This window comes from Gallinula chloropus (genome assembly GCF_964237585.1).
Source record: "Gallinula chloropus genome assembly, chromosome: 2".
In the NCBI taxonomy this organism is placed as follows: Eukaryota; Metazoa; Chordata; class Aves; order Gruiformes; family Rallidae; genus Gallinula; species Gallinula chloropus.
In genome coordinates, this window is record NC_140086.1 from 45190467 (window position 1) to 45320031 (window position 129565).

At 42.6% G+C, this 129565-nt stretch overlaps 1 protein-coding gene across 1 annotated transcript; it reads right to left on the bottom strand.

The window, feature by feature from the left end:
* Positions 1-44271: 44271 nt before the first annotated feature.
* On the bottom strand, positions 44272-119174 carry LOC311189023 (chloride channel protein C-like; the record flags this gene model as incomplete). Its single annotated transcript, XM_084260607.1, has 16 exons — positions 44272-44523; positions 46635-46730; positions 47733-47826; positions 60891-61070; positions 77726-77892; positions 94948-95119; positions 96690-96861; positions 97365-97465; positions 101154-101251; positions 105569-105763; positions 109371-109614; positions 112142-112234; positions 114274-114449; positions 115443-115523; positions 117917-118046; positions 118924-119174. 16 exons carry the CDS (start codon positions 119172-119174, stop codon positions 44272-44274), a joined length of 2502 nt encoding a protein of 833 aa, XP_084116733.1.
* Positions 119175-129565: the final 10391 nt, after the last annotated feature.

Sequence of the window (129565 nt, forward strand, 5' to 3'; positions counted from 1 at the left end):
TTGGAGAACATAATTTCTTAAGATAGCAAAGAGCTTACTTGGAAAATCATGATAAATTATAATAGTCTCTCTCTTCTCCGTGACTTCTTACAGAAGCTGCTTTTTTTTGGACCGTTGCAGTGTGCTGCGTACTAGGAAGAAGGTACTTACGATAGGATTTATTTGTAGCTGTGAGCCAAAATACATATTGCCTTAGACGAGAGTCAGTATTATCACAAAGAACCATGCCGACTGGGGTTTAATGAAATTGGATCTGGGTGTCAGATTTTAGCTTGGTGAAGTTAGCAGCTGGGATGAATTGGACCAGAAATGTGCTGTGTAACAGGATTTCACTGGAATCCTGGTGGAAAAAAAAGAAAAAAAAAGTTTTAAAAAAAAAAAGTATGTGGAATATGTCACACTAACAGTTGACTGTGTAGCTGCAACACCAAACATTAAATAAATAAATTCCATACGTAACACAGGCACAAAAAACTTTTCAGGAAAGCGCCTCAGAGCTGCGTAGCCTCGCGTCTATAAATCTCCATTAAATCAGTTTGAGTGGGGCGAGTGTTAGAGACAGAGCTGCCAGAAATAGCTCTTTTCCTGCAAGATGTAGAAAAGATTACAGCTGAGATTGAGACGGCGGGGTGGGGAGGGAGAGCGGGAGGGGGTGGGGGAAGCAAGAGGCAAAGGAGTTGAGGCTGGAGGAGGCGGGAGAGCTGTGAAAGGCATCTCATAAAAGTCCCATTTGTTGGAAGGCTGCAGGAAGTGGAGGCAGCTTTGGCACACGTGTCCATGGTGCTAAATTAACTGTTAACACAAATAATCAAAGTGCAAGGCCCATCAAGCCGCTGGCGCCAGCAAAATGAGGGAGCGGCCAGGTCAGCGCTGCCTCTCCAGCGAGCCGGCGAGCAGGTGGAGACCAACCAGGGACTCGACAGGATGGAAGTGCTTACAGAATACACTGACCCACTGACAGAGGAAAACACCGCTGCACTCCTGCTTTCCAGCTATTGTGTGCAGAGCCGTTTGTCTGTCTGTGTGTGTGTGTGTATTTTTATTTCATATTTATTTATTACCTTTTACATGATTTTTCTTTCTGTTTTATTTTCATTTCCCCTTTTTAAAAAAATAAAACCAAAAAACCACCCAAAACAACCCATATTTTTTTCAGCAAGTTGCTGCAGTTGAGGTGTTAGGCACCCCAGGCTGAGCTGTCATACAGCTCAGCCTTTATTTGGCAGCAGTGACAGAGGAACAGCTGAGCAGCACAGAGGAAGAGGTACCAGGTGCCATGGCACCAATTGCCCTCCAGCGCTACCCTTCAGAAGAAAAGACACCGCTCTTCAGAAACAGATGCTGAAAAGCAATGTGGGCAGGGTTATTTCTGCCTGCTTTGCCCTGTCTCCCTTTCGGAGAGCCCACCGCCCTATTCTAGTACATCAAACATGATGCAGATACTTTGGTAGGTGCCGTGGCACAGCGCAGACACCCACCACGGCCCACACTGCTCCGTGCGGCGTGGAGGCAGGCAGGGTGGCGGCACTCGCTCCCGCTGAGTAGGATTAGACTTTTAAGCAAGGAGGACTACTCCTACAATCAGACTTGGACATGCTGAGGTTCACTGAAAGTCTCAGATGATCTCATTGTATTGTACTGTGGAAAGAGAAATTCCTCCGGCGTCACCCTGCTCCGCTCTCGGTGAGATGGCTCCATGGAAGGGCTGCCTGGTGAGCAGCTTCCACCACGCCGACGGAGCAGGAGTCCTGCGCTGGGTTCAGTGCCAGGGCTTCACTCCGTTTCCCAATGCAAGACAGCTGTAATCCCACTTTAGCTGCCCAGTAAAGCCACATTTACAATTACTTTGCACAGCCAAAGTGCTACGAAGCAATCACAGTGCAATGGTGAATCAGGCCCTGGAACTGCCGGGATCTTCCACCTCCTTGCCCAGGTGCAATACCTACAGCTAGATGCCATAATGAATCACGTGTATATCATCTACATGCACTATGTACCCACTTGTTTGCATCACATAACTTGTTTCAGTCAGGCTTCTGTTCCATATACATGTGTTCTCTACAGATACAGCTGTGGGCACATATATTCGCCAAAAAACAACCCCACTTGCAGGCATGAGGTGTTACAATAGAGAGTATGGATCGTTGCTAGCACAAATTATGCTCCAGAAAACAAAACCCAGAAATGAGCACTCATCCTGAACCAAATTACTTATAATTATTTATAATATATGAGTCATTTGATACAAAAAGGTATCGTTTCAGTCAGGATACCTATTTTTAGAGCATCTAAACCTGAATTATGCCTTTTATTCATAACTGGAAATAAAAAACTCTTGTATCTTTAAAAATTTTTCATTATATTTCTCTCTGCTGACAGAAAGCAAAATACCCAATAAAAATATGAAAGAGGTGGGTGTATAATCTTACCGTAGGGCATAGTCATCGCTTTCAGTGAAGAAGTTACTAATAACTAAAATTACAAAGAAAATTGCCATTAAGTATGGCAGTAATATTCACACAGCTCCTAGAAACAAATTTTTAGTGGGGTTTAAATTCATAGAAATTATATGTAATGTTCTCTATGTTCCATTGGGTCACTTTGACATCTATCAGGTATAAAGCCTGTGGTAGATCCAAAGATGGATCACAGTGCTAACCATATTTTAGATCAGCACCTTTAATACAGGAGGTCATCCTTAGCTAACTTTTTAAACTTTAACTGAACTGTAGCCAGCTGTGTGATCTGCACAAAGAACATTCGGGAACTCCAGCAGAAGACGTCTGATGTAATCCAAGGAGCAGGTATAAAGATAATTTGCTCATAAGTCAGTTAGATTTGTATAGACTTTTACAGGACAGGAAAATGTAGGATCTCTCAGGAAAAGAAATGGGGAGACAAAGAAGAGACAGAAAAGCAGAGACAGAGAAAGAAGCAAAGAGAAAATAATACTGTCATAGGCCTAAATTACTTATTATTACTCTTTGCCCCCTTCTCAATAAGGATTAAACCAATTTCTCTGAAACCTTCCATATGTAAAAGTCAACTTGACACAGACATAAGTTTTCCACAAGGAGGATGGGCAAAGTTACAAAAAACTGAGAGCTGCAACTTAGACCAGAGGGTCGGTAGTCCTTCTTGTACGTGTCGCGCTCGGGTCTACCTCCATGGACACATTACAGGCCCCCCCTTAGAGATACCATTGCATGTGGCTGGGTGGGTGGGCGAGTGCACACGCATGTCAGAGGTGGCAAGTGCTATCACAGCTACCAAATTAATGGAAAAGTTATGATTACTCTGAAAAATGGAAGCCAAGCACTTCCTGCATAGGCAGGAAAAGGGTAATTGCAAGTGTTAAAGACTGGAGAATCTTGGTTAGGTGAATAAGACAATTAAAAGAAAAGATTTTATTTTTTTTTAAGAAAAAAAAGGGTATATGATTAAGAGCCCCTTTTCTGACCCTAGGCCAAGTCAGAGAAAGAATGTCATTGTTACGGTTTGATAAAAAGTATTGAAGATACAAAGAAACCAAGTCAGAAAAAACAAAGTTCCAGACATATAAAGATGAAATCGCTCCAAACACATCAAGATTGAGTAAGAGCTAACTTGGCTCCTGTCCTACAACTCATAAATCCAGCCGAAATTTGTTATTAGAGTTTTCAGAGTATATTATAGTTAGCACTAGCTGTGTAACGTTTCGAGTAGCCAACTAAATGGCTACCCCTCCTCCAGTATGCCCATTTGTAAAGTCACCACAGCCTTGGGTCTGGGGTTCCCTCTGCCCAAACCTCTGCCCAGCACTTGTCTCCATTCTGTGCCTCCTGCTGCTCATGGGACCTGCTGAAGCATGCCACTGCTTCGGTTTGGCCTGGCTTCCCTTCCAAAGAATACTCTGGCATGAGAAGAGCAGCCTGGCAAGAATTTGGGACATAACTGAGCTGAACTCAGGAGAAAGATGGGCATGGGGGCAAGCAGATTTCCCACTAAGTGATGCAAGGTGCATTACTCTGACCCTGGTGGGATATAAGAACAATCCCCCCACCCTCCTTCACATATTTATATCTGTGAATTGTTTGTCCTTTCAACTGTTAGGAAGGGATTTATCTTCTCCACTGCTCAAAGCTAAGACAACAAGACCAAGACTTTCACTTCTGTGGGAGAGATGGGGTACAAAAATTCCTGCTTCTCTTTACAAGGACCTTAGACAAAATATTTTGGGAGACTGTTGTAGATCCAGACTGGGAAGGAAACCAATCACTCTTTAACACATAGGAAAGAATGTCTCCTAGCCTGAAAGAATAAAGGTCAGATAAAAGGGGAACGCAAGCCTGGGCCCATTGGAAAAGCCTTAGCCTGGGGTTCAGAGGGTTTTTTATTAACTAACATCTAAAGATCAGGAACCCTCCACCAACATCTCTGCAGGAAAAGTACAGAAATTCTCACTCATTTTTTCCTGTTCTTGATAAGAAGAATAAGAAATATCAACGCAGCTAGACATCCAAAGTGGTAACAAACGTGGCAGAAAGAAGCCATAAGGGTTTACTAAAGACAAAGAAGTGGGTAGGAAGACACAGACAAACTGTTCTGTGCAGAAGTCCATTCTTCACACTCCCTGTTGCTTTTTAAATCATTTCTGTGTAACCTTCTGCAAACTCAGTTCTAAACTTTGAGGAGCCCCAGGATGTTACTGGAGAACGTGCAGTATAATGTGGTGGTGTACTGGTTCTGGCTGGGGTAGGGTTAATTTTCTTCATAGAAGCTGGTACGGGGCTGTTCTGGATTTGAGCTGACAACAGTGCTGGTAACAGAGGGATGTTTTTGTTACTGCTGAGCAGCGCTGACACAGAGCCAAGGCCTTCTCTGCCCCTCACCCCACCCCACCAAGTGAGCAGGCTGGGGTACACAAGGGGGTGAGAGGGGACACAGCCAGGACAGCTGACCCCAACTGACCAAAGGAGTATTCCATACCATATGACGTCATGCTCAGCATATAAAGCTGGGGAAGAAGAAAGAAGGAGGAACATTTGGCATGATGGTGTTTGTCTTCCCAACTAACTATTGCCCGTGATGGAGCCCTGCCATCCTGGGGACGGCAGAACACCTGCCTGCCCATGGGACGTGGGGAACCAATTCCTTTGTTTGCTTTGTTTGCATGTGCAGCTTTTGCTTTACCTATTAAAATGCCTTCATCTCAACTCCAGAGTTTTCTCACTTTTACTCTTCCGATTCTCTCCCCATCCCACCAGGGAGGAGTGAGAGAGTGGATGTGTGGGGCTGAATTGCCAGCTGGGGTTAAACCACAACATGTGGCCAGTACATTTGGGAACGATCTGTGATTTGGCTTTTATCTTCTGCACAAGTAAGGAATACCTCGTCTGTGCAAGGAGAGAGTCACAAGTCCCATATGACACCAACATTATGTAATGTTCATCCCTAATGAACGCTCTTGTATATGTTCACTGGCATCCAGGTTCCTGAAGCACTGGGGTGCACAGACTGCAGAATTAGTCAGCACAATTTGGGATGGAAGCCAGCTACCAACACTTTCAAGTACAAACAAAATGCAGTTATTTTCTGCTGCTTATTTCTGCATTTAATTTCCTTCGTGCATTTCCAGGCAGGATGAGTAAAGCTTCTTCCTCTGCAGAGTACTGCAAGACCAGTGGCTTCCCAAAACCCATGTATGTTAAAACTGGAAGTTCTCAGACTTACATTAGATCCTTTCACCCAACTCATCCAAACAAATGTCAGTTCATACAATGCACAATCTAACGCAAAGAGATTTCTAGATCTAGTTCCAAGGAAAGTTTTGCCAGTCTCATTCTGACTTGGCATCACTAGCTCAGACCCTACAAGCAGTATTCATGCTAGTTCTGTATGGCACCAGAGCAAAACAGCTCATTGCCCCAACGCCCTGTAGAGCCTATATTAAACCTTTCAGAACCTGAGCTAGCTCACCTGATGGTGGTTTGGGGATGTCTACACTGCTTTACATTAGAAACATGCATTTCCATGCCACTGCCCTTTATTAGAGCCACGACTTATCATAGATGTCAACTTGCTTGGGCACAATTGTCCGATAACAAATCTAAGAACATGAAGAGATCTGACAGCAAGCCTCCTCTACCTGTGCAACTCCCATCTATGTGGTCACAGAATAAGCATGTATCTCATCTCAGCAAATCAATATAAAGCTCATTTCTCCATTTCAGGTTCCTCACAGCAAAGATGAAGTAAATCTGGCAAACCTGTACCACTCTAGAGAGCTGGAGATATTGAGTAGTTAGAACCTTTAGCTGATACAGAGGCAAAAGCCAAAGTGAGATACTGGAAAGGCAGCTCTTGTCCCAGCAGACAGGGATACATCCCAGGGTACACTCACTTAAGTTCTTATTTCCCTCAGCTCCTGCCAGGCTGTGAAATGTATTTCCCACCAAGGGCTTGAAAATGATTTGTATTTGGCCCACAGCCTCTAATGAACATGGAGGAAAACACAGCAGAGTGGACTTGGAGAAGGAAGCTCTCCTTTTGTTCTGAAATGGGTTAACGAACACAGGGTACAACTTTGGAAGAATTTACAGTTACCAGTTCAGCCCCATATCAGTACAAACAGTAAAAAGTGAACATGATTTATCTTTGACTTCAAAAGAAATCCAAGAATAAAAATGGCCACTGAGTACAGTCACTAAGATGCTGTTTTCTAGAGGATTGGGTGACATGGCTGTTCCTATGGAATTTCAGACAGGCTGACTGCAAACCACCATTGTTTTAATGTCTGTCTTCAGAACAGGCGATTCTCAAACTACTGTCAAGGAAACCCAAGAACTCCCTGCTTCATAACCTAGGTGTCCACCTACCCTAACCTAATGTGGTTTGCTGCCTTTCGTTTCCAGGCTCCATGTGATCCGAGACTCACACAATAGGCAGTACTTAATATTGCCCAAGTGGTCTTAAATAATCCTTTCATTTTCAGTTGCCATTAATCCATGAAAGGAAAGAAGAGGCTGTCTGAACTAGCACTTTCTCAGTTTGTTCTATCATGAAATGTTTTTTCTCAATGGAATTGTGTGCAAGCAGTAAAGATAGCTATGCCGGGGCGTGTAGGGGGGGAGAGGAAAGAGACTTTTTACTCCTGAGGGCTTTTCCTCTTTCCTCATCATTTTCTGCATGATATAGCTCCTCTTTTCATTGCCCAGCAGGGAATCCCTGAGGCCAGAGGCAAATTTTCCTTTTGGTCTTAGAGCATTCATGATGGATTCTTGTTTTAAGAAGAGGTTATTAGTTGTTTGCTCTTGAGTATTATATCATCACCATTACTGCAAAGCTGGTCTCATTCTAAATTTCGTTTATTCTTTGGCACACATGAGATGTCTTGGGTTACACCGCTAACATCCCTTTATGCATCAAAGTCAATGAAACCCTTTCCACTGCCTCCAATGGTGCCAGATGGAAAGTCACAAAGGTGCTGAAAAAATTATTTCTTTTGGGCTTAATTCTGTTTCCACTGGTAAAATTCCCCCTGACTTTGACAGGAGTTGCTTTAAGTCCTCTGATTTAAGCAGTTTTTTTAGACAATGTGAAACTATACCATTACCATATAAGCTTCTGCTTGATAAAGAATGCTCATGGACCTTCAGGTCTGTTTCTTGTACCTTGTTAATAGAAGTTATCACTTAAAAATGTCCTGGCTACTGTTTATATTTTCACTACTAATCACAGAATCACAGAATCGTAGGGGTTGGAAGGGACCTTGAGAGATCATCGGGTCCAACCCCCCTGCCAAAGCAGCTCCCCAGCTCATATTGCACAGATAGGCATCCAGACGGGTCTTGAATATCTCCAGAGATGGAGACTCCACCACCTCCCTGGGCAGCCTGTCCCAGGGCTCTGTCACCCTCACTGTGAAAAAGTTCTTCCACATGTTGGTGCCGAACTTCCTGTGCTCCAACTTGAGGCCATTGCCCCTTGTCCTGTCTCCACAGACCACTGAAAAGGGGCTGGCTGATTCCCCCTGCATCCCATACTTAAGATATTTATAAACATTAATAAGGTCCCCCCTTAGTCTTCTTTTCTCTAGGCTGAACAGTCACAGCTCACTCAGCCTTTCCTCATAGGGGAGATGCTCCAAGCCCTTAATTACCTTTGTATCCCTTCTCTGGACTCTCTCCAGGAGATCCCTGTCTCTTTTATACCAGGGAGCCCAGAACTGGACTCAATACTCCAGGTGGGGCTTGACCAGGGCAGAGTAGAGGGGGAGGATCACCTCCTTTGACTTGCTGGCTACACTCCTCCGGATGCACCCCAGGATCCCATTGGCTCTCTTAGCCACCAGGGCACACTGCTGGCTCATGGCCAACCTGTCATCAACCAGGACCCCCAGGTCCTTCTCCACAGAGCTTTTCTCCAGCAGGTCATCCCCCATCCTGTACTGATACAAGCGGTTATTCCTTCCCAGGTGCCAGACTCCACACTTGCTTTTGTTGAACCTCATCTGCTTTCTCCCTGCCCAGCTCTCCAGCCTGTCCAGGTCTCGCTGAATGGCAGCGCAGTGTTCTACAGTTCACATAAGTTAACTGTAGAAATAGCAAAAGATACAGTGTTTAGAAGAGGTATCCAGTTAGGGGCAGTATCTAGTTGCATTTTTAAAACATCATGGTGCTTCCAAGTTCTTGACAATTAATGGAACATTGCTGATCCTGATCAGAAATATCACCAGTGAGGGCTTGTAACTATATATCAACTTATACAGCCATTTTCAGCCCCATTTTTATCTGTTTCACAGTTTGGGAAAACATAACTCAGCCTCATCTGAGTATTTAACTTCCCAAGGCTCATGCAGCAAGCAAGAGATTCCTTTGATGCTTTTCCAGTTTTGTAATAACAGTGATGTGCACAAAAAGGTCCATTACTCAAAAAGACTGTAGTAACCATATGGGTCGGTTAAACATAATTTTTATCATTTTTCTTTTTTTCAGTAAGTCTCTGCCTAATAAATAAAAAATTTGAATGATGCACACAATCTTCTATATGTTATAGGGTCCAGGTAGGAGCTGCTCTCTCTTTGTTTTGGTTTTTTGTTGTCGTGCCTGAAGGATTATTTTTCCCTGTCCCAAAATAGTTTGTGCTATCATGTATTAACTTCAACAAGTTCAAGAAACTACAACCAGAAAATCCTGAACGTTCAAAGAAGAAAAAAGGCACCTTTTATCTTATCTGTTCCACGCATACTTTTAATTCTGAGTCTGACATCATCGCTGGCAAAACCTTCATCGTTACCAGAGGACTAACAAGCTCACTACTGTCATGAGGTTCACAAAGTAAACTTACAGAATGTCTGTTTAAAGATGTCAGCATTGAAGAGTTTGAAAATCTGGAGTGTTGCCTGACATTTCTCAGAATACAGACCCCGTTGCTTTGCCGCGGAGGTGGGGTGTGAGAACTCCCGTACAAACGACCAGGTTTCCTTTGCAAAGAGTATTCAGACCTGAGGACTGCCCAACCCAATTTGACTGATTTCAAATTTTTTTAAGCTCATTCTGTATACTTGATAAAATTAATTGGCCTCCCTTCAGTCCTGCCACCTCAACCACCCTCTGGGACAGGAGATTCCCATATTCCAATACTTTAATTCGTAGTGCACGAGGGAAGAGAAAGGAAATGTAGGTTCTTGAAAAAAATATATAATTCACCACAAACATTTCAGCAGCTATTTTAAGATGTTTTACACATCTCTGGGTTTGCCACTTGCACCAGAACAGGATCTAGTGATGCCAGTTAATTACTGTGATAGATTGGCTATATTTATTAACCACCACCTAATTTTTTACAGTGAACATCAAGTATTGATGCCTGATGATATTTGGGAGTAATTGTTTCCACAGAAAATGGGTTTGCATTACCTTTGAATTTGCTTTTCAAGGTTAGAAGGATGAGGTCATTAAGGGAAGTCTGTGTCCTGTTATGCGTAGCAGAGCACGCCCATCTGTTTTCTCTGTTCCTGTTCCTAAGGCAGGTAATGCATACTGCAGGAGCCAACAGCCTGGTGTGTTTACATCCCAGCAGATGTTTGGACCAAGTTTTCAAATGTGAGCACCTGCCATTAGACAAAAAAAAAAAAAATCTAAAAAATCCATTATTGAACACCTACTTAAGTGTTGGGATCACTGGAGGTGCCAGCAAGCAATCACAAGGCTGCACCTTACATCTTACACTCTTCCCTTGGGCTGCGAGATAACCCTGCACTCTCTTCCACCCAGGGCTAAGGCAAAGCAGAAACACTCAGACAAAGGCCAGCACAGGCAGAATTAACAGCAGCCTGGGAGGCAATGGTGATGGCACAGCCGCAGAGCAGCAGGTGTTCAGCCCTTCCTCTCCTACCCCACCACAAAAGCTCAGTTTCTGCCTTTAGTTTCTTTTTTTCCCCCTGAGTTAGTCATGCTTCATCTTGACTTTTTGTTTGTTTTGAAGAACAACAAGGCAACAGCCCCAGAAGGCCTTCAAATGCTGCCATTATATGCCACAAGTGGGAAGGAACTGGTTAGCCAGTTGGGAAGGGAGCCGCTTGGGGAGGAGGGGAGACGAGAGGGGCTGCAGACAGGAGGGAGAAGTGGGACGGTTGCCACTGGCCCCCTCAAGGCCATTAAACAAGCCCTCCTGCTCTCTCTAAGCACCGTGACCTTCTCTGGGTATTAAATGGGGATGTTTTTATTTTCTTCGAGCTAGGATGATTCCTGCCACGTATTTGATATTAGAATCTCTCTCTAGTGGTTTGCAAGTATTTGATCCCCTAGGGCTTGTGATGCTGGATCCACTAATGATTCACACAATGGCATAAATGTCATTCATGGATGAAACCACATTTCCTTACCCTACAGGGTGAGAGCAAGATGGGAAGACTGTGGCTAACATTAGGAAGGGACTGGGTGGGAAATAAAAATTGAAGTATTCAGGTCAAAAGACAGTGGGTGGCTAAATAAAAATCCGTGATTTCTGATCATTTTGGAGGTGGGGTGAACAATGGAGATTTCAACCTCGAATGCCTGAGGACCCAGCACTAAAAAAATAGACAATAAATGACCCCCCAAGTGAGCAATTTAAAAGCATTCTCTTTGAAAACAGTTCTTGAAAACGAGTTGGCAGAACAGTTAGATCTCCCCACAGCAATGCATCATGAGATCACGTACAAGGAAGCAGCAGAAGTATCAAAGCGTGCTTTACTAGAGCGTGCCCTTAGTTGCTCTGCTCTCCTAAACTAGGCAGCCCAGACTAGTGCCTGGCAGCAGAGGCTGTGTGAGGAGCTGGGCAGGCACTGCCAGCTAAACGGTGGCTCAAATCCTTCTTGCCTTCAAGTGGGGAACGGGGCTCTTAAATTTTAATTATTTAAAATAATCACAGCAGACTGAAAGTGGGAACTTACATTTGATTGCTAATGCATATGCAAACTCTGAAGGAACATGTCACACACTCAGTTTCCCGGGGAGCTCCCCCCCCATAAATAGTATGAGGAAGGTGAGAAATAACACAGGAATGTAGGAAACCACAACTTCCAGGAGGATGGAGAGACTGAGCCAGCCAACTGAGGCTGGCACACAGGAACACCTTTACCCAAACACAAAAAAAGAAGGGCTAAACAAAAGCAACAGACACACACACACACAAAAAAAAAAAAAAAAAAAAAAAAAAGAAAAAGAAAAAGAAAAAGTCCCTGAAGAAGTGCACTGGAATTATCTGCCTGGGGGAGGATGCTGAGAGCACCAGAGCAATCAGCTCAGCAACACATGCCAGAGAAATTTCCAGCAGAAAGGTCTGCTCCCAGGCTGGGACAGACCTAGGTGACTCAGAGGGCCTTCCCAGCTGGAAGAACGAGGAAAGATTTCCAGTCCCTCACAAGAAGAGAAACAACACTTGGATCAGATACCAGCCTAATAACCAAGGTGCATTTTTTGTAATCTCAAAACGTCCAGACTGAGAAAATATACATTGTTCTCTGGTTAACAAAACACAATAACTGTCAGAAAAGGGGCTTATGTCTTGATTTGTGGATATAATTTATATGCAGGAGAGTCTCAGCTCCAGCTTCAGTTTTGTGGGTGCCAATCCTACCATTTAAGGATTTGGTCTCAGAGACAGCTACTCCTCTGAGCCACGCCACTGACGTAATTTCCCAGTGAAGTCCCCTTACACCCACAAATCAGGTGCTGAAATCCCTTTGTGGGATAGTAAAAATGCTGGCACAACTAACTGCCAACGTAAAATTATTCCTGAAAATGAGAGGGACAGGTCAAAGCCCCCTTAAAAAAACAAGTCGTGGTGGCTACACAGAGAAAGATTATGTTATGCTTAGCTAGCGCGTGGGAGTAGAGAACAAGGGACAGAGACAGTCTTCCTCAGTGCTCCCTCCCCACAGCCCCTCGTGAGGCAGAACACACAGGCAACATTTCAACCTCAAATCCACAAACAGATCAGGATACACTGGAGGGGAGAGAGAGATGGATTTCTTGCTTTTTAATAAAAGGTGGGATTAGGAAGAGACATAGGTGGGGAAGGTGTAAAACAAGGAGGCAGGCAGTCCTTACTCAGCTTCCCTCTCACATTCATTGCTCTGAGAAGTGGACGAGCCTTAGGCAGAAATAAGACACATGGCTGTGGGTAAAAGGGGGGAGGAATTAGAAACTGTAATTCAATCTAATATTTGAGGCTTGGCAAATGCACCTATGGGATTTCATGAAAACCCCCGAATCTTTTTCATTTCGGAGCAATTAACCAGATCCCAGCATCGCTGGCTCCAGTGAGCCGCTTAGCTCTCTGTTTTATTACCCATTTCCTTTCCCCCTCGCCAGCACTAGCTCCCATCCTCGCACTTGGGAAAAAAAAAAAGGAGGCGGGGGGGAGGAGGGGAAGAACCCCACACTGTTACAATGCCACAAAGGGGCCACCACAAACAAGTGCCAGCCAGTGCATTTCAGAGCAAACACAGAACACACATAAATGAGGCTCACATTTGGATTAAAACACTGTTGTGCTCAGGCATTTAAGTGTGGCATAATTAAAAACATCCAGCCGTAATTTAATAGTTCCCACCAAGCACAGACATAAAGTCTAGCAATTTTTTCCCTCTGCATATTTAACCCTTAGAGACAGAAGGAAGAGGAGGCGGGGGGGCAGGGGGAGGGAGCAGGAAGCTGGGGAGAGACAGAGATCTTTTGAACACATTTTCTCCCCCCCTTCCTTTGTGTTACTCTAGTTTGCTTTCTACCTTCTCTGATCTTTCCCTACTACAAAGAGAAAGCATGTATCTTCTGGATGCTGTAGGGAGAGGAACGGCGTTGGGATAGCGTTTCTGTGGCTCAGTAGCAGTACGGCTGGGTACGGACTCCTCAGTGCGCAGGGGATAACACCCGTAGCTGGATGCGCTGATTCACAAGTTGCGAAGATGCCAGGGCTTTTCGGGCTTAAAAATCAGCTGCTAAAAAGACAGGCTCACTTCACCACCATTACTCACCCTGAGTACAGTCTTTCTATTCAGAGTGGCCCTTCTAAATCAAAGGCAGCAGTGACAGGACTAAGTACAGTGTTGGGGCAGGAAGGATAAAACAGCATTTGTGGTGCTAGCGAAGCAGCTGGGGCACCTGGGTGGGTTCAAGTCCCTGCTCTGCCACGTCACTGACTTCTGGAAAGACATCTAGTTACCTAGTTACCAGCTACAAGAGTGAGGACCTGAGTACCATCCCATCCTATCATACCGTACCTGAGAGAACAGTATGAACCTGTGACAGGGGAGGTTTAGGTTGGGTACCAGGAAAAGGTTCTTTACTCAGAGGGTGGTCAGGCACTGGCACAGGCTCCCCAGGGAAGGGGTCACAGCACCAAGCTTGGCTGAGTTCAAGAAGCATCTGAATGATGTGCTCAGTCCCTTGCTCTGTCCCTGTGTGGAGCCAGAAGTTGGACTTGATGATCCTTATGGGTCCCTTCCAACTCGGGAGATTCTATGATTCTACAATTCTATGATCTGTACCACTGGAAACCTGAATGTTTTGAAGTTTTTCACCTCTCCTCATGTCAGTTCCTTATAAGCAGATTTAGGAAGACCACATTATTCTCCTCCATCCCGAAGGACGTTATGAAGATAAATGTATTAAAGAGTGGGATGTGCTGAAATCCAGCAGCAAAAAAATGTTAATAACCAGCAGAAAATCTGCTTGGCCCTATATTTTTAAATGCTGCAGCCTTTGTTCAACCAACAGCCCATTGCCTTGAATCAGCTGGAGCAAGGACCACAGAGTTCCCCCCTCGTGCTGGAAGAGTGAAAACCAAAGGAAATACTCTGTCTAAGTTCAGAATCATGGTCAACTATGTCCCAATTTTCCATCAGTTGTGTATATAACAATTAGCCTAGGACCTTAAGTCTATTCGTCTCCAGGGACAGAAGACTGACCAGGCATATAAAAACCATCTAGAATTTCTATCACTAGCTGTCCGGCTCTACCCTTTACTCCTGCCCAACAGAAGATACATGCAAAAATACAGAGAGGGGAAAGGGACTTCCAGAGCAGTAATGCAAAAGAGAGGAAACTGAGAAACAAGCCTCTTCTGCATGTACAATTTTGAACTTTAAGATCATTCAGTCCTCTCTTCAGCCTTTCTTTGCCACATCCAGGTCAGTATCTCCTGGAACGAAAACCTGCACAAAGTATATGTCATTCTTGCCATCCTGAGGAATAAGAGAAAGCATCCAACCTGTCCACTCAGGGATATGAAAGCCTGCAATGCTGTAAACTTGTCTCAGCCTAGGTCAGAAACATGACCTTGAAAGTCCTGGTACCTAATTGCTAAGTAGCAATCAAGAAGCCTGGTGATGCTCACAGAACCAACAACATACAGAGAAAAGATCTGTGAAACACAGCTTTCTAAAGTATGTAGAATAATGAATGTTGAGAAAATTATGACCAGCTCACACATATCTTGCTTTTATTACATGCCTGGCAATAAAAGACAATACACCAACTTCATTCTGAATTATCTGCTCAGGTGAGAAGCACCACTGCCCTACAGTCAGTGCAGCCACAGCCGTGGGGTGAAGGAAAGGGCAGCCTAGTGCTGCAGCAATAGCTCTGGACTTGTCAAATGTCCACAGGAGGATCCCAGGGTGGGTTGTAAAGGACCTCAGGAGGCGCGTTCAGCTGCTGTGAGGTCAGGCATATCCACTTTGTACTTCAGAGCACCCAAGCACTGACAGCTCTGACCCCCCTGGGCGCTGTTTGGCTGCAGTGCAGCACAGCGTGGAGCAGACACACAAAGTTCTCACTCAGACCTGGTGGCAGGACAGCCCCCTCCCCGTCCTCAGCACATCCCTGAGAAGTGCAGGTTTCTTCTTACGGGGTCAGTTAACCTGGTTTAACGTGGGGCTGATGCAAATGTATTGCTCCTGGTCCAGAGTCCTTCCTGCTGTCCCTGCACTGCATAGCTGTGGTGCCCATGCACCCTTACCTCTGGGCGCTCCCCCTTCCCGACAACAAAACTTTCTGGGCTGCTGTGAAAAAAACCCTAAATGTAAAGTTCTGTCTGCCTCAAGCACTCCGAAGAGGAGACTCGTGTAGGTGCCCAAGACAGATAGCTGTGTGGGAGAGGGTTAGGTAAATAAGTTCCAAATGAAATCCCACAAACTGCAGCTCAGGACTACTGAAGCATTGTTCTTGATTGCCACTTTATTACTGCCTTTATTGCCTCTCAAATAGATTGCAGAGAGCATGGCATGCCAAGAGAGAAGAATGAGCCCCCCTGTCCTAGTAAAATCATGGGTTTCTTCCAACTAGAAATCCTAACCCTGATCTCTTTTTATATAAATAAAAGTCAGAGCAGGTCTTGCACTGTAGCAATTTCTTACAATGTCATTTTAAAAGTGCTCTGCTGCAAACCTCTCTGCAAATGAAAACAATCCGTCTTCCCAAGGCATCCTGCAGAGTGTGTAACTTTTCAGGCAAGGCAGGGGTGGGTGATGCTGAAATGAAGATGGAACAGGGTGACACAGAACACCGGCACTTCATGAGATCTGTTTTCTGCATACTGACTCTTACTAATGAGAAAAAAGCTCCGCTGTGCCTTAAGCATCATGAGATCGCAGACAAGAACAACTAGCTGGTGATGCCTGCCAAGGGTGCTTCTTTTCTTTCACTGTACCTCCGTGCGAAGCAGCGAGCCCTGGGCTTCAGAACACGTGTAACATGGACTAACGACACGGGGGCTCCCAACCAGCTCAGCAGCCAATCTGCTAACCTGCTGCTTCGGGTGTCCTGCTGTGAGGATACAGTCCCCAGCACACAGCGTAGGGAAAATAATGTTTTACATTGCAAGATATTGCTGTCATAAAGTTTTCCAGGTGAAAAGTACTTGAAAGGAACTCGAGGAAGGGAGAGTACAGAGTGAATGCTATTTGCTCCTGACTGAGTCAGAGCTGATGCTGAGGTTCTAGCTGGTCCTGGCAAAAAAATGTAATTTGTCTTATTTTCAATAATGTGGGACAACTGGAAAGCTTCCACCTTTTCCTCCTAGCTACTCTTCTTTACCCTCCACCCACCTTCACCACCCACCATCTTTTTAATGCAACAGACTGAACCTATTTATAATACTGTAGGGTGCCCACAATGTTACAAATAAAGAAAAAAAAAGCAACCCTATCTGTTCTACACATCTTATGTCACCACAGCACCCCGACATCACTGTGATGAGAAGCACTTCTATCCCAGAGGCTGAAACCAGTGAGCCCAGATAACCTAACTACATCATTAACGAGGCTTCGCTGTGTAACTCAACTCACTGCTCCAGAAATCCGCATCCCCGCCAAAATGCAACCACTGCTGGACTGGAAGCAGTCAACTGACTCATGTTTTGCTGCACAACGGTTGCTGTGGGACATAATTATAGTGAAGAATTCTGCAACCAACCACGACTCCTAGGAAAAAGCACAGCGGCATCTTTGATGTCCACACAGAGCAGGGGACTGGGAGTCCGTCCCCACAAGCTTGACTAAGCAGGTTGGTAAGGCTGTGAGCCACGCCACGGAGATTCCTGGCACAGGGGGTGTGGAGGGGGGGACCAGAAACGACGACAGCGGGTTGTGAAGAGCTGCTGCAGTAGGTACAACTGTAATTCACCCTCACTTGGAAGGCTCTTCCCCTTCGCCAAACTGGTAACAGTATAAATAGGACTTGAGATCCAGGGCCTGAAAGAATGAACCATTGTTGTTCTTAAGGCTATGTTTGGAGGGGAAAAAATATAATGATCTCCCTATGTTTTTCTCCTGCACTCTGCATGCTGGTCAGAATGCACTTTCCTGGGAAATGCATTAGAGTAACGGGCAATGTTTAGCATCATATTTGAAGTAAGCACATCCCGGTGATTAAAATCCAGGCAACAGAAATAAACACATCAGCAGGACATGCTGCACAGTACTGAATTGGGACTTCTTTGTTTTATGGCTTTCTTGAACGTTAAACACTGTGTGAGAAAAACATTGTTCGAACTTAACCATCTGCATTTGGTTTCTTTTGAGTGCATTACAATCATCAGTAATCATTTTAAGCCTAAAATCAGAAAACCTGGTTGTACTTGTGGGACACTAATTGTGGCAGTAAAAGGTGGCTTATGTGGCAATAGAATTGTTTTATTTATTTTTTTAGAGTGAATTTATTAGAAACTTGCTTCTTTTAAATGGGGCTAGTCCGTGTAAAAGTGGCACAGTCAGTCATGTTAAGCTGGGAGAGAAATGGTTTCCCTGTAAACTGTTTTCTAGATATTGATACTTTTCCACACTTCAAAGTGGGAGGAAAGGTTTAAATTATTAAATTTTTCAAAGCTAAAGACCTAAAACAGAGGAAAAAAACCTGGACTTTGAGGCCACCGATTTGCTTTGACAATTTCAGAACATGTTTTTTGATGCAGCTCTTTCTATATGCTACTAAGTTTGATTTTCAAAACAAAAAGCAATTTTGAAGGAGAAAGCCATTCAGTTGGAAACTACCAAAACATACTGGCAGTTCCAAAACTTTACTTCCACAATAGTTTTCAAGTCAAGATATTTGTGAAAGCCAGCCCTTTCCCACAGAGAGTCTCAGTTTCTGTGAATCAGCACATTCCGTCTTCGAACCCTTTATTACCAGCGTGAGACCAAGGCTCCCACCTCACGAGACCTCTTCTCCAGGAGCCTGTGACTCTCACATGCTCCTGGGAGCTGCCACTGCAGCGAGCGTGCAGCATTGAGCTTCCTCCCCTCACTGAGAGATGATGTCCTGCTGCCAGCTCTGGTTCTCAAGTAGATCTCTCTCTCTCTGCTTAAGTCTGCTCTCTCTCCAGCCAAACAGCAGAAGATAACAAAGAGGAAGAACGCAGGGTAAGAGAAACACTGCACCTGCAAGCATCGCCTCATACTTACCTCTTGGGTAAAGCTTCAGATCCTTAGAAAGGTCACTTGGAAAAGATTGGTGTGATGAGGAAGACGCTGGCCATCCCACCCACAGCTCTGTGAAATCTTACAGCCCTCAGTGCAGTAAAACAGTTGCCACCAGGACACCTGGTGGTATCACAATTAGATATTTACTCATCCACACTGAAAAGCACTGAAATGGTCTCCCTCATCATTCGTCCCACCTCACTGGACAAAGTAACTCTGGATTCCAGCTCATGCCCTGGTCCTCTCTAGCTAAGTCCATGGTCCCAGCATGTCTGTCACGCCAGGTATGTCACCTCAAGGCTCCCCAGCCTTAGCCTCAGCACAGACCCCTCAGCAGTTCCATGTACAGCATCGCAGGGGTCCTCTCATAACCCCAGTTCCTTGTTCCCCATATCACTTAGCAGTTGCTCTCATTGCTCTTGAGTTCTACTCATGGAAATCCCAGCCCAGGCACAGAGGATGGAAAAAGCTGCCTTAATCCAGGGTATAACTTTCTGCTCCACACATTAGATCTACTTGGGTGCTGAACAAGTGACTAGATGGTTGACTTGGCGGTGTCATTCTGCAGCCTTAGCAGGTTAACCAGCTGAGGCCATACCCAGCAGAAGGCTAATACAGACAGTTCTGTACCCAAATAGGATAAAATCAAACCTTGGTTTCTAAACTGCCTGCAGAAACACTGCCCACACCATCCCACTCTTCCTTTCTCCAGCACTGTCAGCATCAGGGGTTTTCTGTGTGTCCTGGGTGATTAAAGCCATCCAACCTTTGGCCTCGTGCCTTGTAACTCCACCCAAGGCATGTTGTAATTCCTTAGAAATGCACACTGCTTGTCATGTTTTATTGTTTAATTACACTCTGGCCTTATTTTATTGACACATGTCTGTTTCTTGACTGGCTACATGTGGGGTTTTATGCCGCTTGAAGGAAAGACTGGGAGCCCAGACGCCCTGCAACCACTGCTGTTACCAGGACTGCGGTGCTCAGCACCTGTCCTCTTCTACTTGCCTTGCCTTGCTCGTGCACCCTACCAATCAGCACTGTGCCAGCAGCAAAGTCTACATTGTACATAGCTCAAAGTGGATAACGTCATCGTGTCACACTGTACATCCCCAGCCCCCCAAGTCATGAGTTGTCCTTTACAACATCTCAGTCATTCCTTAAATAAACAGAAGTGAGCATTGGTCAGTCATTCCCAGGTCTAGGAATGAAGTCTGAACTTTCTAGGCCTGTATAGGTCTCAGGATGGAGGAAAACCAGAGCAGCCTGACGCTGCCTCCCTTCTGGAGGTTTGGCCTGGCTGCGCACACACAGGAGTCTGTGGTAGCGCTGGACAGGCTGACAAGGTAGCATCCAGCCGGAGGATAATTATTTCCACATCAAGAGTCCTGCCGAGGTCATTACTCATATAAATTCCCATCAAAGTTAGTTGAGCAAAAGTTCAAAGAATTCCCAAAAAAAAAAAAAAAAACCCCATGAAGTGTCATAAGGGTATTTACAGAAAATTGCAAAATATAATCAAATCTGGATGGTGTGCTCTAGAACCATCCTTACCAGCTGTGCTGACCTTATCCCTCTCTTTTATTTGCCTCTAGTCTGATCTGTTGCAAGAAATAGAAATCTCACCTAGATGTGAAATGCTAATAGGAAACTGCTTATTTAGAAGTGCATGAGGAAGGGAGAATAACAAGGTCTCTCTGTGAAGAAGGGAATTTGCCATTTGGAGCCAGAAATATCTTTTTGTTGCCTGTTTCTGGGTCCCAGTTGATCAGTATTTCCCAAAACACGGCGCTGCTGTTTGAGAGTTGCACATTAGGCATCTAGAGTTCAACAATAACAGAATTCTTTCTGTTTTGGCAGAGCGTGTCTCAGTTTGGAAACTTTCAGCCTGAGTTTGATGTCACTTACAGCAGTCAGTATGCCCATCCAAAAAATAATTCTGAGTAAATAGAGTTGCTGAAACTTCTGCTAAGGCAACAGACATCAGTACGTGTTTCCAAAGCTTTTGGTAGTCCAGAGGTTGACAAATGATACAGATTTCATTACATCTGTATGTTTATCTAGATATATTCTACATATTTAGTTTAACTGATGGAAACTATTCAATCTGTGCAACAGTCAGATCTCAAGCATAGGGTGGGCTAATTGTCCCCACCATTTTGGCCAGAGCCTATAGAATCTATGGAGACATTAAGGAAATAATAACAACAGCAACAACCACCAACTAGTCCTTCTGGCTAATAGAAATCCTTTCAAGCGTGAAATTGCCAACCATGATCCAGAATCCTTTCTGAGTCTGCAGAAAGAGAAGCTGAAACAGTAACTGATGGGGTGTCCCTCCTGCATTAATTGTTAACTCAAAGGACTGCCCCAGGACACTGAATATGCCCGTGTTGTTAAGTATTTATGACACAGGAAGGAGGGGGAGACATGACCCTCTCCAATCCCAGAAAGCATGTGAATTACAAAGGAAAGCTAAGGTAACTGTTAATAAAATTCTGGCTAATATGCATGGCATTTGTATGATTATATGCCTCTTTTCCCCTTCACAAGAAAACAATACCTCTGCTTTTCACCTTACATCTTCTTAATCATCGTAATAAAAAGTAAATATAGAAATACTCTGTCTTTAAACTAATGACTTGCACATGAAGCATCATTTACCACAAACTTTTAGAGTTAGCTTGTAACCTCTAAAATAAAACATTATTAAAGATCAGCCCATACTTTTACATGGGCGGGGTGGAACTAGATGATCTTTGAGGTCCCTTCCAACCCAAAGCACTCTACGATTCTATGATTCTATGTCAAAGAATCCAAGGATGTTTGTCCATTCAACGAGCACAGACAACTTCACACGCTAAGAGATTCTGCATTGGCTCCATTAAGTATTGTGTGCCACTCACTAGATTGTTTTCCTAAGGGAAAAACAATCCCTGGTAGTTATGGTAAGAGACATGAGTCACGACACTTTTTAAGTACAACCAACCTGCAGTCTGTGAATCCCACAGCTGGAAGGTCTTGGAGAAGCAATTTGCAAAGTCACCTCTAAAAACTTCATGTTTGAAGGGAGAAGTTTCATTTAGACATCTGATGCTTTTGTCACCCTTTGAGCCTGCTTGTTTTTCAAAGTGGATGACTTCCTATGTGACATCAGTACTTAAGTAAATGAGCAACTATTTACTTGACCTGTTACAAATAACAAGAAATCTATCCTGCAAAGTCAGGGATGGTTTCTGTTTGGTTGTGTGTTCCCTTCCAATTCATTCCTAAAATATATTTATCTTTTTGACTAGCTGACTTTGCATAGACCTGCCTGCAACTATTTCAAGGGCTCTTCCCTGTACAGTAACAGCCAATGTAGAATCTAGCATTGACTAACACACAGTCACAACTGGTTTTCCTCCCTTCTTGGATTATTTTGCATTTATTAACCTAATTTCATCTGCCGCTTTATCTTTCAGTCACTGAGTGTTATGATCTTTTTCTACTGCCCTGCAAAGGACTTTCCTGCTTGCATAAACCAACCTTATCCTTCATCCTCTCATAAATACACCAACAGGCCCACACACCCAGACTAACCCAGTAAGGCCCTAGTGGAAAAATCCCTTTACTCTTCTAATTTAACTTTTTATTTCTCACATCCTTCTCAGAAGGGAGCTTTCCCACTCATTGAGCAACCCCATAATATAAGACAAATGGAGATGGTGATGGGTCACGTTTCTTGGAGAAACAGAGCATCCAACCACCCTACACTGACTCCTTCAGTAAAATCAGAATAGCAAAGCACGACAACAAAGCAACAACGGCAATCCTTCATAATACATATCACTGGGCCTCCTCACCTAATCTTCATTAGCTTCTAATGGTCTGCCTGATACTAAGATAGACACTCTAGACTGGTAACATAACAGCCACTTCCCATGCCTATACTACTAACAGCTAGGACGCATACGCCAGTTAACAGTTGGGCAATTTCATATTTGTGTCATTTAAACTCCTGGGTAAGAAGGATTGATCATGAGAATTATGTAAAAGTTCTGCTATACTCAGCCTAAAACTATTCTGCCTCAATTTGAATATATTTCCTTGCCTCACCACCTGTAGCAGCTGTGAGCTCCTCCATACTGAAGATCAATGCTATCACATTTCCTTCATACACTGATCCCACAGATATATCAGTAGAGTTTCAAATTCTAAGGTATGAAATACAAGAGTTTATTTATTTTATGTCTTTCCCAAACCTCTTAATAATCTTTTTGGTGTACCTAAGTATGGTTTGACATGCTTCTCGTGAAAGTTTATTCTCTTCTGTGTTACTTACTTGGAATAACTTCCACATATTCAATTATGTCTTTTTACGTCCTTTATTCTTTTTTAATCTGTTTAGAAACTACTTCTCAGAGAGAAAATGTACACACCTATCAAAGACGACTTCAAGAAATTCAATTCAAGAAATGTAACATTTTAGCTGTTTTCATTTCCTTTCAGAGAGGTTTCCTCAGCTTTATCTAAGAACCTCTGTGTGTCTTTCACTCCCACAAGAATGCTGAGCTCCAGTACCTGGTGACTGCTACTGCACTGACTCTCTGAGAGTCACCTTCTGGGCCATGTGTGGCACAGTAACTCAGGCCTAAATCACAAGCTGCTTCTCCTCTTGTTTGTTCTTTGGCTGTTCACTCTAAAATGTCATACACGGTGTCAAAAAAGAAAAAAAGGAGAGACTCTGTCTTCTACACCCATATGATAGTTACACTGTCTATAGAGAAACAAAATTTTTCCTTATTATTGTGATATTTTAGTGCCTCTTAGTATATCATGTTCATTGTTGGTTGCCCAAGTAAGGGATCAGGACTGTAACCACAACATTATAATATTCCTTCCGGTTGGAATCCACAGTCATACTGTGATACAGTTAATTTATTTAGCTTGTTTGAACTTGAATTTTAATGTATCATGCCACTTCTCCATCAGCAAAGATACTCTGTTATCCCTGTATGTTTTCTGTTGTAATATTATAGTCACTTTTGTTCCTTATACCTACTGGTGTACTCACATTATATCATTTCAGAGGTTTTAAGTATACCCAACACAAACAGGATGAGTACAGAGGGCTGAATTTAGGGCCAGCGAGGGCTGGTGTGCCAGCTCTTCCTACATTCCATAGAAGTGGGAGAAGCTGAGTCAAGTCCTGCAGCCATCGCAGTGGCACCAGACACGATGGTGATAGATCCCCGCCATCTGGAAGACAATTTCACAAGCAAAATCCCTTACTAATCCTCATCACTTGGGAGATTCTGCTTCCTGAACTGACAGTTCAAGAGGAGAAAGGATGAAGTCTTGGGTTTCTGCACAGCAAGGTGTGCCTCTGTATCTGAGGTCACTATCTGGGCAGTTTAAAGACGAGAGATGGAGAGGTTTCCTCACCTACCATACCAACTAAGCAAAGTTTCTCAACATGGCAAACTAGCACATTTTAACAATTTTTAACAATTATAAGTTATAAACATGTATGTTTTCCTGAAGAAAGCCTATGTTTACAGTTAAGATTTGAATACCCTTAGAGTTTAAGCATTTACCACTGTCAAAATACAACACATTTTTAGTAAGGCCTATTTGACAGAAAAGCCAAGAGGTATTGGTAATTTAAAAAGGAGCAACAAATCCATTCTTCCTTGATGCTTTTCTGTGGTACAACCTAGAAATTCAACAGAAACCACCATCTTCATTTGGACCAGCCTCCTGATCAAACAGGCTATAACTTCTGGTTGATTTACAGGACCTATCTTTTACAAAGTTATCTTGCTTTTAAAAATTCCTTACAGATAATCCATTATATACCTTAGCAATTCTCCAATAATTACTTACCCTTGCTTAACTGATTTCGCTGCTTATTCCCATCTTAAATCTGATCAACTTTAAATGTCCAGTATTTAGACTTTGTAAACTCTCCTTGCCAAAGTAAAGAACCCTGAAGTATCACCTACTTTTGCTCAGACACACGGATCAACTTACGATACAATCCTGCTGTTGCACTGAGGAAAAGAAGTGTGAAGCTAAAAGGAACAAAGCAGAATCAAAGTGGGAGTGAAGACGAATGGTGATGATGCCAGTGTTGATGTTCTCTTGCTTCCCTGAGGCAACTACTGTCCCAGTGTCCCATGATGCTGTGAGGTGTGGAATACAACCAAACCCTCCAGCCACTCCAGTAAGTCCTTCAGGTATCAAAGCCAAAAACAACTTCATGGGTGTGTCAACTTCATTAGCGATGATTCAACGGTCACATAATAGAAGCATTTTGCATGGCTCAGCAAAAGATTATTTGATGACTTAAATGCAAACCAAAGACATGGACATCTTTCTTTAACTGTTAACTGTTTGGCTATTAATAATTACTTATATCATTCCACAAGTGAATGTAGCAATTAAAAAATAAACCAAACCAAACCAAACCCAACAAAAAAAACCCCAAAACCAAACAGGATAAGACCTGTTCTTTACAATGAAACATAATTTTAACAAAACACCTGCAAAACAGACATGCTTCTGCATTTAAGGAAACTAGTAAGGAACCTGGCAACTTAACAGAGCAGGTTCTGGATATAAAAGCAAACACAAGATCTCATTTCCCCCAGTCCTACAGCACAAGCATTATGTGTACATGTGAACAGAACATCCCGACTCCACAGTCCCTCATTTGAATAAAGAAGGCATCTCTAAGCTGCTGAAGCACCATACAAGCCAATCGATAGTAGACTTTTTTGGACCTGTCTGTCAAGAGAGTCACAAACACACACCTATGGCTCCTTCTTAGGGTGCTGAAAGGGGGTTACTGACTCTGCAGTCTCTGTACTGCTCTGACCACCACGCAAGTAGCTGGATGAGACTTCAATAACAAAGAGCAGGTCTGGAGGGACTGACTGGTAATAGACTTTGGTTTACAATGTAAAGCTTTGCCTTAGAAACAAGCACAGTGATGTCAGCCACATTTCTCTGACAGACATCATGCAGTCAGGAGGACAAAACCAAGAGCTGATTCCAGGAGACCACCTGTTGACATCACTAAGGCTTTTCTCCAAAGTAAGAACTGTAAGATTGACCTAAGGTGCAAAAAACTATGATGAAGACAGTAAAATGTGTGGATTTGGGGAAAAAAGAGTTGGGGGGGGGTTGTTTGTTTGTTATTGGTTTTTTAAAGGGGTAGGATGTGTTTGGAAGTGTAAACAAAATGACAGAAATGTACCACAATCATGTACCACAAGCAAAATGGAAGAGAGTCGTTCCTTTTCTATCAGTCATGCTACACCAACCAACAAACCAAAGCAGATAAAATGTCATATCAGATCTGCACTGATTTATTTCTTTGATTTGTTATTTTGTAGAAAATAGCCATCCGCAAATAAACCCAAATCAAGCCTGCTATTGCTCTTCATCAGCAGGAGGGCAGACTGTAAGATTGGGAGCTTTTCAGATGTTATTTCCCGGCAATGCCGGTGGTCTTGGGTTCCCTGGCCTTTTTAAACTCTTTGCACAAGCCAGACCAGCATAACAGAGACTGGGAAGAATTAACACCGTTACAACAGTCGGCGTCCAGAGCATTATTAGTTACGCCTAAAGAAGTGGATCGTATTTCCAAGTTACGCTGAAATAGAATAATATTTCATGGCAATGTGTAGCATCAGTTTAAACAAAAATCATCAGTCACCATAAACCATACAGTTGTTTTCAAAAACTGTAGACTGGATGAAAAAATACCATGGGAGAACAGGAAATCTAGCTAAGCAGAAAAAAACAGCATAACCAGGGTTTCTGAAAACCCTCGTTAAGTTCAATACCCAACTTACAGAGCACCAGAGATACTACATTTGTCAGTTAATTATCTGCTTACAAAAGCTTAATTCTGCTTGACTTCAGCATACACAATTCCCACCAACAACGAGAGGACAGTATTGTAAATCAACTGTTGATGTAAATGTTTGGCTTTCTAATAATTTTTCCCCTCATGATACTAAGTTTTATGAAATCCTTTAACGTTCTATATTCATTCTTGGATATATGGCAGATTTTAAGGACTGTAAAGACACAAAACTAAGGAAATGCAATTCTTGAGCATAGTTTTAAGAATGACATAAAAGACAGACACTGTATACTAATGCCTTACAATATCACCATGACTTTGGGGCTGTCATCTGCTTTCTAAGTATATACCTCTTTCTCACCACAGTACATGCAATTTGTGCTGAAGCAGCATTGCTTATCTTGTTATGTGCACTGTGTGACTCTAAAACTGTCATTTTTTCCTGATTAAAATGCACCATAAGAAAAATTTACTTTCACACTTGGCACTCCTAGACCTAAAATGCTGGGCGCTGAAATACAGACGTGCCTTATTACTCCTACATGTGCTGATGCCTTAGAACAAAGGTGAAAGAATATTGGAATTGTATCTCAAATTCCTGGTACCCTAAACTGTAACTTCCTTCTCCGTACTGTACAGGTTTATGCTTTAGGCAGGTGGGATTCTGTTTTTTCTATTCCAGTTGATGCAAAATGCATACTTTCACAAGATTTATCTTAAGGTCTTAAATAAAGATTTGATAAATTGCCAGTGATTTCATTTCGTTAATTATTCATGAGTATTTTAATTAAATTTTATTGATTACTGATGGAAAATAATATTCTGACATTTCTCTCATTTAAGCAATAGTTCAAAATCAAACATCAGCTCATTTATAATAAACAAAATTTATCTCATGCCCGTGTTCTCAAAGGCTATTTAGAGGACATTTCATATGGCCCACACAGATATCTTTCTTTTTAACACCTTGTTCAGAAGGCATCAGTACTAGATCCAGATTTGAGGTTACACTACTCAGGAAGCCACCTCAGATTTTTTCCTGCAGTCCTTATCCTACATAAACATCCTAATTATGATATATTATCACCAAAAGCTAGACAATACTGAATTATTTTCTGCCCAACAAGCAAAAATAGATGACAGGCTAATAGGACACTCTTAAGTGCACTCTAAATCTATGCCTGTTTTAAACACAGATTTCCATAGTCAAACAGCTGATCATTTTTGATGTCTGTGGAAAGTTTGTGTCCATCCAGCATAAGGAGACTCCAGACAACCAATATAAAATAGGAAAAGGCGAACTCCACTGTGGAATCTGGGAGACTAAAAATCGCGTAATGCCGTATCAAATTGCTATCAGATGGATGTCATCTACCTTGACTTCAGTAAGGCCTTTGATACTGTCTCCCATGACATCCTGATAGCAAAGCTGAGAAAGCATGGGATAGATGAGTGGACGGTGAGGTGGGTTGAGAATTGGCTGTCGGACCGAGCCCAGAGGGTTGTGATTCGAGGAGCAGAATCTGACTGGAGGCCTGTGACTAGCGGTGTTCCCCAGGGCTCGGGGTTGGGTCCAGTCCTGTTTAATATCTTCATTGACGACCTTGATGAGGGAATAGCATCCACCCTCAGCAAGTGCCAATGATACAAAGCTGGAAGGAGTGGCTGACACGCAGGAACACTGGGCTGCCATCCAGCGAGACCTGGACAGGCTGGAGAGCTGGGCAGTTAGAAACCAGATGAAGTTCAACAAAAGCAAGTGTAAAGTCTTGCACCTGGGAAGGAACAACCATTTGTATCAGTACAGGCTGGGGGATGACCTGCTGGAGAAGAGCTCAGTGGAGAAGGACCTGGGGGTCCTGGTAGATGACAGATTGGCTATGAGCCAGCAGTGTGCCCTGGTGGCTAAGAGAGCCAATGGGATCCTGGGGTGGTAGTTTCTTCAAAAGGGACATTAAGTGCAAATACAGAAAGCTGATACTTGAATATCCTGGTCTTACAACCACGTCATCAGTGCCAGAGAAATGGCTTCACAACCGTCATGTCAGGAATAGGAACGAGCAGTGTCTGTGCAGTCGCTAGAAGTGAGACTAGCCACAGAAGTGTTGGCGCAGCTTCTAGAAGTGAGAGTAACCACAAAAGTTTCTGTATTAAGACAGATTCAGTGGAAAGCTTTATTTTTATCATTTTCCTCAAAAGATTTGGGCTCTTTGGAAGTTTCTTGGATTTTGCTTCTTTTAAACACAAAGAAAACCATGCATGTCTTAGAACGGCCTCATTTTTTCTGATAATAAGAAACCACTGATTTCAGACAAGTTCAAATATGCTATTCTGCCAACCAACTGCATCGAAGCCAGTATTACAGTCTATAAATCTAGATATATGTACATGTTGCTCGTACCATGTCCTCCCACCACCTCTCTTCCTCCACTGACTAGTCTAATCATTTCTTGGTCAGATGGCTAATTCTAGACTCCAGACTCACAGGGTTTGGGACCACCTTTTCATTCAGTCAGTGTTCACATCAAAGAAAATGTATTAGAAATAATAATAAAAATTGCATTAAAAACATCTTCTGTACCCCTAAACCACATCAAGGGGAAAAATACTGAAAATACTGAAATTCAGCATCAGACAAATGACATGCTTTCTTGTTCACATGTAAAGGCTCGCTAGCTGTCTGAAGAGAATGCATCTGACAGAGGTCCTAAGTACTAGCAGAACCACCACAAACACACCAGTCTCTCCAAGTCCTTGCAGATGACAGGAAAATGAGACGCTCCCTGTTCTGCTTTCCATACCAGAGCTTTCTCCTCCCTGCTCTTCTTGATACCCAGGGCTTGTTTTTTTCTGGATTACAATTAGCGAGGCACAGCAGATCTCCCCGAGCTGCAGCAGCCCTCTGACTCCTTGGTGGGCTCCTACAGAGCTCCACCGGGGGAGGACCAAGGTCTCCCGGGCAGTTCACTGCCGTTAGTTCTCCAGATGGGCTGCTAGGGCCAGGAGGGCAGACCACACAGGCTGCTGCAAGCCCTGCCACAGCAAACATCACCACTCTTACAACACACTAGATTCCCGTGGCTGGGGAGTCGCTGGTGCAGGGACTTGCTTCTCGCCCTTAGATCCCACCTCAGCAAAACATTTGTACGTAACATTTACACACATTTCCAGGCTGGAAAGCAACACTAAAGACTTGTTCAGTCAAGAAGCAGGAGTTACTTAGAAGTAGGTTAAAGCATTTTATTTTTTTTCTGGAAAGATTAAAACTCAGAAAACAGAGAAACCACTACGGGGGGGGAAATGCATAAAAATACATACAAAAGACCTTTTGGTCCAACCAGAATCTTGTAGCAGTTACTTCAATACTGATTTAAACACTTCACTAGATATTGGGAATTGGTGTGAGTACACAGTTGGTACAGTAAGGTTATCCACCTAAACTGACCTTTAATTTGTAAAAACATTGGCCTTTAGGATGAATACTCCAAAAAGACCTGGTCATTTTGCAGCCTCAAAATAAACTAGCTCTTCATCTGTCCCATGCACTGGATGAGCTGAAGGCAAGCCTCCTATTTCTCTTTTACTCCTGGCATTTATAAGAGGAGACAAAAATCAAAATACTGATGTTACTTAACAATTTATGGTTTTACTTATCATAGACTTGAAAGTATCTTATATTTGCTATATGAGCTCTTTCATTCTTATATATTTGTCTTATCATACACCACACATCATTTCATGGCCACAACAGCACATGGAATCCACAAATACCATAAACCATTGCTCTTTGTCTGCAAACTGATGTGTGCCAACTACAGCGTATAAGATAATGAAACACTTCACATGTTATTGGCAAAGTATATGAGCTGTTAAATATGGGACCTCACAGTCTTACAGCCAAACACCTGGCAAAGTTCAAATGAATTCCACAGGTTTGGTAAAAGCTCATTTTTCGTCACTTATTCCGTATCTATTCAGAGGAATTTTGGTTGTATAAAAGTCAAATATTTAGAGTTCAGTGCCCAGGGAGAAGCCATCTTTCCCATCAGCCTCCCCAGATGAAATGCAACCCAAAAAGCATTGCTTAACATTCTGCCAAAATAAGCCTTCCTTGGAGGCTGAAAAGGTTTGGCAAGAACAGCATCCCACAACCAGCATTTTCTCTCCTGTTTTTGCCCAGTCACTGATCTCAGCTTGGATCAGCAGAACATCGTGAAAAAGGCCTTTCTAAATACCTTCTGTTCAAGGCAAAACAGGAAGTTCTGACATAAATGAACCTGCTCATTGCTTCCTCTCTTCAGCCTGAGAAGTTCAGACAGCCTGGAGGAGTCACAGATAACTTAAAGATGACTTCTGGGGTATTCAGCCAAATAAATCCTGAATTTCCAAAGTCTTGAAGCCTAACCATCTGTGTGAGCACCTCTTCCATGAGGCTGTTTCTCTAACTTCAGAATGAACGTTACAAGGCTCCTTTATATGGGAACAGCCTGCCCTGCAGGCTCAAGTGGTTTGAAATTCCCATTTGACTTCAAAAGGTCTTCTGAGTGCTCAACAAAGCTTTTATTTGCTAAATACATACTATGATACATGAAGAGCATTCTTTTTCCAAACCAAACATTTCCAAGTCTACGGTATAGTGTGCTGCCCAGGTATGCTCACTCATAGCCTCCTGTCACCTCGAAAGCAACATGCATGCCCACGCTGACAGAAAAAAACCCTCCCTCTCTGAGGTCTCAGCTCATCTGCCATTACAGTTGTTTGCAATGCTGTCCTGAGACTCCTCTTTTCATAGTTTTATGACTTTAAGACATAATCTTGTGCAGCATAACGGTTCCTGTCAAAACTAATGTAACAGTGACGGCACACTAATGGATAAGAGATGCATAGAAGAACCGAACAGATCCATAGTGATCCAGTGAACTCAATGTTCCTGTCTAATCTACTGGAGCTCTGTAGGAGGGTAACACCTGCCACACTCTTGGAAATTATGTAAAAGCCTCATAAGAGACTGAAAACATACAGAAGATCCGGTATAAAATCAGGAAGGTCAAGCAAGATAAAGACATCCACAGCCTCTTGCATCTAGGACCTTGGTTAAGAAATGTGACAACCAGTTTTTCCCATCCGACAGCTGTTTGGTAGCCTACACAAAATGAAACGGTGGCTTCAGTGCAATTGGTTGTTTACATTTATTGATGGAACTATGTGGCAAGCTCAGCAGAGAAACCAAGCAGTTTTGCTAGGCTGACACACCAGTGATAACGGGAGAAAGCATCCAAGTGTGATACTGCTCACACACACACCCCCACGCCATTCATGGGGTCAGTCCAGGTCGCAGCCAAGAAGCTGCACAGGAAGAGCTTACACTTCTGCTATCTGCTCTGTTTGCACATACAGGAGCCCAGACAATACAGCATTTCACACAAATGCTAAGTTAGCAATTGTAAGCAATTTTGAAATAATACAAACCTCCCTCCAAAAAAAAAAAACAAACCCAAAACCCAAACAGCTAAACATGACTATTGCTTATATTCCTTCAGCCCCTAAACAATTTGATATTGCAAACTAGCTTTGAAATATGAATAAGCCAAAATCTCAGCGGCCTTGGCCTCCTTGAGAACCAGCCTTGAAGCATGGACTAACTGCTCTCTTGACTTTTTCCCCAATGGACACACACAGCCAGCCAGCTATTATGGCATGGGGCTGTGTTCTTCAGATGATTTTGCTCCCAAAAACCATGCAAGCAGTCAATGTCTCCATTCTTTTAAGGAAAATACTCGATGAGGGAAAACTGAAACACGCAAGGTTCAAAAGGGCAACACAGGCAATTGCCGCTGAAATTCAACATCCAAACTACTTGCTCTAATCCACTCGAGGGCTGTTTGCTGTCGGTTTGTCTTCAAGAAAGATCACTGGAGAAGCTCTCCCTCTAATGAGAACCCCTCTAATGAACAGAGCGCTTGGTTTCACTCAGTGGCACCTACCCCTCTGTCCCCACGGCATGCCCCCCGTGCTGGTGGGGGCTCTGCACTCCCTGAAGAAGGCTGATGGATCCCAGCCAGTGCCTGGCCCCACCCGGGGTCACTCCCAGCCCAGGAGCCCCATTTCACCACAGTCCCTGTCATATCCTCCAGCCTGGCCACAACCCAGCCCTGCCCAGTCGCGGGCACTGCCAACCCACGAGGCCGGTGGCCCAGCCTGGCCTCGGACCTGCACGGCCATGCCAGGAGCTGTGTCTGACACTGGATCCCCGCATCGGCTCGATCCATACCCCCGCCCGTGGGCTGGCCTCACCCCCACGGCTCGGCCGCCGACCCTCACTTCCCCTTGAGGAGTGAAACTTGACAAGTTGCCTCCTCCGGAAAACACTTGAGGCAACGCGGCCCCCTGCGCTGCTGCCCGGGGCGGAAAGGCGGCACCGCGAGAGCCAGGCTCGGCACAAGCGGCGGGGAGGGCGCACCCCGGCCGGGCACGCAGGGGCCGAGGGGGCAGCCGCGGTCCCGCCGAGCCGCCGCCGCCACCCGGCCGCCGCGCCCGGCGCCGCCGCCGCCAAGCCATTGGGCAGGGCGGCATCTAGCGGCCGCTGCCGGTGCCACCGCTACCGCAAGGCAGGGGGCCCGCCCGGCGCCTTCGCGGGCGGCCCGGCGGCAGCTCCGGGCCGCGGAGAGGGACGGGGGCCGAGGCGCCGGGAGGCGGGCGGCGCGGCGGGCGGGCGGTGGCGGGGGGGGAGCAGGTGGCGCCTTTCTGCCCCGTCGGCCGGTGTCGCTCGGTGGTCTCCCGCCTGGCGCTCCAGCCCCGGGTGCGATCTGTCTCCTTTGAGGCCATCATTCACCGCGGAGCCTGACTTCCTTCGCTTAATTAAAAGCGGCGCAGGAGCGAGTGCGGCGCTCCGTAAGGTGACTGTTCCAAGCTGCGGGCTGAACGACGGCCTAAGGGTTGCTGCTGCCTGCCTGACCAGTCAGTCACTCCCCGTGCCCCTCTCATAAGCACCCCTGCAATCACCCAGGTAACGCTGTTCACCCCCCAAGGCACCTCTCTTCTTTGCCCGGTAAGCCTACCAAACGTTATAGGAAATAATGTGTGTACAGCAGGGAGTCACAGCTATCGAGAGGTTACAAGAAACTTGGGGGGCAGTGGCTGTGCAGTGGCCTGGTCAAGAACAGAGGTGGGTGCGTAGCCCTGGAGGGAAAGCGGGGCCAGGAAGGAGACGCTGTGCATCCCTGCACGATGCAGAGAGGGGCGGTTGCGACACAGGCAGCCATGCTGTAGGATCAGACCAGACCCGGGATCTGAAATCCACGTTCTGGAGAAGAAACAGCACGTACCACTTAAAGACATCAAATGGCCATTACCCAAGTTTCAAATCTCTTCTGAAAGGAACAGCATCTCTGCTAATCCAGTTCCCACTATGAGCACACCACGGCAGTGGTTCAAGGATGACTCGGAGGGAAAGCTGCCATTTCCTGACTCACCATCCCCGCTTCCTGTAGCCTGGCCTTTTTAAGTCTCCGTCCCATTACCAGCTCCTGAAGTGAACCCTCTTATCATGTGAAGTGCGATGAAGTCACGGGCCCCCACAGACTGTGTCTATACATACCCTCTCCCTCCTCCATGTTTCTGTCTGGAAATTTGTTGCTCATACTGTTCATGTGAACATTTTTTTCACTGAGATCCAAGTAAAATTATTCATAAAATGATTCAGGTTTGCCAGTAACTGCATGGATTGTGAGAGGTCATTAAGTTACTTTGTACCTACGGCTGTTTCTGATGCTGTAAAAAGGCTTCCTATTAGTTTTATTCATAAAAAGTTGAAAAATCACCTGATAGTGCTCCTCCTGTCAAAAATGCAAGTGGAATGAATGCAGAAATATTTAGTAAAAAAACTCTCCCATTAACAACAGCAGATTTGAGATAGAAATGCTGTTCCTCAGTATCTGAGCCCACACTTTATCTGCCTCCTCAAAAAAAAAAACCCAAAACGGAAGAACAGACCTGAACAAAAACATACACCGAGACATTTCACAGAGAGAGGTCACGATCTTTTAGCTATAATCTTAACCAATTAGCTCTGTCTGTTTTAGTCTGCTTAGGGAAACCTGATTAACAACTTCAAATAGCACTTCGCAAAATGTTAGCTCTAATCTTAAAATATATAAATCACTATGGAAAACTGCACATAGCCCCTGATCTACTAAGTTTGTTTCTGCAGAGACCTTTCATGCAGCTCTACTCCAGTTCACTCAAGTGTATAAAATTCTAATGAAATGGGTGAAATTCACTCAGGTGACATCTCTCCCCAGTGGGGCTGTGACCTTCCCTGGGTAGCCTTCTGAGCCCACTTGGGCTGGATTTGTGTAGTTAATTAGCAAGCAAATGAGCAGGGAAGGCAGCCATTCTGACCACACCTGCAGTGCCTGGCAAGAGAAATTCAGATTTCTCAGTTTTAAGAGTGAAAACAGGAGCACTCAAAGCCTGGCACAACTCTGGAAAATTACTTAGTAACAAGGGGAAATCAAAAGTGATTGATTTTCTATCTCCATATCACAGAATCACAGAATTGTAGGGGTTGGAAGGGACCTCCAGAGGGCATTGGGTCCAACCCCCCTGCCAAAGCAGGTTCCCTAGGACAGGTCGCACAGACAGGCGTCCAGACAGGTCTTGAATATCTCCAGAGGAGGAGACTCCACAAACCCCTGGGCCGCCTGTCCCAGGGCTCTGTCACCCTCACTGTGAAAAAGTTCTTCTGCATGTTGGTGTGGAACTTCCTGTGCTCCAACTTGATGCCATTGCCCCTTGTCTTGTCCCCACAGGCTATTTCCCCCTGTGTCCCACACTTCAAACATTTATAAACATTAATAAGATCCCCTCTCAGTCTTCTTTCCTCAAGGCTGAATAGCCCCAGTTCATTCAGCCTTTCAAAGGCTTTGAAGTCAGCCAAGCAAAATTTCCTGAATTTCTGCAAAGAAAGAATTCTCATGCAAAGCCATGAGGAAGAGGCAATCAGTTGCAAGGAAGAAGGAATAATGAAGAAAGGGGGAAGGGAAGGGAAGGGAAGGGAAGGGAAGGGAAGGGAAGGGAAGGGAAGGGAAGGGAAGGGAAGGGAAGGGAAGGGAAGGGAAGGGAAGGGAAGGGAAGGGAAGGGAAGGGAAGGGAAGGGAAGGGAAGGGAAGGGAAGGGAAGGGAAGGGAAGGGAAGGGAAGGGAAGGGAAGGGAAGGGAAGGGAAGGGAAGGGAAGGGAAGGGAAGGGAAGGGAAGGGAAGGGAAGGGAAGGGAAGGGAAAATAACACAGTGAAATTCATTGTGGACAAATGTTAATACAACTGCTTTGCGACTAATACATAAAACACATAACCAATAGAAAATAAAAAGATATTGCATGAGGGAGAAACAGCAAATACCCATAATATCAGACAGAAAGTAGCCACAATTGAATGATGAGTTGATGGGACATTAAGGCATCTGGCCTGTGGTACTCAAGTCTAGGTTTAGCAATCTGATCTGTGCAGCTATCTTAACAATTTCCCAACTCCATGCCCTGGGAAACCTCTGAGCACCAACTCTGCACAATAATTTGATCTCGCAGGAAGGAAATGCAGGCACAGAGGCCTGAAGGGCTCTGCAGAGCCATTTGACCTGGCCTCCATCAATGCCAGTAGCTTGCTCTTCAGGGAAAGTGCTAGTAAAGCGCAATAGATGCATATGCAGCCATAGGTCGGCTTCCTTTTGAGAGGAAGAGAGCACCCTCTAAACTCTCTTTCTGGCTCTCATTGCTGAGGTCACCCCAGGGGAGATCTCCCTAGTTGTGCTTACAGCCTTATTTTTCATCCCCCACATTGGAAGGACACCATTTTCAACATTTACTGTGGATGTCTTCTTTCTTTGGTCTTCCATCTCCGTTGCCACCAACATGCAAACAATTTAAGGAGAATTCTTTCTGGCTGAGGGAAGCAACATAACGAGGCGGGGAATAATAGATACAGAGTGAGCAGCTGTGGCTGAGAAGGGTTCCATGTTGGGCAGACATAAGGACAGCAGCAGCAAACAAATAAAAATCAATTAACCCATACCAGAGAACGCATTACCGAGGGCTGCATGGGAAACAAGATGCAGAGGTACAAAGCTCAGCTTGTCCTGAGAAAGCCAGAGAGGCTGTTGACAAGTAAGTTTATCATTCTGCGTCCCGCCAACCTCCTATTACAGCATCCAGCAACCATCAGCCCACCCAAGTCCCACTGTCAAAAGAGCTGTATGTTCTCGCTGACAAACGTAAAGAGCTGTGGAAAAACATGTCCAAACCCCAAAGCCTCACACACACAGCACCTTACGTTTCTTGACTGTTATAAAACCACCCTGAGTAATTTCCAAAATCCTGGCCAGACCCTAATGAATAATTTTTTTTCAAAACAATGTTGTGGATGTTGCTGTTAACGTGCTGAGTATATCATTTTAGTTTCTTCATTTGGAGTTACTCTGTGCTAATAGGCAGCACTGTTCCTGCACTCAGGCAGGGGCATCTTCTGAGAGGAGGAGGAGGAGACTCTGCTTTTCCAAGAGCTATTGAGCAACTTTTCGGGGAAAATGTTTCTGGAGTGCAGTGCAAGTCAGACTGAGTGGAGAAACACAAGAGGAGGAGAGGAGGAAAAGTCTGCAGCACAAGCAGAGGCAGGAGATCTCTGAGGGAGGCAGAGGAAACATACAAAACCAAGGGCCCAAGCTGATGTTAATAATTAAATACTTCTCCCAGGATGCTGAGAGGGCATTTTGAAGACTTCCTTACAAGTGCAAGAAGCCACTGAAAACTGTGGGCCAACTCCCCCCCCAGAAAAAAACCCATCATAAGACATGTTGCACAATGGGTCAGAAGGCAGAAATGGGTTAAAAGTCTTTAATTTCTATTGTCTACAAGTTGTTTTTTTTTTTAATAAATCATTGTTGTAGCTTGTTTCCTAATGAAATCATGTTCTCTTTGTCATCGTAGATACTAAAATTTGAATGATAGAGAAGATTAGCATGGAACCTCTAAAAGTTGTTTTGAGGGTGGTGGGAAGGCTCCACGGTACAGAAAAAATATGGACATACTGGCCAAGTCCAGTAGAGAGCCAGCAGACCTGTCAGGGGACTGAAGCACAGATGTATGAGGAGAAGGCTAAAGAGATGAGTCCATTCAGCTTGGAGAAGAGGAGACTCAGAGTAGACCTGACTGCCGAAACTACCTGACCAGATGCTAGAGAGAAGACACAGACTCTTCATGTAGGTGGACAATGATAGGCAATGGACACATGTTGGAACATGGGAAATTCCCATTAAATGTAAGAAAAATACTTTACCATGAAGCTGGTCAAATACTGGAAGAGAGGATGTGGGCTCTCCATCTTTGGAGGTGTCAAGGGCTTGACCGGGCATGGCCCTGAGATACCTGATCTAGTTAGAACTCCTCTGAGCAGGGGATTGGACTAGATAACCTTCAGAGGGCCCTTATCAACCTAAATTCCTCAGTGATTCTGTGAAACTCAGCTTTCTAGGTTCAAAGAGCTGATGTTTTTAGATGTTCTTCACCTTAAAGATAAGATGCAAGAAGTATGTTTGTCAGAGGTCCAACCCACTGAGGCTGATTAAAGAAGTGTCATGGCATTTTTATTAATAATGTTAATGTTTTATACTGTTGCTGTCATTTCCAATAAATATTATTCCTTATTTGTGTGATGTCCTGCAAGACACTGCTATCTCGGGCACTTGATTCACCAAGCTATAAATCCTTTCTGTCTGTTTTACCTCTGTGCCCTGTTCTCAACCCATATCTTGTATCAACACTAATCCCTGTCCTACTGCTCATACCCTGAGGATTGAAAAGCTTTCTACAGGTCCGTATGACTGTAGGGTTGTCTGTATGATTGTAGGGAAATGAAGCTCAAGATACACATAGTTTGTTTCCCCCCTATTTTTTTTTTCCTAAAAGGAAATCTATATCCTCATCTAGTGCTTGGCCTGTCCTCGAAATTACAAGTGATGCTTACAAAACATTTAGGTTCCTTACCTGCATATGCACACACACACGTTCACATCTGCAAGTACACACACGTACCAGACATACCAAGTCCTGTGCAGCTATTGTTTTCCCTCTCATGCTTTTGCAGAGCCCCATACCTCCTGCAGCTGCAATGCAGTGACTCAGCAGTGGTCCCATCCTTTGCTGTGCTGACCAGCTGTGCCCAGTGTATCTCAGTGAGGCTTCCAGGCCCCATTTTCATTGACAGCCCTCAGCAGGACTACAGTGCCTCCTGCACAGATGCAGCCTCCACAGTTGCATGGGTGGCTTTGCTCTGCTCGCCAGAGACAGACCTGTCACACTAAAAACATTTCGCTCCTGCTTACCAAAGCTGACAGAATGTGAGAGGACACATGAGCCACACAACTTACCATGCTTTCCCTTAGTGTGCCCACTTTACAACTAAGAGATTGATACTGAGAGGAAAGGTCAAGAGTCTGAAGTTCTCCTTTTAGATTTGCCACAGACTGGCTTTTTGATCCTCCACAGGCTACTTTATATCCACATCTCAGCTCCATCAAATGCAAGACAGATGATTATAGCAACATCACAGCAGAAGCCACGAGACTCCACATTTACAGAGCTCTTTGTAAATATAAACTGCGCAAAAATACAAATTCTTTTCTGTAACCAACGCCTTCAAAATAAAACATGAAGAAACTGGTAGTTACTCGTAGTTCCTCTGCTGGCATGGAGTGAGGAGTGGCCTCAGTGGCAGAATGTTGAGTCTTTGCACACAATCCATGATCTCAGACAAGCGAGATTCACCAGCTTAATGAGATACTGCAAGTTAGTCAACCGTCTCATTGCTGTGGCCCCTCAGAAGCGTGCTAGGCATTGATCACAGTCTCATAAGTTATTTTGGTTTGTTCAGTACAGCAAATAAGCAGCAGTAGTAACTCCTCCTGTGTCTGAGCTCTCTGATGCTGGCATTCCCACGCCATACCGTGTTAGACATTCAGACAACTGTGCTGATCACGTATTTCCTCTTACTTTAATAGGCCTTTCAGGAATGAACAAGCATTCCCTTGTATACTGCTACGGGTCCCATCACTTGATGGTCACACTTAATTAACCACTAGTTTAGTAGAGAGCTGGTTACACTTCATTTCATTAAGTGATTTCATGATCACCAGAGGTACACTGACAGCTCTGTTAGCTGGAGCTCTGTGGAACAGGGGCAGCAGAGACAACAGTAACATTTTGCACTTCCTCATCAGTGATTTTCCAGGCGCTGCTGTTGCAGAGCACAGCTAGTTACATTTCCATTCCCCTTTAGCTTTTTGGCTCAAGGCGATCTGAGCCTTGGGGTAAGATAGATCATATCCTATTACTAGTACCTTTAACAATGTTGGTCCCTGCATCCTTAAAGTCATCATTTTATATAAAGTAGATACTAAGGATTTATTCATCTGTCATCTCTCCTTCAGGCTTTTCTATCCACAGTCAGCAAATAAATGTGATTAAAGAACAACATCCCATTTAAAAATGTAAGCAAGAATCAACTGGAAAACAAGAAAATGTTAACAGGTTCTATAGCATGATAAACCAGGCAGTTTAAAAACACTAGGCAATTAACTCTAAAGTACGTAAGTATCACATGACAGGGAAAACACCACATATGTTACGTATATTAACATATGCACATAGGCATTATGGGATGCCTGCATAACGCTGCAGTAAAGCTGCACACCGCAAAAAAAGAACCTTCTCAAAATAGTTAATGCTCATTCACGGGGATATGTGATGCACAGCTGGTTTAAAGTTTCTAATACAAAAGCATCTTTTCTAATTGAATGGGGAGAATTTTGCATGGCTTGTACTTCAAACCTAGATCCAAAGTTCAGTATGACTGTGTTTTAAGCCACAGTTAAGTTTAAGAGAGAAAGAAGTGTTAGGAAAACACCATCATAAAGGAGGGCGAGATGAATGAGGTATAGATGAAGGGGCACAAGCCAAAAATTCAATGACTTGAATTCTGTCTGCCACAGAGATTTGTGACTAGAAATTGTGAAAATTGATAAGAAAAACTGGATTTCAGATAAAAATAGCATCTTTGCTCTAACTGTGTAGTCTTTAGTTCAAATCATATGAAGAAATAGCAGAACATTCACTATTCACTACAAGCAGACAAGAAGAAAAACAAAAGTATCTTGTGCTAAAGTGTCAAACGACATGACAACTTGTTACTGCCATTCCTTAGAGATCTGGTCTATATAAAGAGGATAAGAATCATACATTAATGAAAAGCTTCCTATAAATTTCATCTGCTGTCACTTTCCTGTGTGTATTATTGTTTGTGTTGAGACAGATCTGTCACTGGAGTCCAGAATATAAGGGACCCACTTGTTTCAGGAAGTCCTGGGAGGAATTCTGTTTCATGTGTCTTCACAACTGCACATTTATTACCAAAAAAAACCCCTCACCTAGCAATGGAACTAGGTAATAACATATGGAAAAATACAGCATGCTGTCCCCCACCCAGCTCACATCACAGTTACAAGAAGTTCCACGTAAATTGTGTGAGCTTTTCCCTAGAAATTACACTTGTTACTCTAAGGGAATAGGGGGGGAGGTGGAAGGGTGGAATCCCATCCCCCTTTTTACTACTGGCCTGCAAAAAATATTTTAACTGGAAGTCCAGTGGCATTTATTTTATGGTTAAAATCTGCAGAAAGATTAGGCTGGCACAGTCAGTCTCATTTGCTAATAATCAAATATCACTGCTGCAAAGTTGGCAAACAATTTGCTCAGAGCTTTGATTTCTCAAATAACTGCTATATTTATACACAGTTCTTTTTCCTTCCATCTCTGCTCCAGTTATCTGCAAATTCCTTGCACTTGTAGTTCGCTTTTCTCCCCAGTGTTTTGCAAAGCAAAATGCCTGGTATGCATGCAAAACCTAGGACATCGAGATGTTTGCGTGTGTCCAGATAAAGGCTACAAAGCTGGTGAAGGGTTTAGAAGACAAGTCTGACGAGGAGTGGCTGAGGGAGCTGGGATTGTTTAGGCTGGAGAAAAGAAGACTGTGGGAAGATCTCATTGCTCTCAACAGCTACAGAATAATATCAAAAACAGTGTGGCCAGTAGGTCTAGGGAGGTAATTGTGCCCCTGTACCCGGCATTGGTGAGGCCACACCGTGAGTACTGTGTGCAGTTCTGGGCTCCCCACCATAAAAAGGACATTGAGGTCCTTGAGCAAGTGCAGAGAAGGGCAACCAGGCTGGTGAAGGGGCTGGAGGGCAAATCATATGAGGAACGGCTGAGGGAGCTGGGGCTGTTTAGCCTGGAGAAGAGGAGGCTGAGGGGAGACTATCACCACCTACAACTACCTGAAGGGAGGTTGTAGAGAGGTGGGCGATGGTCTCTTCAGCCAGGTGACAGAAGACAGAACAAGGGGAAATGGCATGAAGCTGTGCCAGGGCAGGGTCATATTGGATATTAGAAAAAAATTTTTTACTGAAAGAGTTGTCAGGTCCTGGAACAGGCTGCCCAGGGAGGGGGTTGAGTCACCTTCCCCAGATGTGTTCAAAAAAAGGGTAGATGAGGTACTTAGGGGTATGGTTTAGCTTAGATGGGAATGGTTGGACTCGATGATCTTCCAAGGTCTCTTCCAACCTTGTTATTCTGTGATTCTGTGATTCTGTGATTCTGTAATAAGTAGTTATAGTGAGGTGGGGGGCTGGTCTCTTCTCCCTGGTAGCTAGTGACAGGACAAGGGGAAATGGCTGAAGTTGTGTCAGGGGAAGTTTAGGTTGGATATTAGGAACAATTTCTTTACCAAAATGTTTGTTAGATATTGGCCCAAGCTGCCCAGGCAGGTGGTTGAGTCACCATCCCTGGAGGTGTTTAAAAGAAGAGTAGATGTTGTGCTTGGTGACATGATCTAGTGTGAGACCTAGTAGGGCTGAATAGACAGTTGGATTCGATGATCTTGAAGGTCTTTTCCAACCAAAACCATTCTATGATTATAAATTACTATTATCAATAGTTTATATCCCTGCATCTTTCACACATGTACTCTTCACAGTAATGATGGTGAATTCATATCACTGTTCCAACTTTAAAGGGATATAAAAAATGATATGCTGTGCATTTAAGTGACCTGTTGGAAGTGGAGTAATGAGCTACAGATATCCTGTCTGTCTGCAGCCTTCATACTCTGCAAAGTACACCGCAGCTACAATTTGTACCGAGCCATTTAGCCACAGATACTGTAAGCAAAAAGAAATTACATTACTCACGTCTTAAAAGGGTGGTACTTTGTGTACTTGATAAGTCAAGGAAAAAGAAATCAGCAATGGGCAAAGAAATCAGCAATGGGCTTTGAACCAAAAATGCATATTCATGGCAAGGTTATTCAGATTTGGTTATCAAAAGACAAAGAGATTCTTTATTGCCTTAGGGATAAATCACTAGGGGTTTCTAGATTAGATCTCTTGTTCTGTTAGCAAACAAACCCTAATTCCTTCAAGAAAAACTTAGCATTTCTCAGGTATCAATAGCAGCAATGACCTTACTAGTGTACCAGTGACTGCAAGATTACGAAGTGTAACAGGATCTAAATGAACACCTCTTGGGTGGGTGATTTGCAAAGCGTTTCTCACTCTGCACACTGCCTATTTTAACTGACGGGTTAAAGAGCCTTTCTCATGTACCTTCATAACTTTCTGAGCTGCCAGTTATTTGCGTTGACTGGGCACAAGTTTTAAAGTGCAGTGCATTCTCTGTGGTGCTGCAAAAGCAAACATTATTGATAATAAAGACAAGATCCAGCAGAGGAAACAGGAGAAAATCCAACAAATCTTTGATTCATAGAAGACTCACAGCTGCATGATTCAAATACCAGAAATTCACTTTCAGGAATTTGGCAAGCTTTTATGACCAGTAAATTATTACTAGTTTTCCTTGGTATTCATTATAACAACATCAAGAGTGGTGGATTCCTTCCTACATGTTTGATTTTAATATCCAAATCTGTGGGAATCCCTCTGGTATTTAACAGAACAAAATTAAACATCAATTACAAAGTCATAGAAGGAAATCTAAAAGCATCTTTATCCAAGAAATCATTCACATTAATTTGTTAACACCACTTTCAAAAGTTTCAAACATCGTATGATTCTGAAATCACAAAGAATTATTTCATTTGGGCTCAGTTTGTAAACATACTGCTACATATACAAAGCTACTCCCACAATTTATCACGTTGCCTCCCCATTATTAGAATTTGCCCCATTCCTCACTGAACACAAACTTAACTAAAAATGTGACCGTATCAGGTGGAAGGAGAGAAAGGGAGCCTATTCTAGGAGTTGCAAAAACTGAAAGAAAAGTAGGCAATGGAAAAGCATGTCAAGTTTCTCTCACTGAGAGGTGAAATGGGAATTTGGCAGAAGCCCTACAGCCAGTATCTTTCTCTTACATACAATTGTCCTTTTCAGTTTCTAATATACATAGGTCAATAGGAAAGGACAATCCCTTCTTCCTTTCCATTGCCCACCTCTCTCAAGGCAGTATTTTCTCTCATTTCAACATAAAGACACTAATATGGAAGCATTCTCCTTTTTTAACAGGCAGATACTTGGATGTTGAGGATTTACTCCTCACTGAAAGGTTTTGCCAATGTAACTGCTGCTAACAGTTATGACATGTGACAAAAGCATTCTTAACATCCATCCTTCACATCTGATTTTCTGTGCAGCTTCCATAAACACAAAAATTCTTATTTTGTCTCACAAGCATTCAAATTAATTAATTTCACAATCACCAAACAGCTGAAGAGACACAGCTCTGGGCTACAGTCCCACATGTCTAGATACAACAGCTTTTAAACATCTTTTCTCCAGAAGGGATCAAGTGGAAAAGCTCTGATTATTTTTTCCTGAAGAAGAACGTGGTCTCAAAAAGGAGTGACAGAGCTTAAGAACGCATCTGTGACCTCGAATCCAGAGGCTGCTCACCCGCGCCAGGGCTCTGTGGTGCCAGCTGGAGCCTGAGCCTCTCCTCCAGTGGGAAAGGCATCAGGTCCTTCCTGGTGATCACCCCAACCACTTGGTTCTGCTGGTCAACAACAGTGAGGTGGCGCAGCCCCAGGGTGCGAAAGATGATGTAGGTGCGTTGCAGCGAGAAATGAGCTTGGACTGACATTGCAGATTTGTTTATGTATGGCTCCTGTAAGGCAAAGAGAGAAGACATAGGGAGAACACAAAAGCACAAGTGCACCCCTCCGCAACAGAGGTGGGAAGGAGGGGCAGAGGAAGGGGGCTGGGAGAGAGAGAGGTAGCAGGCTTGAGGGACAGGAGCCAATAAGAACATTAGTTCTTCTCTCGCCATCCCCAATTATACCTAAAACATCAGGAAATACCATAGTAAAAAAACACTTTCTTTTTTGGTAAACCATTAGGTTCACTCTAAATAAACTATTGTGACTGGAATGTACCCAAATCTCACAGGCTAGAAAAGCAAAGTTGAGCTCCATTGATATGGTCTGAGTTCTTACTTTGAAATAGTCAGTGACCCCAATATTTATTAAGTCTTAAGATTTTTTATAGCTGCTATCTCATTACACAACCATTTATGATATCCTGTAATATTTTGCAGTAAATGCTTATAAAAGTCGATTCACATAGAAACATAAACTGTGAGGAAGAGGACAAAGAAAACAATCATATGGCTCTGAGGAGAAGAGGGCCTGCAAGTACTAAACTCTGGTTACAGAAAACTATGAGGGCTGTAATTGTTTCCTGAGAGGAACAGACCTGAAGACCATTTTATTGTCAACCAACCTGGTCTTCACAGCTTATATAGGTGCCCACTAAGTTTTTACTTTTTACATAATTCTACTATATCCTACTTATGACTTGTGTCAAAGAAGGTGCATTGGGCTTCCCACATGTATTCTTCTCCAGACAGAGGAACAATGAAACAAAGACACGATATAATATAAATAAATGCACAGCTTAGAGGGACACGTCTTTTCTCCCTCTTTCATTTACAGGACTGACAAGGTATTCAAAGACATCAGGAGGGGAAAAAATACAGACTTTTCCTCTTTTTATACAACATATAATTGTGCTGTGGACCTCAATGCCACAGGAAATCATTACACCCAAGAACTTCATGATGGATGTTTCTGTGGATATCAGAAACAGAGCTTTCATGAGTGATAATAACAAGCTTTTGGAAGGGATACTAAGCTTTGTGTTTCAGGGATCCCATCAGGTACTAAAAAGTTAGGTATCAGTGTGAAACCTAACTGAGTGCAATAGGTTTCCTACAACAATAAAGTTGTGTGGCCCAATGGCGCAAGCACTGGGCTGGGTCTCAGCTGAGCTGAGCTGGCTTCCACATGTACGACCTTCTCTTGAACTTTGGAAAGCTGTGTGTCCTCTCTCCACCTCAGTTTCCTCATCTATTAAAAGGAAACTCTTAAACCAAACTAGATAATGGACATTAGGATGGTTGTGGTTTTTACAACTTTTCTGGTTATTCTCAAAGCAAGAAATTCAGAGTAGACGGATCGCAATCTCAAGTCTCATCTTCTTTACAGATGAGTAAACAGAAGCAAATTTCTTATCTTTTTTAAATAAAATTCATCTGAATTAGGCTCTCTGGCCTGTATTTCCCAGTGTCCCCCCTGCCTCAGTTTCTGTGCTGTAGACTGGAAATTCACCAAGGCAGAAACTACATTTATTTTGTTTATAACAGACCTATTTTAAGCCTTATTCAGTATAGCAAACATATTATTGCTTTTGGACCCAGTCTTCTAGTATAGTATTTAGGAAATAAATGTGGCAATGTCATAGCAGGGATTAGAAAAAAAAAAAAAAGGAAAGGGGAAAGAAATATAGCTTTATTTATAAGTTGATGTATAGGCACTGTACCATAATGGAGCCTAAAATCTCAAAAGCGTTGCTTTATATTTGCTTTACAGGACTACAAGAGCCAAATAATGACATTTAAATGATCTATTCCATTAACATTGTATCATTTTGTCAATCTGGAATGTATTTTAATCAAAAGCCCCCTTGAAATGGTCTCCTTTGTTGTATTTTCTTTTTTGGCTCATTTTATCAACATCTGTTATGTTTATACAATATGAATTAAAACTTCGGAATGCTGTTTGTACTCAGCTACTTTTGTTGAGAGTGTAACGTCCCAGGATTGGCAGTGTTTATGTAAATCAGTGCGGCTGACACAGCCATCATAAACAAATGAGAAAATATAACAAACACATTGTTCATGGAGGAAATGTTTGTTTTCAGAGTTGGCTTCGGTCTTACCAGATTGATGAAGAGTTGCTGATACCGGGGATCTGTGGCGTAGCGGTTCAGCAGCATGGGTCGGCGCGACAGATTGGACAGCTTCTCCACTCTTATCTGGAACAGGCAAGAATCCATTCCTCTTTCCTTCTGCGCCGCACATCAGACCCCCAGGTTCAAACGCCTTCCTGCTTGACTCTTAGGAAAAAGCTTTCTAGCAGAGCTACTGGCTGGGCTCCTCCAAACTTTATAAATTCTTTTGCCAATAAGGCCTCAATTAGCAATTTAAAATAAAACACTCCTTACTCACAAAAAGATAAATTTTCCCCCCTTACTGTAACTGTATCTCTAGTAAGACAATGTCAATTACTTTGGCTTAGGGGTGAGGTTTTTCATGCTCTGAAAATTCACATGCTAAGCAGTAATAACATGATAGCATAGTGTAGAAAAACGCAACAAAACTGGTATCAGCCATCAGCTGAGCTTCAGCCCTCTTCCTGGGAGTACCTATTTGTATCCTGGCATCTCACCCCATACATAAACGCCCTGCTCCTTCTCAGCATTGTTTTGCCAGCCACATTCCCACGTGCAGACCAAGCTTCAGTGATAAATGATGATTTTCAAGTTGTGTCTGTGTGAATTGCACAAAACTACATTACCAGTCCTGCCTTGGTAACACATGATTTTCTTCTACCACGCTTAATGTTTACTATTCTTAAATATCCTTTAGTCATCCATCAAAAGGAAGAATGTTACATGCTTTTCAAGTTTGAAAGCTTTTATAAACACTCATCATTCAGAGAGGTGCTATCCCATACAGAATTATTATAATTGTGCTACCCATAGAGAAGTTGAGAGGTTGAAGATCGGAACAGCCTATCTGAGCAAAGAAATTCTTTGCCAGCAGTCTTGCACAACTTCCAGACTCTGAGTGGCACCATAGCTTATGACAGCTGTCCCTGACAGGTCTCTGATCAGCCTTTAATTTAAATTGTACCTGACCACTTCTTTATCGCATCCACATATATTACATCATTTCTTTGTTCATGGTGAACTCCTCCTAAGTCACCAATATACATGCTGATTAAACACGGAAAGAACTGAAAGAAAAGAGGTTACCTTCTCATAGGAGAGAGGAGGACAGGAGAAAGACTCATCATTCATCTCTGGTTCAAAGATGTGCTCATTCTCTAGCAGCATGCACAGCTCTAACCTAAAGTTAGAGAAGAGGACTAAAATTACAAGGGGCAAATTTTAAAAAGCAAGCACAACCATGCTTTAGCATTAGATATATCATGGTACCTTAAGTACTGTGTGCAGTTTTGGGCACCACAATATAAGAAGGACATCAAACTATTAAAGCATGTCTAGAGGAGGGCATCCAAGATGGTGAAAGACATCAAGGGGAAGACTTAGGAGAATGGCTGAGGTCACTTGGTTTGTTCAGCTACGAAGGTCTACAACTTTCCCAGAGGGGGCAGTGGAGTTGGAGGTGCTGATCTCTCTGGTGACCAGCAATATGACACAAGGAAATGGAATGGAGCTGTCAGGGGAAGTTCAGACTGGACATTGGGAAAAGGTTCTTTGCTGAGAGAATATTTGGGCACTGGAACAGGATCTCCAGGAAAGTGGTTGTGACACCAAGGAACATCTGGACAATTCTTTTAGTCATATGCTTTAGTTTTAGGTAGTCAAGCAGGAATTTGGACTCAATGGTCCTTATGGGTCCCTTCCAACTTGAGATACTCTATGTTTCTAGAGATTAGGGGGCCGACTACATATTTCACCTTCCTAAATTTCCATCAGCAATAGCAGTATCACACAGGCATTTTCTAGATTAGATTTAGCTAATTAGATTAAAGGACATCACCTATCCTGCATGTTCTTCTTGAGCTGGATCAACCTGCTTGGCAGGACCACCTCATGCACTGTTTAGTTTGCACCCAACAAGACAACACCAATAATAAACAAATACAATTATCTAAATATAAGTAGATAGAATGTTGTTCCTTCCCATGTCCTTCTCAAGTAACATCTACATTAAAACACAAGATTTGTGGAAAAATCACCTCATATTTTAAATCATCAGTGAAAACTTCTTTCACAGTACTGTACTCTAGAGCTCATTAAGGCATTTAATATTCTTGCTGCCTTAGCCATGTCAAAATGGGTATTTTTATTAATGATTATATCATTTCAAACCTTTCTGTAGAGAATTTCCCTTCTGCAGTACACATCAGAAGCCTTGACAAGCAATATATTTCAAATTATCATTTATATCTTAGTGTTTTCTTGCTACACATACACACACACACCCCATCCACTTTCCACCTTTTAATTTATATTTAGATAGCAAACATCTAGGGGACTACCAGATGTTTTTGTTTTGCATCATACTTAACGTCATGTTAGCCTTGGCCTGTGATTACATCTAGGAACTACTGCAGTAGTATGAAGATGTGCAACACACTGCTAAGTGATATGCTTGAGGGACCCAGAAGAGAGCAGACATTCGATCTTCATTTGGGCATCAGAGAAATACAAATGAAGTACAAAGTGGCTCTTGTGACTGGAACACCATGTATAAACCAGGAATTCTCCAAATAAATATCTCTGTATCCAAAAATATTGATTTTTTTTCAAACCAAAACTTGTTATAGTGATTTACTAGTTTTAACACAATGTCTCCTGGGAAAGATTAGTCTGCTTCAAGGTGGGATTAGCACTCCACAGCACAGGACTTACAGTAAGACAATGTGCCTGCCAAGTACAAAATTTGGTGGTTAGTACCCTCCCTAGGGACAGGATATGGAAGAACTAGGTTCAGGCCCTTTCTCCACACTCTTCTTCATAACAAGCTCATTAGTGGCTGTGTATGGCATGTCTTAATTTCTCCCGTTGGAGGGGTTCCATGATGAATGAACAGGGATCTGTACAACCAGTTCCCCCCATTCCTGCTGGCTGCCCTGACCAGCAGGCTATTTGCCAGTCTATTATTTTCTTTCCAAACAGTCTCCCATTCACTATTCTTTACTACTTTGTCCTGCATTTGGTGAAGCTGGATCAAAACTGTAGAGAGTGCAAAAAAGTAGTAAACTCATTATGAAATACCATTGACCTGCCACACATGAGGAGATAACATTAAACATCAGTTTCACATGTTTTGTGTCTTTTCTATAGTTCACCTATTCTCCAACTTAAAATGAAGATACCTCAGGAGCATCTGCCTCCACATTTTAGTTCAGATCTGGAAGACACATTTGAAGGAACATGCTATCACCCCCACCTCCCATGAGTTGGTTGCCATTGTAGAACTGTCCACTTCTTCCTGAAACCGGCAGCTGTTTCAGTCCTGAAACCTGCCTTTGGTTAATGCAGACATGGCTTTGGTCTTTCCTCTCAGGTGCTCAACAGGATTTATAAATAAGTGTATCTGTGGCAGGGATATAGGTATCATCCTTTTACTGGTGAATATAACTTGTAGGAAAACATCAGTTCTGAAGAAAATCAGTGACCCAGGCAGGAATACTAAGACTCTGTCACGTTCTCCCACCTTTAAAGCACACCCCATTCACAGGACAAACAAGTATCCTTCATAATTACTGAAACTTCTTTTGTCTCAATATCTCACTGGCTTTGGTTTTCATAAAATCTCTTCCAGATCACTAAGGAGATCACAACACTGCAGAAGAATTAACTGCTGAGAAAACTCCACGGAGTTTGCCCTGGGAAAAGTATCTCCCCTCCTGGGAAAGTCATTGGCTTGTCATAAGCCTCTTGGCATCTGCGTGCCAGCGTATGGACATGTCATATAGACAATTAATGGACTTGGGTTTGAGGACAATCATGAGAACTGTATAGGCATGCTATGACAGGCAAGATCTATTCCCTGCAGGCTACATTTGGAGGAGGAAAGGGAGGAAAATACAATATACTCGTAATATATTCACTGCAGCAGAGGACATGGAGAAGAAATTAATCCAGTCATGCCCTATGAATTACCTCTGGTGCATCACACACTTTGTTCTGCAGGGCTCTCTAAAGGTTCACATTTTATGGTCTTTCACAAACAGGTCTGTAATCATTCTAAGTGAGATATAAATACACAGATCTAAGTTCTGTGCCGAGATCATCACGTACGGCTCCAAGAAGTCAATTTCAAGGATGATCACTGGGCCAGGAATACTCTCAAGACTTTAATCCTAACATGAATATATAGATGTCAAGTGGGAAAGTTATGATCCACCCTGATCCTTTGCCAGACATTATGCTCAGGTCCAAAATACTGTAGCCCAGGCTTCACCATTTTCCACTTAAACATCATGGGCTGGAATTAAAGAAACCGCAACATGCACCATGAGCTGAAAGAGCAGAAACATTTGCTCATCACCAGTGGTTTGTTGGCCTTTTTTGGCAGCTTGCAATTTGCTCGGCACCACTCTTAACTAAACCCAGCAGGGAGTCACTTAACAGGGCTTTGGGAAGTGTGAGAGAAATTTGGCTAGTCAAAAAAAACAGCAAAAGAAAAAAAGCCCCACACATGCAAACACAATGAAGGAAATCGTTGGAAGGTTTCTGATAAGAATCCAAGCCTATTTAAAACTGCCATATTCAGGAGAAAAATGAACATACATTATTTCACTTGGACTTCCAGAAGTCATGCTTCAGAGGTATAACAACATCACTCTTTGATGTTACATACAACATCCTTCCTATCACATCATCAAGCCTTAGAAAGCAGACCAAACATGTTTCTTGCACTATTTTGTGAGGTTTAACAGGAAGTGCTAGGATTCAGGCTTGGACTCTGCAATTGTTCGTTTACTCTTTATTTATTTAAGAAGGAAGAAAACCCTTAAGTAGGGAATCTCATTTCAAAGATACCCTGGCAAGGCACTGCAGTAGTTTCATAGGCTCTATCTGTTATAAAGCATGCATCATGAAGATACACCTAATTAAGATAACACATTATTATCCCAATATCCACATGTCAGATTTGGCATGGAAGCCAGGAATGAAAAGTATCTGACAGCTGATTGTGTCACTCTTCTTGTCAAGATGGCCAATTATCTGAGCAAACTGCAAATCCTAAATATTGGGGGAGTGACATAAAAGGAACTGCAGCTCCAAAGTAGCTGCAAATGAACAGAAGGAAGATTAAAAGGTGATGTCACTGGCAAAAGCATTTAGGGCAAGAGTTCCAAATTGAGTGGATAAAATAGCTACACAGTGGAGCAGGGGGAGGACGGAGGATTAGAGAACCTGAAGCATCATTTTTAGCTTGCTTTAGAAAGCTTTAGGCTTAGTTCTCCTGCATTAATCCACAAAAGGCACCTGCATTGTCTTTGTTCTTGAGCTGATTATATCTGATGCTTTGGCCAATACCCAACTCAGTGAGGATCAGTGATTAACATATTCTGACCAGAATAAAACAAATGCCTTAAAAATCTACTGTCTCAGGGGTTCTCTCGGACATCTTTAAAACCTAGTGACATCGGCTGCTAAATTTTGATTTAAGACAGTTTGAAAAAAACAATGACAAAAGAATAGTAACATGTAACAATAAATTGCACACACTGAAACAACTGAATATGGCATCCTGAAACTCTCCATGGTCCTTCCTCATCCTAGTATCTGGCTGGTGTACATTATTTTGCAATATTGACAAGTCTCTGAAAATTTGCTGTAGCTAAGACTTAGTGTTTTGCACCTTCAACTTTCACAGCAACCAGAATGAAAGGAGAGTTTAGGGGATTTTGCATTCTGTTTGGATTTTTTTTAAATGGCAAAAAAAAAAGAGCATTCTGCATGTGGTGAGCTAGAGAGTAGCTGAGGACTGGATCATCACACATCGGGAACAGTTTTAAAATCCATCAAATCTTTGTCTTACACAGCAAAATCTCGGGGTTACAGGGTTGTTTCAGGTTAGGCAGCCTAAATCATCACTGTTTACTTACTATTTCACTCTTCAAACCAAGAAGGAGCTTTGCATGAATTTTTGGCATTTTATCTACATGATGATAAAAAGGTCATTTTCAAGTACTGGACTGAGGTTTTCCAGAGCAAAGATCAAAACCTGTCCACGCCAGACCTTTTCAAAGGATTCTGAGTAAATATTTAATCTCTTTACCTCAGTTTTCAGATCTACAAAACAGGGATTTCTTCCCCCTCAAAGCTGTGTTTTGAGGTTAATAGTCATTATTGAAGTTGCCAGCTGTCTGGTTTTATGGACGCCATCATCAGGGTGAATGAGCAGACAGTAAGTCCACAGCCACAACATGAAAATGCAAAGGCAGCTGTTAATAAATTGTGAAGGCAAACTGAATATTTTGAAACTACAGAAAGGTTAGATCTTAGGACAGGATGAAGACTTAGTATCAGATTTGTATTTCTCTACAGGCTGGCTTGTTACCAGGCAGATTTTACAATTTCAGAAGAACCTACCACACATTTAAACGGCAGGACAAGGATGTGATCAGTCTTTCCATTCACACACCGGTTTTCCCCATGCCTGTGTTGGATTCTGACATTTAGCAACACTCTGCACTTGCCTAAAAGCCACCCACATGCTGCGGCGCGGCTGCATACGTTTCTAATTTGGCTCTTTGAGTTAGAACACAGCCTCCGCAATGCTCCAGTTTTCCCTCCAAAGGGCTCCATCACAAAGTCCTACAACACCTGCACGATCATTTCCGTGGCCAAACAGTCCTACTAATTTTAAAAGTATCGTATAATGTTGTTCTTTGGAAGAAAATTTTCTCACTTCTGATACAAAATAAAACCACTGCCACGGACTCTATAAACCTTCCTCCACCTGCGTTATTCATGAGCTGGAGTGCCCCAGGACCCTGACAATACATGGGAGGATTGTAACGTCAATGGTTTTTGTAGAAAGTGCTGGATTCCATTTATTTTAATAGACAAGATTACTGTACAGGGTATTGTTGAAATTAACAGGATCCACTTTTCAAAAACAGGAGTCCAGACAGTAAAAACAAACAGGGTGCTGACAGACTCTACCCTCTGACATGAAAACCAAGTAATCACAAGAACACTTTGAATACTGCAGTCAACTCCCTATTCTGCACACCTAAAAATAGTTTTCAAGTTCCCCATGCGCCCCCCCTCCTCCCCCCTTCTTTTTCTTCTTCATTGGCAGAGTTTGGATGCAGCCTTCAAACCACTGCCATCAGTGTTTCTAGCTTTGATCAGACCTGGTAGAATCACCATTGCACAGAACTTGCAGCAAAGCCGTGGGGAGGGGGAAGGGGAAAGCTATCCGTGATCCTATAGTAAGAAACAAAACCTTATTTTATCTCCATTTATTGCATGAACTTTGCAGACTTCTGTGTTTGATTGAGTAACTTAGCATTCCTGCGATCTAAACTTAGCAACCTCTCCACTACAGTGCCAGAAGGAAAAGGCTCTCCAAGAAGCTTTCAAATCTATATCAGTTATTCCAAGAGTGCCAGCAGCAAGGCTGTCGCAATATTAAGATAGATATCGCTATGCTCAGTAATTAATTTATGAAATAAATGTTTCAGGTCTCAATTCATCTCTAACTTTCCATTTGTCCCTAAGCTGTTGCACCGCACTGCTTACTGAAGGCAAGTACTTCTCCTCCTGCTAAGTAAAACACAGGTATTGCCTTATTAAACGAGTGTGCGTGGACTCTCCCGAGCACATGCTCCTGCACAGGCCTTGGCAGTAGTGTTTTCTGAGTCCCAGCTGGGAGAGCAGATAAAAGAAAAACACCAGAAACCATACCTACAGCCTGACACGTCTATGACACGTTGCAATGCTAGCTCCCCTTTCCCACAGCACGTAACAATATGCCGTGCTCAGCTCTCCTGAAGGGCTTCGCAGAAAGCATTCCTGCCTCACAACTGTTTCTGTTCACTGGGCTGACCAGAGCCATACGTAATAAACTGCCATAAAATACACACACACGCCACGCTTTGGATCAATGATTTCTCTGCTAAAGGATGTTACTGTGTAATACAGCTTTAAGTTTTCAACTTTGTCATATTTTCTAAACTCTGATCTTTTCAATTTACTTTCAGTTATGTGACATTCCCCTTTAGTGGAGTGAAAGCATGCATTAGCTAAACAATGTGGTTTGGATTTAGTGTTCCCATGCATCATCGTGAAAATGTTTGTCTCAGCAATAGTGTCATTATTGTTACTGGGAACAGCTGCTCTGCCATGCCTTCTGATTGCGGGGAGCAGAGTATCTCCCTTCCCATACCAGTTTACAAGCAAGGAAATTAAAGCAGGGCCATCGAGTAGGAGGTTTGTGAGCTCACACCGCCCTGTACCTGGCTTCCTCCTGCCATGAAGGAAGCAGAAAGTGCAGGGGAGCGAGAACAGCAGCAAAATAAATATTGCCCATAGAAATGTAGTTTGGCTCCCTCCACAGGCAGTTCCTCTGGCTCCGGACCCAGGACAGAAATCCTCCTCAGGTGCAGCTCTGAGGTGGTAGACGCGGCATCCTTTAAGCGAGAATCGGAGCAGGGAGTTTGCTGCTGACCAAGTGGGTGTTTAGGATCTCCCCTGAGTTTCTGAAGTGGAAAGATGTAACTCCCAGCCTCGCTGAAGCAGGCTTCCACTTCCAGTTCCATGTGAGCGGTGGAGCCCGGCTGGGTTCCCCGGGAGTGTCACAGCAATGATGCTGTGCTCTGCAGGCCCCGGCAGCTTGGCTCAGGCCAGCTGGACTTATTTAAGGAAAGCTCGCAGAGCTCTAACTCACCTTTCAGAACAAGATCTTCAGGAACAATTAGTCTGTATTTTAAGATAATACTCTCTTTTCCAGAGTATTGGACCTTTTGAAAAGTCTTCAGATGGGAAGCCGTGATTTCAGTCTCTGGGCATTTCTGGAAGTCCAAGCTTTGGTAAAATTGTAACTACATAAAAACCATAACTTTTAAATAGATTTCTTTTCTGATTCACAGCACACAGATTTATTTTGTTGAGAAGATCTTTAGATTCCCAACTTTGTTCTGAAAACAGGAATTAGGCACTCTGAAAACTTCATTTGCATCAACCAAACTTAGGTTGAGTGAGGTGATTACATATCAATACACCCCCATATATCACATCAAAATGTGTAAAAAGCAGTTCAAACAGACATGGTAAACTACAAGGATTTTTGACAGCTTTGCCCACAATATTTTCATTTAAATTTCTTTTTGGCCCCATAATAACAATTTCCAGCGATCACAAATACTGAAGTTTCGGTAAACTGGATGGGTGGGAAGAGATGGGGTTTCCTTGGTGAAAAAACACACACAAAAATGCAGGCACAACTCCAAAAATGTCACATCCTGTAGAGAAGTAGCAGAAAACCAAGTTTTACCCGTTTCTGCTTGGACAGATGCATTCTGTACAGTCTGCTTACAGTCAGAGATGCTGTGGTTTCTGCATAATTACTTTCTCACAATCAAATTAAATCAAGCAAAAAAGGTTCTTCAACTAAAAGAGATGAAATGCGGAGTAATGGCTAACAGCTACATAGGTAAGAGTGCAAAGGTGAAGCCAGGGAATCCAGCCGTGCGCCGTGCAAACAGGAGAGGTCTGTATGGGAGAGATCTGAGAGGTTCAGGCAGGAACAAAACGGCTTATTTGTGATGGTAGAATTCCCAAACAAGCTACTTGTGCGATTCATCAGCCCGGTGGTTTCTCCTGGAAAATTGTCTCATAGCTGTGTTCAAGGCAGAAATTAAAGCTTGCTGGGCAGCACTCCAGCTTCTGCCTCTCTACACCACTTCTCCTCAAAAGAAATGGAGGGGACAGATCCTGACCTAACCAGACAGCAGCATCCACCTGCTTTTCTTCAGTGAATACCAGGAGGATTTCACTGCAGTACAGAAACCCTGCTCTTTTGTTTTCCTTGGCAAGAGTGAAGGAAAGGCAAGAAAAGCCACCAGCATCAGAACAATCCCTGGGAGGAACGTGGTATTCATCAGTCACAAGCATGCAGAAAACCCACATATAATAAGGGATAAATAGCATCTCAGAAAAAAAAAGAAGTACCCAGGTAGTGAGCACATTGACATCAATTTTGGTGGAAGAAATCAGAGTATATGAGTGTCACACACACATGTAGAGGGAAGTGATCATGCCTGAGAGGATACGTAGTGTGGCAGCAAAGACACTGCTGATGACCATGAGGTATCATCACTATGTTATATCCCAGCCTTGCCCACAGGCAGGGAAAGAAAATTCATTACCTACAGCTTTTCTCCTCAAATCCTCCATGTCTTCTCTTTTTACTGTGGTTTACATTATAAAGTAACCTCTGGCAAAGAAGATGGAGCAGCAAAACACAAGTGATGATGTGTCTAATCTCTTCATCATGTCAAAGAACCACTTCATTGCCCCACAATGGCCCTACACCAATACATTGTAATATATGTGGAAGTGAAAAAACAGCTCTTTATTCAGTTTTGGTCTCACAGAAATTAGACAGAAGCATAATTCTATCTCTTTTCCCACTGGCAGAGGATCTGGAGCCGCAGACTAGAGCAGCCAAGGCAAGAGAGAGCCAGGGGACCTCCCAACAACTCCTCAGTGTGCGCTTGCAGCCTCACGCAGTGCCTCTGGCAGAAACTTCCTGGGAAGGAAGACAGTGGTCCTGTCCTTAGGTCTCTCTGAAGAATGAATTCCACCTAGCCAGGAGGGCATGCCATTTAGGGCATGACATTTATAGCTCTCAGTGGACTCTGGGCTAGCACATTCACAACAGCCCAGCTCCTTTCCCGCAGTTGCTGGGGGGAGATGAGGGGAGGCATTTCAGCTGTAGTGCAAAAGAATAGCTTGTGCAAGTATCATCATTACTGTGGGAGAAATGAAGGGGGGGAAGCAGTCCCTCAAGCTCCTGCATTGCACCCCCATCAATGCCTTGCATCAAGTTCACCAGCCACACGTTGCTCAAACCGAATTCTGCGAGGGTTTCCCAGGCATGCACAGAGCTCTCTGCCTATGGCAAAGTGTCAAAAGTATTACTCTGAGGAGATCCTTGTTTTGGAAACTTGCTTCTCAGCTACAGTTTGTTTCCTCTTTAACAATTTTAAAGCCAAGGAGTTTTCTTTAGTAGTTGCTTTTGGTTTTAGTCTCTACTGCTTACTCAACTGGGGAAGATAACAGCTTCAGATTTAGGTCACCCGTGTATAAACGTGTTTTGTGATCTCATCTTGGTCCCCAGTGGGTAAGCATCCAGATCACAAAGAGTGGGAGAAAAATCTGGCCCCGCTAAGCAGATCTGGAAGATTTTGGGGGTTATGTTTGGGGATTTTTTTAATCAAATTGGAGCATCTGGGTGTTTGCTACAGGCCAGCACTGAAGTGCATCTGTAGGCCCGTGCAGGTTCCAGCCAACATTGCTTGGCCACGGTCTTTGCTTTTGTAAGAACTGACATTGACCTTTTCTCTGCAAAGGGTCAGAATCGTTTGTATGTCTTACAAAATATAACAACGCTTTGTCCTTGTACAGCAACTCTCATCGCTACAGTTTCCAAGTGTGGGCAGGTACTGAGTAACTTCTACATTTGGTCCAAATTTGCAGTTTCATCCACGCTTATTTCATGAGAAGAAACGGTACAGAGAAACAGTACTAAAAATTATGAGCTGCTGCTGCCCTCGTGCAAGCTTAGCAGATTGTTTGCTTTTTTCCCTTCATTAGCTTGTCTCCCCATTCTTTTTAACCTAATAACATTTTTGTACTAGAAAAAAATACATTTGAGAATCAATAATAATGCCCAAGGCAACTCTCAAGAAAAACATCATGGCAGTTATTTTTTGCATCTTTCCCAAGCCTCCTTGTTTAAAACATGCCAGGAAAGTCACATTTCCCCCACATTAACATTATTGATGTTCAAGATAGAAAAATACCTTACAATTTTCACCTCCATGTGGGATTGCACTGGTTCTCATAGGGTAAGAGGTTGAATAGCACCCTTCTCCTTTAAGGAGGTCACAGCTTTTATCTTGGTCTTAACAACTACGTGCTGCAAGAGCTGCAATTTTATGAGTAAGATGGAAAACGCAAATCCTAACTGCTTATGGTTATGAATACACTAATTCCATGACACATCACATTTTTGGAGGCTTGCTTCAGCGGATGGCTGCAGAACATTCCCTTCCCAGTGTTGGTGAGAACAGCAGAACAGCAAAGTCACCCGTGGTCCTCTCTGGGGGCAAAGCATCCAGAACTCATCATGCAAGTGCCCAAGCTGCTGGGCATGCACTGGGGTGAGAAGAGCACCCCAGAACACAATACTTGCTCCCAGACAACATCTCTGCTTAGGTTTTACTGAAGCAAGCAACTGACCAGCCAAAAATGCCATTAGCTGCTTCTCTGTCAGCCATTTAAAACATTATCTTGGTTTTACTCAAAACATTCTAACAGCTCATTTATGCCAAAAGTGACAGGGAAACAAACTTTTCATTCATCCCTTGTAAAAAGGCTCTAACAGAATGTACTATAAGAGGGCTCTGGGGTTTAAGCAAACCACAAGCGTACTAGAATTGTCAGGTAGCATCAGTTTTTCATTAAAGCCACGTCTCTTTAGGATGTGCTAGGGATCAGCCTACTGTCCCCCCTTTTTGCTTGCTCCCACACCACATTGCGCTGTGTTTCAAAGCACAACAGTACCTGCAGAAACTCAGCGTACTCCTCAGCAGCCTGGGGCACCCACTGCAAGGTGATTTGGTGAATTAATAAGGAAAAGATGAGACTGTAAATTGAATTTAAAAGCAACCTCGGCTGTGTCGGCTGTTAATGTGCTTCTGGTTTTATTGCCGTGGATGGCTGAGAGCTAAAGAAGCACGCTGGTTGGTGCTATACACTATCTGCAGATTGGTGCAGGCTGCAGGCTATCAGTCAGAAATTTAGCCCTAGCATGTTTCTTCTTCATAATGTCTATGTTAGCATCACCGTGAGGGAATGAGTATACATATCATGCACCAGTATATGATGCTGCGCTTACTGATGCCATTACTCCTACAGACCCAAGCGATCTCCACTGTACAATTCTCATTCCAAGCAGATAATTCTCTTCCTTAAAGGCTCAAAGTGCTTCATTTGTCAATAAAGGAATTTAACGGTTTTTACTGAATATTCATCCCCTTGCCACCTTCATGCTTCAAAAGGGCAGCTGACCACGTTGCTATGAGGTAAATTTGCGTGGTCCGGCTGCCAGCAGTTCATCCTTGAAAATTTGTTATAAAGCGGGCAAGAAGACAAGTTCTAATCAAATTTCCACTGATGATGAAGGCATAACGTTTTTCCCTATCCAGATCAACAGAAGAAAATACTTTTATCCTTGTTTGCTCACAGGTAACTCCTGACTGCCACACAGTTAGGGCATTAAACCAGAAGTGGATAAAAAAAATTCTCTACAAGAAAAGATATGGAACACTACAGCCATCTGGGACAAAAGACACCATGCAAATTATGAAAGATTGTGATATTACAATAAAAAATTGGCTATGTGTTTGCATTACAGTTAGTGGAACCGTAGTTGATAGATCTTTGCTGTTTCAACACCTATGTAAGTAGGAGTTGCCTATGCATCTCCTTTCCTCTAGAATACTCAAAGTGGAAATCAAGTCACTGCCTCTCCCACCCAGGACCCAGCACTCAAAGGACAGTCTTAGTATACCTTCCAGAAAGATGAATTCAGTCTTGTAGTCATATGAAATGCAGTACCATAAATATTTAATTTATCAGGAGATTTTGTATGCCTTCTGAGAGTAACCCGTATGGCAAGGATTCCTTTAGTGTAGTTCCTGTTCACCCTAGCATGTTACTTGCAGTGACTTTGTTGCGTATCTTGTCCATGATATGATTTATGTTAACTCATTTCCTGTAAAAGCATACACTAATAAAATGAAAAAATCGTGAAGGAGGAGCAGGCCAGTTTTGAATTGGCATGGAACATTTTATGACTAGCTAGATTCAGACCCTTTAAAATGGCTGTTTCAGTGAACCTTTAAGTCCCTGAAGGGCAATTTTCCCTTTTTCTACAGTTCCCATAAGATCACTTCACTGGTGCTGTTTCAATAAATCCCTGATGTGATAGATAACCTTGTACTAGAAAGGACCTAGACCTTTCCTTTAAAGGACACCTGCTGTTTATGCTAAAGAAAGTAAGAACAAGTTTCATATCCATCCAAAAAATCTTCACAAACAGATGCTTAAAGAAAAATAAAACCCAAACAAACACAACTGATAAATGGCCAGAAACATCACAAGATGCGAATTTGATAGCATTTTTACCTTTTAATAGTTCCCTGGAACACCTCTGCATGGTCTGGCGTGGGCCTGCAAACCACTGGGAATCCGCCATGGCTTGTACTTGCAAGAAGCCGAGCCAAGGAGGCAATGTTTTCCTTCAGGTGAAGGACTCTGACGCCAGGCTCCATGACATCCCTGGCAGAGAACAATTCCAGGTTCAACCTGAAAGACACGAAGCAGGCAGCCAAAGGATTATTTAGTAAACAGGAAATGAGGCGTACTCTACCACGTTAGCGTTTGATGAGTTTATAATGTGTTAGTAAATTACTTCAAGATGGAAATCAGCCTGCTTTATTTGCAAATGTAAAAACAAAATGTAATTGCTCAATAAAACTGCTTATCAAGCATCGCCTTTCTTTGTGTGAGATATATGATAAATTCAACCACATTCATGACATGGTCTTCCTAGGCAGGATATCATAAGACTCGTGTATCAGTTCGCATCATTTTTCACATTAAAAAAAGATTTTTTAATCCGAGCTGAAATCCTGTGGAATTCTGGCTGATATTAAATAGTTTAAAGTTAAGCATTTTTAGGCTTATGGTTATCATTGCATTAGGGTTCTTTTGTGGTGGTAGCAGCTAGAAAGATAGCCCCTTCAAAGAGAGCTTACAAATCATATATGGATTTTCCAGTATTTTCTAATGTTTCTCAGGTTCTAGGCAAAGTTTCAGGAAATATGAACATACAAAATTGGAAAACGTGTATTCACTCTTTCTGACAGTAGGGTAAGGTGAAGAATAAAGACAGCTTCTGTAAAATTCAGGAGTAATTTCTGTAGAATTACAGTAAGCCAGATTCTTACAAATGAAGTTCATGAGCTGCTCTAGTTTTGTTTTCTATTTTCAAAATTAATTATCCTGACTATCATCTGGACACACCGTAAGCCAGAATCTCCCGTTCAGACACAAGCTGACACAAACCACAGGCAGAGACAACTACAGCATAAATTTGCCCACATCCTGTTTTACCAGTGTACCTTTCATCCCTGTGGGAAAACCAACTTTTTCCATATGCTGTTAATGATTGTCTTCCCTTCTAAGAGACACAAGGTCATTTTTTTCAAGCCAGTTACTCTGATGGTTTGTGATGTGACCACCCGCCTAAGTAGGAGTAACTGAACTGAGATGACAATCCACATCATACAGGGCACCTACACAGCTGTGAAACAAGTTTCTTCTTCTTCTAAATTGGGATGGATTTAAATGAATCCTAAAAAAGAACAGTCTTATATGCGCTGAATCACATCATACTCATCCCCAATTATATGAAACAGACTGCAGGGACATAAAATTTGGAACACCATCTTATTACAGATCGATGTTTCAAGGGACCAGAACACCATCTTATGGAAAAATGAACATCTCTGAAACTCATTTTACTTCTGAGATATAATGTGCAGTAGTTTACCTTGGAAATCAATGGCTGTGTGCAGAATTTACTATCAACTAGTGAAAAAAAACCCTAACAACCCCAAGGAGACGGATTTCTTCATTCTTAATCTCACTGAGTGCTACCAGCTGATGCAGTACAAGTGATGGAACGCAGTGGGAATAACAGATGCTGCTGAGGATGAGTTGTTATCAGAACTGTGCTGCTGTGGCTGTCGGATGTGTAAAACACTCCACCAAAGAAATTTCATCTTTCCTAAATGCATAGATACCTGTTCGCTCTCTGTCTCCTTTCTGTTTCCGTAGGCCAGATAAAAATCTGCATTTTCCTGTTTTAAGCTTTGTCTAGAAATGCTATACACTGTATTACTCTTTAAAGTACCATACTTAGCACAGTGGACACTATGTGAAAACATGATTAATGATAAAAGCTACTTCCCAACTTACATGAAATATGTGCAAACCCTGAATGATTTTTAAGTAAGTGCAATGTGAATGCTGTTACATTCCAGCAGTTTTCTAGGGTGCGTTTCTCAGCAGTACATACCTTTTCCATCTTCAAAACTTTACAGTTTTGCTCCGTTGCACAGAAAGCAAACCTTTCAAAACACTGCAGAAGTCCATGAAACATCCTTAGGTTTTCTCAAATCAGTCATTTGTATAAAAGCAAGGGGTAGGCCATTACACGGTTCTGTGATCTTGGCTTTGTCTCAGATTATAAAGTGTCTGTATTGTCTGCAGTAACTATAGACCTTGTGTTATCATCAGTCAGCTTTTGCAGATGTAAGAACACACTAAGGACTGGAGATGATTCACTGTTCATTGTCACTGACATATCTTTCAATTAGTCTCCTGTCTGTTGCTATAAAGAGTAACCTTGCTTTGGGGCGGAAGAGAAAAGCAGGCAAAAGGGTTGTTTTATGAAAGACTGTTACAAGGCCAAGACATCTTTAAATAATTGGCTAAAGAAAACCTTTACTGATATATTGCTTCTCAGAAAACACCAAGCCAGAATGGAATTGTATCTATAGGATAATAAGACTCAAAGATCATTCATGTCAGAAGGGACAGTCCAGCCTTCTGCTGAATGTAGACTCTGCCATGAGTTTAAACCATGTGCTTGGCCTTTCTCCTCTTAGGTCTTAAAAACCTCCAAGGATGGAGGCTGTGCACCCACCCTGGGCAGCCTGTGCCACTACACCACTGTCCTCATGGTGAAAAGGTATTTCCTTTCCAACATATTTATCAGTGATATAGACAGGGGGATTGAGTGCACTGTCAACAAGTCTGCTGATGAAACCAAGCTGAGTGGTATGGTTGACACACTGGAGGAAAAGGATAACATCCAGAGGGACCTTGACAGGTTTAAGAGGTGGGCCCATGTGAACTGCATGAAGTTCCCCAAGGCCAAGTGCAAGGTCCTGCACATGAGTTGGTGTAATCCCAAACACAACTACAGGCTGGGTAGAGAATGGATTGAGAGCAGCAGGGAAGGACTTGGTGGTGTAGGTTGAAGTAAATCTCAACATGAACACACTTGCAGCCCAGAAAGCCAACTGTATCCTGGGCTGTGTCAAAACCAGTGTGACCAGCAAGTTGAGGGAGGTGATTCTCCCCCTCTGCTCTGGTGAGACCCCACCTTGGGTACTGTGTCCAACTCTGGGGTCCCCAGTACAAGAAAGACACGGAGCTATTGGAGTGAGTCCAGAGGAAGGCCACAAAGAGGCCTGGAACATGTCTCCTGTGAAGGCAGGCTGAGAGAGCTGGAGTTGTTCAGCCTGGAAAAGAGAAGGGTCACAGAAGAGCCAGAAGGAGAGTACAAGCAGTGAACAGGAGCCTAACAAATATCCCAGGCACCTACATGCACACTAGCCCACCAACAGCCATGCCAGCTGCCCAGGCTGTGCTCACAGCCCTCTGGGTAGTAGTGCTGCCCACGGGCCCATTAGACAGCAAATGTACACTGGGCTCAGGGATCAGCTCCTGAGGACAGGGTCCTCAAAGTTGTTGGGTCCCTTCTACTGCACAACTATGAACCTGCCCAAATGCCTTCCACGGACACTTTGCTTAGCTGGTGACTGCCACTGCTGCTGCAGCATGACCGTGTTTATGCAATAAGGCCCTTGTTTTCACAATGCAATTTCAAGCAAGGGCATTTTATTCACCATTTTGAAAAAGTTTTTTTTTTATCTGGAATAATTCTTGCATTTGGATTTCATCAAGTAGATATGTCTTACATGACTAGATTTACCTCAAGGAGAGACAGAGAGCTGTAGCCATGGTACTAAAATAGATCTAGTGTGATTTTTTTTTCTTTTACAGGACACGTGAGAACGTTTTCTCACAAAATGTAATTCACTACAGTAATGTGTGAGAGTATTAAGGCTATTTCACCAAAGGTTATGATATCCAAGTTTCAGGTTCCTTTCAAGAGCACATCCATGAGAATGGATATGATATGGAACGAAGACAATCTGCCTTATGACCTAAGAAAGACAGTCATTTGGTAAGAAGCCAATATCCCTGAATGGTAAACTGTCTTGAAATGATTCATGGAAATGTAGTTTGGTCTGTGTTGCTATTAAATGCAGTGGAAGTTTTCCCACTGAAATAAATTGTTAAGGATCTAACCATAACAGATCTAACCATAACATGGAGGTTTCCTTACACAACACACGGCACAAGAGAACTTTTCTTCAAATAGGATTTACTCTATATTTTATGCAATTTTCAAAGGATTAAAATGACTTAGAGGGGAGTGGGGGAGAAGCATAATCCTAACTCAAACACACTCCAAGGATCAAGGTGGATGAGAACATAGGCAGTGCTGCATGCTTGAATTATTCACAGATTTGCCCTCGACTTTTCTAGCTGTTGCTCCTGTCCTCCTATTTCTGCACTGAGACTGTTTATCCATTGACTTGCCACAGGCTGTCCTGCTCAGGACAGCTCTAGGTTTTATTTGGGCTTCTTGTAAACCATTGTTTTATTGCCCTGATGGCCACCACATCTTGTATAAATAGTTCTCAGGAGGTTGCCTTGGGGTTGGCTTTATGCTTGGGCTGATTTTCAGTCTGAGCATAGTCAGGACTCTGAAGAATTGACAGAGTGAGCTGAAGCTTATGGGACCAGTACCAGGTTGGAGGTCATTAAAATTGCTCTACCTGTGTTATAAACATCCCCAAGTATTAGAGCTATTCCGTTCTAGTTTCTACTATTTGTGCATTTTCTGGGACGGGGGTGTAGGTTTGTTGGGGTTTTTTTTAATACACTTCATTTGGCCAGAAAAACTGAACAGATTTATTTCTTAATTTCCATTCTACCACAGAACCAGCGACAACTCTATGAAGCCCTGTACCTGCTACCACATTATAAACACAGTTTATTTATATCAGCTTTCATTCACTCTATCATCTGTAAAGAAACCCCACTGTGAATAAACTTACAACATTGCAGGAAATTGCTTGCATTATAATCCAAATTTCTTTTTTTCTTAAAAAGTTATAAAAAAAGGTTTCTGCATACTTGTCACAGGCCCACCAATTTTCTTTTCAACAAGGCATTTGGTAAAAGTCAACTATGAAAAAGCTTATCCAAAATTTACATGCCAATATTGATCTCACTGTATAACATAATAGTATATATGTACTACAGAAATGTTAATCATGTGCAGATGACTGAATTCAGTAGTTTTGCGTGTGAATTCTGTGAAAAAAATGGTTCTACGAGTATGCTCACAGAATACCACTGAGATCAATAAACGGAAACAAAAAGCTCTGTAAAACCTCCTTACACTGGAAAAGGACACCACTTAAATTAAATTAATTTTAAAATTGATTTGCTCCACTCAGTGCTAACCCCTGAAATAGGCACATTTAAACTGATTTAAAGCTAAATTACACCAATAAAAGCAGCGTGTGCATTGATGTAAGTGCATGCATGCTACTGATGTGCTTTTGTTTAATTAGATCTATTTAAAATCAGTTTTCAGTGGAACTTTGCACGGCAGACAAGGCCTCTGACTCCTTGCTGTCTCTGTTTTAGTTGAACACTAAACCGAGTGAGAAATTCTTCTTGTTAAATCAGGAGCCAAAAGTTTGGCAGAGTTCAGTCTCTGTTCAGTGTATCTACAAATATTTATATTGACTATAAGACAACAAGCTTCCCGGCATCCCCTGGTCCTGGCTCCCTCAATATCCTTAAATGAGGGGACATTTAGCTATTCAGTCCACAGGCCTTTTGATAGTACAGCACTTACTGTGAAATGTGTTGTTTGGGTTAGCTGAATGTCTCTGTCACTTATTTCCCAGAGAGGATTTGAAAGTTATATATGTTTAGCAACTACTGTATGCTAAAGACAAATGGATTTCCACATGGTCTCATAATCTGCTGGGAAACTGTCTCTCTCTAATGCTTGAAAAATTGCAGAACAAAAAAGAAACAAAGGAAACAGATAAGAAAGCCTTTGTGTTTTGGGAAAGAGATGGGTTTGGGGTGGGGGGGATATGTTGAATGTTTGGGTGGTTTCTGCCAAGAGCTTGTTTCTCCATTCCTTTATCCCTTAGGAAGTTTTTCCCACGAGCACTGTCAGTAAAAAAATACTACCAAGACAGAAAAATAGCAGCTTGTACCCACTTTGCATAGATGTAGCTATTTATACAAGGACATTTAGCTTTTAAAAAATAATTAGATTGTGCATGAGACCTTGGGATAAACAGGTACAGGACTGTGTGAGTGGATCCATATGCTGGGATTACTCAAACAGCAGTTTAAAAACTACAGCCTCAGCCCACCACATATGGAACGGTAGGTAAAAACTTAAAGGTTATATAGTTCTTGACTTAGATTTCATAGCTCAAGTCCAAAAACAAATTTACAAACTGTAACTAGCAGCCTAGTTTAGCTGTGTTAGTATTAAGAGGAGTACAGGCACCAAGCTGTTTTTCAGAGACTGACAGTGCTTGCTTACTGCTTCCACCCAAACCTGGAGCTGTCTGCCACGCACCTACTCTTAGCCCTTACACTTACAGCAACAGTGCTGCGAGTCCAAGAGAAGGCACTGGACCGTAGCCACCAAGGAAAGCCATCCAACAGACATGACCTGAAGGCCACATTTGGTGGAAAGGTGAGAGATACAAAATGGGTTCTCATCTCAGCTATGGGGGATCCAAACCCTCATCTGGGATCTCCAAGCCACAGAGGATGTGGCAGCACCTGGACTTTGAGGGCACCGGGAGCAAACACACACCCACGGAGTCTGGTCAGGAAAGGAGGAGCCCTGAAAGCAATGCCTAGCTGGCTCTAGACAGAACACTTATGAGTGTGCATAAATGTACACGGAGGGAGAGATCCAAAGACAAATTAGCTGTCTTGAGGCCTAATGGGTTAACCCTGGTGAGCATACTACTTATTATTACTTATTCAGGACAGGAATGATTCAGCTATCCTTGTATTTTCCAAATGATTATCTGAGTCTGAAGGAACCTTTTCCTACCAAAAAGAAAAAAAAAAGTGTTAAGCTTGTGTGAAATCCATCTGCCTTGGGCATTATAACCAACCAGAGGCAAAGAAAGTATTTGCTCAAAATTATGCTATTCAAATTCAAAGAAATGTTTCAAACAAATTTCCATAAGAATCGAGTAAGAGAAGCAAATAAATTTAGCCCTAAAATAAATACCTCATGATTTTGCTGATAACCAAACAAACAGGGTAGTGCATGTTCTCTGGGTCGATGATTGAGGAGCAATTTCCAAGGGAAATTCATGAAATACTAAGCTGGCGCTTGCAGTTCAAATGCAATGACATGATGAGTTCCTTGAAAACGTACGCCAAAAAACATAATCCAAACTGGAAAGAAGAGAGGAGGAAAGCTCCTATGAGAGTTTTTATGAAAGCTTCATTCAGGGCCTCCACCCTCATGTAGTGAGTACCAGCCACCTTAGCTTTTCCACTCTGCCTGGTCCAAGAAAGCAGTGACTAGTGTATTAGCAATGCTGGCTTTAACATATTTGGGAACAGATAGTGACACCAATATAAGATTTAATAATCAGACCCAGATTATCAAATGACCCTTTGGTCAAAATGAGGCACGGAGATTTAGGTGTAACATTAAAAAATGAGTAAACTAAAGTAATATGAATGGGGAAAAAGTATAAAAAAAATTGAAATTACCCAGTCCCTCTGAGAAGCAGGCACTTTCTAGTGGAAAAGTTCAGTCAGGTTATTAAAATGTAATGTTTGGTATCTGCAGATACAGATTATATCCTGGTCCCAGTCCAATAAATATAAGTTTTTCACACACAACCAGGAGTTGAAACGAAGTCCCTTCTCCCTACAGCTCTACAATCAGCCAAGGCATTTAACCCCTCAAACTTCAAGCTGGACCATTTCTTACACTACCTGCACTTTGGGAACCATAATTAATTTTTCATAAAAATACTGTAAACTACAACCTTCTACATACATTTATAATTTCAAAAAACATTTTTTAACTACCCCTGCCCTGCTCTTTAAGTACCATTCACACGCCACACATGTTTTTTCCTAGGGTATGACCTCATGGCAAGGATCCACCACAGTAAGTGGAGAATGTATGTCGTTATATCCCAGTTAAAAATAAGATCATGAATGCTGGCATAACTTACCTGCTCTTCCATAAATTGTGTTGTGATCTCTCTGTATCTGACAGTGTATTTACAATGAAGAACGGTCAATTGATGCACCTGAAATTGTGGGAATGGATTTGGTGTGTCTGACTTGCTTTCTCTCTCACGTTCCTTAACTCCATCACCAGGATTCAGCTTCCTTGGGTTTTTTCCATCTGCCGTCGCTTTCGTATCCCACTTACCTACTGTCACAAGTCCACGTATTCAGTGGTGGTGGCAGCTAATAAAACTATGGTCATGGCTTTATGGCTTTTTATAAAACTACTCCGTCCTACACTTTTTTTTATTGGCCTTAATTCTGCTGTGGTTCTGTGTATACTCGGTGTCCTGAAGAACAAGCCTCCCTTGTGATTGTGTGAAATAGTATTTAGCAGTATTATTTCTAAAAGGGGAATTTCACTTCTCAAACTTACTGAAATTCATTAAAGTATTTTGTGCCATCTGTTTCCCCTTTGTAAATAAGTAACCCTTTCCATCATGGCAACCACTATGACAAGCTACTAATATTTATGAGGTTTTAGCTCACAGGAACAGAAAAAGTTCCATGTATGTGAACAGCAAAGAGAAGCCGCTTCAGCCTAAGGTGAACTAGGAAGCAGTCCCCAGCGCCAGGATGAAGATGACATCCTCACATGTAATTTAGGAACACTGAAGTATAACTCTTAGATAAATGAACGTGTGTATACCCATTTCCAGCAAAGATCCCCAGGGGATTTCAGCCCTCCTCAAGTCAGACCCACCATTTCTTGAATGAGTTCAAACAGTTGTTCAATGACATCTTCATGAGATCAGCCGCTCTGCCGGCACAGCTGGCTTTCCGGTGGGGTTGGCTGGCTTTAAGTGGAAACTGTCAGTATCTGCCAAATGGTGGCCAGACACCAGAGCAGACTTAACCAATTAGTGGAATACCCCATCCAACGGCTGGATGCGATTTCCCTCTGTGTGTGTGTGTGTGTGTGTGTGCACGCTCCACCTGCGCCCTACCACATCTGAAGGCTGCAGTGGTACCCTTAGAGGCAGCCTGTCCTCCCAGGTAAGCCAAAAGGGAGTCAGTCTCCTCCTCGCTGGAGGAGAAGCCTTTTCAAGTTTCCCGCAGCTGAAAGTTGCTGTGTGGATGTTTTACGTAAGGGTCTGTAGGAGCCAGAGCGGCGCTCTCACTGCCCACCAGTGAGCCGTGAAACACAGGTGATTAATTCCACATGCTGCTTCAGCGCCTTTCCTTCTGCGGTTTCATAGGACTCCCCAGAAATGGAAAACACACCAAAAGTCAGTGTGGATTCGTTATCCCTTCCCCAACATCGGGCAGGCTGCAGCAACAACTAAGACATCTGTGGAAAGGCTTCCCCACAAGCTGAAGGGATCTGCACTGTACTCGCTATGGACTCTAAAGCTGATGCATGATGGACCTTACAGTAAGAGCCAGAACCTCATATGAAGTTCCTGTCTCTTGTCACAGCATGCTCAACACTTGCGGTGGGTTTGCCAACCCCACAGCAGTCCCATTCACACTCAAATAGGGAGCTTCCTTTGTACAGGTAAGAGAAGTGCCTTCTGACAGAACCCAACAGAACAGGATAATTGCTTCACATCTCACTGTATTTGACCTGCCTGTTCGTGCCTCCAAGCTTTCCCCCCTAAGGTTTTGACCAACTGCACAAAACCAGTCCTTCAAACTCCATGTAAGTTTGTTCCTCTGAAAATCTCACTAGAGGAAAGCCATTTTTCTCACCGCTTCTGAATTATAATAGAAGTAGATCACATAGCTGCATCTCCCTGACAATTCACAGTGCAACATTCACTTGCAAATCCAAAAGGTTTTCTTTGTAGCACACCCTGACAACCATCAGTATATAATCTTGGTAGAACTTGCTGTTTACATTTTGCATATCCTGGGGTTGGGGGAAAATCCTGCTTTAATTATTCAGGAAAAAAAAAGGGGGGGGGGGGGGCAATAGAGAAGCTGACCCTGCAGTTTTCAGACGTAGCAGAAAATATGATTTCTTATAGAGCCTGAAAACGTTCCAGTGTAAAACACTTTGGGCTCACGCAAAGGCAATTGTGCAAATGTACAAGCCCTGCGTAAACATTAAAGTATTTACAAGGTCCTCTGAGGATTTCGGTCGGACAGGCTGTTGGCTTGTCTTCGCTCTCCTTGTCGCTATATTTTTCTGTGTTCATGCTTCTATTGCCTGTACTTGGTTATGGGTGCTGCAGTAACTACCAATACACTTCCAAGTGCAGGAGGTCAGCAGTGAGCTATTTACTCAGCCTCCAGCCCTTTCTATCGGAGGAGGGTGCTGCTGGCTAAGGGTCTCTGCAAGACCTCCTCTCAGACACCCCTACTCTTGCTCTTCACCCACAGCTCTGTGTAAGCCTGCAGCTCCTAACCTTGAGGGCACAGCGCCAGCTCCAGCTCTCATCCCCGACATTTTAGGGAAGGGAGCAGCTAAGGGTGGGAAAGGTTTGTTGTAGGTTGAAGGAAGGGTTACATCTGCTGGTATTTATTGCAGCATGGGAAGAGTAATTTGTTATATTTGATCAGGCTATACTCTAAAAATAAAACAGTGAGACAAACAGAATTTGGGGCATCTTTAGATGGTTTTACCCATCTAAATAAATAAAATAATTTTGATTCATGTAAAAGACCATGTCAAACATCATCTTCTAGAGTTCACAAGAAATCTTGTCTTTATGTAAGGCCTTTCATTTAAGAACTTGCCCATCCTTCACAAAGACAGCAGACACTTAAAGCCATATGAGGAATATAGGCACTATTTTCCCTTCTGGAACTGAACAAATTGAAAAATTAATTGGTTCAGCCAAAGCAACATACAGAAATGGGGCAGACCTGAAAACAGAACAGCCACTCCTCCTCAGTTTCCTGCTTCCCTCTGTGTAGCCATCCTCTTCCTGTCTCATCCAAATACTCATATCAATACGATTACACTATCTGCATGTGACTTTTTTCCTAAGAGACACTATTCAAATTTGGTCACTGAAATCACTTGATGCTGAATTTGAAAATTTGTGTGAAACTTAATGGTAAAGAATTCTGAGAAAACAGAAATTTTAGGTCACTGAAAATTAAGTCTTAAAAGGTCCATTAGGCCATTTTTGTAAATGACTTTGCCTTGTTTATCACCACCTGTCATGAGCAAAAAATGCATCAGTAACATAAGGATTGCGAAGGAAGACAGGCTGGACTTTCCCACAGAGACTTGTGGGAGCTGGTGCAGGGGCAGGAAGGAGCAATAAGTCCCTTCCACCATCCCACATGGGCACCACCAACCCCACGCTGAAACAAGGCAAGGTCAAGCTGCTATTCTTCCATGCAGATGAAGCAACATCTGCCTCTGCCATAGTGCTTTTGTCAGGGGGACAATATCACCCTTTATGGCTCGTACAGTTGCTTGCCAGGTAAGGGGATCACACAAAACTCAAAACCTAGCACAGAAGAATAGGAAAACACCAGGACTGAAAACAGTTCTTTGCTGTGTTTGCTTAAGCCTGATGTAGAGGCAACTTAAAGCCCAAATGTAATTTTAATAAATCTCACCCACCTCTCAACACCTTCCCTCCATCTTTTCTGTAGCAACCAGGGTTCTCCCCAGACAAAGCGTGGCCTTGTTATAGCAGCTCCTTTTTTCCCTTTGTGCAGCCAGAACAGGGTCCAGCTTCCACTGCAAGCACTTTACAAAAGATGGGCTGGGTGCCCTCTGATGCAGGAACGCTGCCAAGTCCACCCGCTAATGACGCCTCTCAGGATGGAAGTGCTGAGCAGCCACGGAACACCGTATTCTCAGAGAGGTGAGATGGAATGCATCGTGTGCATCTTGGTAAATTGTCTTTGAACACTTGTGTCAGCAAGATGGGTAAGGAGTCTTTTAGTGTAGTAGTTGCTAGGCTAGGCCCAAACCAAAAGCACCTACCCATCACCCCCCAAAGGCTGGCGATTTTCAAAATCCAAAACCTCATCTAAAAAAATTGCTAAATACCCTAAATTTTATAGCAGGCCAAACCAGGACCTTGGATCCCAAAAATCCCTCAAACTTGGGTTGGCTCAAATTCTGGATCCGATGTCTGCGGTGTGGGCTAAGGCAAAACGAGAAGAGAGAAAGAAAAAACACCAGCCTTGCTCCATCCATCTTTAATATAGGGCCACCTCTGATACACTTTAAAAAAATATAATGAGACCACTATAATATATATTCCAGCCAAAATTCTTGGCTCCCAAAACCAGCTTTATATGGTATGCAATACAGAAACACCCAGGAGACGCTATAAGAACTTTGACAAGGCTAATATTAAGCTAGAACAAAACAGAACTACTGGCACCAGCTCCACTCAGCTCTTAAGTAAACTTGTCCCATTAAAAAGTAGCCTCTAAGATATTTTCTCTCTGAAGTGTATAGTAGCTTATAAAAAGCAGGAAGGGTTGCCAAGTCATAGATGTGTTCAAGTACTCCTTACCCTCATTAAAGAACATTCCCTGGCAGCCAGAAGCTTTGAGTGTTCCAGTGAACCAGATTTTATAAGGGGGGTGTTTACAGTGGTGTGCGATGTAGCTGGAAATCACAGTGCACCATAGCAGCCCTGTCCTGGAAACAGCTGTGTTTGGGGCCTTATCACCCAGGGCACAGCATACAACAGCAAGGGTGATCACTGAAGTTCTAAAAGAGTAATGAGTATTAAGACAACAAATCTCAAACCTCTCTGGTCCATAGGAGGAAAAGCACCCAGAGATGCTAGTGCCTAAAATACAGATTTGGTGGTGAAGTACCACTGAGGATCTAGGCTTCCTGTCCATCAGTTTCATATATAATTTCATATAATTTAGCTTCTTAATGTGCTTACAGCAGTTATGAGTTAAATTCTCTTGTGGATCTGGACCTTAACACCACCCCACACACACACCTTGGTCATGTAAAGGTTGCTTTCTCTTGTTAGTTCAGTGTCTAACACATCTTCTGCCTGGGGATTTTATCCAGCTCTGTAAGAGGAATCAACAAATGATCAAATACAGAGGTCATTTCATCCTTACCACCGACGAAGAACTGGGAAAGAGATCCACACTTTCTCTCTAGCTGTATGAGTGCTGAGGCCCTAAGAGCACACGTCCTCGCGAGTTTCTTATTTCTCCTCCCTGCCACCAACCAGACACTGTTTTCCAAAGGCTTTTTCTGTTTCAGTTGAAGAAGAATCCCAATTTCTGTGGCATTTCTGTGGCGTTTAAGCAAGCTGTTAGTTATCCAAATCTTCCACTCTGCATACACAAATACAATTTATCACCTATTTATAAACACATGCTAGCTACCGGTTCCTACGCAGCTGACCCCTGGCCCTGTTATGATTTGAGGAATCCAGCAATGCACAGTTTACACATTTTGTGATCTTGCAGAGTAATTAACAATGAACAAAGAGGATATAGAACCTGCCACACACATAATTGTGTCACCTACACTTTCCCAGAGCAGCAATAATGTGGTTGCAAATGCTCAGCCAAGCTGCACACAACCAGAGAAAGAGGATAGCCTGTGCAAAATGACATCTGGGTGTAGACATCTGAAGATAAAAATACTCCCAAAGCACAGCAAAGAAGTGGAACTTAAAAACATACTCTGGGTGGTCACTCAGAGATAAAAGAAAGACTAGAGAAGCAGATAGGCAGGCTCCCACAGCATCTCATTAGCTGCAGGACCAGTCAGAGAGAAAACAAATGAGAAGTCTTGGTCCACAGGGAAAACACGTGGAAAGAAAAGTCATGGCCAGGCACCTTTCTGTAGAATTTTGATTCAAATGTCAAGGATGCTCAGAAGTGATCAGGAAACAGAGATAAGGAAACGCGCACAGAGACTAATTTATTTTTTTCTTGTCTGTGTGTTTCTCATGCCACGTACTAGGACCTTGGCTTTGGAATTCTTACAAAGGCTGCAAGTTAGGCTTCATAATTTGTTCAATTATGACATTTTTTTACTTTAAAAGCAGAATTTCCTTAAGTTAACATTCAGGCTGCCCAAAGCCCCATCCAACCTGGCCTTGAACACTGCCAGGGAGGGGACAGCCACAGCTTCTCTGGGCAGCCTGTGCCAGTGTCCCACGGCCCTCATCATAACAAATATCTTCCTTATGTCACAATCTAAACCTATCCTCTTTTAGTTTAAAACTGTTGCTTTTTGCCCTATCACTAGAGGCACTGGTAAAAAAATCTATCTTCATCTTTGCTATAAGACCACTATAAGTATTGAAAAGCTGCGATAAGAACTCCCCAAAAGCTTCTTTTCTGTGTTGAACAACCCCACCCCTCTCAGCTTGTCTTCACAGGAGAGGTGCTCCAGCCCCTCGATCATTTTTCTGCCCCTCCTCTGCACTTGCTCCAACAGCTCCATGTCTTTCTTGTACTGGGGACCTCAGAGCAGGACCCCACCAGTACTCCAGGTGGGGTCTCACAAGAGCAGAGGGAGAGAATGACCTTGCTTGACCTGCTAGCCATACTTCTTTTCATGCAGCCCAGGATACAATTGGTTATCTAGGTTGCAATTATACATTGCCAGCTCACATCTACTTTTTCATTTACCAATATCCCCATGTCTGCAGAGTTGCTCTCGATCCATTCATTAGCCTATTTGTAGTCATACTGGTGATTACCCAGACACAGATGCAGAACCTTGTTGAACTTCACGAGGTTTGCAATGGCCCACTCCTCAAGCCTGTCAAGGTCCCTCTGGATGAAATCCCTTCCCTCAGGTGTATCAATTGCACTAGTCAGCTTTGTACCATCCACAAACTTGCTAAGGATACAATCTCACTGTCTACATCATCAATAAAGATATTGAGCAGTACTGGTTCCAATAAGGACTCCTAAAAGACACCAATCTTACTAATCTCCATTTGGACATTGTGCCATTAACAACAACTCTTTGGATGCAATCACCCAGCAAATTCCTTATCCATCATATATTCCATCCATCAAACCCATACTGCTCCAACTGAGCTAAAAGGATGCTGTGCATCAAAGGCCTTCCAGAAGTCTATCATAAAAGGCCATTGATTATTCAGGCATGATTTTCCCTTTATGAAGCCATATTGGTTGTTTCAAATTACCTCCCTGTCTTCCAAATGCCTCAACACAGCTTCCAGCAGGTTCTCTTCCATGATCTCATCAGGCAGAAAGGTGAGGCTGACCTGTTGGTAGTTCATGGGGTCCTCCTTTTTATCCTTTTTAAAAATGGGTGCAATGTTTCCTTTTTTCCAGTCACTGAGGACTTTACAAATACGATGGAGAGCAGCTTAGCAACTACATCTGCCAGTTCAGATGTGTATCAGCTTATTCAGACCACGTCTAAGAGGATTTAAACTAAAACTTGGCAGCCTTCAAAGTGTCTAGCTATAAAATCTTTACCAAGTTGTGATACTATGTATTTTGCTTTAGAGTACCATTATATTCTGTAACCAAGTTATCCAGAAACTTTCTTTAATGTTCCTGGAGAGGAAAGAGAAAGGAGTGGGAGGGAAATTAAATTTTATATATACATATAAATATATATATATACATTTGTCCTTCAAGTGAATAGGACCTTGCTCTGAACCAGGAAAGCAGCTATAACTCTTTCCATGGACTTGTCATTTAACTGGAATACCATGGGAAACTTTATGACTTCTTCCCCTCTGTTTTATCTGCCATGGTACATATAGAAGACATCCATAATGTCACAGATTGTTTTTATTCCCTTCTACCACATTGCTGGCTCCTTTTCTTCTCATGTCAAATACAGTTAGATTATACCCAGCATTCAATGTGCCAGCTAAAAACTTTCAGATATGGCTACATTTGGAAGAAAGTTATAAAGTGTGGACAGGATGAGTAACCGATACTTTATTCTTCTAAAAAGAAATTCAAAACTAAGAGATTGTCCAGTAGACCTCAATACTGGGAGAAATGAGAGTTAGAGTCCTGCATATAGTTTTGGTTGTGGATATATACAGTGCCCAAATACGCCTTAAGGACAACAAAAAGGATTTCCATGATAAATAAATGAATCCATCCTGACTGAAACCAGGACAATTCACTTTTCCTTTCTGTTTCTTCACATTACCCAATTCATTCCTAGAGAACACCTTAAAGAATCAGCATTCCTGCTCATTATCTTACAGAAGGCAATAGGATACAGTTCACACTTCGTTAAAAAATTAAAACCATAACTTTTTTCCAAGCTATTCATTTAGTCTACAGTCAGAGGAGGCACTTCCTGAAGACAATCAGTACTACCTGCCTTAAATTGCTACCCTGGATGACAGAAGCAGCTGCCTGAAAATGTACATCTTACCATACCAATCACTCAGGAAGCCCAGACCAGTCATCCTGAAGTCAGGTAAGGAAAAGTCCACCGTAAGAGACCCTACATACTCTGCTGTTGTTCCTCTGCTCTGTGGCATTTTCTCAAAAGAGAGAGGCACAACTGTCTGTGAAAATCTCCACTGGACCAATTTGACCACTAATAAATAGCACGTACCTGGGCATCACAAAGCACTTTTTGGGGTCTGGTGACAGTGGTAATTCAGATCCTACCATAAATGTGAAGGGGAAGGGCTTCTCTTTTGTTCTATGTGTAGAGCACATCACACTGTGGGGCCTTGTTCAGAGTCAGGATCTCCTTTTACTCCTTTGTTCCTCCAAGCTGCAGATCTCAGAGAACCTACACAATCTCCATGCAGAACATGACATGGAAAACTTAGAGATCAGCAACACAAAAGACCTCTCACCACTTTCTCTTGTGATGAACAAAAGGCTCCACATCCAGGTAAGGAATGCATTTCAGCTTCAGGAGAGAACTGTACAGGGATGCGTTGAACAAGTCACCAACCATCTTGGCCACCATGACAGCCAGCATTATCAGTAGCAAGGACTGAACATCATTTGTAATTTCTACCTAAGGAGAAAACAGAACAAAGGACTTTCCATCTTTTTCATATACCCAGAGACGATGGCAATGATTGCACAGGACCACCTACTTCTTTCCTGAGTGAACGGGAAGCAATTCAGCCTGCTAAAAGCCGTAGGGTGCTCTCCCTGCCCTTTCCCAGGGATAGGTAATCGATCAACACTTCCACCAGAGAGACTTGGCCGATGCAGTGACAGCTCCCCCTCCCGTTCCTATCAGCTTGAAGCACTGCACTTACATTGAAACACATCTGATTCCCTTATTTCAGGTGGCTTGTGATAATTCTGAAGTATCAGAGGAGGGTAAGTAGAGATGGAGTAGCCGGATTGCTTAAAATAGCTTGGCATTGTGACAAATATTAAAAAATGCAAACAAATCCAAATATTTTTTCTTTCTTGCTGAGCTCAGGAGATATAAAATTGTTTTCCCATACTGCTGCTTCCTGACAGAGCAAGCTTCTCATACAAACACGGTCTTGAAGGATGCCAGAAAAGGGAACAAGAAGCTTTCAACAGAAGTCCAGCTCAGGAGATCAAGCAGCAGGAACACCACCCAGCTACCGACAATGTTTGGCAGCACAAAGTGAGGTGCAGGCATCCCTGGCCACATGCTCACAAATCTGTGAATGTGGTACCACAGCGCTGCTTGTTGAGGAACCTCTGCAACCCTGAAAGATCTTTACTTGTACTTTCTCCCTGTGTATTGAGTGCATAGTCAAATGAGTGACAGAAAATGTAGCATGCTGTAAAGGTTTATCCTTCCCCCTTCAGCCACTTGTTTTTGCCTCCACGGCTGGATCCAGCCACCACAACAGTACTGGCAGCTCACTGCCAGCCTGACTTCACCTGACCTACTACTGCAAATGCCTCACAGCCATGGTGGCCGTGACTTAACAAAGCACACCGATGCAGCTGCCTTTGAGTAAAGGATTCAGAGTGAAACCTCATACACAAAGGGAAGAGCAGTGTGGATGCCCTTAATCCTGTTCATGCCCAACTCAGAGTAAAGTGAAATATTTTTTCACGGTGAAAATATTCACAGAAATATTCCTTTTACACTGCCTTAATAAGACTTTTTAGTCAAAACTGCTATCTCCTTTCACTTCCCACTATTTCCCCTACTACTGCATCCTATTAAAAAGGGATATTCATTAGGAAATATCCTGGGATTAAATATGCAAACTTTCCTCATAACACTAAGCAGCTTTTGCCCAGAAATGTCTCTGTAATTCAGGCAAAGCGAATTGCAGCACATTGCAGTTTAATAGACCTCATTAGCTAGAGATTGTTAAGTACTACAAGACTCTGCATTCAAAGAATGCCAATAAACACATTTCTGCCTGATAAACTGCAGCAAACTTATCCAGGCTTATACTCTCACCCTCATGCTGTCTCTGTTCTGGATTTGGAAAGATAACATCCAGGATGATTTACAGTATATCCCAACAAGGGACTCATGTGGCACATCCAGCTGTGTACAACAGGGTCATGCAACTGTCCTCTCTGCTTGGACATAGCCACGGATTTCTAATAACACCACAGCACATTCTTTGAATGTCTCTTTAAACCTGGTATTCAACTGTTTTATTTAAAAACACCAGGAACATGTCAGTTGAAAGGAAAACAGCAACTGTGGGATTTTAAGAATTGCTTCATCATATCTGCCGCAACTCATTCACACAGACGGAGACTCCTTTATTGTGGATTCCTTTTAAGGCTGGGGCTTTTTTAATGTATCTTGCTATGGGGAACTCTTCTGGAATAAAAACAGCATTAAAAATTAATATAAGAACACTCTAAAAAGCTGTAAAAGCCCTCTAAAACTCTAAATTTAAAACCTCTTGAAACTCAAACTCTAAAAACCACTCTCAAGTGATTGCTTTAACCTACACAGAATATCTCCATAACATCAAGAACCAGAGCCTGGCTTTCGAGGCTCCCCTCCTTGTTTTTCATCCCATTTTATCCTTTTCTCCTACCCTCCCATCCTCTAGTGGGAACAGCCAAGCTGGCCTGGCCCAGGCCCTCATCCTTTATTGTCACAAACATTCAGCAGCATTTTACATCTGCTATTGAGACACTCTGAGGTTTGTGCTAATTTTCCCCAGCCTTGTAGTCCTCCTGAGTGCTGGGATCTGGGGCGGGGGGTGGCTCCTCTCTTCAACAGTGCACTGAACACTCGGAGCAAGTGCCTCTGGGTTCAGTGTCGGACTTCACTTCCTCCAAGAGTTAACGCCTGCCGAGAAGAAATGCTGTTTATCTTTGGCAGGCTAGCATGGCTGAGGTCATTAAAAAAAGACATGTTAAAAGCATTTTGAGCAATATCTTTTGTATGTAAGTAAATGTAAACTTTGGCCAAAATAGAGCTGATAGAGTTGTCCTGAACTCTCGCTACAGATGGAAACCGGAGAAGCAACTTTTGCGACATGAAATTTTCTTGGAAATAGCAATACTAGAGGAAAAACATAGAGAAAATCTGCAGATTACTTAAAAAACAGTGATATATTTGAAGCATGAGCATGAAAAACAGACACAATAATTTCTAAAATTTCAAGAAAAACTTGCATGGGAATTTAACCCCTAATGTGACCTTGAGAGAAGGTGAAGCCGTACATTAATTATGGATCAAGTTATCTATGAAGGCCAGCCTAAAGCCACAGGTTTATTAAAAAATTGACTTGATTTCACATCCAAGTATTTAGAGAGCTAGAGAAAACCTTATTTCCTTCTTACTGGAGCTTCTTAAGTTGTGGGTGAACATTAATTAGCTATAAAAGCATATCAAATGCAAAAATGAACTCCAGAGATCAAGTAAGAAATGCTGGGGAAGGGAATCACAACAAAGAAAGATTCTCACGTAAAAGATGCAGTCACCCACATAAGAAGTAGTACACTGCTCTTAGTGCCGAAGAAAAAAGGAATAATTCATCAAAACTTGCAGCTTAAACCTAAGTCCATTAATGCCGAGGATGATGACAGCGCAGCAGCAAAGTTCTCCTCAGGGTATCTTGATGAAAATCAAGGAAGCACAAGTTAATCCAAGGACTGTGATAGATTCAAGTCATCTTATATAAACATAAGGACACATGCAAACCTATACGTGCACATATACGTGCTCGTCATAAGGCTTTATTAGCATTCCCTATTTAGAGAAGGGCCATCTGCTCCCTGCTGAGAGAGACAAAGCGCAGAGCCCCAGGACTCAGCTGCGTGAGGAAGTGAGCCCTGGGTGAGCCTGGGTGTGAATTTACTGCATATTAGCTACCCTGCGCTAACTGCCCATTTGGGTACCCTTGGTGCTTGGGAAGTGAAAAACAACATACTTCACCTTCAAAAGGGAGCCCACCTAACTTACACGGGCGCGCTCGTACCGCTAACCGGCACAAAAACCCTCTTGGTAGCTGCCAGGGAATTAGTGCCAAGTAACTAGCAGGCTGTAAATTCACGCTGGAGCTCCCAGCATGGTAATTTTCCCAGCAGACAGGGCCCTGTAAGCCCAGAACAGCAGCCAAGCAAGCCCAGCCACAGACCAGCACCACTCGGAGTCCATGTGGTCCAGGGCTGGAACGTTACTCAAGCCTCTCCTTTAAAAATACCTATCTGTTCAAGCCAGTTCCTGAAGAATCTAAGAAAGGAACAAACTACACAGACTGTCGCAGAGGGAGAGATAAAACAAAGGTGACAAAAGCAGGGAAAGGAAAGGGGGAAGTTGGGGGCAGCCACCAAACGCCTACAACCCTTCAGCCATTAAACCTGACGTTTCATTTATTGATATTCATTCCAAGTCTGCATTTTAGGGGCTGCTCTTTAAGGATGCAATTTACTCTCTGTGTATATTGCCAGATTTTTTCTATTTTTTTCCCCCTTTTGATCCTACGGGTGCGTCAGGCTGTGCCAAAAATGTCTTTGCCTAGGGCACCCGTCTATGCAAAGCCAGCAGTGCTAATAGGCGCTGGAAGCACTCGGCGCTGACACTTCATACATCAGCAGCCCAGTAAATTGCACCTTCCCCCCCTCCCCAATATTCTCTCTATATACAAAATCTTGAAGAATGTAATTTAGACACACAGAGACCGCAATTAATTTATTATCACAGTTATTCAAACCTCTTTAAATATCTTCTTTGTCACCGGAGGTACTTTTCAACAACCCCCATGGTCCTGAGTTTCTCAGGCCTCCACATCATTATAATCTATTAGGCACCTTCATGTTAGCTTTGTTTTATTATATAACACATAATTATGCATTTCATTAACAGCATCACCAGGCAAAGTACATCAAAGGGAGAAAGGCAGCTGCCCAGGAAATTCAAAAAGATGCAGTTTACTTAAAGCTCACTGTTAAAAACCCTCCCCCACTTTTCAATCAAATTGTGGTTAACATGTTTAAAAGGTTTTACTCAAGCCCAGAAAACAGAGACCAAACAACCTCATTAGACACAAGGCTGCTGATACAGTGAATATCCCCCCAACCCTCTATTTTTCCTGCCATGTAAAAGAAAAGATGGTCAGCCAGCTGCATACTGCAAACCAACTGTCTTTCTTCTACTGAAAACCCATTTAGCAAGAGACCTTCCCTGCTACTTGCAGCCTATGATGACAAATGCATGAGAGGGCCTTTCAAAAAGAAACTGGGGCAAAAAAAAAAAAAAAAAAGATATTTATTTTGTAGTCAAATTTGTTTTTCAAGATTTCCAATAGAAGTTCAAATAGAAGTGCTGCCTGGCAGACTGAACAAACAAAAGACAAAAATCTCCTTCCGTCCCATGATATAAAGGCCATCATCCTTAATAGAAGCAAACTCCAAATGAAATATGTTTGTCATTCTTCAAAAGGTTACACATGCTTCACTGAAAGGCCTGGAATTTGTAAAATATTGGGAGGAAAACAAGAAGCTGCTGGACAAAACTATAAGACAATATGTCTGAGAGCAAGTTTAACAAGTGGGTGGATGAGAACCATAGAATGGTTTGGGTTGGAAGGCACCTTAGATATCATATTGTTCCAAACCCCATGCAGGGACACCTCCACTAGCCCAGGTCTCCCAAAGCCCCATCCAGACTGGCCTTGAACACTGCCAGGGAGGGGGCAGCCACAGCTTCTCTGGGCAACCTATGCTAGTGCCTCACCACCCTCACAGTGAAAAATTTCTTTCTAATACCTAGTCTAAATCTACCCTCTTCCTGTTTATAGCCATTAAAGGGACATGAAGTCATGGTACTACCTGCCAAGTGCAATAGTTTTTGAGTTGAGGCTACAGCTGACACAAAATACCAGCCCTGGGCACAGCCTCCAGGTCTCTGTGCCACCAGATTCTGTGGAAGAGTACACACTCCCCCAGGAAATGACATTTCATTTCACTCACACGCATCGAGAACGTCCCTCATTTGAAATTTTTGCTACTGTTGGTTAAAGACACCAAGAAAAAAATTGTTCATAGTCAACAGAACATTTCCAAAGGGTGGAGAGCCAGCAGAAAACTTTTGATCATTTTTTTTTCTTGGAGCAAATGCCAACAAGGTTGCAAGCTGATTGCCTGACGTAAAGAAGGGGAGAACAATTCCCTAGTCACAGCAGTAAAAGTGCTGTTCATGCAGAATAGTAGTTCATGGAATTAATGTCTCCCAGGATTAATTTATTTGTATTGTCACAGCCATTTAATAAACAATGCAGATCTGCCTTTCAGTTTCTTTAATCTCTGAATCTGTTGGCCCTAAGCAGCTTGTATGTCGAACACTTGAGTCTCTTTACCTCCCACTTAATGATGTCCTGACAAACTATGAATTGAAATGCTGTTATCACAGTCCACTATTTTCATCTGGGATTTTGCCAAAAGAGGCACCTTGTTCACATATCGATCCAGCAGAATACTCCCTTCCCTGAACTTCCATTAATCTCTCTCTTTAAAACGAAGTGAAAAATTTTCCTTTCCTGTGCACTTCACCTTTACAGGAATCCTTTACAGTCCAAGGAGTCCATCCATAAACTCAACTCACTTTACTGTATCTCCTTATCACTCATCACCATCACTGCTGGAAATTTTTGGAAAAGTGGGATGCTGCAATACAGTAAAAATAAATCTCCCAAAAAAGACACAATTGTCATGCTAGCCCTGAAAGGTTATGCATTCAAGTTCTCTCACACTGCTGAAAATGATTAGTTCTTGCAGCCTCAGGCACACGAAGCTGTGCATCACACTCTACAAAGGGCGGCACACCCGGTGTAGGTTCACTGGGAGGACATCCTGACAAACCCCAGTGCCAGGAGGATTGTACAATTAGTGGGATTCTTCCTCTTCCAAAGCTCAACCCCATTAACTACTCCAGACCATGGTGAGAAGCAGGCACCCTCTAGCACCCTAGAGCTTAATTACTGCCAAGACAGAGCACAAAATAATACCTTAGCACAGGGCACGTACTTTTTCTCTTTAAGCAAATTAGTTCTGTCCAAACACTTGTGCACTGTTGCTTAATTTACTGTAACTCGTAAGATCTCGGCCCGGTCGTCTCCGATATGGATTTAAATATATTTGTGTGAGTTTTTCTGAAGCCAACCAGTATTTTGTTGATGATTTCCTTGTTAAAAGAAGGGAACATTTTTTTTCTAGTTCCAACACCTAGTAAAGCAGCAGGAGATTGCTAAAGAGAATGCAGAAATACCCAGCACAGCTAGGTAATCCCTGGAAACATATCAAAATCCTTTGAGCCTCAGTCCTTGGGAACTTGGATGGAAGATGCTATGCAAATGTTTGATTTCTTGTTCCAGTCCCTCGAGGCCTATAAATACACCTGTTTTGACATGTTGTGGCAATGGATGCAAGTGATAGAGGAAACAATATAGGTGATAACAGCAAGTCTTGCCAAGATCCCCCGGAAAGATATCTATCGGTGATTTCTTTGTAATCTGGCTCTTTACCTTCCACACATAGCAGATGCCAAACCCTGAAAGGAGGTCTCAAAGCCATTTAAATCTGTGTCTCAGGAAGGTAATGCTGGTCCATGTTGTGTCAAGTGAACCGTCTTCTTAATAAAAAAAGCAGCATTGTGCATGTGCATTGCTGAATATGCCTAAATATTCGGTAGGCTCACGTTTCAAATCCTTCCAAGACAAGCACTGTACTGTACAGTAACCCAGCTAAGCAACCTTGTACTTCCTTAACCCTCAGTATCACAGAATTCTTTAAATTGTAGTTCATGAGGATTTTGGTGTTTAATAAGATAGACAACTGCAGTGAATCTCTGCCTTATTTATGCAATGCTAAAACTAGCATCTCCAGAATGTGATGTTTCTTACGGCCCCAGCTCCTGAGGTCTAGCAAAGGCTGGAGAAGAAAGAGCCAACTAGAGAGAGCTGCAAACTGGACAGTGGATTTACTGAGGCTGTTTGAGAAAAGCTCTGCACCACAGGCTGCTTCATTTCAGCTTTGACATCAGTAGGAGATAAGACCTTAAATATCAGAACAAGAAAGCTACAAGAGCTTGTTGTTCTCAACACAAACACAGGTCTTCACTCGTTCACTGAGCCTCCTGTTTCTGAAAGTTGTGCGTTATGAAATCTGAGGTCCTGAAACTGTTCCCCATCCCCTTCTCCATGAGAGTATATTTTCACTTATTTCATTTTCCAGACAAGCTACTGCCAAAAACCACACAGTGCTCTTCCCTGAGTTGGAGCAAATTCAACAGAAAATGGTAGGACCTAATGTATTTAACAGTTTGGTGATTATACATCGTGACTCCAATTATTTTGGAGTTAATTTCAATAAGATGAGGATCAGTACTACACTACTACACATCTCCCCATCTTTGTAAAAAGGTGATGTCCCTTGCAATTGGGTTCCAAAATAACATTAACCATACCATTCACACACACGGGGCTCCTCCTGCCAGGCAGCATCGGCAGAGCAAACAGTTACCCTGCTAGGAACCACTGCAGCCTTGGAGATTGTGAAAAACTGTTTTGACTAGGCTTTAAACTCTTCATTATTGAAAAAAATCAGGCAGCTTAGTAACAGAAAATTAGGCCCTGTCAAAACAACTTCTGTGAACCATCTCAGGTGTAAACAAAAAACGTTAAGTGAGCCCTAAAGTATTTAAGTGTGACGGGCTGATGGATTAAACAGTCTAGCACTGGGAAGAACCTGCCAAATGAGTTTCCAAATAATTAAGCACTTCCTCTGCCTTCTCTGAAGGAAACATGATGTGAAAAATCTTGCATTCTACATATTTGTCCCAACTTCTGCATAAAACCTTTCCTTTCAGTACTGAAATCAGGTGGAAAATCAACTATGGGCATTCTCTCAGTCTCTCTGGGGACTTGAAGTGAAGGCACTGGCCATGCAGAGAATCCTGACTAAAGCTAAATCAAGTATCAAGTAACCCTGCTGCAGTAACAGTACTGAACGACTTTTATAGCATCTAAGGAGAGAAGAATTTGAACCTGGCTGTTGAGCGTGCACATATGCCTTCATGTCCTTCCAGTGAGGACTCCATAGTCCATGCCTTTTTAACCAGCAGTGCAAAGCATGGTCCCTGATCCAGAGCACGTACATGTGTCCCCATTCTATAGCAAGGGTCAAAATCTTCTCTCATCTACACCAATGTGGCCTGACAGATGCTGACATGACCTGTCATAGGCCTCTATTGCTTTCTGACACAGGAATGACTTTCCCGGCAGGCAGCAGTGTACTCTTCTATCATTTTCTCTCCAGAGCACCGAGCTATGTTTGCCCCAGGAGCCCAAATGTCCCTTTCATGCCCTTCCATCTTGAGCAAGTCAGAGGAAGGCATGATCAGAGATCTCCCAAGGTCTGTGCTGCCAATGTACACTGTGAGGATGTATTCATTTTTCACAGTCAGCTCTTTCCTTTGTCTTTGTCTCCCAAGCATTGTATATATTCTGCTAAACGAGGAGGAAAAAGGGAAAAGCATGATCTGAGCCTTCCAAATAAATTCTCTTGTCTTTGAACAAGGGTCAGGCTGAGGAAGAGCATGAGATGGGAGCAGTATGACCAGAGTAACCTGAGGTCAGTCTTTGGGCTACGTGGAAAATGGTGAAAAACACAACAACAAAACACATTGTTCTGCCCATCTTGAGCAGAAGGGAGGCCGTGTTCTTCCTTAGGGATTTGTGTCTCTTGGGACCTACAGTAGGAGCCTTCCTTCCCACTGATAGACCATATTCAGCCCAGCAGCTGCTGGGTTGAGTAACCACTTGCTCCTGTTTCAGCTGGGACCAATAAGCAAACAGGGATTTCTGGCCCTGAGCCCCCATTCATTAGAGCACCCGGTTACATGGTTTTTTTAATTCAAGATGATAATAAATCCCTCAGGCTGGAAAAAAAAGAAAAGAGATAGGCTTATTGTGGTAGCTTTTGTCCCAGAGATAAATCATTTTCTCAAAATTTGGAAAAAACACTACTGGCAACACTCTGAAAGTTTTAAAGTTAAAAATATAACAAAACTTAATGGTTTCAGATGCTTTTCATGACAATGTAGCTGAAAAATGTCTTTAATTTGGAAACAAATTAAATTTGGCAAAGAATTAGTACATAAGACAGCCCGATTGCGTTCTGTAATTTGAAAAAAATTAAAACCAGATAAGATGCTGTGAATTAAAAATAACTTCTGCACATTAAATTCTCATGAACTTTCATTAAGGTTTGTATTACACGTCCCAAATGTACAATTGTATGTTGTAATACACTAGATCGCTTTATTTATAAAATACCTTTAAAGCTACTGAAAGCTAGAGCCAGAAAAATGACTATATAAAAATGTTATCTTCTCACATTACAACTTCATTTCCAATGTGTGTATTTAAAACAGAGATGTGGTCTCAATTTCAATATTTCAGATGCACAACTGAACTTTCCGAAAGTTCAATGCCAATTGAATCCATGTACAATTCAGTCATGTCTGTTTATTTTACCGATGAAACCCTGGTGCCAGAGCTGAAACAGCTATATTAGAGATAAAGCTGGATTCTCTTCTCATTTGTGAATTACCTACAGACTAACCAGCTGTCCCATAGTTGCAGTTCCCCCTTACAGATGATGAATGAATGAATCAGGGGGGACTTGTTCAGACTTTCTTGGGCTGGGTTCACAAGGCTACCATCCAGAAAGAAAAAGGGGTTTCTTTCATTTTTTTCCCTGCAAGCATAAACTCTTTATGGAATGTTCCAGTGACTTGACAAATTGTTTCTCATCCCTATAGAGCGGTATTTTTTAGGTTAAAACCCAAAAATCTTTGATTTGCGATGCTATTTTGGCTTCTCTTGGGAATTCTAAGCTTGGATTTGGTTTGGCCTCTCAGTTTAAACTACGTCTCCCACGATGCACCATATATTGCCTCCTCCTTCCTACCAAAAGTCTCTTTGGTGTTTCATAGAAAATATATCATTCCTTACAGAAAAAGGCTAACATAAACCAACAAAACTTACAGCAAGTCAATTTAAATATTTTTTATCTATTTCTGTCTTTCAGGTGTTCAGCTTTTTGATTAAATGTTCAAGGTTTATGTAAAAACAAATGATGAGCTCATTTTCAGTCAAAAAATAGAGTAGAAGGGGTTTTTTTAAAGTCCTTCCAACCATGGTGCTGATAAAATACATGTTATTGCAGACTTCCATGTTTATACTCATTCCCACCACAAAGCTGAGCACCAAAGAACATTTTGCTGCATTTGACCTTAAAGACATCACATTTGACCATAAGATTTTTCTCATGAACAAGGAAATCATGAGTTTCAAATCCACCTGTTTTCCTGCTTGCTAGTACAATGAAAGCACTCGGCACTCAGAGAAGTTTCATCCTCACACCTCAGACAACTATGATCCTTATCAATGAAGAGATTGCACTTTGGATGGCATTATGTGTTTGGATGGGAACCCTCTTCAGGTGTTAGACCACATTTTATGTGCTGAAAACACACTGGTTTCTTTTAAGACTGATTAAATAATTTAATTTGACATCTTGCAAAATATCCTGCTTCCTGTACTTATTCATGCCGTAGGACCTGTCCTAAACAGTTGTCATGAACAAAAACCCCATAGCTTCTGTTTTCTGAACCCCACAGCGTGACAGTGCCACAGCTCTTGAGTCTCATCACTTCAGGGTCAGCTGCTCCTCCATTCAGAAAGAACATAAGGGCAGTGGTACACAAACCCAGCTTTCTCCAGTACTCATTTTGTGCATTCCATAATTTACACACACCACCCCACCCCACTACCCAACCCCCCCCCCCCCCAAAAAAAAAAAAAGAAAGGGTAAGACAAACTAGGTGGAAACTATGCATTGCAGAATGGCACCTGCACTGGAGTTGGGGTTTTAAAGTCAGCTGTTTAAAGGGTTTGTTTGGGGGGGTTTGTTTCTTTCTCTTACTAGAGCAAGATGCAAGAAGACTGCAAGTACATGAACCAATGACATATAAGGTGCAGTTGGCAATGAAGATCCCTTCCACTTCTAAGACCTGCCAGCTCTGCAGAAACACCACCTTGAGTGACATGCAGCTAGCTTTGTAGGCTCTTCTTGTTGCCTACACAACAGTCCTGGGTATTCATAAACCAGAGAGGGACTAACCCTGTGGAATGGTCAAAAAAGACAACCACTTCATACCATGAGATGCTTCCATCCTTACTTTCCAGTTCAAGGAGGAGAAGAGAAAAGGGAAAAGCAGGAGCTCCAGGTGGCAGAAACAGCTCCCACAAAAATGGAGATGCAGGCTGCCATAGGCAAATGGACACTGCTGGTTCACATGACGAGCAACATACGTACCACCAGGCCCATCCTCCTTCCCTTCTCAGGGCAGCCTTGCCCTGTTAGCAGCCACTGTAAGACAGTGACAGGTAACGGGGGGCACCAGGCAGGCTGAAACTGAAAACTAAGGAATTATCATTCATGTTCTGGCAGATGTGCAAAGCATCACAGGAAAAGCAGGCAACCCACCATTTCTAATAAAACTCTCTGCTTCTAAACTTTTTATGATCTAGGGAAAAAAAAAGAAAAAGAAAACAAAAACCCAGCATGTCAGCCCATTATGTGCCCCCAAAATCACTCAAAAGAGCTTAGTATTAATAATTTTCAGGGGTGAGCCAGGGAACATCACAGAAACTTTACAAGGCATAACTGGGTACCAAACAAGACCCAAACACATCTGCTGGCAATCTAGTTTGCGGGTCTCCAGCACCTCAGAGAAGGAAACTGAAGTGGAAAAAAAGACAATCCAGCTACTCCCAGCTATACAGGCTTTTCCTGGCATCCCATTAGACAAGAAGAAATCCTAGAATTTACACCCACTAACGTGTACATTTAATCCAAGCATGACACACATCACATTTTACTTGCCTAGTTAGTGTATGGTTCAGCCATCTTTGCCTGTGGAATAGACCTGTCACAGATTAGATCAGGCCTCACTCAGGAGAAATTTTATTTAAATCAGTGAGAATTCCTGGCGCCCGATGGTCTCTTTAGCAACAACACAGACAAGCAATGCCATGAGCAGCCAGGGTTTTTTTCACTGTTTGGTCTTCAAGCACCAGCGACGTGATATTATCTGTGTCTGACACCTCCGCTCAGCGAGGAAAGACTGAAAATTTATATTTGTTTTAGCATTTTCAAAACCACCCTTCCTGCTTGCATCATCACTATTGGAAATGGTTCAAAACCCAGCATCTTGCCTCCTACAACCACTAAGCACCACAGCTCTCTTGTGGAAACCCTGCAGTGGATACCACACATTTCACACATATTTTACAGGTATTGTGCTTAACTTTTCTAACACCTCACACCAGAGTTCTGCTCTTCTTCTAACTTCTCTCTAGTTAATTGGATTGGGTGGTTGTCTGTGCTACATTCTCACATCACATCTATAAAACAAGAAATGCCTGACATGTCCCCTGTAAGTGCCCCCCCCACCCCCCCAGCTGATGCTCTACTTAAATTTCTCGTGAAAGGCCTCTACACTTTTCTTAAGACTTGTTCTCTCAGAGGAAGCAAAAATGTGGCCACAACATTTGCAACAGTACATCCAGTGTATAATTTGAAGTAAGCACATTTTGCCTAAATTAGAAGTACTGAAGAAACAGAGGCAGTGGGAAGAGGTTAGAGTTTGATTGTTGCTACCTGCTGATACGGTTATTGTATTTCACTTATTCAAAGTGACCTGGAATGTTGCTGTCAGGCATATCAGAAGTACACATTGCAACTGAGGTATCCAAATTACATGAAAAATAAATATTTGTTTTCTTTTTTTAATGGAATGTGTATAACAAATATTCCATGTTTCCTAACTATGGGGCAGTGGTCACTTACAGCAGTGCAGTTTGTTATACTCAGTGCTCTGCCAGTGTGATTCAGTCTTCATGTAGGAATCAGAGAGTGGAAAACACGAACTTACTTTACCTCTGAGCCTTCAATACAGAAGATTTTACATATGGCTTGCTCTTTTTGCTGTATTTCAGACCCAGACAGGCATCAACAAGCAACTTGTCACTATGGTCCCTTCGATAGCTCAGCTGGTAGAGCAGAGGACTGTAGAGGTGCTACCCTGTGGGAATCCTTAGGTCACTGCGTTATGATCAGAGGGCTGGAGCATCTCCTCTACAAGGACAAGCTGAGAGAGTTGGGCTTGTTCAGCCTGGAAAAGGCTCCAGCGAGACATTATAGTGGCCTTATAGTACATAAAAGAGACCTATAGCAAAGCTGGAGAGGGACTTTTTACAAGGGCATGTAACGATAGTATGAGGGGTAGATTTAGAGTAGATATAAGGAAGACATTTTTCACTGTAAGGGTGGTGAGGCCCTGCCACAGGTTGCCTAGAGAAGCTGTAGCTGCCCCCTCCCTGGCAGTGTTCAAGGCCAGGTTGGATGGGGCTTTAGGTTACCTGGTCTAGTGGAGGCTGTACTTGCCCATGACAGGGGGGTTGAAACTAAATGGTCTTCGAGGTCCCTTCCAACCCAAAGCATTCTATGATTCTATGACAGCCCATCAGATGGTCCTTTTATTTCAGTACCAACACTGTGCCCGTTAGTACAAGCCACTTGTTCACAGCAGCCACACTCTCCATCAGCAAAAGACTCAAAGACAGATTTACTCCTCTATGATAGAGATTTCCCTTTGGTTTGTATAACAACGTTGCAGTTACCCTTCCAAATCCTAAGGAATACTCTATTTTCTCCTTTAGTCTACATCTGTCAAAAGCCTGATATTTCAGTGTTTCGCACTCAGAGGAGGTTTTGAGTCTTAACCTTTTCAGAATTAATTGCATTCCCCATATCCATCAGAGGAGATTTCTTGGAGAGATAAACTAGGCCAATAAACTGACATACAGCTTTAATTCTGTTTGGACAGGACAGGCAAGAAAGGGGAGAGAGTCAGGGCTATTTTCCATCGTGTGTAATAGAAAGACCAACAACTCAGGGGACAAAGGATCCAAATCGGTGTAAATCAAGCTTTTCTCAGCTTGCACACAGGGGTATCACAAATACTAGACAAGAACACTAATCCTAGGCTAGCCTGGTGCCATTTTTTCATTTTAACCCTTGCAAAACAGCATTATTGAGGGATAAAAATACAAAAGGAATGATAAACATACAGAATGATCCAGAGAGAAAACACATCGTAGGGAGATACCATTCCTCCTCCCACATTCAGAGCACCCCAAGGCCAGCAAGGTCAGGACACATGACTCTTAAAAGCCGTGGGAGACAAACGGCTGTGGGTAGCAAGTAATAAAGCTGGTCCTTGTACTTGCCAAGGAAAATGTCACCACATCTACCATTTACTGCCGAGGATGGGGGTTAAGTGTCAGCATGGGGGGTAGAAGGAGGCTGCAAGAAAGAAGAGGTGGGCAGATGCCTGTGGGGTCTGCCATGAGAAGAAAAAAAATAAAAAAGAAAAGCTCCTTACAAACCTGTTCACTACAAGTCCCACATTCATAACTGTTTCCAAATGGAAGGCTGCATGAAAAGCCAAAGCAAACATTCTCAATTCTTTTTGAACCCATCAGACAATATAGGAAAAATATGTGCATTTTATGGTTTGAGGGCACAACCTTTTAATTATGTTTTTGCATTGTCATGTCCAAGACCTTTTTTCTCCTCAAAAATTAATATTTCCTCAAGCAATGCAGCTATTTATCTTGGAGGAACATGAATTGAAACACAATCTGCCTGTGTGGAGAGAGGGGCAGAAGAGTTATAGCATGACACCTAGGGGAATTCAGAACACATTGCAGTGCAATCCTCATTTTTCTAATGCTGAGTTTCCCCCTGCAGTTCTCTTAATAGTTTCCAGCTATTGTTTTGCCTATGCTGTACATCGACCATCACAGCGGCACCCAGACAAAAAAAAAGAGCAAGCTCAGGTAATGGGGAAGGCATGAGGAAATTGAGGCAAATAAAATGAAAGCTTTTTCTCTCTACTGGAACCAAAAGAAGTCAGTTCTGGCATCCAAGACCAGCAAGTGTTCTGGCACAGAGTCACCTCTCACGTCCCTGTGATGATGCACAGCCTCATGAGCACAAAGCTAAGCAAGGTGTCAATCAACTGCTTTTGCCACTAAGGACTTATATCTGCAGCAAGGCCGTGAAGTAAAGGTTTACAAACAAAACTTCAATTAAAACATACTGATTGAGCCATTGCAATAAAATTCAGGCCTGCTTTGGAAGTTACATTCAGTGGCAATCAGGGCCCTCAAAACATTGTTGGTTCAGGCACCAACTTTCCCTCCTTCAAGCCTTGCAGTCTTAGTAGCTGGCCAAAAAATTATTCAGTAACCTCCAAAAGATGCACAAAAGAAATAGAAGGAAAAATACTGGAGTGCATTTGTACTTAATGGATAAGTAAGTGCTAAAGTACCAAGAGGACACTGAAGGAGGAATGTTCCCATAATCAAATTATTTCACAATAGAGAAGTTTTTTTATGCACATACACCACCTTTCAAGCTAAAACGGGAACAAAAAAGATGCTTCCTACATAACTTACACAACCTATCACTAAAATGAACCCAATTCAGAGTGAGTGCCAACAAACAACTACTTTATCAAACACTGCGCAACAGCGTACTGGGAGGGAAAATCCTGACTTGGTCACTCTGGGTGAATTCTGACATCTGCAAAGATTTCAATGAGATTCTTTTGGGCAAAACCAGCCAGGCAGCCAAGCCTGGGTTTAGTCATGGGTGAAATTTCCACACACAGTAACAGTCATAGGACCTGAATGTCCTGCTGTGGAAGGGTGAAAGCTTCCCCCTTGTGACCTCAGCATCACTTCTCTGTTGACTAAGCTGAATTTCAGCTGTGTCTTACAACTAACCATCCCCAGGTGTTGCAACTGGGGGAGAGCAAAGATTCTCTTTAATTATAAAAGTATTATTTGCAAATCCTTTAGCTTTCAGAGGTTTTCCTGGAAAGTATTGCAGTGCAGACTCAAAATGTTTTGTTATAAAAGGAGGGGGGGCAGGAAACAGAAATATGAAATGTGTTCCAAGTGAATGGCAAAATTTTTAAACCTACAAAGCAAACATTTACCAGAGGGACCGGGGGCTTCTCATTGCATCACTTGCCTGTACCACCACAAATCCTTTACTTACTCCATCCAAAAGTCCATGTTCAACCTTGACATAAAACAAGGCCCTCATCCCAGAAATCAGTTCACAAGCCAAACACTGTGATCCTAGTATTTTTTGTAATCCACAAGAAACAAGAGATAGTATATTCAGTTTTCTTTTTGTAAACAACTAATGCAACACTAAAAATATAAATATAGGAAAAGAACACAGTCACATTTCTCAGTCAAAGTGTTATTTCCAGGCATATATTTCTCAAATAAAAGGCCCCAGGAAAAAAAAAAAAAAAAACAAGCAAACAAACAAAAAACCAAACCACAAAAACAACTCATCAGGCAAGCTAGACATAGCCAGGCCAGTAATTTACTTCTCTGTGGTTCAGTGTGTATGGGACACCACCTGTGGTTCATTTAGCTGAAGCAGCAAAAGCTCAACTCAACCCTGGCCACAAAAATACCTGAAATCTTAATATGCTTACCATTATCACAGTGAGGGAGATGGTTAGTCTTGATACACCACTGAAAAAGGAGGCAGCTCCAATGGCGGCGAAGAGACCTGGATCAATCCATGCTCCATATTCATTAGTTTGAACACCAAATATGGAAACAAGGATCAAACCGATTATCCTGCCGTACAAAGCTCCTGTGTACCTGCATGCAAGAAGAAAAAGAGCAATCTTCTTGCCAGTTGTAGAGTTTTCTAGAAATGCTTCTAATATTCGTCTGATCCCAGATTAATTTTGTCAACTTGTGTAGTGACTCCTTTCCCAATAAAAGTTCTGGCATCCTTCCTTGGTATGAGCATTTTCTTAGTGCCAATCACTGGCCGTGAAGCTTCCAGAGTTACCATACTTTGAAGAGAAAGGACTATTGGCATGTCTGTCTTAACATCCTTCAGAGCCAAATGAGAACAAATCTTACAGGAATCCAGACAAAAGCACAGGTCACAAATATATACACAGGGATATTTCAGATTAAAAAATCTCCATTTCTAGAGCTCCAGCCTTGTATAATGTCTTACAATTAAGTCTACCTGTGCCCCAGAAACCTGGCAAGTCAAATATTACAACCAAATAACAAATGGGCAAAATTAAGTAATAGGAATTAATGGCCTGCCTAAAGCTAACCAAGAATGAAGCTTGAAGAGAACCCATGAGTCCTCAAACCAAACATGTTCTACACTGAAGAACAAAACCAAAATTTAACATTTGGGCATGTAACAGCTGAAATGATACTCAGCTTTTCATTCCATATGCAAGGAATTAAGTATACAGATTCAAGCTTCAGCCAATGAACTGGATTTGTACAGACATTCACCTTCCAGATATGGTGATTCATTATTTATACAATAGCCATATATATTGTATGTATTATCTGATTTGAGGAGCATCATCTTGCACCATTACACGACTTTTTACCAATCTTTCATGTAATTGATTCATTTTCTTGATGGATACACTTCTAGTAGTTCTATAATTGTTATAAAAATTAGGTTATTGGGTCAGAAACACAGGTGCTGGCTGACAGACTTGACTATATCTATCCAGCCAAAAATACCATGTTTCAGCAAATACCACATATTAAAAATTCCCCTAACAATTTAGGGAAGGTAGGAGGTGAATACTCAGGGGTAGAACAAAGATTGTACACACACCTTTTACTTTTTAGAAGTTTTTTTTGTATTTTAATTGAATCATGCTGGATGCCCTCTTTCCAGCCATGACTCCTTGCTTGCTGAACATTAAACATCTCAACATTACTGTAAGAACTTTGCTCTAGTCTACCACAGCTTTCTAAAAAGTACAACAAAAGACCTAACTGCAGTTTTCTCCAAAGTCTAGGGTGTTGATGTCCAAGATTAAGATTCAGGCTATTATGTGCATAAGAAACAGATGAAAACTCTGGATCTGAACCCATATTTCTACAGTTACAGAGATGGAGCCAGCAGCTGAGACTCACTCTGGGTCCCTGAAGGATTCAAATGATCTATACTTGGAAAGTACACGGTTTTGGCTATGGTCCTTCCACAGCTATTCCCAGATGATTTTTTCTTAATTCTTTTCCACAATTTTAGCATCTCTTTCCATCCTGTTCCACCTATATGACCTCCTCCAAGCAATTATAGCTTTGCTATTGCCAGGCTTTCAGCTTACAATTCAGCTTGCTGCTACTCAACAGGCCTTTTGTACAGGAAGCTCAAACCAAAACAGATGAAGCTTACAGCATAGGAATAACCAGGCCACTGGCAACAGAAGAACCTGCTGTCCAACAGCTGAGGATGAAATAAAATGCCAAAGCAGTGCACAGGGATGCGTATCCAAATTCTTCATGAGTCCCACGTTTAAAAAGATACGTGATCCCTTGCTTCCCATTTTCAACTAGAAGCGCGGCAGCTGCAACACAGGGGAAGACATGGAGAGACACAAAACGTTAAGAGGATCCTTTACAAAAATACAGTTTGTAGCAGTTCTCCCTTGCCTAAATCTGATAAAGAAATCAGGTACAGCAAAGTAGATCAGTTAACTGGCGTTTACATGACAATTTCAGCATCTGGGGCACTTTCAGGAAAACAAGAAACATTTTTTCTTTCCAGTCTGGTCTGTGAGGTGTACATTTTGATCTGCAAAAAGAGAAACTACAGTCACTTAAGCCAAAGAAAGGCAACCTTACTACTTCAGCATGGCTCTTCCCCATTCCTTTCAGAGGTAATAACCCAAGAACTTCCCAGCTTATTTGACTCAAATGTGGAATTTGGTTCTGATATCCTTCTAAAAGGGAGCACTCCATTGCGTTGAAGACAACCAACTTCATGAGTAAATATACTTGGATATCACCTCAAGTTACAATTTGCTACTTACAATCTATTCCCAGGTATGATTCACTTAGCCCATCTTACCTTGATTGAAGGTCTGATTAGAACGTTTGACTCCATCTGGACCTGTCCACGTGCTTGATGAACAGCTATATTCTGAAATTTCCCTCTTGATTTGATTTATGCTTAAATATCAAAAACAAACAACATAATTAAACGTATGAATATGATTTACCTTACTGCCAATACAGAATGTGTCTATTGGATATAAACTACACAAAAAGTACACTTTCCCTTACATCTCTCAATTGCTTTATTAACTAAGAAATCTAGTTTACTAGATCAGTTTATAAATTATTCTACTAAACCGGTTTATTAATGATCCTAGTCCTCTACATAAACCTCCTCCTGCTGAACCCCAAAATTTCCAAAACCAGGAATCACATTACACTGCCTAAAACCAGAAAACAGGAAAAAGATTCTCATGACAAAGGCCAGTTTGGCCTTGATCTCCTCGTCCACGCATATGATTGTAACTCCATCAAATAGGATTAGCAGGTCAAAACTATATCATTCCCGAAGAACATTTTGGTGGGTAAGCACAGCGTGCCGGGCTGACATGCATTTGTAGTTAGAAAGCTTTGCACAGGAGACCGCCATGGAGAGCTGGAAGGACTTAGAGGTTTCCCCTTCCACAGCAGCACAGGCCATACCCCAAACCACACTTCAGCAAATGTTTGTCCAACACGTTCTTAAAGATCTCCTTCAGTAAACACTCACACCAGTCATTTCAAGAGCTTGCAATTTACATTGCCAGTTATCTTGCTGACCATGACCATCCTTTCTGTACAGCACTGTTATTCCTGGATGCTTTCTCAATCTCTGTCGTCTGCAGCAATTGCACTCCCTAAGCAGGTACAACTTCCTTCTTCCAGTTTGGAAAGCCTCCAGCATGTTTTGGACATCACCACAACCTGAACTGTAACAATGTGAACTCTGTTTCTGGAACAAAGAGCAGGAGGTCTGTGGTATTTGACCCACCTGATCCCCACTCAGAACTACAAGGAAAATTTAAAATGCAGCCAACATCTAGTGCAAGAAAATTTTTTCCAGACCCCAGATTGGCAACCAAAGGAACACAAGATACTTCCCAATCTTGTGTTTGCTTTTTACATTAATTCAACCATTCAAAAAAGAATATGCTCCAAATTCATAATGGTCAATAAAGTATAAAAACTTATTTACTCTGTCCTGCCTTAGAAATTACATGACTGAGTGACCTACATGTTCAAGGCCTCATGCTCTATACAAATGTCTTTACCACCAGAGTGCACACACCAAAACCAGCACATCTGAGAAACAAGCTGAAGCTTGCAGCAATGCCAAAATAACAGAGAGAAAAGCAACAGAAGAAAGGGGTTATTTTATAATTCAAATCCATGGTTGTGCAAAAAGAACAAAGTGCAGAGAACGGAGATGTAGGACTTGTTTACACACAGGTGTTTGCACCGCTAACTCTTTCTGTTCAAAATCAGTATATTTAGGAGAGAGAGATTCCTCCCCACCAGTGCCAGCGGGAGGACGGCACTGCCACACCACACACCACAGGGCTACACGTGCTGCAGCGAGACCTGCTAATTAAAGAAGCCCATCGCTTCTTTACCTACTTCTCCTGCCTCTCCATGACCTCTTCCCTATCCCTCCTTCTCCTAGGAACATCAAGGCCTCCTAGAAGTCCTACAAAATGCTACTGAAAGTACTGTTCCAGAGTAAATTTATGAGGATAAGCTATGCTGTCAGGAAGCACTGTCGTACTGGCATAACCACATACAGCCCCATCTGGAGCTGCAGCTCCTGTACTGCCATGGTTTAAAAGAAAAGAAAACATTCTTCACTGAGGTGGATCACTACAAAAGACAAAATTAAGCATCTTTTTTGTTGTTGTTGTTATATATTTCTTCTTATTGGATATCTTAAAGCATCAAAGGTGTGTATTACTAACTTGTTGGATCTCCAAAGGACAATGACATTTACCTGCCTCTGGAGCACTAAGAATCTCAGATTATGTTGAGACAGAGAGAAATCTAAACGATCCTAACTAAAATCTCACAACTGCTACCATAATCATAATTTCCTTTTTAAACTTCTAGGAGCAGGAGAACAGTGAACAAGCTTCTCCACATTTAGGTTTGCACCTTATCACAAGCTGGAGACATCTGTATGGCCTTTCAAAGTCCGGGACAATTTGGTGCTTAACTTTCTTCAGATCTATCCATTTTCAACAGGACATACTCTGTAGAGCTCATAGCCACTAAGACCATCCAGCTGCTAAGTTGGATAGACTTGGCTATTTTTGATACAGAGACAGGCAAAAAAAAAAAAAAAAAAAAAAAGCCCTGAAATTATGGTGGTTTCAGATGCTTTTCCTTCAGAGCAAAAATAGTTTTGCTTTGAAAAATAACATTTTGCAAGCATTTATTCCTTAAAATAAAAACGGATGCTGGGGTGAGGAAAAAGGCTTTTCCTGTAACAATCCCAACAGCCACAGTCACCAAGCCCTGGTACTGAGTGGCAACGTTTGCTTTTATAAAGAACACGTAAATACACATTACAGCAAACAATACTGGGCCAACTATTGCAAGTCAAATGACAGCCCAGAACTGGTGGCAAGAATGGGAAAGTATGTCTGGTTTCTATGTACTTAAATAAGCTGGTCAGAGTCCAGTCACCAAAGGCAAGTTCCTCACTATTCACAGTCCGTGTTATGCAATATTCAGAGATTCACAGAATTTTGGGTGTTGGAAGGGACCTCCAGAGATCACCAAGTCCAACCCCCCCCCAAAGCAGGTTCCCTAGGAATTATATATATATATATATATATGTATGGCAGTGCCCACTTGGAAGGAGGAATGCAGAAATCTTACAAATCTGTGACTTTGTAAAACTACAAGACGGTGAGTGACCATTTGCAATGACTGCAAGATCAGGCTGTCATTTAACCTCAATCTGAGCAATTCTTTTTCTAGTGCCTCTGCATTCCTCATAGGTATTTCTCAAAAAAAAATACTTGAACTGCAAATCCTGTACCAGCTGCAAGGATCTCTTCAGCTGTACCACCCATAAAACCCCCAGCCATTCAGGCACATATTCCCTGCCTGTTTATTAACTCAATATTTGTCTTTTAAAGTGCTCAGATTACAGTTTGGGCCGAAGTAGCACGTGCCTCTGACGTGTTACCTACCACTGTTCTTACATAGAGGACTGATGAAATCATGTCCCTCATCCACTAGCAGCTGAATGAGGCTGCAAACAACAAAGGGGTTTGATCAGGTTCCCATTCCAGCTTTCCAGTTAAAGCACAGCCTGTCTCCTATAGGTTTATATACCTATCTATAAGGCCTATACACCTTTTAAAGCAAAATTAGGATTCTAAATTGCTTCAGGGTCTTTTCATTTTTTTAATTCCTTCCTTCCTTCCTTCCTTCCTTCCTTCCTTCCTTCCTTCCTTCCTTCCTTCCTTCCTTCCTTCCTTCCTTCCTTCCTTCCTTCCTTCCTTCCTTCCTTCCTTCCTTCCTTCCTTCCTTCCTTCCTTCCTTCCTTCCTTCCTTCCTTCCTTCCTTCCTTCCTTCCTTCCTTCCTTCCTTCCTTCCTTCCCTCCCAATGGCAAAGGTCCCTCACTGAAAAAGTTCAGGTGTGATTTAATTTCAGTGATTATAAGATTAAGTGTGATTCTTGTCTCTGCATGAATCAAACATCCAGCTCTGATGCCCCTTTGAATTGATTTTTATCCCAAATCTTTGTAGCAACTAACTGGAAGAAATGGTCAATAATTGCATTTACACAGATATGCTTCTGGTAACTCTCCCCACTTACATTTTTGAGTTGTTTCTCAGTTGGTAGTTTCTGGTGCTCATGACTGGAGTGCAAGGAAAGAAATATGGTAAATATACTGTAACAGTCGTTGTACATACCTGCAGGCATTAAAACAAGTAAACAGACTATCATGAGATGTAGAAACAGACCCCAAAAAAAGAAAGAAAAGTGTCTAAAATCCCCACTGTCAGCACTTACCACAAAAACAACAGAAAGTTCCTAGACATCCCATAAATACTAGACAGCTGCAGTGCCTAAGCAGATTACTTACCTAGAGAGACACAGACATCACAATCCAAATGGATGAAAAGACTTTATCAAGTCCTTCTACTAGTTTTTCATATACCCATTTTGAAGTAAACATGAATGAAATTTAAAAAAATAAAAAGTTAAAAAAAGCACAGCCAAAGGTGTTTTCATTGGCTGCTTTTGCATTCACAAAAAGCAAAGGAAGTTTTTACATGAGATGCTGTCTTCCAGTTATGGGTATTTCTCACCGTAAAATACTTCAATATAGCATAGTTATGTTTCATTTAAAACTAATGTCAAGTGTTTTATCTTAGCTGAGATCAATTTACATTTCTAAATAAATGAAGATACATCCTCCAAAAAAAAAATTAGAAAATATTTCAGTAGACATCTGGAGAGAAAATGCTGGAACACACAACCATAATCATATATTTTCCAAGCACAAGTTTTCATGCACTCTGTGGATTGTTATGGAACAGCTCAGGTAGCACATTTAGAGAAACCTCCAAGCTGCAATTCAGCTGCGTGCAGTTGTAACCACGTGTCAGACAATTGTATCTCGAACCTTTGTTTCCCTGTATCTCAAAGATCACAAGCTTAGGGGAAGAGCGTTATCTACAAGAGATAGATGAAACTAGGAGTAGTTTGGTCCTCACAAAGCTTAGGTCAGGTTTTGTTTCTGAACACTCAACCTTAGGACAGTTCAAACCCAGGTCAGGTTTTTGTCAATGCCCCAAAGTCCAAAGGGAGCTAGAAGCACAGCTAGCCTGGAGCCAGTGGCGAGCATCTAAAGCAGTACCCTGTCTTCACAGCTCTTAGAGTTCTGACAGTTTAATATATAAGCATGTATGCATATATCCTTAAATTGTCCACCCTGCCCGTGGAAACAGTGAGCTTTTGGAACAGGAACATTAGTCAACTTGATTTTAAAAATTAGAAAAAGAAAGATAGCTCTGCCAGATTCTTGGCAAAACATTATCAACGCTGTGATTTCCTCACAGAGAGAAAGGTGATGAATTGAGGAGAAGCAAGCGCAGGCCAAGGGGCAGAAGGGCACTTAGGAAGACGGCTTCACCTAATCTATGGGCTGCAGATTAGATATTCCATTCCAGTCAAAGGAATGGTACCCTGGGTTATGTTGTGGGTGTGGAAGATACTGTGATGGGTTCTTTCCAAGTTTAAATGTGCACTGGTTTATACAAGATTATTCTTGGTTCAAGTCACTGTGACATTGCCTTTTTCAGTTGCCTGATTATATGAGTTTAATAAAAAAAAATAAAAATAAAATTTGTATGGCTGTCTCTCAGATCAAACAGTTCCTTTCCTGTCTTTTTTTTTTTAATGCCAAGTTATAATAAAATAAAGACTGTGACCTGAGCAGGATCTCCTAGCTCCTAGAGCTAATAAAAAGAAAAACCAGCGTGAATAAGAGTTCACACTACCAAGTTAATGTATAAAACCAGTAGTTTAAAACAAGTAAAATTAAAGGATGAAGACAAAAACATATAAACAGAAAAGCTGTTGTAAGCACTACAGCCCTTCAAAACATGTGCTGTACTCCCAGCTTCAGGTATGAAGTAGAAAGGTGCTAACCACTCCATGAATTTTTGGAGTCAGTCAGGCACCACTCCTAAGCAGTTTAAAATAACTCTTAGGAGGCATTTTCTTTAAATCTGACACTAAATCTTTGCTAGTTGATCTTAAGTTTAATCCTGTAGTATCTTCTAATGCACTGGGTCTCGCTGCCTTATGTTGTGGCTTGGCTTGATTTGAGGCTTTTTTTCCAAAAAGTAATAAGGAACTGCATGGGTTTTATATGTTTGAAGTAGTTTGTGCAGGGCTTTTGTAACTTACTATGAGAAAGCCAAACGTTTCCCAATACTAGGGGAAGCGGCTGTCAAACACAGAGCTCTGGCTCCAAACTGTTAAAATAGTAATTGCTATAAACCTGACCTTTCACAAACAGAGGTCCTTTGGAAACCGTGCAGTTTACACAGGACTAATAGGAGTCACACATGGGACTCTAGTCCTCATTCTGCTGGCTTGAAAACTGGATTTTTGTTAGGATGTCTTGCTGCAGTGCTCAACAGCACAAAGTCCTGCATCTTTTGCAAGATCTGGGAGCAAATTTGTAGCACAACAAAAGAAGGCTGGCAGTGGAAGGATCCTGCCTGGAACAAAGAAAACTCATTTTCCCTACCTATCTGACCCATTCCTACATATGTGGTGGCGAAAAGGTTCAAGTGAGCGTCTCCAAGGAGTCTCACCTCGGGAGATGCTGAACAAACGCGGCTGGAAGCTGAAACGCTGACATCCTGCCGCTAAGAGGAGCTAAAATCCAGTTGTCATCGATGGCATGGACCCGTTCCAACACAGTCCGTTCATTGTTCACTGAGTGATCCCTCCTCTTCCTCTTGCCGGAGGTCAATTTTCACCTCTGATGTGCCAACAGAGAGCCCAACAGGCAGGATGCTACTCCCAGCAGCGAGCAGGACTAGACAGAGGAGAAGGAGCCAGACCACCACAGCAAGCGCAGCTTTCAAGGACTAAAAGAATTGCATGCTTTCTGACTCTACAAGGACAGGCTGAGAGAGTTGGCCTTGTTCAGCCTGGAGAAGGCTCTGGGGGCACCTGCAGCAGCCTGCCAGTACCTGAAGGGGCATACAGGAAAGCTAGGAAAGTCACTGTTTATCTGGGAGTGTAGTGGTAGGACAAGGGTAATGGGTTTAAGAGAGTAGATTTAGATTAGATGTTAGGAAAATATTCTTCACTCTGAGGGTGGTGAGGAACTAGCACAGGTTGCCCAGAGAAGCTGTGGCTGCCCTCTCACTGGCAGTGTTCAAGGCCAGGTCGTATGGGGCTTTGGGCAACCTGGTCTAGTGAGGGGTGTCCCTGCCCATGCTTTGGGTTGGGACTAGGTGATCTTTGAGGTCCCTTCCAACCCAAAGTATTTTATGATTCTGTGAGAGAAAAAATAGTGCAATCTGTGGGAGATGTGTGCATCTAGTCCCAATATATGGAGAGCACGTACAGACTTGACCAAGCTTGATGTGCCTCAAGCTATGGTTATTCACACTTTTAGCTCCAAAGATTTCCCCTTTTGTATCTAAAATACTAATTGTTTCCCTCCCAGTATCATCCAGATGGGTAACGCAAGACAAGGTGATTGCTTTTCCCTGAGGCTTATATCCTTTTGCTGGTTTGGAGTAGAAACCCAGACTTGCACAATTTACTAAAGATCTGAAGGATTCCTTCCACCACATTTAACAACATTTTTAAGTTATAGCCAAAGCATAAAACTGGAAAATCATGAAAACATTCAAAACATGGGAACCTTTTTTCAATACCCTTTTCATTCCAATGGCATGACCCTCCCCAAAGCCATGCAATGCCAATGCAAATTCCAAAGCCCAGAAGTAAAATAGCCCATCATGTCTTATTAAGATGCCTGAGGCTCCAGGCTGACCTCCATCAGCAACAACTAGGGATAGCTGATGCCACCTACATCATTAGGTCCACAGAGTTTTCTGTACCTATTTACACCCTCTGCAACATTTATTCATGTATCTATTCTTCCTACAACAGGCAGACATCTCCTTTGTTGTGGTGAGGCAAAAATATATATGGTTATGGTAATGGGCTCCTAATTGTTCTTTCACAATGCAGCAGTTGAAAAAGTGTCCAGCTGCAGAAGTGCAGAGGATGATGTCCACCTGGCTCTGCTGCCAGCCATGGGGGCAAGCTGTGAGGGGTAATAAGAGGGCAAATCACTTGCAAGGGAAAATGGAGAAAAATAAAATGGGTGAAACCTACTTCTGGCAGCTCTCCAATGATTGTAAATAAATGCAAAAGCACCCAAACATAATGGGTACATGTCACTATGTTGATGTAGTATCGTTAGAGTTGCTCTCCCACTGCTGCTCTACAGGTAAAATAATTCAAGCATTAAAAATGTAGCAAAACAAAACATGTCTTCTCTGTTCTTATAGATTCATCAACATTCAATATCTCTATGTACTTGGAAATCCATATGTTTTTGTACTCTTTTGTACATTAGATCAAGTACCAGCAGGTCAGATTCACTTTTCCGTCCAACAAATTAATGACCTGCCCTCATTAGCCACTGTAAACATTATATAATCAAGAGAAGCGTATTATTTACTTACAAGGATGAGCACAGTTTCCAACAGCTTGCTTGTTTTTCTAAGGGGTGATTTTGGAATTGAATTAAAGAGCTGCATACGTAATTTATTAATCTTTATATTTAGGGAAACAAAGAGAGCTCCCAGAAGACCTCCAAGCATTCCAAGCAGGATGGTTGGAACAAAGGCCAAGACATTCATGTCCAGCAAGTTCTTAACCTGAGTTGAAGAAAGGGAAAAAAAAAAAAAAGTGTTCTGAGCATCCTGCCAATGGCATGAAGTATTTCACCCTCTCTGACACCACAAAGTCTTTTCCATACAGGAAATAAATCTTTCCTTGCGGTTTAGGGAGCTCAGGCAATTAGTTTAAAGCTGATCCCATGAGAGATGATTTACTCCTCTTGCACACACCTCACAGGAGCAGAAACAGCAGGTAGACACCAGTGTTGGCACACGCAGCAGAAACCTTTATGACGCACTGCAGCTACCACAAGCACTCAGCACTCCAGGTTACATCCAACTAGCATTACATATTTGCCTTAATAAACACTTCAAAAGGCTGCTAAACCACTGCTTTGTTCATTGTCTATATCTACTTCATAATTTGGGAAAGCTCATCTATTGTCACCTGCATCCATATGCACTGAGAGCATTTATACGTAAATTTATTTAAATTCAACTGTGAAAACTTACTCTGATCTGGAACAACTCACAGAACAAGAAAGCACAAATGCAGGATATAATTTGGCAGCTAGAATAGTAATTGAAGTTTCTACAGCAAGGATGAGAGCAATGTCATGTTTTAATATTGTCTTCCAGCCAACAAAAAGGGGTCAACAGATTGGTGGCAATGTATTAGAAGTTGTGAAGATAGTATTTCCCTAGCCCAGGCTTAGAGTTACACAGCTTTTTTTTCTGGTCAGAGTAAGATGTCACAAAATGCTCAAAAAGCTAGCTGGCAAGGAGGTGTAGGGGCAAGGGGTTGAAGGGTTACCTGCCACAATAAAAACAACCCTAACTTGGGGGAGCAGATAGAAGAAACTGTCAGCCTTCTTTAAACCACTTGAGCAAGTGCACAGGCACTCTGACTGTTCAAACTCTTCTTTTCTTCCCCCTTCTCTTCTTCCTGACCCTTAATCCTATTCTTGTTCTTGCTACAATAGCATAGACGTTAAGAAACCCACCAGTTAGGTACCTGTACTGAACACTGGTGGCTTTTCCTGAGAGAATGAATGACAGGGTCAAAACCCAGGCAAGCCTGAAGGGTTGGTCTGTAGGATGCTGCAGACTGAGAAACTGGGCCTGGAGAAGGAAGAATCCCAGCAGCCATTCCCAGGCACAAGAAGCCCAACTCCTAGAGGTACACTCACAGGGAGTAGAAACAGACATAGGAGTATTGTGCCTTGTAATCAGGACAATAACCATCACATACCCTATGTATTAAGCAAAACTTTAATGGTGCTATTTTTAGCTGCAACAAAATCCATCCTTTTCCAAAGGATTTAAGGAGATCAAATGTTTAAGATGTTGAAATTCAGACAGGAATAGCTTAATTTGAAGTAGAAAATTTCTGGTTTATTTACTCCAGGATCCAGATATCTTGCATTCTACTTAATTCCAATCCTGCATTAAAGCTAAATATGGACATACATGATTTTTCTCCCTGCCCCCATTTTCCCTAAGGGAAAATTGCAATGATTATTTTAAAGCAATATATTGTATGCACATTACACTGCATGTGTGTGGCAATAAAGCCAAGTGAGTGTTCCACACACTGGGAATGAAAGGTGGGACAGGGTATTGTTTGCTTTTGCCGTAGTATCAGCCCAAGGCTTTGGCCAGCCATCAAGAAAAAATCGTTACCTACAGAGCAAGTTTTACCTTTATAAATAACCTGATGGTCTACATCAAAGTAAAATGAAGCTCCCTGAAAACCTCAGGTTCTAGAATACAGTAAATTCCCCTCGTAACACTATGCTGTGTCCTGTGAAACTAAAGAAAACAAAGAGTTTTCTTGAGAAGCATAACCCACAACCTTTCAACTCACAGTTTATCCACTGGAAACTCTGTTGGTTAATGCCAGAAAACATGAAAGAAGCAAAATTTCCCCTGAGCCCCATGTCCAGTGAAATGAAAATGTTTCTGGTTATCTGTATCACACTGAGAACCAAAACCTATTGAACCCTTCCAGAAGTCATGTTGATAATAATTTTAGCTACCTTTTCCCTCTAATGACACTAAGAGAATACAGAAGGAGACAGAATCCACTGTTCTTTCGAGAAAACGACCTGAAAGGAGTGTTATGAGAGCAATGGTTATTGTAAAATAGCAATTTAGGTGAATCCTCTCTCCCCTGTGCATGCAGCTGCCCATTACACAATACCTTGGCTTCAGCAATAAAGCTAGCTCCCAAAGTCCTGACCTCTTCCCTGTCCCACCTTTCTGCCACAACTGTTCAGGGGACTGTGCTACAAGTTGGCCCACATAAAAGGATCTGGGTGACAGCCAATGTCTTCTCCACCTGCCCCAGCTAAACTCATGGTAAGGCAAATATACCCCAAATAGTTTTGCACAGCAAATGCAAAATCATATCAGGTAGCAGTAGCACACACATACAAAATAATGTTGCCCATTTTCCCACCCAAGCTATACCTACATGTGGAAAATACCATCATCTCTGGTTTCTGCCTTGCTAGAGAGATACCAGCCAGAAGAAATTGAGATCAATGAAAGTGATCAGGGAATTACCATAGAAAAAAAATTACTTATCAGCAAAAAGTGGACAGGGATTAGGAGAACCAAGGTTTTATTTCTAACTCTCTACTTCATCTTCAAGTCAAAACCAAAGAAGGAAATCTAGGCAAGAATAAATTAATATTTGCACATTGCTAGTGAATCATCTTGCAATAAAAATGAGTGAAAGAAATTATAATAGAAGCAACTACTTTTAGGTGGACACAAGGTAAAATTCAAAGATCAAGGCTGTGTTGTGCTGGAAGGAATAAAGTAAAGGTAGCCAAGGCTCAAGGTCACCTCTGTTGTGTAACCAGGAAAAAAAACAGTCATATGTTTTCAAATGTTTAAAGTGTAAGCATCAAGGAACAGGGGCACAGTACAGCAATGGATGCAGCAACAATGGAGGGCTCAAGGCAATCACAGGAGAAGATGCCCTGTTGAAGAGCTTCTCTACTTTTTCCTTTACTTCAAAATATTCCTCTTCTCTCCAGCATCAATACAGAACAATATAGAATCACAGTCACAGTCTGGTTTGGATTGGAAGGGACCTCGAAGACCATCTAGTTCCAACTCCCTGCCATGGGCAGGGATACCCTCCACTAGACCAGGTTGCCCAAAGCCCCATCCATCCTGGCCTTGAACACTGCCAGGGAGGGGTCAGCCACAACGTCTTTGTTATCTTAGTAACTTCCATGACTAGCTAATAAGTAAACAGTAGATACTTTGACTATTTGCTTGCTTTCATTTAGAATGAGTCAACCACGACTAAAATTTAAACAACTTCAGGATTACTTTAAGAACTCCAGTCTATGCAGACAAGTGTCAGGTTCAGGTCTATTATTAATGGAATCTAACTTGTACTGTAACTTCTCTACCTAAGTAGATAACATAAACCAGCTCTGTGTTGTACCTAAATGATTACCAGACATAAAGTGGTATGGTCTTCCACATCCACTGATCTGACAATGGTACATATACCATCCTTTCCCTTTCTCAGTTCCCCCTCCCTGCCACTCCCCCAGCAACAATGCTGAAAGAGACAAACCTAAACCCCACCATGTGTTCCCTCCCACACCCCTGCAGTACATACCCAAAATAAAATCCTTTTCTCTGCTTCAAAAAATCCGAAATGACCTCTGTAAACAAACCCATGGAAAGAGGAGGACAGTAAGTCTGTAGTGAAGGTGGCCGTCAAGCAGCAGAAGAAGGTTTGCCAAGCCAGCCTGATGTCCCAGAACGAAGACACTTCCTCTAGTGTGAACAGGAGCCCACCAATGGGGGCACGAAATACGGAAGCAATCCCTGCTCCTGCACCAGCCGTGATGAAACTGCGCCTGCAACAGGCAGTGGAGTCAAAATTCAGATAACACAGAGGGAGAAAAAAAAACAAACCAGAAAAAAAAACTCTCTAGAAACATTTTTTCCTGTCAAACCTGGGGTTATGGAGCTGAATTTATAGACCTTATAGCTTATTTTGGGGATATTATAGCACCCTTCATCTCCAGGATTTGAGTCCAGACCTGTCCACCTTGACCTCCAGCCTTGACAAAAACGATGCTTTAACATCACTCAGGGTCCACAGCTCTGTGCCAGTGAGCTGGTGATCTAGTGCCAACCAGCCTAAGGCCAAGCAGATGTACCACTTCACACCCTGTAAGCAGTGCAGGGGGGTGAAATAATACAGGAAGAAAAGTAAGGAAGTTTGGGGTTCACTATAGAATGAAAGTACAGCCCCAGAGCCCATAGGCTCAACACACACTTCAGTCTGTAAATGTCTGAGAAATCCACGGGGTACACATATGCCTCGTCTCCTCCACACAAAGGCATGGACCTCAGAAAAGTCCTGAAGAGCAAACAAACTTATGCTGCTCTAAGCTGCTCTGGGAGCTCAGATGGTAGAGATCTGCACTGTGAGCCAGTTCCAGTAAAGACAAAAGAAATAATAAAGTAATAAAAAAATTAAAATAATTATGTGTTGTAAAGAAGGACATTAGTGGACAGTCTTCCTTTGTACATTTGTTCTTATTTATTTTCCCCCACACAACATAATCTTCTTTCCAAAGCATCAATTACATTACATGAAAACATCAGGCATCAGATAAATTACAGATTTTTTTTTTTTTATAAGGAAGTTCACAGTGTACAAAACAGAGGGAAGGACATAGAAAGAGGAAGTAAAATGATGATTGAATTCTGCCTTGGGAAATTGGATTCAAGTCCAGCATTTGCAGAGGATACTGGGGTGAGGCTGATACATGCACCAGTGCTCACCAGCTTATAAAACTTACATCTTCTGGTTGTGCTGCATATGAGCCCAGGGATAATTTACAGAAATTCTGAGTATTCAGTACTAGCTGAAGTAAATTATACAAAACACTTGAGTATTTTTGATATTAAGAAATGCCAAATACTCAGAGGAAAAAAAAAACCCCAAACAAAACAAAAAACCCAAAACCCAAACCAAATCAAACAAACAAAAAACCACAACAAAACCCTTCCAAAATCTAAATCAACAGATCAGAGTTATCTCCAAACATTAGAGGGCCCTCTATGGTGTCCACACATTTTCTCAGTTGAAAGATCAATGGCAAGAAGTATAATGGACAGAAAATAAAGGAAAAGATTGGAGAGTTCATAGAATTGTGGAATTATCAAGGTTGGAAAACCTTCAGGATTATCAAGTCTAAGCATCAGCTCTACACTACCATAACCTCTAAACCATGATGACTCCCAACCTGGGGGGATGGGAGTCATCATCCCAGTCCCTGTGAAGAAGCAAGGTCTCACTTAGAGTGAAATTTGTATTCTGCTGCTCACCAACACTCCTCCCTGTGAAGGGAGGACTTCCACACAACCTGTCTGTCCCAGGATGGTTCCTGACTTCCGGCTAATGCTCCTTTCTAATTATACCACTAATTGGCCCTGCAGAGAAAAACAGAGGTTCTTGCTGCAACTGCTGATTTCTTCCGTTACTAACACTTTGTTTAACTAGCGTGTCTCAGATCTATTTAAATGACTGTTCTTAACGGCAAAGGAGATCCTATATCTTCCCTTCAGTGCTTTTCAATTTTCTTTTAAGGTGCAGACAGTTCAGAGTGGCTGTTCATTTGAATTCTTTGCATTTCTTTAGGAAATTAACACATGGAGGCCTTTCTTTTTTTCCTTGCTTTAGAAAAAAAGGAACATTATTGTACAGGGCTTAGTATGCCAACAGGACTATAAGTACCATCCAGACAACATAAACCGGTATGTAATTTCTTTTTCTGGAAATTAATCTCATTAATTTCAGTAGAACTGTTCGCAAGGGAGAGCTTACCAGAGTTACTTCACAGGCAGGAATGAGCAGAGAAGAACCAGATTTAAAAAGTGTCACAAACAATTTACTTTTTCAAAACCAGACAAATAAAACAAGGGCCTCCTGTGCACACTGTGCAATCCGCACCATCTCTTTTTTCCTGGGCCAGCATTGTTAATTCGCTGATAAAGGCCATGTCTACAAATCCTGCATTTTTTCTCCCTCCTTATACAACCCAGAAGGCGATGGGAAAAGATCTTCAGTATTAATTTATCATTTCACAAGTGTTTGATAAAACAACTTCTGAACAGGTTGGGTTTTTTTTTTAATTAAAGAACTTTGAAGTTGTTTAATTAAACAACTTTCTTTTAATTAGAGCTGGTGGCTTTTTCCCCATTCCGAAGCGACAAACAGCAGGAGGGCTGAAAGAGTGATGGAGCAGCATCTCCATTTCCCTTCCAGGCGCAATGGGCTCACCAGCGACTTGCTGGACACTCCCCGGGTGCTGAAGGTGGGTGGTGGGATGGTTCCCTTCCCCAAGCCCCACTACTCTGGCCATCACTTACTTATCAGCTGAATTCCGAAACCTGGTGAAGATCGGGAGGTGGAGTCCAAGGGTGTCCGACTGCAGCTGGCTCAGGCCGCAACCCAGGAGAGCACTAAAAGTGATGTTGTATAATTGAGAGCACTCTTTTGGTAAATTATTCATAAATCAGCCATGGTTTAAAGGCAGGGGAGGACAGAGCCCTAGCCAGGGTGCAGCAGCAAAGCTAGAGTGGTTTCAACAGATTTAAACACGGAAAATGTTGAGCATGTCTTTTAGATATGCAAAGTCCTGTTGACATAAAGCAGGAGGCTATTAAAGACTTTCACATTCTTGACTCAGAGACTTAAATGTCTCTTTTGCAAGGAGTGTTGCGATGATAGACCATGAAAATGCCTTTTGAAGAACTGCATGTTAATGTGTGCCCAAGTGTGCGACACATCAGTCCATCATTTCAATCATCTGTTCCCAGGTTAATGACCATGGCAGCCAGGACAGCCCCACTTCTAACAGGAGATGTGTAATGATTTAAATTATTACAGTGTGTTCCCAGGCAACACTTCAAAACTACACTGAAATGGGGGAGAAAAATCCAAACCCTCAGTGAAATGAAAAATCTATTTGTTGTATAATCTTAGAAGACTTTTTTTACAAGACTGAAATTAGGGGCCTTAACGAATCTCTCAGAGGCTTTTAGCAACTTATGTGTGTTTATGTTTAATAAAAATGGTGGAGGGTTCCAGATAAATTAAATTAGACTAGCTCTTAATTCCTGTGTTTTGAAAAGGCACCATGTTAATACTGTGCTGACTTTCTTCATGGAATTATGAGTCAATTCTTTGGCTCACACATCCCTGTTACCAACCCAGCACAAAGGAGAAAAAAAAAAATAAAAATCACAGCTGCAGTCTCTGAGCTCCTGGAGACAAATGTCTGAAAGCAAAGAAAACAAAAGAAACCTAAAGGGAGAGCTAAACCTTAGTAATCATTGTCTGGAAGGTTTGTGTCTGCCTCTGACTAACCATGCGCTCCTATTTTTGAACATCTGAGTCATTCCTGCACCTCTGTGGAAATAAATAAATAAATGTAAACCCACGGAGTAACAGGAAATGTGAAAAGGTGATGGGGAGGAGAGGTTTGGTCAGGGTGGTGGAAGAGGTAGGGAACAAATCTAAAGGATTAATACTTTTGAAAAAAAGATCAGTAATAAACAGCAAACTGGCCAAGAACTGATCTGTGTCATGTTAGCAGAGGCCAATTTTACCATTTCTACTCAAGATATGGTTCAATAATGATAATAAAGTGCAGGGGGACTCTCCTCTAAATGATGAATGAAGGAAATTATGTCACTTACCAATTGAAAAGCCCCAAATCTGGCGTCCAGTCCTTACTAAGTTTGGCTGTATCGCAACACAGTCAATTTTAAGAACTGCTCTGGTCTACAGAGCAGGACTGGGCAACTCTCCTCTCCCCTTCTCAAAAGGCCTTGGGCTGTGATAGGGATTCTCTTTCTTTATAGCAAGGGCTGATAGAAACATTGTCTTCTAAAAAGACTATGAAGTCTCCTTTTCCCTAGCTAGAAACAGAATATTACGCTGCTGCATGAACCTGACTTGCAACCTGCCATCTGCAGAGGTTGCAAAGCGGCACCTGCCTTCTGTGGTCACCCTTACCTCATGGCTGGTGCCATGTTTGTAAGCTGGAGACATGGACCCCAAGGGCCCATCGATCCCACACCAGTCACCCTGCACAGCACTTGGGTGGGTGGCTGTAAAAACGTTGCCCCTTTTCTGCACAGCCACTTGAGACCAGCTTTATCTTTATACCGCCTTTGCAAAGGTAAAGGCAGTTTTATGGGAGGTAAAGCAGCCGGCAGGCCATAGCTGTGGGACAGGGTGCTTTCAGAAACAAAACTGACTGCAGTTGTCTAGATAACAGCTTGCTGAGCCCCATGGGGCATCAGGCTCAGGAACCAAGATGGTATTTAAAAACACATGGTGAAAAGGCGTTTTTCTTCACGGCCTGAACGCCTGTGCTAATATGAAGGAGGTGAAAAGAGCTCCCAAAGCAGAGCATTTTTTAAGCCACCAAGACAGGCCTTACAAACCCACGCCCTCAGCCTCATAGCTTTAACTTTTCACTGCTATTTCTTACCCCAGAAGGATCATGGGACCTTCTGGCCCACAGAAAAGCCCAGAGGCTACAGCCAGCACGCATGAGACGAATGTCCCTAAAAACGTCTTGATGTTAAAGAGATGTTGAATCGAAGTGCCATTCAGATACCCAATGATTTCTGGCAAGGCGAGTGGTGAACCTGCTGGGCAAAAGAACTGCAAGGGGGGGATGAGAGAGAAAGAGAGTCAACAATCATTTGATGTTGATGTGTTAGACAAAACACACATCCATGGATGTTAGACAAACAACACCTCTATGGTTGTGGTTTTGAAGTCCAGCCCTCCCCTTGCTCTGTTGATGAACAAACTTCCCCAGAATTAACCCAGATGCACATCATAACTTCTGGCTACACACGCAAAAATTGGAGCTTCCAACAGTGTGGCCATAAGCGTAATGAGACGAAAATGACTGACGAGGGCCCCTGCCCCAGGCCCCTGACATCCCTCCCAATGCCCAAAGCTGACCAGCCTCTTGCCTTTGCACAGGCTGTCTGGGGGCAGGGTGTACCTGTGAACCTGCATGATTTGTCCAGACAGTTAATTTTAGACAGCTTAAACCGGGTCAATTACCCATATAAGTGCAAACTGCGTTTTCCTACTGTTGATGGATTTTGGGGGAAGTTCAGTAAAACATTCACTCTTTCTCTCACCTATGCTGTTAATTGCCTGTCTGTAATTAAATTGAACACAGCAGGACAGTAAATGACAGAAAGGCTGAACGGTTGAGCCTTGCTGCCTTGTAAAAATACTGATCTGGGCTGCACGTGATACCCACATAGCACAGCTAAAAGCTCGATCTAAAGCCAACAATAATTTTTATAGGGACTGATAGTCTTTGGCTTAGGCCCCTTCCAAGCACCCAGTATTCACAAGTTAAACCAGCTGCCACTTGTATTTATTTTATAAACACCACATGCTAAGTGTAAATTGCATCGCCACCACCACTGATCTCACCCCAGACACTTTTATAAGAGTTACGAGCGGTGGAATCCAGCTTCAGGCTGAAGCCAAGAAAGACCTCTCCAATTGGGCAGTATAATAGAGGGGATTTTTTTTATACAAAACACCAAATTAACCAGTATGTGAAGAGCAAGACATTTGGTTTATCGCAGTGTTACAGGCTTGTTGCACAGGAGACACAACACTTACCAGCACTGAGCCTGAAGACAGAACCACCATGGCCAGCCCAGACCCAAGAGCACACAGCCAAGTCATGTGGATTTTGCCATCCTGTCCAGTTGACAAACAGATTAGTATATCAGCACCCATATGCCAGGTCCTGCTTTAATGCTTTTTTGTCCCACTGATTTTTGCAGACATAAGGTGTACCATAGAGAAAAAACAAACCAAGCAGTCTAGGCTCTTCAGAAGGATGGAAGTGAGTGAATGATGACTCTCAGAATCTAGACATGGGGGTTTCTTTCCACAACTTCTTACCTAGCTCTAAGAACACTATAAAGGATACTTTGCTAGTCATCGAGGCCCTTTTTAGGTCAGAAGCACTGTTAAGACCTGAAGAACATGCACAGGAAAAGACTAACTGGGTGTTTTCAGGAGTCATTTTGCCTGAACGGAGACTTCAAAGTCTTACATCAGTAATTGCCTTTACAAATTCGCAGCTATTATTATAGATAGAGTATATGTGAGCAAGCTCTTCCCTGCTTTATTCCAGCCAAAAGGACATCTCTCATACTACGCCTTCTCAGATCTAAAAAGCACATTTCAGTCTCCCTGGGTTCTCAGTTTGTTTGTTTGCATTTGGGCTGACCGCAGCCGTGCTGTCTCCAGAACTCCTCAGCTCCCACGTACTCTGTCGCCTTCCGCAGCGCTCAGCTGGGATTCATTGTGTGTGCAGGTCAAACACATCCCTTGCATTTCTGAGGTCACAGCTGGACACCACAGCCTTCCCGGCACCGTGTCCCACCAAGAGTTTTGTGAGTGCACTGTACAGCATTGCCAGACGGCAAAATGTGCAAAAAATGAGTTTTGCTCATCTGCAGCTGGAATGACATGTTTGGACTGATGTCAGAGCCTGTGAGAGCTTACCTCCCGTCCCTCTGGAACTGCCTAATACAGTAGGACAAATTTTCTAATACCACGGGACAACAGCACGCTGTTGTGATGCCCTGGAGCCAAACTGTGCTTTCTTTCTATATGTTCTTTATTTATACTTTAGTGTGCATATATGCACACATGCATCTATACACAAAGAAATGCATATACGTGTGTATGCATCTGTATTTGTCCACTGTTGGTGTATATTATAAATATATACACCATTTGCATATAAAAAAACCCAGGGAAATAATATCCCATGGGCATTACACATGCTTTCCACATGGAAAGGCTAAACTTGTTCATCTCTGGGATATTTCCTCTGATATATTCAGCCTCCAACTGGTCCACACAGAGTAAGTCTTCCTTCACATCTCTGTGAAGCGATTGAGATCTGTCCCTCAGCAGTTGGCAGCATTATTCCATTATCTTGATTTCACAGAACAGTGCAAAATGCATCCCTGTCTCCCTTGTACTGGAGAGCCCAGAGCTGGACACAGTCCTCCTCCAGATGTGGCCTCACCAGCTCTGAACAGAGGGAAAAGATCACCTCACTCCACCTGCTGCTGGCACTTAATGCAGCCCAGGAGGCTGTTGGCTGAAAATGTAACCCAATCACCCGTCCCTATCAAGCAATGCTTCCTTCCAGTTTTGGTTTTGTCTGAAAGTTTGCAGAGGGTGCTCTCTGTCCCACTGCCCTGACCATTAGTGAAGTTATCGAACAGTGTTTGCCCCCAATATTGACCCCGGGTATACCTGTGGTGACTAACCTCCAGATGGGCTTTTGGCCACTGATCATAATGCTCTGAGCCCAGGATGTATTCTCTGTATTCATCCTGGGTCACCTCTGCTTGATTCCACCTCTTGTATGCTTCCTTTTTGAGTTTTGCCAGGAGCTTCCTGCCACCTTTTGCTGTATGTCCCACTCTTTGGAATGGACTGTTCTTCACCATGGAGGAGATAATAACTGAAAAACAGCCAGCTATCTATTCTCTCCAGGATGGCTTCCCTTGTGATTCTTCCCAGCAGATCTCTGAACAGACCAAAGTGCTCTCCTGAAGTCCAGGACTGTGAACCTGCTTTTTGCTTCCCCCAGCTCATCTCGGGATCCTGTACACCATTAAGGCCAAATTAACCATCCCACAATAATCTATTGCAGCATTAGCAAAAGATGGCCACCCTAGACGTAGAAAGAACTACTGCATCTGACACCAGGTCCACATTCAGTAAGTACCTTAAGAGAAACCTAATCCCCTCCCCTGGACATCAACAATACCTAAAGCGGCACGTGCGCCTGATGTGCAAGGAGGAAGAGGAAGGCAACAATATTTTAAAGACTGCCCTCATCGATCTCATGACAAGAACTCCATGAGATGTTGTACTGTACAGGCTCAGCTGTTGCAGAGAACACCAAAGCACGCTGACACAAAGCACAGCAGGATAGGATAGCTGATGTCCACACCCACCTAGACAGGCAGCACTTCTAGTCAGCTAAAACTTTACAACGCGGATTTTCTGAAACACAAACAAAAACACAGCAGAGGTCACTCTGACTTTCTCTTGCTCACCTGCAGGTAATTTGCCACCAGGTCCCATTTCAATTTGATAAGGCAGTCAATTATCTGATGAGTCAGAAACCCCAGCATCCCAACGGCTGCGCCGATGAGCCCCATCAGCAGCCATCGATCCCACTCTTTTCTAGAAACAGGAAAACACAGTTACCTCTCAGCCTGCAGCACGGGACTGTTTCCTGTGCTTCCTCTCACAAACACGCAAGTTCCATTTTTAGAACACTGTGATTATGAACTGTGGCTGTATGAGCAAGAGGTGGGTTGTGACAGTATCTCTTTAGAAACAACAAAACTCTACCTTCAGGTGGAAGCCATTCCCATTTGGGCAAGGAACGTGGTTAGATTGGTTTGGGTTGGTTTTTTAATACCTAAGTAGCCCTGCAATCTGCCTTCGGGTGCTGATAGATGCCATCTCAACATTCAGTCATGGGAATCAGTAATTAAGCACTGAGCACTCAAAACTCTTTTCAAAGTAATTCCTATTTTTCTTCTATGCAACTAAGGCACTGGGCACCTGTCATACAAGTGTGTGAACCTTTACCTCTAGTTTCTGTCTCTCCTGAACTTACGCTTCTAATAATAATTGTTCACTAATAGTGATGTTTGATTTATTTTTAGCACCTCCTGGCACTAGAGCACCCCTACTGAGATTCAAATGTCACATTTCCTGCAGATTACATTAAGAGAGGATGAATTTCATGAAAAGCTTGAGTAAGGGAACATTCACCCAAACCTCTGCAATTTTTAAGTTTTACACATTAACTAGTGAAAAACATTCTTTTTTTTTTTTGCACATCCAAATACATTTCCAAGAGCAGAGCCACAAGCACTTTCAAAAGATGCTTTTAATGAAAGCTGCTCACCATCTGGACCTTTTTTTACACTCTCCTTTCAGAAACAATTGATAGCATTTTCTTAATTCCTTCCACTACCAGACATCTCCCCAGATTGTCCAAATTACCCATATCTTACAGGGAATTTAACAGTATTTAAGGTAAATTTACCTGTATGTTTTCTCTTGTAGCCACTTCTTATAAACTTCACTGTGTGAAGGCAAATAATCCAGACTCTCATGGGTTATCAGGTGTTCTCTCTCTTTTTCCTTGCAGCGATAGTATGCTAAATTGCTTCTGCTGATGCTACATTGCCTCCTAAAACTCTGAGGATGAATCAGATCAGGCCCATGATCTTCTGCCATTAACATCTCCTCTTCACCGTTTTCCCCATGTGTCCTATGGGAAAAAAGTGATGCCATTACAGTGGCCTCCAAGAATCTTTGGGCTGCCAACAAAGAGCGATGTGAGCCCAAGGTCAGTCTCCTTGGTACTGAAAGGGAAAGAAATGGAAAACCACACAAGGATGGAGTAGCTGTGGTGCAGAGCTTGGTTTGTGCCTGGGCTTGGTGTGCTGCAGACAGGCATAGACCCAGCACAGTCTAAGCAACAGAAACTCGTCTGAGCTGGAGCTCTCTGGTGAAGAAGTCACTCCAACAACAAACCGACCACTGCAGCAAGATCATCGCACCAGCTCCTTGCTGGCTGTTCAGAAGACAGGGACATTTAACTCATAGGGGCTTTGTCTGTTTTAAAGCAATAACCCCTTAGTGTGCTTTGGGCTGTCCAAAGATCTTAATCCGCCAATATAAACAGACAATTTAATTAAATAAAGCAAAGCCTAGGTCACAGTGACATACAGCTAAACCCTGAATTCTCGATATTATATAGGCACCCTAAAAAGGCTTATTCCCTAACAGTTTCCTCTGAATTTATAGATAAAATTTCTTTCTAGACAGATAAAAACCCACTTGCTAGGCTACCAAACTCACTGCAGCTTCCATACTTTACCCAAGGTGGTTCGCAAGGTGGCAGTTCAATCAAAGCAGAAAAAGACTCCATGTGTTTCGAATATTTACTGTAAATAAAAATCAGTAACATGCTATGTGTTTGCCACCAATACATCCATAGAGAAGTTACCTGACCACACACACACATGTTGCATGATCAATGAATTTCTCCAGCCAGAGGGTAATTGATGAGGAATAGCCATGTTCAAACTCTGATTTTTCACCTGCTCTTATCTAAAAAGTGCTAAGTGCTTTATTAAACACAGGAGCTCAGACCTCAGCTTTGAGTTTAAGCACAAAAAATGCTTTGTGATTATCCTGCTAATGTGTGCTTGTACAAAGTTGGGTTTAACTAGTCCTATCCCAAGTTTAAAACAGAGCAAAGAGAAGCAGAGCCCAGACGAGACAAGCAGACACCCAAGCTGAGACCCCAGTGCTGCTTCTTTCAGGGATGACAGGTCTGGCTACAGCAAGGTCTCCATTTAGCCCACTTCTGGAGCACAGAATCGTAGAATGGATACAGTTGGAAAAGACCTTCAAGGTCGAGTCCCACCACCTATCCAGCCCTACCAGGTACAACACTAGACCATGTCACCAAGCACAACATCTCTTCTTTTAAACACCTCCAGAGATGGTGACTCAATCACCTTGCTGGGCAGCCTGGGCCAATATCTGACAACCCTTTCAGTAAATAAATTGTTCCTAATATCCAACCTAATCTTCCTCTGACACAATGTAAGACTGTTTCCCCTTGCCCTGCTGCATAGGAATTCATATGATGTCATTTTTCTAATTGTGTTAGATCCAACTGGTCTATGTGACTAGATACGGGTGTTACAGAGACTGCAGCATAAGCAGAAATGCAAAATCCACTGAACAATACAAAAAGTGAAAAAACACCCCTAACCTTAAAACTAAAGCTTCCTTCCTAAGGGAAGGGGATGAGGCTAAGCCACACTGCTCGCAGGCAACACAGATACACCTCATTCCCTGCCACGCCGACTTGTTATGTAAACAGGGTGGCTGTTTTTTCCCCAAACAGGAACACCGTTACCACCTGTAAGAGCACACCTGAGAGCACACCTGAGCACTTGCCTTTGCTGTCCCTCGCTGCAAAACCCGAAGCTGTCGGCTCCTCTTCCGTCAGCCGAGAACCCAGCACAGTCTGCACAGCGCCAGCTCAGCTGTGCTGCAAATTCCCTCAGGCACCCAACAGGGTGTTCAAATCTTAAACCCCCAAAACAGAGCACCAATGGGTCTTTCCAAACTTGGACCCTTAATTGTACTTTCTTTCACGGACTCCTCCACAGCTAACTTAAACCCACTGGTATGCTCACTTATCTGAACCGCGTTTTGTGAACCTCCAAGAAGGAGCACACAGGTGGCCAGGGTCCAAAAGCAGGAAGTGGGGGGACACCCGAGGCTGCAGGGGGGCACAGCTGCGTCCCAGCAAGGCAGGAGCAGAGACAGCTCTGCAGAGGACAGACAAGGCCTTACAAAGTATACACACACACAGGGCATTTGTTCAGTGTTTTTTCTCTCCTTACCAGGAAAACATTTTCAAAGTACTTAAGATGAAGAAGGCAAATGAAGATTGGGGGTGTAAAAGCGTTCTGTGCCACAAATCCCTCTGCTGGAAACACATACTGATTTAATCACCTTGTCAGAATTTGACCACAGAGCTACACATTTTGGCTGCCATTGTTAAATGTGCTCACTCACACATGCCCCATGACACCAAGCATCTTTCTTCTGCAAAGTAATTACCAGCCCTATGGAGCCTGTGTGAGGATTGTTGTGCTTTCTGCTGTAAGTTTTCATCTCCAAGCATTACACAAGGATCTCTGCATAACCAAGAGCTCCCATAGGCAAGTGTAGGCAATGATGGAAGAAGACCTTCTCCGTACTGGAATGTAAATCACAGATTCACACAGAATCACAGAATTGTAGGGGTTGGAAGGGACCTCAAGAGATCATTGGGTCCAATCCCCCTGCCAGAGTATGTTCCCTAGGACAGATTGCACAGGTAAGCATCCAGACGGGTCTTGAATATCTCCAGAGAAGGAGACTCCACACCACCCTAGGCAGCCAGTCCCAGGGCTCCATCACCCTCACTGTCCTGTCTCCACAGACCACTGAAAAGAGGCTGGTCATTTCCCCTTGTGTCCCATACTTGAGATATTTATAAACATTAATAGGATCCCCTCTCAGTCTTCTTTTCTCAAGGCTGAACAGCCCCAGTTCATTCACCCTTTCCTTATAGGGGAGATGCTTCAGGCCCTTAATCATCCTTGTAGCCCTCCGCTGGACTCTAAGAGATCCCTGTCTTTTTTATACCAGAGAAGTATACTATATTGAGTATTATATAATCCTTCCCAACCCCAAGGACAACAGAGAATCCAGGCTGTGACAGCTCCCAGGTTTTCAACTCATTTCTGACTTATGATGCCTGGTTCTGCAACTGTTGCTACCTTAAAACTCTGGAGAGATCACCACCTAATTAGGAAGCACTACTTCGGGGACAAGAAGGCAAAGGAGGTGTCTATATTCTGTGCTCATTGCTACAGCAACTTAGTAGCTACACACCTCTTCGAGTAAATGCATTGAGGATTCAAGCTCTAAATTTAGTATTACTTAGTCAGGGGAAAGTTATGAAACATTAGGGGGGAATAAAACCCATGCTTTCAGGCTGCCAAGACCCTGTTTGGGAACCACAGAGGTCCTCACTCCCCTCCCAGGCAGCTTCCGTGCAGACCATGGGCAGATGCCAGCACTATAAGCACAAGCAGGCTCTGCTTTGCTGCCCCCAGTTTGGACCTGGAAAGTAGCTCCCTTGAAATCAGAAAGATCAGCAAAGGATGGGACTGCTGCTGCTTGGTGATCTGGATTACAGGTGAGGTGTGCTGAACAGAAGTGCAGCTACCACATGGTTATCACTAACCAGCCCTGCCAACAAAAAAATTAGATCTACCCTAAGTAACTGGGGAGAAAGAGCAACAGAGTTTTATTTGCTTAAACATATTGTAAACATGAGAGTACGTACACGCAGGTGCCTGGATGAGTTATTTATCCTTCAGAAGACAGAGGTGGAATAATTCCAACCAATACTGCAAAAATACCAAATAAATACTGCTAAATTAACAAGCCCCAGCAAATAAGAACTACCCTCCAAACAGCATTAGTGACACAGCGTGAATTTAATACCAAAACATTTTTTCACTTGTCTTTAAATAGTACAGACATAAACTAGGTTCCAGCCACTACACATAAAAGCACCTACAACAGAACTCCAGTTCTTGCTATGCTTGTACTAAAGCACTCCTACCTGGGCACAAATTACATCACCCATATAGCTGAATGGCTATACAATGTAATGTCAGCTGTATATCATAGAACGGTCTGCATTGGAAGGGACCCAAGGATCTATAGAGTTCCAACCCCCGCCATAGGCAGGGCCACCAACCTCCAGGCCTGGATCTACGCAAGATTGCCCAGGGCCCCATCCAACCTGGCCTTGAACATCCCCAGGGACGGGGCATCCACCACCTCTCCAGGCAGTCCATTCCAGCCCCTCACCACACTCTATGTAAAGAACTTCCCCCTGATATCTAATCTCTACATTCCCCCCTGTTTAGTTGCAGGCGTGTAAAAAACAGGCAAATACTGAGCTGACACTCCAGTCTTACATAGAGAGCGAGCAATGTCAGGAGTTGTATATACTCAAATTGTACAAATTCCTTCCCTCCCCACTTGCCCCTTGCCTCTGGTTACAGGGTCCTTAGTGCAGCGTATGGGATTTGTTCATCTATCAAGTAAAGCAGTGCACCGGTTCTGCTGGCCTCTGGGTTAACACTAACAACCACACCGATACTACAGAACCATAAAATCACAAAACTACAGTCGTGTTAGAGAACGAGAGCCAACATCCTTACACTGAATGAATAATGCAATGATTCAAATGCATCTGAATGTGAAAGTGAAGAGTGCCCTGGTGAGGCCGCATCTGGGATATTGTTCCCAGTTCTGGGCCCCTCAGTACAAGAAGGGCATAGAATTCCTGAGAGTCCAGCGCAGGGCCACCAAGGTGATTAAGAGAGTAGAACACCTTCCTTATGAGAAAAGGCTGAGGGAGCTGGGTCTCTTTAGCTTGGAGGAGACTGAGGGGTGACCTTATTAATGTTTATAAATATGTGAAGGGCGAGAGTCGGGAGGATGGAGCCAGGCTCTTCTCAGTGATGGCCAGTGATAGGACAAGGGGCAACAGGTGCAAACTGGAGCACAGGAAGTTCCATGTGAATGTAAGGAGAAACTTTTTCCCTGAGGGTGACAGAGCACTGGGACAGGCTGCCCAGAGAGGCTGCCGAGTCTCCTTCTCTGGAGACATTCAAAACTCGCCTGGATGCATTCCTGTGTGATCTAGTCTAGGTGATCCTGCTCTGGCAGGGGGGTTGGATGAGATGATGTTTCGAGGTCCCTTTCAACTCCTAACATTCTGTGATTCTGAGTGTATGAAATGCCAAGAGAGTTACTGCTCTAAGGAACAGCTTCTGCAGTTCAGAACTGGTCTTTTTAACTGACTGAAAGCAGGACATTTGGATCAAGAGCTTCCAAAGCAGTACTCTATTCACAGCATACCCCTGCAAAGATCAACACCATTACACTACTAATTGAGGTGACACTCAAAGATTTTAAATGAGTGTTTAATGCACAATCCAAGTGACAGCTCAAGGAAGCAAATAATTATCATTGGGATTGAACAGTGATATAAAAACATGGCTAACCAGACACATCAGGGCTAACAACTTTTCATTTCACAGTATTCAGCACTTCAAAGTTACAGCATTTAAGGAACGAAAGTGCAGTACTAACTTAGAGTGAGGATATTGCTGTAAACGCAATGACTCATTTGATGCTGACTGTAAGGGCATCGATGTTTGGAGCATCTCCTGATAAGGCTGTAAGGAATCTAATGCAGTTACAGGTTAGCAGTACTGTAGGAGACCATGAATTTTAACTTGCAAATCTTCATAGAGAAAACAAGTATACATACAACAGGAAACGGTTTCAGAAAACACCAACCAAGGTGACCATGCCTGTCTCCACGAATCCTGACACGTGGCAAGGAGTTATTTTAGAGATTTCTCAGAACTGGGTGGTCCCTCAGTTCAAAGTGTGACAGACCACCCAGAGATGAGAGGTAACACTCTCCTGGAACTCCAGTCCAGCAGACAACAAACAGTGGAAACTGTCGGCCACAATAGGCAGAGGTCAGGGATGCTGGCAACTCGCCTGATAGCACGACAAAAGCAAAGAGCTTTTGGCACAGACTCTTCTCTTTAGTAGTATCAACTCTATTATTAAACTTTATTATTACACTGACCACCAATCATTTAGGATTGACCTGGGAACTAACAAACCAGCTGCCAGCATCACACACTTCCCTTTGTGGTTTGGGTTCACAGGGCTCCTTGGTCGCAAGTTTTGCCTATCAAAACCTAAAAGAACCAGTCACCTCAACCTGCTGTACTTCACCACTCTGTTTAACCATTTCAAATGCAGGAATACTCTACCTCAGAAAAGGGAGCCAGATTAATAGAACCAGGCTAGATCTTGTCAGGATGAATTTAAGGAGTTACTATTGCTCTCTCATCTCCCAAAGTTAAAATGTGATTTGGTAGGCATCTGACCTCCAGCTGGGGTCAACCCACCACAAAACACTCTTCCACATCTTCATAACAACCTCACAGCTCTCCTGTCTGAGCTGCTCTCATCCCAATTTTAACAGCTTTTATTCCTGTGACAATTGGAAAAAACACCAGTTGAATTTTCATGGTCTATTATCCAGTCAAGTCAGTAACATACGTGTTTACCTCAACCAGGTTTCTTCTTTTCTTCATAATTTTTAACTAATAGAAATTACAGAGGGAAATCAAACCCTTCCCCCCTCCTTTCTCATGCTTGAAATATAACAGTAATATAATTAAAATAAGAAAATTAAAAGCCAAACCAAAACCAGCCACTGTGCTACATCAGCATACCAGACCTACACACCTACAGCAGTCCCCAGGGAGCAGAGCAGGAACAAGCACAGAGCAGCTGATGAAAACCTTCCTTGTTTATGTCTGCACAGCCATCCCCTCAGTATTTCTGAGCTAACAAATACACAGTATACTTTTTTTTAACCCAAGCCACATAGTTTATAGATTATAAAACCATGTTTACATTTTAACTGTACTGCATATATTAAAAGCAGAAGTTTGGGATGCTTTCCCTTAAGAAATGGTGAAAACTCATAAATTAGCATAGAAAACATGCATTATATCAAGGGAACCCAGCACTGGCTATCTGTGCATTATCTCAACATCATCCATTAAGTTACTCATTTATATAGTTTGGCACTAGGATAAATAATAAGAAGCTTTTTATTTTTATCGCTATTTAAAGACTGAAAAACTTCATGGAACTGTCTGAATACAGGACTGCTACTCAGGAGTTGGTACGTGACACGTATTTCCTGGGACAGAATTTACGGTATGTTCATTTACAACTTGAGCTGAAGGTACAGACCCATCTAGGAACCCAAACCAAACATTTTATTAATGCATTAACACCAAGGTGATGTAGAAAGCTGGTATTTTAACTATTGGATGGAGGACTCAAGATCAGCCAGTGAAATGTGTTCTTTTGTACCATTTTAAAGCAGCAAGCATGTTACTTTCATGCTTCCAACATCACAGGCAATACATCCTTGTGTCACTTTAGCCCATGCTCAGCTGGGCATCAGCTCTGCCACAGGAAAGTTGTAATATGCTGTTTCAGGGAACACCACAATCATCAGAACAGGTACAAGAAGAAAACCCTTTCCCACAGTTATTTCATTATGAGGCCTTATCACAGATGTATTAGTAAATTTCAAAGCAGCAGCACTGTTATTTTTATTATTGAAGACAGACCACAGGCATTCATCATGTTCTCTGAAGTGGAAAAGACCTCTCCACCTCACAAACCTTCCCTGGCTTCACAAGATTTCTGAACACATTATTCAGAAAAGGTTCTGTCCCACTGCTTCACTATTTCAGATTTTACTTGCACTGAAAGATCAACGGCAGTTTTAACATCACCTTTTTTTGTTACAGCAATGCATATTCAGACTTGCTTAATGCCAGGGTATTCCTCCTCCCCTAGCAGTCAAGACCAGCCGCACCAGGGGCGGCCTGGCTCCATTTTCACCAGCTAGAGGTCAGAATAAAACCAGTAGCCAGACATCCCGCCTCTGTCCCGGGACGATGAGCAGCTGGCCAGCCACAGGTGCCTTCTCCATCTAAAGGTACTGCAAGAAAAGCGTAATAAATTTTTGTTTTAATTACTGTCCAGGAAGCTACTAAAGAGGAACCACATTTCCACAAACTCACCACAGAAGTAGCCACGTAAAACACAAGCACTTGTCTGAAGCACGGAGTTTATTATTATTATTGTAATTATTATTATTGATCAACGGAAGGTACTGTAATTGATGCACTGAAGGCTCCCTTTAGGCACCCCTATACAGTAACAACCATGGAGGAGGAGCGTGGATGATGGATTTATTTCAGAATAGCTGAGGGATTCCTTCCTGACTCGGTCTGGCTGGGCGTCCAGTCGTCACGACGTGCTTTCAGGAAGAGGAGAGCGATCAAGGCTGCTGGTAGGTGCACACCCTGCAACACTTCACCTACTTTATTGTAAACAAGTAAGGCACGTTATCCTTAATGTGGATATTCCCATAGGCTTCCCATGGTATCTCCATGTTTACGAAGCACGAATCACACCACCTCTGGTGTGTGTGGTTTTTTTTCTTTGCTTCATAGTAAACTCATCCCTCCCTCAAACAACCAAACCACAAAAACCCTGGCAACCTGTCAGAGCACAAAGCTAGTTTAAATCCCAGTTGATGACCACCAGCACGTGAATTTTCAAATGCAACTTTAAAAAAAAACATTCTGTTTAGGAATTTCACACTTTGCGCCTCACACAACCGGCTTCAAATGGTGCTCTACTTCCACCGAGGCAGATTCAAGAAGGAACAAAAAAAATAAATACATATTTGCTAACAACAGCACATTCAAATCTTGCCAAAAGAACACAACGCAGATGAAATACTTGCAGGAGAAACATTACAATCCCAGCATCTAAGTAGGGTTAACCTATGAAAAACCAAAAGATTCCCAAGCAAACACCGATCAGACAGAGACACCTGCAGAACAACGTAACCTTTCTGGAGGAGGGTAAGCAGCAGTGCTTCACAGTCTTCTTCAGGTAGTAACAGTTTCGAGGAGGCTCTTGACTTCATGCAGTCGTCAAAGACACTTTTAAAATTTTCTAATTAATTACACTTCGGCTTCTTCCAGTGCCAGCAAAATGTAAAACTAACACACTTAAATCACCGCAGGAGTATTTTTACAGTCACCCTTTATATTACACACCCTGGTGTCAGGCATGGGGTCATCTCCCTCCACAACTTCAGTTTTTTTCCTTCTGCAAAATGTATCTGCTTACAGCTGGCTACGCAGATTTCCACAGATTCAAACGCTCAGAGTACAGACAAGTTACTGTGAAGGACCTTGTCTGTAGTCCAAGTAACCGCTGCTGGATCAACCTGCACCACGTACAACTGAGTGAACACCAACCCTTTCTTGTGCTCCACGAGTCAGTCAATCATGCTGAAATAATGTTACCAATGGCATGACAGTCTATGAGAAATTCTCATTCAGTAGTTGATGCTGACATTTCCTCCAAAATTCACATCTCAGGACTGTACAGTCTGTTATCTTACTTGATTAAATATAGATTAGCAGTGTTAGCATAAGAAAAGATTTAATGGCATCAAAATACTCAAATCAAGTAAGAAAATGTTGCAATGCACTTCAGCCAAACCATCACAAATGATGTGTTTATAAGTACAGACAGGAGGTAGCTGGCAGCTTCAAATCCACCTATTCCGGATGTGTCCAATTTGTCTAAAAAGCACAAACTGACAAATACCAATTAAGCCTTTCCATTATAAAAAAAAAAACCCAGAACACCTAATTTATTGCTTTTAAAGATTCATTCTTTACATCAGAAACAGGCAAAGGCATATCAAAGAACGTAACCTGGCTGCTGATGGCTTTTGATTACATTCACGTTTTCAAAAGAACCACCAAATCAAAATTTGAAAGCAAATAGCTAACTCGCTCCCAGCATTATACGTGCTCACCACAAAGAACAAAGGCTTGTGTTTTCCAAGAGGTGGGGTGGGAGAAGAAGGTGTGTTTTCCAAAAGGATAGATAGCGTTAACCACTTTCTTATGAGAAATCAGTAACAGAACTAAAACCAGTGCTCCCACCAGACAGAACGCACTGAAAACACAGACCAACAACTGCAGGAGAGGCAGAAAGCGCTCTAGCTATGCAGACAGTGGTGTCATGGCACGTGACACATGGAGCGCAGATGGAAACACGATGATCCGTACCACAGGTGTAATGTTTATTAAAGCTTCCTGAAGTTTCTTTTTTGTGTGTGTTTCAGAAACAGAAAAAGTGGAACAGGCAAGAAAGAAAAAGCCAAGAAATTTAAAAGATGAAAAGATGCAAGAAAGCAAGAATCAAGGCAGCAACTGCGGAAGGAAGAGAGAGGACTGAGAAGTAGGACAGACTTCAACAACAGAGTGTGAAAACTGCTCAGAGGTCACATAAGCAAAGTGAAAGTTACGCTCATTTCTCAAAAGCATCTGACAGGGAGGAGAAGGGGAGGTGGGCAGGCAAGGGGTTTTTTGTTTTATTTT